The 120,546-nt window shown below is 41.0% G+C and overlaps 3 protein-coding genes across 4 annotated transcripts; 2 read left to right on the top strand and 1 right to left on the bottom strand.

Moving 5' to 3' along the window:
• Positions 1–26,959: 26,959 nt before the first annotated feature.
• SLC34A2 (solute carrier family 34 member 2) lies at positions 26,960–44,889 on the top strand. Its single transcript, XM_054295788.1, has 13 exons — positions 26,960–27,013; positions 32,727–32,841; positions 32,944–33,081; positions 33,555–33,683; positions 34,556–34,699; positions 35,379–35,490; positions 36,581–36,776; positions 37,492–37,587; positions 40,278–40,398; positions 41,122–41,289; positions 42,665–42,781; positions 42,870–42,994; positions 44,314–44,889. Exons 2-13 carry the CDS (start codon positions 32,736–32,738, stop codon positions 44,887–44,889), a joined length of 2,028 nt encoding a protein of 675 aa, XP_054151763.1. The 5' UTR covers positions 26,960–27,013; positions 32,727–32,735.
• Positions 44,890–62,771: 17,882 nt separating this feature from the next.
• Positions 62,772–96,346, bottom strand: SEL1L3 (SEL1L family member 3). Of its 2 annotated transcripts, none has more exons than XM_054294341.1 (24): positions 96,285–96,346; positions 91,572–92,139; positions 89,885–90,011; positions 86,972–87,093; positions 85,529–85,644; positions 84,731–84,786; positions 83,578–83,710; positions 82,801–82,933; positions 81,963–82,109; positions 81,335–81,540; positions 79,643–79,822; positions 78,431–78,550; positions 77,670–77,810; positions 76,506–76,568; positions 74,915–75,091; positions 73,257–73,384; positions 72,539–72,622; positions 70,159–70,249; positions 69,963–70,047; positions 68,147–68,256; positions 66,769–66,896; positions 64,956–65,058; positions 64,789–64,861; positions 62,772–63,999 (listed from the first exon to the last, which is right to left on the bottom strand). In XM_054294341.1, the coding sequence occupies exons 1-24, from the start codon at positions 96,339–96,341 to the stop codon at positions 63,890–63,892; spliced, it is 3,258 nt and encodes a 1,085-aa protein (XP_054150316.1). In that variant the 5' UTR covers positions 96,342–96,346; the 3' UTR covers positions 62,772–63,889. The 2 variants fall into 2 exon arrangements, with proteins under 2 accessions (XP_054150316.1, XP_054150319.1); XM_054294344.1 differs by having other exon boundaries at positions 81,335–81,537.
• A 550-nt stretch (positions 96,347–96,896) lies between these two features.
• SMIM20 (small integral membrane protein 20) lies at positions 96,897–102,448 on the top strand. Its single transcript, XM_054295512.1, has 3 exons — positions 96,897–97,021; positions 100,665–100,721; positions 102,001–102,448. Exons 1-3 carry the CDS (start codon positions 96,913–96,915, stop codon positions 102,036–102,038), a joined length of 204 nt encoding a protein of 67 aa, XP_054151487.1. The 5' UTR covers positions 96,897–96,912; the 3' UTR covers positions 102,039–102,448.
• The last annotated feature ends 18,098 nt before the right edge of the window (positions 102,449–120,546 follow it).

The following is a 120,546-nucleotide window of genomic DNA, read 5'->3' as shown; positions in this document are numbered from 1 at the left end:
CTAATTGCACATTTATGATGTCTCATCTGAATTTGCTTTTTCCTCTGAAGCCTCATTTAGACCCAAATTAATTAGATGACTAATTAAAGGAAGGCTTTGATTTGAGATCTGGAAAACAGGTCTGAATGAAGGCTACACCCTCTGCTTTATCTGGCAGCATCCTTGAATATTAGCAGCATGTAATGATTAGGTGTGTCAAATTATGAGTTGATTCATCTTCTTTAAGTGGTCCCAGAGGAAGAGGTGGAGGGCATCCATTCTCCAAAGGAGGCTGAAGAGAGTGGGATGTGTAATGTATCCTCAGTTCCTGATACTTTCTCAGAATACGTAGCTGCTAATATTTAAGTTCTTGAGCTCTACAACATCCCTGAAGTGCAGACGTGAAGTAAAAGGTAGGAGTGTGAGCAGAAACACAGCATGGGCATGAAAATAATGCTACCTCTGCTGGTGAATAGTCCAAAATTAGTTCATTTTATAGAGGTACAACCAAAATCTTTAGCAGGCCAGTTGGTGAAGCACTTGCATCCCTTCCACCTGTTTGGTACAGTTGGTTCATGAGGGTAAACTATCAGTCCCTCCTGTGACTGATAAAAATAATCTGTGTACTTTGTGTATATGGAGCCCCAAACACCACAACCTTTACAAATCATTTATTCAGGGAGGGTGTTTTCCAGAGCTGCTAGCCACTGTTGATCCAGTGTTGAATTCATGACTGAAGCTAACAATGTTCCTCAAGTCTGGTTTTGGATTGCAATCTCCCTATGGGCAGGTGCCAGTGCATCTTGAAAAGAAGTGCTGTTAAATATAGAGCAGGCCCAAAATACAAGGTCATGGCCTTGGTTCCCTATGTTCTGTATAGGCTATTTTAGCAACAGCCAAACAGGGAGCCCAAGCACAAAACTCAGTCTGGAGCCCTGTGCCTGGGCCAGTCCTTCATGGTGGTCTTCACACACCTGGTGTGATGTTAGCAGCTCTGATATTAGGGAAGGAGAAGGAGCTCCAAGTGTGTAGGAGGGATGATGGCAAGCTGCTACCTACCATAAATAAATAAAGGCTTAAAAACTTCATCATGGAAAGAAGATGGCAAAATATGGGAAAAAATCACAGCTAATTTTACTAATGCTTTGAACATGTAACTATTGTGAAATGAACAGGTAATGTAGGATGAAGGCATATGTCTAGGATATCAGGACTGTTGCTATAAAATGAAGACTTCAGAAGCAAAGGTAAGTCCAATAGTATCAGTATATGAGGTCAGGGTTCAGTTTTGAGAAGATTCAATATGACAGTAACAGTCATAAAGCAGAGAGTGACAAGGAGTCTTCTAGCCAGTTTCTTCCTGCTCCCAAAGCAAAACTAGCAACTTCATCTTATTTTTAAGATGTTAACTTGAAACACAGTAAGGGAACTCCAAAAGCTGACATGGAAATAATTGCCAGGAAGCTTTATCAATATTAATGCCATTTGTTCTGAGAAAGTGGCACTAAATGGAAATTGCAATTCAAATGCTGATTGTAAAATTGATGGAGGGGGAAGATAGGACCCAACCTTCTGTCCTCCTCCAACTTGCCTTGCAAAATTTCAGGACTTGACCCACCCCTGAATGACACATTGGTGCTGTAACACCAATTGTGTTCCCAGCTCCAGCTAATGGGCTGTCTGGGAACTCTCGGGCAGGGGAGGCAAAAGCAACTCCTCTTTGAGGGGACTGCATCACCCTCAGCTGCTTTTGGCAAAAACATATCAGTACAGCTTAGTGAGGAAATACTTTTTTTATGGTTTTTGTTTAGTTTGCTTTTGTCTTTCCTGAAATATAACAATCTGGACTGTGGGATCTCAGTCTCTCAGAACTGGGGTGCAGGGTGAACCAGACTACCCCTGGGGGGCTCGGGAGTCCTGGAATGTTGCCAGAAATGTCTGGTGGCTGGACTTTGATCCCACATGGGAGATGACATCAGTATGAGGACGGGAGGATTTCACTGGGGTGAATGGTGAAGGGACAAGTTAATTGGAGTGTGAGATACAGGGTTTAAGATCCCTGTACAGGGGGGTCTAGAGAGGCAAGATGGAGGTACTGGGGCGTGCCCTTCTCCTTCTTCTTCTTCCTCTAGGCCTCCATCTTCTGTGGTGGAGTTGGCACTCCAGGATTGGACCTTACTAGGGGAACACTGGTTAATAAGGGTAGAGGGTATTGGAGAAAAATGATAAATATTGTATACGTAACTCCGGGTATAAAGATAGACGACCGCCCCAGGGGCGCTCAGTGTGTGTGCCCATGGCTGACTGCTGAGCAGAACTCTGTCAGGCCAAGAGAAAATCTTTTAGATAAGCAATTAATAAACACTGAGACCGAGAACAATTCTGAAGCTTCCTCTCGTCCTTTCGAACCCGGGGGCCCAAGGCCATCTTTGGGCTTTTCCCAGACCATCTAAACAGCACCAAAATCCAACACTGGACATGCAGCTATCAAGCAGTCTTTTCCAAAGAACACTTGTGCATGTGTATGTAAGCATATGTGTAGTAAAAAAATACTTATTCACATCCAAAAAACCCAATTGTTTTGTTGTGAGCATTGTTTCTATTTACTTAGCAGATAAAAGTTGTATATCCCAAGAATAACAGGAAAACTGGGTCCTCAAATTGTAATTTTGTAGTCTGAAAAATTACTAATTTTTATTTCCTAAATGCCAATGAAATGTTGGGGATTTTTGTTCTGCAAATGGAACAATTCAGTGTAACACCCACCCTCTCAAGCACAAAGAGGAGTGATTGGAATGCAGGTCTACAGTTGCTGAAGAAGTTGATTGTTAAATTCAGGAAGATGATCCTTGTATTCAATGGGGTCAGTCTTCATTTCTGGTGTGCACTGATCTGGGAATGTGTTATCCCTGCAGTGCCGCCCCGGACTCTTCCCCTGCCCTGGCTGCATGTTCCTAGCCTGTAGCCAGGTGCTGGTAGCACAATGGCCAGACCAGAAACACAATCAACAAATTCAACAAACTAATGTCTAATTGTCCAGTTTCAGATGGCCTCTTCTGAGCTCAACTTCATCTTTGTTAAAAAGCAGTGATTTAGAAGTGCTCTCCTACTCTGATAGCAATATTTGTTACTGTGCTAATGAAATTAGTAATCAGATTTGATTAATTATACTTTTCTATAATTTAATATTTCTCTCAGCTTGAAATAATGTGAAAAAGTTTCCTTGCAGAAGTCAACTGTCTGGAATTATCTGTCATGGCCAACCTATTGACTGCTGAAATATACTTAATGAGTTTTACAGCTTCCTAAACCAGGTTAGGTGAATCATTAGATAATATTGATGGTCCTTGTTTACAGTTTCTCAAGCTCTGTGCTCTTGTTTCCTGTAATGAGTGTTAGCATAATAAACAACATTGTGCTCAGGTTAAACCCCACTGCTCAAACTCAAAGATCAGAAAGGGATGTACAAAAAGATACAACTTTCTTGTAATAGACTGTAGCTGCTTCTGGGCTGGGAGGTGGTTAATAGCATGATAGTAATTCTCATTTCTGCAGGTACTCCCCTTCAAAGCAAGTCTGTTGCTTTGAAATAGAAAATAACACTAGAATTTGGACATGGGAAAAGGCTGAAAAGGATCCTGAGTGCTGGATTTTATCCCAGGGGATGAAGAAAACTTGTGTGTACTTGGTAGCACAGACTCAATTACTCCTTCATTTCCTCCCTCTCCCCAAGCTGCTCATGCTCTCTCTCCAGCTCTACAGTCTGAGCTGGACCCAGCCCTGTCCCTTGTGCACCGGATGGATTTGCCATCTCCTCTGCTCTCTTTAGGAATCTTCTTCCAGTCTTCTTCAGGCAAGCTCAGGTGTCACCCTGAGCTCACTATGGAAATCACAGGCCAAGCTCTTTGAGATTCCCACCTGTAAATCTCTCTGCTCCTCAGAAGCCACTCTCCTTTCTGCAGGTGGCCTTGTTCTGTTTCCCATCAGTGCCCCAAGACCTTTTTATCATTTTGTTTGTTTAGCTGGTACCTTCTGCAGTCTGGATAGCAACTGTGAAATAAAATGTCTTTTTCCCCTAATCTTTCCCTCGCTCTCAATTGTAATTCTTACCCCAATCTACCCTTCCATTCAAAGCTTTCCTGTTTTCTGTCTCACACTCTTTACCAACCTTACCAATACTCCTCTTCAGGTTTGTCTCCCTCCATTGTCACTCTAGACAACTCATCAATTTCTAAACCCTAATCTCCTTATCTGGCCAGCCCTGGTGACCAGCTATGGCAGCAACTCCTCAGTCATAGATAATTAATTCATGCCAGACTCCGAATCTGTTTCCTCTCCCAATCTCTTGTGTCTACAGAGGATTTTCCAGGTGAAATGGCACTGCTGGTGGTGGGCAGTGTAGCCGAAACCATCAAATACAAAGACAGGAGACCAGGCTTCCCCATTCCAATCTCCTGTGCTGTTTCCACCTGCTGCTCTCCTTCCACTTTGGGCTGATGCAGACTCTGCAATGATGGAGCACAAAGTCTGAGAGCAGTGCTGAGATAAAGCCAGCTGAGGTGACTTTATGTGTAAAATCAACTATTGCTTTTTATTGCTGTTTTTAAGAGCTGTTATGCTGCTCTGCCCTTTTTGCAGTGCTTGTGGTTACTCTAAGCACATAAATAATCCCATCTAGTGCAGACTGCAAAGGCTATCAAGCTTCAAAAATGAGCTCCACTTGGTTTAAACATGATGACAAAAGGCCAGCTGGAGATGTCAGCAGGGATTTTTGACACTTGTTTCAGAAGGGCCAAGAGTTGTCTCATGATGGGTGTAGCTTCTTATTTCCATGCTCATAATGCCCAGACCAGGGCACTTGACAGCTATCTCTGCAGGTAACCTGTGGATGTGCTTCTCAAGGAATTATGTGGAAAGATGAAAAGTTTCATAAGCCAAAGTACAGCCATGTTAAGCCTGCATGTGTACAAGTTATGCTGCTTCTTGATTACTTCTAAGTCTTTGTTATATACTATATAATTTCTTAAACAATATGCCACCAGATCTGTTTTGTTCCCCAGTTTTTTGAAGCTGGACTCAATGATCCTTATGGATCCCTCCCAACTTCAGATATTCTTCGATTCTAGGAAATTGAAGTGCATATTTTGTGAACACAGCTCAGCTCAGCAGTAGCTCTGGCTTTGTTGATTTTTTTATACTGTATGTAAAATTTTAGGGAAGTCATACACAAAACCTGTCATCAAAACATGGGAGATGCTCTCTAATACAATATGCTATTGTTATTTTGTGAATGAATCTAACTTCAAAAAAAGAAAGTAAGACTTTCTCTACCTCTAACACTTCAGTGCTGTGAACATTGTAGCTATAATTTGTTTGCACTTGGGATACTGGGAGAAATTATTGAAGGTGAAGAGAAAGAAATGAAGGTCAAAGATCTGTAGGATGCTAACAGAAAATGGAGGGGAGTTTCAGAGGACCTGAAAAGGCAAGCCCCCTTGATGAGAACTGTAGGAGAGTTAAAGAAAAAGCAGAAGGCTGGCAGTGAAGGGAAGGGAAGGCAGCATTACTCAGCAGAAGAGCTGGTGTCTGTGTCAAAGCAAGGTGGGAGTGCAGCACCTTGACTGAGGTCATTACAAACTTTGGCAAGACAGGTTTCATGAAATTAGATGTTGCATTACATCTGAATGTCACCTAGCATGAGGCAGGGTGTGGCCCAACACCTTTTGTTTAGTGAGCGTAGACAGAGCAGAAACAAGTTTGAGAAATCTGTTTCTGGAATAGCCAGACTTCCACAAACCTGGGGCTGCAGCACTGCCACTGGTGTGGGACCACCCTCACAAATCCTTTGCCCGCTCACCCATCCCAGGGATTAATGAGGATCCCAGGGATTAATGAGGATGGCTGCTCTGCTGCATGTGATGGGGCTTTTGGTGTCTCCCAGGGCAGTCTCTGGAGGTGCAGGGGCTGGGCAGGGGCTGGGCAGGGCAGGCTGGGTGCCAGCTGTGCTGGGGGGTGCAGAACTGCAGCTCCCCTTGTTATGAATAAGAAGCTTGACCAGGCCCATATTCAAGCAGCAATCAATTTATTATTTAATATGGTAAAGTATGAGCAATAGAGCGCTGGGTACAGTGGGGGAAGTTTTCCCTCCAACTGCACACCAATAATTGATGGTTACAGGTATTTATAGGGGTACCCATCAGTTTTTTTCAGCAGTTTCTATTTCCAATCTTTTACTCATCAGCAATTTTTATTCCAAATTATTACATCACAATTCCATACACTATTGTGATTTTAATTTCTCAGGATGTATCTCAAAGGAGTATCCCCAGATGGTGACGGTCCAGTTTCCAAAAGAAGAAAGACGACTCCCATCTGGTGGGGTCCAGCTCCCCAGATGTGTGTTCACCTTTTAATTGCAGAGACTATAAATCTCATAACAGTGATGTCCAGCTTCCCTTTGGTCGAAACCATAAACCCTTGAGGTGATGTTCATCTTCCTTTCTCAAGTTGTTTTTCTCTGCTTCAATAGGGTGTGAGATAAGCACATTTCCTTTATATATATTCCAAAGCTATAGTTTCAAGGATACAAGTAATATTCTAAAATTACACTTCAAAAGGTTATTATTGCAGAGCTTTTTATGGATTAAATGCAAGCAAAAAGCAACATCTTTAACACCTTAATTCCAATGCTCCTAAATCAACTAGGGTTAATTGCAAACAAAAGATAGGTTCAAAGGCCTTTTTCCATGCTTTATTTTCTTCAGTTATTATTAGAATTCACAACTATCCCATTGTTGGTGTCCACTCATATTGCAATCACAAGTACACACGTTGCCTGTTTGTACCTGACACGAAACACAGCTTTGTGTCTCACACCCTCTCCTGCATGGGGCACCTTTCACACCCTCTGTCTCCTCTGGGGAAACTGTGCATAACCTGGCTCTGCTTATTACTGAGCATCCTTTGGATTTATGTATGTAAACACCTTCTGGAAAGAGCAAAGATTTAAAAAGCAAAGACAATAAAAAAAAGGTGCTTGGTTGTTATTTGTTGAGCAGAAATTCATGGTTAGGCAAAGGGATTGCATTATTTCTATGGCAAAACACTTGATTTTCTCTTTCTGGTGGGAATATGTAGTGTTTCAGTGCATCCCTGGTGATGTTATGACCCAGGTATGGTGAGCAGAGCTGAGTGTGAACAAGGCTTGTGTGATCCAGCTGTTTGCCTGTGGGGAAGTAAATCTTTGACTATCAGCCAGCATAGGTGATATCAGATGGTCACAGGTGATGCAGTTCCAAATGTAAATACATGGTGGGGATGAATTAAAACTTTACCAGCTATGGGAAAAGGGTGTTGGTACACACAGCTATTGTCAGCCACTGCTGTCATATTCTTTAATGTAAACACATTGGCTTGACGTGGGAAAGGTCTGGTAGTAGGAATGTGTAAGATAAATAATGGAGGAGAAACCATAGGACAAAACAAATTGACATGGAAACCATTCTTTAATTTTTGCAGCCTTTTTTCTTGCACATTATAACATAATTTGTATTTCTTATCTGGGAATGTGAATGTCTATTTACAATTTAAAAGTCATTAAAATTTATCTTCTAATTATACTCATAGTAGAATGAATACAGAAAATGAAAAATGGATTTGTACATGGATTTGATCGCAGCATTCAGTTCTGAAGTAAAAAATTATCTTGGAAAAATTACTTGCTCTGCCCTTAAATTCCATTTTTCCCAATTTATTTTCAGTTTGGCAGGTTGGCAGACAGTTATAAGTATGCTCAAACCAGAATTTGATTACTACCAGATACTTAATTCCATTGTATGAGGAAAAATATTCAAGCCATTATTGATGGACAGAGAGGCTTGGTGTGCCATTCATGGTTTTAACTAAGGATCATTTACCTGGAAACAGTCAATTAAAGCACTTACTGCCTTTTTCATCTTCTGGTCTTTGTTCACAATTAAGTATTTTCTATTACCTGGTTGCTTCAACTTAATCTAAAATTATGGGTTTGATGATAAATTATTTGGTCAAGTTCAGAAATTGCAGCTGTGCAAATCAGAAGGGATAATAAATAATAATTTTCTCTTACATTGATACTAAATTTTTCCTAAATTGTTGCTTTTAGGGAGCTCTACACTTTCTTACATGTATTTCAAGGTTATAGGTGTTCTCAGGCACTGAAACAACCAAAACTATCATCACAATTAAGCAACAAGGTATGGCAGCTGCAGTCTCTGGAGGAGAAAGCAGAGTGGAGATCAGTCTCTAACTTATTAATAAACTAGTGGCAGTGCCATTGCTTCTTTCTCCACCAGGGACAATTTACTCAACCATTTCGCTGGTTCTCCTTCCCTGAGTTTTCAAGGGACTGTTTCATCTTGCCTTCCTGGAGCAGGTCCAGGTCTACAAATGAAAATACATCTATGATATTCTAATATTAATGCTGAGATAGCTTTTCCATCGGCCAGCTGATTTAACTCCTACTCTAGTGAGAAATGGGTTTACTATGAGTGAGGAAATGGAACTGCAGCCTTGCACTTGCCCCTCTTTCCTGCAATGTCTGCTATGCAAACCAATGCTTGCTGGTTTGTACTCCCTCAGCTTTGTCAATTTTCCAAAATAAGACCTATACTTTAGACATCCTGAACATGCAGTGCTTAATTGGTCAGAATTGCAAATACCTGCAGTGCTGGGTACTATACAGCACTAAAACCTGCTGTTTGTTTGTTGTTGTTTTCAAAGTTATTTCTTGCAAGGGCTGTTTTATCCAGATCTACCTCTCTTAAAATTTTATTTTTATGAAGGAGGAAGCTGCAGCTCTTCCCTGAGAAATCAGTGGGTGGGGAGCTGGTGCTGCTGACCCAAAACTGTGCCTTTTGATCAATGGCCCAGGAATGAACATACTGGGGCCAATTCTACACCAGCTTGTACCTGAACGTGTCTGGTCAAGGCACAGTACCTGCAAACCTCACAGGGGGTATTATTCATTCACTTGGACTCACTCTTTCCATACTAGGAACTAGGCTGAGGTGCTGTATTGCGTGACTTTCCTTTCCTTGTAGGAATGTGATGCTGCTAGTTTATTTAATATTCAGAGAAACATGTGGCTGGTGCTAAAAATAGCAATGAATAATCATGACTTAAAAGCCAAAGAAAACAAAGAGAGTACCTGGGAACCATGAGTATGTAAGTCTTCTTATTTGGCTGGTGTTTGCCTAGCCTTTTTATTTGGTCTATCTTTTTTGAAATCAAATAAAACGTTGATAGTTTCAGCTAAGCTGACTCTATCTGGAAGGCTAACAAGCTTTCCAAACAAAACAATTCTTTTAATGAGATCATAAAGCTGTCTCCTCAGGAATGAAGCAAGGTTAGATGATCAAGGCTTACTCTGCAGAATCTGACGTTTTCAGAGGCCAGAAAAACCTGAGGGTTCTCAGCTTTTGTCTTTATCTGTGGTTCAGTGACATCTCAGCTGGAGGCATTTGGTCATTCTGATACTGCAAAGTAGAAGTGGAGCTGATGCAAAAAATTGTATTCTGATATTATATTCCTTTTTTATGTTCTTTTCCCATTGTGTCAAATGGGGGGAGTCCATTAATATCACTCTTCTGCTGGAGCTGTATTTCAGCTCCATCTGTTTTGTGGGCTATGAGGTTGTTAGCACTGAGGAGAAGACACAAGAACAAAACAAGCTGCTCTTAGCAAAGCCCTCCAGGCATGGGTGTTACAAATGATGGTGAAAATACTACCTGTGTTGGGTGAAAATCTTAACAAGTGAATAGCAGAGCACAAAAGCACAGAAAAGGAGAAAGATGGTTCTGCAGGAGTTTTGTGCTGAAGTGCAATTGTATGGAGCCCATATTATAGTGTTTAGCTGAAGTGCAATTGTATGGAGCCCATATTACAGTATTTAATATGATCAATGCCTCAGAGGTTGAGCCTCTTGTCAGCTAATTCTGAGCATCCTCTGTTGCTGTGGAAATTGCACGGCTGCCAAGTGCAACTCTGGAGCCCTGCTGCCCCTGCTGATCTGTCTCTCACTGCCTGCAGTCCCACCCCTGCCTCTTCTCTTACAAGGCTAGCTTTTATTCTTATTTTAATGGCTAGATTTTTTAAATTGAACTATTTCATATTATTGAATATTTTTGTTAATACACAGCTTTATTATATATTTTAATTATATTCAAGTCATGAAGACTGTTGGTGATCAACGACATGAGCAGCTAAGAGAATAAGGGACACTGAAGAGGTACCCTGAAACATGTGCTGTTGTGGTTCCTCATGTGAGCCTGTAACTTGTTTGTTCTGGGCAGAAGATGAGTGTTTGTCATAGCAAAATTAAGCCCTTAGCAATGTCAGAAACAGCCTCATTAGATGTCTGTGGAATTTGGGCTTCTAAGTCACAGAGGATGGGTCTGCACCAGACACTGAGTGATGGCTCAGGAAAGACTCGACTGGTGCCAACTCAGGCTCCTCTGCTCACAAACAGTGCCTTTGCACAGAGCTGGGTGTTTGGAGCCCAAATCAAGGCAGTTGCAGCACAGAAATGCTGCACCCCATCACTGTGACCTGGTAGTTCAGACACTGCTTAGCCCTGGTGTGATGGCATCACCAACCCCTCTGAACTTCTGCTCCCTCAGAAGCATCTGGGCTCTGTCCCAGCAGTTCCTGGACACCAGTGTAAGCAAGCAAGGGGCCTGAGACATGCTGCTGTTCAGCAGCTGGTAAAAATATCTATTTAAAGACTTAGTGTTACTTCTGGAATAAAGAAAACTGCTTTAGAAAGCAAGTTGAATTTTGAGAGTAGTTAAAATAAACATAAAAGAATTTTCCAACATACACATAAATCCAGAGCAACAGGTACAGCTCCTTAAAAGCTGATGCAACCTCTTTCAGATTCTTTTAGGAATACCAGAAATGAACTACAGAAAATTCAACCTAGAAACTCGAGCTAGTGCAAAGAGTGAAACTGGACTACCCTTGACACTGACCAGGTGCCTGTCATGCCTTTTTATTTTTTTAACCTAAAAAGTTCTGCTACTGCAGAAAGATAAACACAGTGGAGTTAGAACAGAAACTCATATTTTAGGATGTCTTTTATCTTAAATCTAATATTCCTCTCACTTCATTCACCTGAGGAGATATTGGTTAGGTTTGTCTTGGGTTTTTATCTTAACTGTACAGAACTGTAATTCTCTGATTAAAAGGGAAATAAACATTATTTTGAAAAGTAACATCTAATTTATCCTTTTTTTTTCTCTTGCAGCCATGGGAAGCTGGCTTGTAATCTCCCCATTCCTTGCATGCTGTTTGTCACCAGAGGCAAAGCTGAGGTCTCTGTAGTGTGTACAATCAACAGTCAGACACAGATGAGAGCTCCTGAGTATTTAGCCTATTTAAATATCCCACGACATTTCTTTCCTGAACTATGTCAATGAAGAGTCAACATCCAATATTTCTTCACCCTGCTGAAAACTGCTGGTGTTTGCCAAGCCCTCTGCATCATCCTGGCTGAAGTCTCCAAGAGAAATGGATGTGGTTCAATGCCACAGTGCAGGGGCACATGGAGAGCATTGCTGCTGCAGGATGGGATTGTACAATGTCCTCTCTGCAGCACCACTTGGGAGATGCTGTTGCACTGTTTTAGTTCTGGAGCTGGTTTAGCAGTAGATTAAAAACACCTAAATATTGACTGCACTGAACATGTAAATATATCTTAGACCTCTGTGAAGGTCATTGGTAGACACTGAGTTCAGATTGTGGTCTAGCCTACATCCTAACTGGAAACATTAGGGCATGGATTTCCATCCCAGCCCCCCTCTTCTTCTTTTTGAGGGATCTTCTCCTACCATTCATAGTGCTTTTCTTTTCCTGGGTTCTGGCCTTACCCCTCTGCCTTTGCTCAGGAAGCTCCATCTTGCCGAGGAGAAGCTCACCACTGCTGTGCCTAAAATCATTGAGTCCTTAGCCTGATCCAGTGGCCAGGGAAGATTCTTATCACTGCCTTCTGGGAGCTCAGGATACCAGAGTTCTTGTCCTGACATAACCCATCTGTCAGCAGGAGTCACAGGGTATGCTTGAGTTCAGAAAATGAGTTTAGGGAAAGAATTCAAATAAGCACTTTTGCATGCTGCCTCTTCAATTAGCAGAGAAAAAAAAGCTGTTTTTGTAGGAGCCCTGTGGTATGCTGCTACCTTCTGAACACCTTCTGGAAAAGCCGGTCTCTCTCCGTGGATTGTCAAGGACTAGAAAGCAAAACCAAGGATTTTACAGAGAAGCTGTATTTGTCTAAAGAGGGAAAGTTAAGATCAGCACTAGAAACACAATGTACTTTCTTGTTGGTGTATCACTACAAATACCAGCTTTTGGTAATGCCATTAAATTCTATAGATCTTTGGGTTGTTTGATGATACCCACACAGCTCTAAGTACTTTTTGCCTTTTCTTGGCAATTGCTTGTTGTTGTTGCAAGCAGTCACTGCTAGATCTAATCAAGTTTAAACATCTGAATCATAAAAATGTAAGGGCAGTAGTCTCAAGGAAAGGGAATTTTAATGTAAACTGGGGCTCAAAGAAAGGAGTAATTGTCATGTGGTTTTGCTTTTATATCTGAAATATATAATATGGCAAGCAACAGCATGAGGGAGGTGTTTCCACAGGAGCATCTCTTAAAAGTGTTGTCCTTAAATTACTCCTGTGAGTCAGTAGAAGAGACATGTTTAAGGAAATTGTCAAAATTGGAAATGGCTTTGTACATCTGTTTATTTTGGGCTATTTAAAAGCACAGTAAGTTTTGCATTTAACTACATTCTTCACATGCTACTATAATAATTGGCTATACCCATTATTTTTTTCCTTTCTTCCTTGCCTTCTTTGAACTTTTAACTTCTAAACTTTCATTTATTATGAAAGTTTATTATTTGTTTCCCTATAAATGCTTGGGTTAAAAAACAAAAATTAAAATCTTTGCTGTGAATTGCTATTATTAGGATGCAGAATTTTACACGTGGGTCCTCAGTATCCTCAAAGACTGATACACATCTCATATGGGCAACCATTTTCTGACCACAGGGTTAATAAAAAAATAATTCCAGTTTTATTGTTTCTTTTTAGTCTTACTGACCAGGCAATTGGTATTTGGTGTCAAACATAAAAGTTCTATATGCTGGTTACTATTGAAATTTTTGGTCACTTATCTCTGTATGAAGGGCACCTGGGTTAGCTAAATGAGGGGATGGCTGTCTCTGCTCCAAAGTCAGTTCTGCTGCACAGTTCTTGGGCAATCACCTCCTAACCTTCTCAAGGGAAAATTATCTCAAGTAGCTCTTGTCCCCAGCAGTTGCTCTCCCAGTGACCCTGTCCATAGGTGTTTGCACGGCCAGCTGTGGTCAGAAGAGAATGTACAATCAAGCCTTACTGGGAATTACTCATGACCTAAACTTTCTGGGCTCACATCCCACAAATCTTGCCTCTTTTTCGAACAGCAATTTTCCATCCAAGAACCTTTCCTTCTGAAGTTTTATTGCAATAAAACATATGAATCACAAAAAGTTTTGATGAATCAGCATTCTCTAGTAAGTTATAGGTCCCAAACACCTACCTCCACCTCTGACCTCCTTTCCTGACTCCTTGACTTTTACAGAATAATTCAGAAAGGCACCTTGACTGATCTGCTCTCATTTCTCTTGAGGTGCTCAAATGACAAACCCCTGAATATATGGCCAATAAGACACTGGATTATTATGTCCTTCCATCAAGCTGTGATGATCATCTTCATGTACCTAATTTCCATTCCAATTTCCTGATTACCCTTATGTACACCATTGCTGAATACAAGTCCATGTTTACTGTGCTGGCCTTCTACAAAAGATAAGTAATAAATTACACAAGATGTTTTGGATCAAATGTAAAAACCCCAAAGATAATTGACAGGGCTTAAAGGTAGGGGGATTTTGAGTTGTTTCCTTCTCAGAATTTCTGAGAGCTGCCACACTGCTTTTCCTACCCAGTGATTTCTGTATGGGACAAGGATCAAATTGTGCTGGCAAGCCTGACCAAGTTTCCACGAAAGGTGAGAGGACTTTCCTATAAGCTATTTCACCTGCTGGTTTTATATTCACGGTCTATGGAGTGGTTCCTCCTCCTTGGAGGAGGAAAGGCCCCTGCCCTGTCCTTTTCACTTCAGGGTGGGTGTAGAAGGTTCAGCAGACCTCCTGAGCTGGCTGTGCTTGCTGTGGCTTTGGCTGTGAGCAGTGTCCTGCTCTGGGCATGCACCTTGCAGAGGTGTGACTGTGTGGCTTGGCACAGGATGAAGGCTGCCCCAGGTGAAGGCTCTGCCAGCTGCTCTGTGTGACACACTTCAATAACATTTCTCTGCTGTCAGGTAGGAAAGTATTATTTACTGTAATGACTAAAACTGAGCCCCATTGTTCTTCTCAGGTATTTTTTCTCAGGAAATACTGTTTTTTATGAAATGGCATTGGGTGAATACTGGTGAGTTCCATGCAACCCCAAATTCAGTGTGCTCTTACATGCTATTGTGTGATGTAATGGCAGCTGAGGTGATGACATGCTCTGTAAGGCAGTTCTTACCTTTGAGACCTACTTAAAGGGGATTTCAGAATGGCTTTTTCTATAAAGTATTACTATGTTCAAAAGCCGAGAACCTCAAAAGGCTCATGAGTGTAAAGGAGCAAATCCTCCATACAAGCCCTTTCTGTCTGTGAAAATGATAGGTTTGTATTTTGTCTTTAATAGCAGATAGTTTGTCTTTGCTTGTACCCCTCAGCAGAGAAGATCTACTCCATTATGTGCTCTGGGTAACTGGATTTGTTAAACAGGCCTCAAATGGTCTCTTCCTTTCTTTACCACTAAAAGAAATGCAGGGATGGGGGTATCTGTATCCTGTTGATCACCAGGTTAATGGTGTGCCTTTGAGGGGAAAAAGAAAAAAAGATTTCTCTTCCAGGGGAAAAACACAGGGAAGCAATTAGGGCCAGGAGGGTGGGAATATATAGACCACACCTAAAATGGCTCTAGTGCACTGGGGAGGCTGGTCATTTGGGAGAAGAAATTCTGTAATAAAGGTCAGGGGGAATGTGGGTCAGATGGCTTAAATGGCTGCCAGCCCAGGAGGGAGATAACAAGACGGGAAATAGCAAGTGTAGCGTGTTATCCATGAAAGAAGGGAGAAAATGGTGACCAAAACAATGCAGGCATGTTGTAGTGTGCAAGGCCTCAGAAAAATTTTTGAGACAAAAATTATGAACATATGGAGGTAGACAAAACAGAAAGTTGAGTGCTGGTGGGATGTGTTAACCTACTAATGTTTTGAATAAAAACATCTCTTGTCTAGTCCTGCTGAATTCCTCATCTGTGCTTCTATGAAACTGAATATATTCTCAGAAAAAAAAGTAAAACTTAAATCTGGAGAAGTATTAGTGTGAGAAGTGTGATGCTGGTGAGGAGGTATCTGGCAGACATGTATCAGTCACTTGGTATTGGTCCTGAGTATTATGCCAAAAAACACATGAGGACTGCAATACTAGAAATCAGTCATATATATATATATATATATATATATCCAGTCATATATATATATATATATATATATATCTCCAAAATGAGTGGATGGCAAGAGTATTAGCAGTCAACCATTGTTTGTTTCAGCCAGAGAAAGGAGAACAGTTTAGAAGGAGAGAAGTAGGGAGAGTAGCAGGGAGAGTAGTTTATCAAGCTATTTCTGGCTCTCTGCCTGCTGTAGTGAGGAAGGAGACATCTTCCAGTGCTAGAAACTCTGTTATAGCACTAATGCCACATTTTAATTCCTTGAATCCCAGGCCAAGGTTAAAATTCTTTTAGTGAAGCTTGTTTTACCTGATGGGGTTAATATTGTGGCAGAAATGGCTTTAGTATCCAGACTGTTCTACTTTAGAACAGAAAAAATAAAGATAAGATAGAGGTTATCTCACAAAACACATCTTGCAATTCCTGCAAACCAAAGCCCACAAAAAAACCTGTGCATTTTCTTATCTGTGAAGAATTTACTGTATCACCAGGATCTGTGGACGAGACTAAGCATGTGCAAGTTACACCCTGAACCTCCAGGCCTGTGAGCTTTCATTCCCGCTGGCAAGTTGTAAACCTTTGGGGAGGATGAGAGCTGCACATCTGACCCTGCTCAGCAGAGCTGGTGCACGTTTCTGTGTGGCAGCAGATCACAGCACAGCTGGGTTTGCCTCTGGCTGGGGCTGAGGGCCCGCTCCTGCCCTGAGAGCAGAGAGCACCTCAGCCTCCTTCCCTCCCTCCCTCTGCCTGTCCTGGCAGAGCACAGCCTGCACTCTGTGCTTGCAGACACAGCTCTCTGTCAGAAATGCAGCTGGGGGCTTGGTGGCCCTGCTGTGCCACTCCCCAGCCCTGCCAGCTCCTCCCCAGCCCCGAGCTGTGAGCCCCAGTTTGCTCCCCAGGGATGGTGTCCCTTGGTGGGTGCTGGCACACTGTGCTGGGCAGCTGCATGGAGGGAGCAGCAGTGTGTGCTTTGGAGCAGCAGCCACCCCTGCACCTGGAGCACTGGGAGCAGCAGTGTGTGCTGGGCTGCTCCTGCATCCTTTGGAGCAGCTGCCACCCCTGCACCTGGAGCACTGGGAGTCTGGGGCTGCTCCCTCCCGCAGTGAATTCCCTTCTCTTGGCAGTGCCAGAGAGCTGTGGCTGCTCTGCTCAGGCTGCCCTGGGAGGGGGTGAGGCAGTGGCAGAATGGGGAGCAAGGGGTTTGATGGTGGAGTTCTCTGCACTGAAAGTGCTCTGGGGGTCCAGTTCAAAGCAAAGCATCCCAGAAAGGACTGTGGCTAGGGCAGGAAGGTTCCCACCGTTACCTCGAAGCTTGTGTAAACCCAAATACTGTGTCAAATTGTGGCAGCAGGAGCTGAGGTGCTGCAGGCAGCCTGACCTGGAGGCCAAGGGGGCACTGGGAGTCAGAGGAAGGTGCTCCACTGGTGGGGATGATATGAATCTGTCACCTTACTGAAAGGTGGCACATTTTGAAGAATTCAGCAGGAAATTTGTCAGCCATCTCAAACTGGCCACTCCAATGTGCCTGTGCTTACTGGCCAGGATAAAGCTGCCACCAAACCACTTCTTTTTAGAAAGTAGTTCAAAGACAGAAAATTCTCAGAAATGGTTGTACAAAAGGGCATCTCCCTGTCTTTGCTTTCAGAGAATAATTTTAAGCTCAGGACCACCTGAAACAGGAAACTTTAAAACAAGGATTACAGAGATGTGCCAGTATCTGGGTATGGCACCTGTCTCAGGCTGCATTATCTCGTCCTTCACCAGAAATTGCTCTTAACCATTTATAGCTGTCTTAATCTTGTATCTTCAACATGCATCTTATATATTCAACAGATTGATTCCCTTTAATGTGAAATGCACTATGCAAAAATCAAGTATTATTATACTGTTCTCAGGCATAATTAGCCTTATGTATTTTGTTTAGTGATTACACAAAATGTGCTGGAAGCTGTTCTATATGTGTCCTGAACAGATCATGCTGGCTTTGCACTAATGCCATTTTATGGTCTGCTTTAATTTTCAAAATGCAAGACCAGCAGTTGAATCTGCCACATAGTAAATATGACACATTTCAGAAACGATGGGACTAAGAGTCAGTGACTTTTCAGAGGAAATATCAGTAAGTCAGTAAAAGGCAAACAATAGCATGCTTGATATTACAAATAAATGGGTTCTAAAAGCTATTTCTCCTTCTTCATGCTACCCTTTGCTGTGATGGTTTGCTGTCTTAATCTCTGTAATGTCCAGCTACAGAAGAGCACTTCCAGCTTACCAGACAAGTGCATTATGTATCACACATGTGAAAGGCGCACTGCAGCTGGAAACAACATTAATGGGGACTGCTTCTGTGTGCAAAAGGGAAATTGGATTGAGTCTTGTGCACTTGTTTGGTGTGTGCAATCATGGTGTGAACCCTACCCGTTCACACTTGGCAGTTTGCTGTGTTCCCATTTTCCAGTTTTCCAGGGCTTGTATTTCATGGCACTATCTATTCACTCCTGAGAAACAGCCATGTGTTCCCCAAGGCACCACATCTAGAAAGTGATGCCCAGCTGCTGCCAGGACCCTGCTGTGTACCTGCTGTGGTGTGTGTTTATCATCCCTGAGGGAGCATGGCCGTGCCCATGTCCCTGAGAGCAGGTGGGCACCTCTGCCCCATCTGCACCCCCTCCAGGCTTGTCTGCACACTGAGGTTCACTGTGGGTGCCTCACACAGGCTTTCATCCATGCACAGTGGTCCCTGCTGCCCTTAGTGCACCTGGGCTGAAAAAGGATCCTGGTTGTTATTCCTGCTGCTGTTTCAGTGAAAAGAACAGCCGCAAGCATGGAACAATTACTCCTGATCAAGGGCTTCAGACTGGGGAAAAGTCATACATAACAATTATCTGAAATGTCTGCCTTCACCATCTCTGAATATCACAAGCTCTGTACTTCAGACTTTTTTATTTTGTTCAAGAGTATTTTTCAAATGAAGAACCAAACTCTCCTAATAATGAAAGAATGTGCTCTGTGGCACACGGCATGTGCCAAGCCTTGCTGGGACTGACAGGGGTGAAGGCTGGCAGGTCAAATCTTATTTCCTGGAACCAGGGACAGTTTACAAGACCTGTGGAGACAGAGCTGATTAAAAAATAGCAGACCAATCCAAGCATGGTGTGAGGATCAAGGACAGCAGGTAAGGTATTGTAAATGGGCTATACATTATTTATATAAATTAGCATAAAGTTACAGTTTTACAACTCTGAAAGTCTTGAGTTACACATCAGCTGTAACAAAAGCACCTCTTTAAATCTTAATATATGCAAAATGACACTTGTTACCTTCAGGTTTAAAAAAAAAGTTCTTCCAGTACAATTAAGAAGCAATTCTTCTCCTCTTGCTGAGCTAATTTATGCTTGTTACTTAAACAAAGAAACACTTAATTTGAAAGTAATGGAAGTCATAGGTTTGCAATAGTATAATTTTTATTGAAAGTGCAGAAACTTAATGAAAATACACTAAATTATTATTAAGACTGTGTTTCTGCCAACTGATAGAGATGCTTTGCAAGATTTAAAAGCAAGAGGTTAATTAGGTCATATTATGCCAGAAATTTCCAGCTTATCAATGAGCATATTATCTGGGACTAAGTTTGAAATGGTTTTAAAGAGCAGCCAAACTACATAGCCAGTGGTTTATCAATTAATTTTTTAGAGAGATAAAATTATATTTTCCTGAGCAGAGGAATTGTTTATAATGCTTTTAAAAGCTAACATGATCCACTCTTTAAAGAAAGAAGGTCTTTGCTGTAGTATTTCCTCTTTGCACTTGAGCAACCAGCCAAAGCTGAGATCTGCTTCCTTTAGGAAAAATAGCTGATGATGTATTCAGATATCCTTGAAGTATTGCTCTGTATTTCCAAGAAATGTTCAAATTCCTGTTTCATTAATTCAGCTTAAGAATGCAACAGAGAATATTTTGCATGTGTGACCAAGCCATCCCTGAGCCCAAAGGTTTGGATATTTATTTAATACCTTTGAGTTCTGCTTGGTGTACTCAGTAGGAAAAGCCTTTATAGATTCCAGGCCTTATAAAAGGATGGAGAGGGATTTTTCATAAGCAGAGGGTGAGAGGACAAGGGACAATGGTTTTAAATTGAAAGAGGGCAGGTCTGCATTAGATGTTCAGAGGAAATTCTTCCCCATGAGGGTGGTGAGGCCCTGGAACAGTTTGCCCAGAGAAGCTGTGGATGCCTCATTCCTGGAGGTGTTCAAGGTCAGGTTGGATGGGGCTTTGAGAAACCTGGTCTAATGAAATGTGTCCCTGCCCACAGCAGAGAGGTGGGAACCAGGCAGTCTCTTTAAGGTCCCTTCCAACTCAGGCCATTCTGTGATTCTATGGTTTTTCATATTAAGAGACACAATGCAATAAAAGGCCATCACTTTCTGTCCTTTAAGGGAAGCAAACAGCAAAATCCCTGCACAAGAGGAAATCCTTTCTGTCTTGGATTCCTCTTCAGGTTTGTCTTGTGTCTATTACAGTCTTCCTTTGTAAAAGCAATTATTGGTCTTGTTACTCCCTTAATTACCCCTTATAAAGCTAAAAATATTTGTGTAAAAGGATGAACTGTAAACAATTAAAAAGCAGCCACTGCCTGCATGCCTTGGTCAATATAATGCCTTACACACACACATTTACACTTCTGAGTCAATAGGAACTGTAATTGTGTGTGAGCAGGAGATTTAATCTTTCAAAAGTTTATTAGAAACTATGTCTTCTTATTCTAGTGAAGTCACTCATTGCATGTATCTTGAAGATGGGCACCTGAAATCTATAGAAAGTGCTGGGGATAGTATTTAAGGAAAAAAAGCCTTGCATTTCTTCATGTGTGACTTAAGGCTGAGACTTATATCCAATTTATACTGTAAGGAGTGTGGGAATGGTTCTTGCACCATGTACAACGTCATGCTTTCAAGAACAAAATCCTCTAAAAGAATCCACATTTTCAGTGGCTGACAGCAGGATTGGATTGAAACTGTTTTTGTGGCACAGGCATCACTGAGAGATGGTGCTGTGAAAGAAGGAGACAAATTTTCTGATGTTTGGCACACTCCTAATTGCAAGATCTGTCAACTATGCAGCAAGACTAGTTTGCCTAATACAGCAAGAAAATTACTGCAGTGCTCACACAGGAGAGGGCTGTCCTCACACATAACTCAACTTGGATTCCTTTCCTGGTTATCCTGGCAGGAATGGAATGGAATGGAATGGAATGGAGTGGAGTGGAGTGGAGTGGAGTGGAATGGAATGGAATGGAATGGAATAGAATAGAATAGAATAGAATAGAATAGAATAGAACTCAGTTGGAAGAGACCTACAATCGTCATCTAGTCCAACTGCCTGACCAATTTGGGCTGACCAAAGTTAAAGCATGTTGTTTATGGCATTGTCCACATGTCTCTTAAATGCTGACATGCCTGGGGCATTGACCACCTCTCTATGAAGTCTGATCTGGGGTTTGACTTCCCTTTTGTTAAAGAAATGCCTCCTAATGTCCAGTCTAAACCTTTCCTGGTGCAGCTTTGAACCATTCCCATGACTCCTACCCCTGGAGAAGGGAGGAGAAGGGATCATCCCTCTCTGTCTTTCTCTCTTTACTTCCCCTCCTCAGGAAGCCACAGAGGGCAATAAAGTCACTCCTTAGCCTCCTTTTCTCCTACATGGACAAGCCCAGAGCCCTCAGCAGCTGCTCACAGGACATTCCTTCCAGCCTTTCACCATCTTTGTTGCCTTTCTCCAGATACATTCAAAGACCTTTTTATTAGATGATAATCACAGGTAATTCCTTATAAACTATACATTAAGGAAAGTTACTGTGTTTGATATTTATTGAATACCAGAGGGTTTGATTTTGCTGTTAATTTTGCAGATCTAGTTTAATGACTTGTACAGAATTAGGGAGTTGGACAATTAGTTGTATGGCAACTAATTTCAAAGAAAAGAGATTTATTCCCTCACCTTATGGCATCAGATCACCTTTAGGTGAGTCAGTCACCTAGAGCTGTCCAAAAGCTGTTTCATGAATAAAGGCTCAGAAAGGAGATATTGCCAAGCATTTTGCAACCATAAGTACAGAACAGTGTTGTTGATTAAATAATTGGTAATTTTTCACCTGGAGTTTGAGATGTTCCATACTTTATTTGGAAAACACATTTTTGTGCAGAATTAGTGCACATGGCCTTTGAATGAGTAGTGTGTTCTTGAGAGACTATTTATTTTGTAAAAAATCCTCATTTTATGCCACCCTCAAATCTGCCTTTTTGGCAGAATTAATTTGGGGAGAAGCTAAGTAGGTGTGGGTGTGCCCTGTGGGCAGCAGGCAGAGGCTGCACGGCGCAGGAGCAGGAGGAGCACACGGGTGGGGATGGTGAGATGGAGCCTCTGTCTCTGCAGTCATGCTCAGCTGGCTGACAGTAATTACCCTGGCTTGTCCTGCTACCAGCAGCACCATGCCCAGTGTCAGCCAAGAGTTAACAAATCACGTAGGAGGAAAACAATGGGTTTCTTAAAATTAAACATACATTGAAACTGTCTGAATAATAAGGGAGCCAACGTCGCTTACTTTCCCAAAGCACTTGAATCCGTAAATTAAGGTTTGCCTAAGAGTGTGAATATTATTATTTATTTAAGAGCTCTCACATTTCTTTTCACTTCTCTTCCTCTTCCCCATCACTTGTTTGCTGGGAAGGTGCCACTTGCCTTCATGTGTGACCAAAGTGGGAGGCAACCAGAGGCTGTGGAATATAAGATTGGTTCAGAGAATGAACAGGAATGGGGAATGAGGAGTGTGGTGTCAGGGTAAGGTTAGGGGAGAGACTATAAAAAGTGTAAGGAAAGGTTAGCAGGAGGGGAATAATATTGGGTTTCTTTTGTGATTAAAAATTTCTGATGCCAAAGCATCACCAGGTCTTTGTTTTGGAGATTATTTTTTAATGAATTATCTTAACCTTTAGTTAAACCTTTTAGTTATACACTCCAGACAAGAAGTGAAAGTTTAAAACAGCTATGATAAGCAAAGTTTAAAAATTTATCTGGGATTTAATAGTAAAAGCAAATTACATGATCCAGCTTTTTAGCATTCTTGCTGCAATCAAATGCAGGCCACTGGTGGTTCTATTTTTTCATGCCCCTTTTTAGCCTGTGCCTCGTTGCCTCTGGCCATGCCTCCCCTGGGAGGGGGTCAGAAGCTGTGGGAGCTGCCCCTGCTCTGAAGCCCTCACCCCAGTGCCTGACTGCAGGCTCCAGATGAGCAGCCCCTTACACGGCAGTAAATGTTGAGAACAGTGCATCTTGTAGCAAAACATCAACTAAATAGGACGTTAAAATAAGATACTTCAGGAACAGTAAAAATAACTGTAATAAGATACTTAAATGAAAAAACATAGCTATCATGGAAAACGTCAACAAAATAACTCCCTTAACTCGTGTCTGAGGATACATTTGTACTGACAGAAAAATTTGAGACATGGTGGTAATGAGAATAAACTCATTCTATGCTGAAGGAACTGCTCAGTTGTTGTAAGACCAAAAGAGATTTTCTTTTTCCTTGCAAACACTTCTATCTGTCTAAAATTGTTTGCCATATAATTGCTTCATAAAAAATATTTCCCTGGTGTTTAAATATTTATTTTCCTTTGTATGGTTGAAAGCCCTTCCTGTAGGTTTTCTCTTTGTGACTCCTTTGGTTCACATTTTATTTCCCCCTTCCATTCCTGGCATTGGTTCTGTTGAATACTGTCTCTTTATGACTTTATTCATTACTCAGTTCTGGAAGTATGTTAACTGCTGTAACTCCATTAATTTTTTTTGCATATCATTCATGTTAAATTAAATACACAGCATTGTAATAGAGAACCCTGTGATAGGATCCATTTTCTTTATACATGAAATTAGGGGTTTTCTTATGCCTGTCGAAGTAGACTTAGGAGTTATTCTTTACTATTCTCAACTATAGCAGAAATACTGGGAAAAAAAAGCTCTGAGTATGTATTGCAGTAATAGGCAGAAGAGTGCAGGGTAGCTAAAAGCCAATGATTGCCTTCAAAGAAAAATTTACACTTCTTAATGGAAAATAAATTAATTAGTGAACAGCAGAGTTGTAGCACTTACCCTCTGTTACAAAATCAAAGCATCCTATATAATGTCGGGGTCAAAGTCTGCTACAAGCATTGTTTCAAATAAATACCCAGCTGTACCACTCTGGAAGTTCATACTCAAAAAACACATCTGACTGGGTGTTTCCATTAATAAGGTTCACTGCTAAAATGTTTATAGGAAGAATACTTTTCAGACAATACATAAAGCCAGGACTTAAATTTTTCCAGGTAACTGCACAAAGAAGGAAAATGTTTTTCAGCTGAATGGGCGTAAGTCCTTAACCAAATAACTCTTCAGGCTACAATTCCTATTGAAATCAGCACTGGCCTCTCTCTTTATGATCAGGGCTTTGTGTTTCATATATCTGGAAGAGGGATTTACACTCATGTTGTTCCCAAATATAGACAACTAGATTTGGTCAAGGTTTCTGAACAAGAGAAAATAGACACTTCTGTTTCCAAATGATGGAAACAATTCCTGTTCTCTTCAGTAAAGAGCTATATTGCTGTTTTCTAGATTCCCACCCTTTTGAATATACATTGTTTAGGTGTGGATTCTTTGGATTGTGGAATATTAAAAATTAAATTAAAATGTAAGAGAGAGAGATTTTTCTCCTGGTGTTAGCTGAGAGCCATGCTCATGCTTGCTGTCTTTTGAAGCTGTGTCTATAAAAGAGCAAACCTCATCACATTATTATTACTGTCAGTGAATATGTATCTTGGACTGCACTGACACGCCTTTGCAGGATAAATGGCCATTTCTCTCACTTCCTTGTAATTATTTTTTGTTTTAGTTGTGACTTATGTGCACTTGGTTTGCTAAACTAGGGCTTGGGTCTTACAGATAGGATGGGGTTGACACTTGCACAGCAGGTACCCCTTTTGTGGGGGAGATCTGTAAAGCAGCTTGTGGCACAGATGTTATGTGGACATGTTTCTTTTCTGTGTCATAACTTCTTGCAACATATAACAGTGACTGGACAGAGTTCACCTCTCACAGAATTTGCACATGCTAGGAATTTTTTCTTATTCTGTGTTTAAGACATTTTCTGTGTTTGCACTTCCTGCTAAATGCTAGATTTTCACAGGTATTATTCCAAATAGCTGCAGAGTGTTCCAGCACTTTTGTTACAGGAAACCAGGACCCTTGAAATTTGCTTGCTTTCTTTACTTTATTTAGTGTTTCCTATTAAATATATGTATATTTTTAATTAAGTCAGTAGTTTCACAGTAAGCTCTGAAGTGGAAAGATAGAGCATTGCCTCACACTTCCCGAGCAGCAGCAGCAGCAGCATCATTTGAGTGTGTGCCAGCAAGCACTCTGAACTACCACTCTGACTGCCCTGGTGTTCCAGGAAGAACATCAGCTTCTCCTCTGATTTTGAATGAAGGGAAGGCTTCTGGAACAAATAACACCACCTTCATCCCTTGTGACAAACTTCTTATGAAGGCTCTTTCAGAGTGACTCTGCAGAAGATTCACCCTGGACTTCCAAACACAGACTGTAGATTGCCTGCCTTTGTGTAAATGACTATTTTTTCTTTCCTAAAGATTTATTATTTTTTAGTGCAATAGGTCTGACATAGAATTTTTGTCTTTCTAAAATGTTAACTTGGCCAGCACTTAGGATTGTGTTTAGCAAATGGAATTAGCGATGTTGGAATAAAACAGAGGACATCACCACATTCTGATTGACCCACAGGGTACTTGGGCACTTGAAATGTACACATTTCATAACTTCCCACTCAGAAGACCTGGGTTTCACAACCAGTGACTCAGAAGAAAATAAGCCATAACTCAAAGAAGTACAAGTATTCCCAATTAAAACATTCACCTGATTTCCTGCATGTTTGGCACAACTTAAAATGTACTTTTTTAGATGTAATGTTAAAGTACATTTTTGTTAAGAAAACTGAGCCTGTGAACCACCAAGGACAACCTTGGGTCCTTTTTCCATTACTTCTTTCCCCTTTTGCACAGTTCTCCACTTCACACAGAAGAGAAATTGGTTTCCTTTTCATCCTTTCCACCTCTGTGCAAGCTGCAAGAGGGGAGGGTGAGGCAGGGCTGGTGCTCCCATCCTTGGGCTGCACCATCAGCCCTGCCCAGCACGGTATGGGCAGTGGGGTCGGCACCAGCAGAGCCACCTGCAGCAGGGGAGGTGCTTGGTGGCTCTGCTGCCAGGATGTGATGCTGCACTCGGGGCTGCAGAGCTCTCCTGGCCACAGCTTATTAAACATTTCTGACGCCGACGCAGCAGAAGGGGAAGTTGTGACTCACCGCTCCAAAGGCTGGGCATCTCCAGGGGACTGAAAGGTGCAAAAAGCAAGAGTTTTACTTTACTGAGTTACTAAGTCACTAAGCTGCTGGGAGATATGACTGCACACAAGCAGACAAGGCAGATCTGCTGCTTAGATGGCTAGTTTGCAGCGTATTTTCTCAGTGTAAGTTGCCTACAGGAACAGAAAAATATCAAAGATCATAAAGCTGCAGTGCCTGATGCAGCCCCCAAATGCAGCTCCCTGTGAAGATGATCAGCACTAGGACAGACAGCAATGCTGGTGGCTGCTTTGTCTAATCTGTAGTACCACACTCTTTTATTGAATAACCCATCTCTTTATCATCTATTTGTCTTCATCTCCAGCGTTCTGAATGCGATTATCAAAGGTGTCCTTACACTTTTAAATCTACTTTGGAAGTAGAGCCACAGCCAAAATGCTAATGAGCTTGCCTTAATTGTAAACATTGAGCGCTGATAAGAATGAAACTCCATCCTCTGTTCTAAGGAGTTCTTACGTGTTTCCTACTTACACCGTTTTTATCTGATTCTCCTTCACTTCTGTTCTTAGGCAGATTAATAGGCACCTGAACAGACAAATAACAGTACTATATCTCCTTCACACTCTTTTGACAGACTTTTGAGACTGCAAAATATTTTTGGAAAATTATTATTGGAAAAAAGATTACTGAATGATCAGGCGGACAGCAATTTTTCAGGCTGGAACAATTAGTTCTCCAGCACTCACATGAGCACATTTGTAACTTGTACTTAAATGCTGATGGGACATTTTTTAGAATGTGATAAGTGTGAAATAACCCATAGTTTTATCAGTGGTGGTTGCTGCCCACTCCTGCAAAAAAAAGTTTTATTGTGATCATTAAGTTGCAGGTAGGCAGTGCCTCTGGACTGTAAAATAGGAATGTTAGTGTGCAGTGATGAAAGCAAACTTTGCTCAACACCTGTCTATATATATTGCAGGTTTCAGTGGCTGCCCAGTTGATCCGTTCACTCTATTGTCTCGGAATTAAGTCGTGGTAAGTAAAAGCAACTAAGACTGAGTTTTCTTTTCTTCTCTTTTGAACTTTTTAAGCTTGCAAATCTAAAGCTCTGCTTTTGCAGTTCAAGAAATAGCGAAAGGGAGGTAATAGGGGTACTGGAGTGGCAAGTGAAATGTCATCCTCTTGTTAATATTTTTACCTTGTTTTCCTTTAACTGCATCTATGTTTTAAGGAAGTGATAAAAAACATAGCTCTGAAAATAAACTGTGCTTTTTTTCTGCAATTAGCTAGGTTTATTCTTATTAAATGTGATAAAGAAATAAAATATTTTGTTAGCAGCTGCCAAAAAACCACCCCCCCCCCCCCAAAAAAAAAAGTCTATATCAAGAGAAGGTATTTGTTTAACTATTATTTGAAAAGAAGTGAGATTTTAAGTCATAGTGATCAGTGGTATTGGATAATGGAAAATGTCTAGGATATGATTAATGAAACATTGGAAGGAAATACGGTCAGTTCATGTGTTAAGCATAGATCTTCTGTAAGGGCTGTGTGCCTCACCACGGCCGTGTCAGGCTGTTCTCGATGGAAACATTTTCTTATGCTAATTTGGTTTGATGCATGGAGGTAAAAGGAATACATTAGACTCTGATGTAGTTTGCCCAACAAATGTGGCAGCAGGCAGAAATCAGCTGGTTTCTCAGTAACTTTTATTATCAGCTCTTCCATTAGATCAGTAAGTCTTTTTAACGTCTTTTTGTTTTCCTTTCTTTATTCTTTACTGTGTATTTTATCTATGGGATGGGGTAGGTCTGTACTATTTCTTTGTTGGTAGAGTTATTAATTTTCTTGGCCTTTTATTCTGAAAAAGTAATTGTTTTATTTAAATACCTACTAGGCATTTCAAGTAGCTCACTGGTATTTCCTGGCTCTGGCTCCTTGGGGGCAGTCTCCAGAGCTTTGCTTGGTTGTGAATTCAAAAATTAATCTTTGGGATTTATTCTCTCCATGCACATACGTAGATATTAGTTGTCTTTTCTAGTTTGCTTTGTGTGTTTTTTTAGTTTTGTTGTGTGTTAGATTCAGGCTTGTGAGCAATGAGTCTTACAGATCCATGGGAATAAAACTGAGCACAGTGTTTTTGTAGCTTTTGCATATCTCTTTCTGCCTTTACTACTGCATGAGTTGAAAGTTTACATCCCGGCTAAGCCTGCTGACTTATTCAAAGAAAAAGCCCCAAGGAAGCAGCTGGTGCCAGAGCAAAGACAAGACTTGCTCCTAGCAAGACTGAATCATTGCTGGTGTTTATTTAAGTTGTTACTGCTTCTGCTGCACCTGGGGCTTTGTGGCTTCCATGGAACTGGTTCTGGGGCAAAACTATCAGCTGATGCAAAGCTACTGAAAGAATTTGTGCTGGCTCAGAAGCTTTCTTTTCCTGTCTCTACATAATGTGCTTCTATGCTGCAAGTGGTACATTTTGAGAGCAAAAAGACAATTATTTCTTCAAGAAAGTCTGGCATATAGCTTGGTATTTATTCCTCTGAAGTATGTGTGATAAATATTCATATTTACTAAGTCATATATTTGGATACCAAGCTAATGGTATCCAAAGCTAATAAATCCCTTTTTAAGATAAAAACTTTAGTGCTGTGGTGAATGATAAGGAAGTGAGGTACTTTAGTAGAAAAGCTGAGACAGAAGGAGGGAATGAGAGGGAGAGAGAATGGGGAAAGCCTGAACCCAAAATCTGATATGGAGCTGCTTAAGCAGCCTGTAGGTGCATGTTTGGTCACGTTGGTGGTTGTAGTTATTATCAGTTAGTTTTGAAAATACTTCTCTTTCCTTCAGTACTTTTTATTTTATCTTGTTTTGACTGGGTCTGTTCCCCAGGAGTGAGATTTCTTTAAGGCTTGCTGCTGCTCCATAGTTCTTGTGTGAGGCACAATGTGGCTCACCTTTGGGTGAGCTGTCATGGATGGAGAGATACGAACAATGCTGGCTGGGCACACACAGAGGGTAGCTCATTTAGCTGTGTTAATTCCAGCAAAACAAACAGATTGGCAGCTGTTTCTGATTTAGAACTGCAAAGCACAGAGAGTGCAGCTCTGCAACACAGGCAAAGCTGTTACAGCCCGTGAGTCACTGAGGAATGCAATATAGGGCAGCTGCATGACACCTAGTGTTGCTCAGATAATTTCCCCAGAGACTTTAACTCTTTGAAATGCTGTAATGAGGGAGTATGGACATAAAAACCACAGGAGCCCACTTTGGCTCTGAGTTTTTCTCTCTCACATTTTCAGAATTTGAAGGCCATTGATTTTTCCCATCTATCTCCCTCTTAGAAGGGAGAGGGTTCAGTTTCTTTTGAAGTTAGAAAGGATGTCACACATGGTTAGCATTTTCCAAAGGCAAGGAAAGATTATACTCACGACGAAAGAAGCACACACGATGGTGTGAGAGGATTTGCCACGAGGTTCACTGAAACGGGCTGGATTACACCTTGCCCAGGCATTGGTTTTCAGCCCTTTGCAATATGCATAGCACATTGTGACCTGCCACCTTCCGGAGGAAATCAGCTCCCGTTTCAGCACCGCTCCCAGCAGGTGGATATCCAAAGCACCAATGCCTGTCCTGACGTGAGCTCCGTGACTTCACCCTGGCTGCAGGCACCCTGCCCGCTGTCCTGCCAGCCAAGGCAGGAGCCAGATGCGTGGCACTGAGGCACCTGGGGTTGGGCAGAGCTCATCCCTCCAGTGCCTCATCCAGCAATTGTGGCTCTCCTGCCTTTGGACCTGGACCGGTGCGTCCAGCTGAGCACAGCAAGTTGCTGCAGTGTGCATTGTCATTGGCCCTCTCTCTAACATGTTCCTTTGCATGTGTCTGTCTTTGGTGCTCACAGGTAAACCACTATTAGGGTTTTCATTGTCACTGGTATCTTGCGTCAGCGGTGCTGTTCCTTTCTGCCACAGCTGACGTCAGCCTCTGCAAAGGCGCGTGAGAGCAGCCAGGCAGCGACGCGGTCGCTCGGCCACCCCGCTGCCCTGCTCCTCCACAGCACACTGGCTGGCCTCTGAGTGTGTTCTCAAGGTGCTAATGTCTGTATCTGGGCCAAGAAAAAATTCTTTAAAGGGAAAGCTGTAGAATGTAGATTATCTTTGTAGCACAGCGGTTAATTAACAGTAAGTAGCTGTGGCTAGGACTCCAGCAGAGAGTATCAGGTGTCTCTCCACTATCTTCTCAGCTATTCCTCTTAACAAGAGCTGGGATCTGGGAAAGCTGACAACTATGGGAGGACTTCAAGGGTATACATGGTTCTGCTAGCATCAGTCATTAATACCACTCACACAGCATGGGCCATTCTAGTAATGCCTCTGCAAACCCAAATGCTCAAGGCAAATGCTGTGAAGGTCTCCAGTATTCAATTCTACCTTCTCAAATCAGAGGTTGGCTAGGGCTCATATGAATGACTTTATATACATACCTATAAAAACTTCCTCTACAGAGGTGATTAACTGTCATTCTATGATGTTTAATCACGTAAAGCAAAAACAATAATAATACGTGACGTACCTGTGGGCTCCTGAGCACCTCATGAACATGGGAGATGCTCATTATGGAAAAATGCTCTGCCAAATTCTTGTTTGGAGAAACTTTATTTAGGAGACGTAGAGGCTGATTGTCTGCTGAAGTTTTCAAGCTCCAGTTTCTCCGCTGAATGCATCAGCTCAGTTTCCATGCAGTAATAATGCAGGCTGAATCCTTCATTTCCATACTAAGCGTAACAGAAGAGCTGTAGTGCTGATGGCATCTCTGGGGATGGTGGTGTCCAGCATATTCTGTGTCTCCATGGCTGGAATAAGTTGCAGCTTCACATCTGACTTTCCAATATATTTTCATGATTACATTTCACTTAAGAATCACTTGTGCAGAGCAGTTATTTTTTAATCGCTCTTTAAATGCTGAACATATATAAATGAAACTTGTTTAACAAGATGGAGGTGTTTTTGTCTGGGTGGGGCTGGAGGTTGTTTTGGCATGGATGGAAATGCGAGAATTTGCTCCAAGCAAATGGGAATCCTTGTTGAAACAAGCAAGAATGACTTTCTTTCATCTGTTTGAAGATCTTTGTGTATCTTGGGAGCTGCTATGGGTCTTACACCACAGATAAAGAATGCGAAACGTGTAGTTTTTGCTAATGGAATTGCAGAATAACTTTTCCTGGTAATGTGAAAGAGGAGATACTCTTTTCTTTGTGGAGTGCCAGAAAACAATACCCACCTGTGTTACAGTAAGACACAAGTGATTTTGTCTGTGACTTTTCCTTCCCAGCTAAAGGAAGGAGGAGGATGTGTGGCTTACTGATGTGGGCAGGCACAAAACATTTTCGCCATCAGCTACATAAAGGATTATGATTAAATGAATGACTAATTATACTCCCAGAGAGCGACTGCTAACTGCTGGTGAACCTTGTTTATGGGAGCATGAAACCAGCTCTGGCCTTTGGAGGCACAGGGGGCACAGGGGCTCTGTGTATGAGGGGCATTGGAGGCAAATTTGCTGACCAGGGTTTCAGCCATGTGGGTGCCAGATGTGCTGCTCATGGGGCAGCTCTGACTGCAGCTCTGACTGACTTGTGGGGCAGAGAGCGTGGAAGAGACAGACCTGAAGGTGGGGCTTTCCTGGACAGGGTTCACTTCTCCCATCCTTTCCATGGAGTTTTTGGATGGGCTGGCTGATGCCACCCGGTCTGTTAAGGCAATATTGTGGCCCATATTGGCTCCTATTTCCATAGTCACTTCCCCCTTTCATATCTCTGCCTCTGGCTTCCAATACTGGTGAAGTAAATAGGGAGGACTTTTCCAATCTTGGCTTCCTCTTGTGCCTGGACCAGGTCTGCCATGTGTGCTTGCACCCATGCTGGCAGGATCTGGACATGTGATGTCTCACTTTTTAAGTTATTATTCAGTAATAATAGAGTGCATTCAAATGTGCCCAGAAAGGGGTCAGGGAGGAAGAGGTTCAGAGAGAGAGCCTGTGTGAGATGGGTGAGCTGGACCTTGCTGCTTCCAGCTCAGCTCCATTTGCAGCATCAGCTGTGACTTACAGGCAAATACAGACCTGCAAATGGCCCCTCTCTCTCATTGTCCTCTTCTCTGGGCTCTTCTTCCACCTTGTCCAGGATTCTCCTCTTTGTGTTTCCATGGCAATGAACCAGTAAAGGCAACAAGGCATTGTGTTATCATTCACAACCCAAACTTAGCAGTGCTTTAGGGAGGAATTTTTTTGCTAAAACATTTCTATGTAATGAATTACAAGGTAAAGGTCTGTGTATTGAATTACCAGGAGGTTGCTTAAATCCGGAAGGTGGAAGAAAATAAAACAATTCTCTGACTTCTTGTTGAAAGGAGTTAAAATTAATTAAAGAGAAGAAATGCCTACCTTTTGGAAAGCAGAGGAATATTTGCTTTAATGACAGTTAAAAGTGTATGAAAATATAGATGTGAGATTAAAATATATATAATTTTTAATTGTGTACACAAATAAATAAACTGTGATTAAAAAAATTGAGAAATCAATTTTTCAAGTAGAAGAATAACTCATAAAGTTTAGCAAAAATTTGTGTTCAAGGGAAAATTGCTTCTATTTAATTTTCATCTCCTGTGCTCTTTATCCTTATCATATTTCTCACATGCACTCTTATAAGGTGAATATTTTGACTGCACTTGCATTTCAATCAACACTACTTTGTTAGTCACAGATCATGGCTCCCTGGCCGGAGGTAGAAAAGCCTGAAACCAACAACTATATTGGGGACTCTTCCAAACAAAACCAGAACATGGCTGGGAAAGAAGGAGAAAATCACAAAGGTACTGTGCTCACTCTGAGTTATAAAAAATAGATAGGATTTGGGGATCCTTGGAGAAGATGGAAAGTAATTAAACAATTTTTTAAATGTTCTATTTCATCAGGCAACGTGGCTTCACTTGGAAATAAAGGGGAAATTCAACCTGCATTTTCCACAGTAGCTTTGATAGATGAGACAAGACCAGAAGAAGAAGACCCGTGGGCTCTGCCAGAACTGCAGGACACCGGGGTCAAGTGGTCAGGTAGCCACTTCTCTGTAAATAACTTACCTACATTGTTTTCCCATCGCTTGTCTCATGTTCTTCAAGAGTTAATGGGTTTATAATATTCAGTCAGCCAAGAAAAATCCCAAAATCATGCTTCTTAGCCTCCTTAAAACATGAGAAGGTAAATGAAAAACAGTCCAACACTAATACAGTTTTATATCCAGGCAGCTGTTGGTCTTTTTTTACTCAGAAGGATGACTATAAAACCAAAGGTCAATGTCAGATTTCATAAGGCTTTTGTCACATACCAAAAAGATTTTTTGTGGTAAAAGTAGGCAAACAAAATACCTGCTTCTGCAGTTAAAATGTGATTAAGAACATTCTTTTGGGTTTAATCACACACTGGAGCCATGTCACTGTCTTTGTCCCCACTGTCTCTGTTTGTGCACTAGAGTATTCCAGAGAAAAATTCAAATGATTCTTTCATACATAATGTATTTGTTTTGCAGATCTGGATACAAAAGGAAAAGTCATTCGTGTACTCTATGGGATAGGGAAGTTCATTATGCTCCTTTGCTTACTCTACATGTTTGTGTGTTCTCTGGATGTACTGAGCTCTGCTTTTCAACTGGTAGGAGGTATGAAAATATCTAAAATATCAAGAATAAATTAATGAGGCAGTAAATTTTGTCTGAGATGCTTAATTACAACTACCACTCTTCAAGAACATTCTTCATGTGTGATGAGACACAGATTGAGAAGGAAGCAGCTCTGATTAAACACTGACCTTCAGTTGTTTGAAAGGGTCTTTCTGTCTCAAATTCCAAAGAGCTGATGTAGGGTTATTGGCCCCAATTTCCCAGTAGCTTCCCATTACTTTAGTGACAGTTTAAAAAAATACATCTGTACATAAATCTGTCCCATGTGAAAGACATTTCAACAAGGTGTAATACGAAAATTGTGCTCTTGACCAAAGCATCTCACACTGAAATGTCCCCCAAATCCTTCAAAAGATGAAAACTATTGAAATGTATTTTTTACATTTACCTTGAAGTGTTGAATTCAGGTGATGGACTCAGGAGTGGTTATCAGATAAGTATGTGCACTTCTGTTGAAGTATTTTGCAAACACAGAAAGGTACAGGAACTGAATTAATCAGTATTATAAAAGCATTTCCCTTAATTCAGTATCAAAAAATACCAAGTAATTACATTTAAATCAATGGGTGGTCTTTTGTCCTACAGTCTTTCTGCTGATGGCTGTGGCATTATATACTTCTCTGCAGAGTTCAGCAGGGCTTATAGTCACTGAAATGAGAGAATATAAAGTATCCTCTAAAATCTGAGAAGCTGAGAGTCCAGGACATGAATCTGGATCCCTGGGCTACACGGTACTTTTTGGGATAAAAAATATGATTATATATGTATCAATTAAATGGCTGAATGATCTTGAATTAAACACTGACTTTCCCTTGTACTTCCCTCACTCTGTGAATATGGATTTTTTATAGGTAAAGCCGCAGGGGACATATTTAAAGATGATTCAGTGCTCTCGAATCCTGTTGCGGGACTGGTGATCGGAGTTCTGGTGACTGTGATGGTCCAGAGTTCCAGCACCTCCTCATCCATCATAGTCAGCATGGTGTCCTCCACATGTGAGTCTGCTCACAGAATCTTCCTAGAGATCACTCATAAACCTTGTCTCAGGTGCCAACATTCCCACTTGTGTTCCAATTGTAGAAGCTTTGGGTAAAAAGAATAGAGACTATAGGAAAAGTTTTTCACAGCTGTTTCCCTGATATAAAATCAGATTTTAAAAAGGAATCATAATGGTATTAATACTAGTAGTAGCAATAGTAGTAGTAGTACTAGTAATAATAATAAAACCACAATTGCAAGGAAAATCATTGGAAGCCTTGGCACTGAATGACTTAATTTTGGAATTATCTGCATTGTTTGTCATGTTAGGCAGTTACTGAACTGCATTTTTTTCTGTGACATCATTTCAAAATTCTGCAGTAAGTAGGAAAATGCCTGGGAAAGAAGAGACCTTATTTTCATCTGTACCTCTAACATGTGATGAAAATGGATAACCATGGGCCATAGTGTCAGTGGGGATTATGGGACTATGGGAGTGCCATGTTCCCAGGGGGCTTGATCAAAGCAAACCTGTTTGGATTGAAGCAGATCATTACACTGACATCAAGGGAAGTCAGGGTTTCACTGATAGCAATAGAAGTTTTCATTGAAGCATAGAGCTTGCTGATAATATGATTTTCTTTTGATTTTTTTTTGATTTTTTTTTCATCCATTGTTTCCTTTTCTGTTTCCCAGTGCTGACTGTTAGAGCAGCTATTCCTATCATCATGGGAGCAAACATTGGCACCTCAGTTACAAACACAATTGTGGCACTTATGCAAGCTGGGGACAGGAATGAATTTAGAAGGTATTGTACTTAAACTTTGGATCTGGAAAATTGTTTCCTTCATTTTTGTAGGTCTTCTTCTATATTCCCTATCACTACTACAGCCACTCAACCTTTCTAGATAGGAAAGTCACAAGCATGGCCATGGCAAAGGTATAAAGCTGCCTACATGTATGGCCTTATATGCTTGGAAAAAAACTATATCATGTTCCTTTAAAATTTTTGTGGGTTTGTAAGAATTCACCTTTCTTAATGATCTTACACAGGAATAAATTTTCAAGTGCTCTCACTATACCACCCACCTTTTATTATGTGCCAGCTATGGGAGGGCTGTACAAGAAGTTAGTATTACATAAGTTTGGTCTGGTTTCCTTAAAAGAGATTTCAATGTTGAAGTCTGCAGAAAACCAGAGCTGGTAACTGTAAAGAAATGAAATGTTCTGGCTGTCTGATGTATACAGTGACATCTTTTAGACTGACACTTGACATTGCCACTGAGAGAGCTCATGGAGCACTTGGAGGCTCACTGGAGTTGGGCAGTACACTTGGGAGTGATAGGAGACTGTGGTACCTTGTCATTTCTGCACTGGGCATATTGAAATACTCTTGGCCAAAGCCTCTGAGGGATGAGCTGTGGCTCCTCAGGCTTTGGAGGAGAAGATTGAAGGGACCTGTACAGCAACAGTTTGCAGAAACATGTGGGAGAGCTGCAGAGCCCTCTTGCCCCAGGAGTCAGGGAGAACTGGTCCTGGAGGCAATGACTGGCTGAGGATTAAAAATGTACTAAAAACAGGTGAGAGGCAAAACAAACACAGGCTGTACAGCCACTTCTTTCTTCAAAAAAGTACTCTTGGCAGCCTCATGCTATGGATCACTTCTGTCTTTTCTAGTTTTTCTTGTTTTACTCACCTGTCTGGCTCTTTAATTGGCCAACAGTCTGGAGACAATCTAGCACTCCATAACAAAGTAGCTATTGCATTTGACCCCAGAAATTAAATTATTCCCATCTTGAAATGCCCTTCATCTCTACTTTTATGATTTCATATCTAATTGATGTTATACACATTTTGTTTAATTAAAAGCAGCTCTGTTTTTTAATTTCTTCTTGCAGGGCCTTTGCTGGGGCAACAATCCATGATTTCTTTAACTGGCTGGCTGTGTTTGCACTGTTACCTGTTGAAGTCATTACTGGCTATCTCTTCCATCTCACCAATGTTATAGTTGAGTCTTTTCAACTTGAAAGTGGTGAGGATGCTCCAGAGCTACTAAAAGTTATCACAGACCCCTTTACAAAGCTCATCATTGAGGTAAGCTCTTTCTCACTTCAAGGAAGCTGCCTACCTGATTCAGTCAAATCAAAATGCTCTGAATATGAGAAGGCTTCCAATCCCATCTCTGTGTTCTTGGGGGTAAAGTTCATTAACAGATGGATTCTTCTCTTAATTCACATCTCATAAAGCCCCAGTTCTACGTTTCCAGTTTCTATTTCCCCCACATTTCACAGCACCAATGGCAGACAGGGGAGGAGGGCTGGGAAGGCCGGTGAGGACAAATTCAGCCATGTGGGATGGATGGGAAGGCAGACTCTTGCCTGGGCATCTGCAGGTAGCACTAGCTGAGACACAGCCAGAGGGTCAGCATGGGACCTGATGAGGACACTGAAATTATGGGACATAATCATGTGCATCTGGAGGCCAGGAGGATGCACACATCTTCTGAAAGGACAGTAAATACAGTCAGACAGTTGTGTCAGAGCAGCTGATTAAACAGAAAGGATGAGATGAGGTAGTGGATGATGTGGGGAGAATGAGACAAAGCATTTGTTCATGCACAGTTGTACCTTTTTTTCTGGGAGTAACCCCCCTCCTACCTGTTGGGCAGGAGTTCCAGCATTGGAGTCATGCAGATTTTATATGGTTGAGCTTCCAAGGGGGGTTTATTTGAGTAGAGCTGAACAGAAGTATGTGATACAAACTGAAAATAAAGCATTTTTTAAAAATTCTTTTTATTCTTCCTTTTAAGCTTGATAAATCAGTAATAAATGCAATTGCCATGAACGATGAATCAGCAAAAAACAAAAGCCTGGTAAAGATCTGGTGTGTGACTGAAACCAATGTGGTGAGTATCATGTTAAATTAATTGTCAGGTACCTCAGGAAATATATTACTGATCTGTAGCTGATGCTCCTTATCACAAGATTGTGAAATAAGATTTTTTAACGAGGGTGGGGTTTTTATCAGCAGAAAAAGAATGAAAAAAATTTAATGCAGTTTCTGCTCCACTTAAACCAAGCTTGGTCACCAGTGGTGACCTTGACCTGGCTGCTTTCAGTACTGTGCAGGCCCTTGCCTATCAGAGCTGGTGGATTGGTGCCAAGCCTTCTACTCCTCTCAAACCCAAATGCCTTTAAACCCTGATAGTCTTCCAACTCCCTGAAAGTGGAAAAAGTCTGCGCCACAGGCCAGAGGAAAGATCGTTTCAACCCCCGTTTATCTGCTGATCTAATCAGCTCCAGTCTGACGTGTGTTGGGGTGATCTGGTGGCAGCTGGCTGTTTGCAGCCCTCTTGGAAAAGTGCCCTTGGAGAAAGGCTCCGTGGGGCTGTGTCCTGCTCCTCCCCACCCAAGCAGCCCTGCAGCTCGGAGGAATCTCTTGCCCACACCAACACCCATGAGTGTTTTGGCAAACTATGGAGCTGAGTGTTTGGTTTGCATCGTTCAGCTAACCAGCAATTACAGCATTAAATTCTTTGATTCTCTAATTAGACTATTCTACCTGCTGGCACGTATAGAAAAGTAATTCCTGAAGTCCTGAGGCAGAAGATGCTTAAGGAGTCCTTAAGTATTTCAACCTCCACAGGCCGTGGAGGTTGAACTTGGGTGCTCAGCTGCTATTGAGCGGCGCTGTGGCTGGGCAGTGAAACGCTGCCTGGGAGATGGATGGGGCAGAGCTGTGCTCCCCTGAACCCGCTGGGGTTACAGCCCCGGCCGTGCCTGCGGCTGCCGAGCCCGGCCCGCTGCCCCTCGCTGCCCCCCAGGCACAGCCCCGAGCCCCGAGCCCTGCACAGCGCAAGAAACTGCTCGGAAAGTGCAGGGAAATGTTCATTTCTAGACACGCTTTATTCTGTGTTGCCTGCATTTGGCTGTGTACCTACTGTTCAAGCTTACAGTCAAATTACAAAACATGTGAAACCCCCAAAATTTTGATTTGAAAAAGGAAAATAATTTAAATCATTGCATTCCTGTGAACTTGTTCACAGGGGTCCAAGGATGAGGGAAGAGACAAGGATCTGACTCCATGTTTCAGAAGGCTTGATTTATTATTTTATGATATAACTTATATTAAAACGATACTAAAAGAATAGAAGAAAGGATTTCATCAGAAGGCTAGCTAAGAATAGAAAAAAAAGGAATGAATAACAAAGGCTTGTGGCTCGGACAGAGTCTGAGCCAGCTGACTGTGATTGGCCATTAATTAGAAACAACCACGTGGGACCAATCTCAGATCCAGCAGATAACCATTGTTTATATTTTGTTCCTGAGGCCTCTCAGCTTCTCAGGAGGAAAAATCCTAAAGAAAAGATTTTTCAGAAAATATCATGGCTACACATTCCTACTGGGTTAAACTAATTTCTAGCAAAAATTATTAAACAGACTCATGGCCAGGATAAATACATGCAGACCCCTTATGCTTAAAGCAAAACAAACATTTTGATCTAGTGAAGCTGCTTTGAAATGAAGATGTTTGAAAAAACTTCAAGAAGGTGAGAAAAAAGACTGTGTTGAGTTTGTAAAGGTTTACCAGGTATGGGGTGCCTGGAGCCCAGGTGCTCCCTGGAGTTGTGGGGACACCAGATCCACTCCCAGTTTTGCCCACCTGCATCATCTGGAGAGAGGTACAAATGCAGGTGTTTGTAGGCAGTGCCCAGCAAAGAAATATGATTTCTCTTTCCCCATTTCTGCAAAAGAAAATCACTCAGGCACTTTGGAAAGACGCCTCGTGCTCAGGAGCATGGTTCAGAGTCCATTTGGCTGTCAGCTGCTCTTGTGTGGAAGTACAGCTCAGTCAGCAAGCTCTTCCTTAGTCTGCACAATGTCTTGTGGACCTGGTGTCAGAATGCAGCATGTCTGGCCTAGGAGGGCTTATAAGGAAGCTTTTATTGTGGTGTACACAGAAATTCAGTAATTTAGTAATGCTAATCATAGTGCTTGTAGTGAGCTCTTAGACAGCCCTTGAACATGAAAATTAAAGTAGGAGCAGCACTTCTGTTTCTACTGACATGGAAACTGAGGCACAGAAAATCAGCTGGAGCACTTTGTGCTCATCCAGCAAGAGAGGCTGCACTCGTGCTGCAGCATTCTGACTCAGAGTGCTGTAGTACTCATCAGACCATGAGCTGCATGGAGATGTCAGGAAAGAGGTCTTTCTTTCATCAAGAAAGCTGTGGCAGTGGCTGGAGAAGGAATGCCACTGCCCCACAGCTGCAGCCAAACATGAACCTCACTCCACAGAAACTGTCATCAGTAGTTAAGTTCCTTAGCTATTAGTGGATTGGTGCTATGGTTATTACAACATTTTGGGGCTATTTGGGGCTATTTTAATCTTTAGATGTTGTACTGATTGACTTGGGTAACAGCATAATATTTTTTTAAGAATGCAAAATGTTGCCATGCATTAATGTGATGCCAGCTTACAATTCTGACTTTTTAGCTGATGAATCTTGGTTGTAGTAATATTTGAGAATTCTACATGAGCTTTTGGTAAAGGATTGTAGATGATTGAACTCTCTGCTTTTTCTGGCAATCACAGACACTGCAGAATGTCACAATTCCACCTTCCGAAAACTGCACATCTCCTGAGTTTTGCTGGAGTGAAGGAAATACGACATGGACCCTCAAGAATATAACTGAAGTAGACTATATCACTAAATGTAAGTAGTAGAACTACTCCTGTGCAATATATTTACAGAAGTATATGGATTTCTAATGGTGCTGACAGCTCCCTTCTGAGGTGTATCCAGGAGCCCTGGCCAGTGCAGGGACACGTGGCAGTGCTGCAGGTGCTGCCTGAGGAGCCTGTGCTCTGCTGTGGCTCACAGCTGGAGTTACAGCAGCAGCACCACGGTATCTGGCTGCAGGTGGATCTCTTTCCATGCTGCCTGATACCAGCAATTGAGGTTTCAGTATCATGTCACCCTCGATGTTCAGATGGCTCAGAGCTGCGGTTACTTTGCTGTCATGGTTGCTAGGATATCCCATCCCTATGCATGCCCTGCAGGGCTCTGAACAGCCCTGCTCAGGCGTGCAGCCACCTCTGGGAAAAGCTGACCCACCGTGCAGCTTGGAGCACCCCAGCATTTTCTCCTGCCTTGGCGCTCCTCTCCCTTGCTCATGGTCACCAGGTTCCTGCCTGCCCATAGGACTGCCCGCTGTGCATTCTGTAAGCATGTCTGTAGAAGCACCTCTCCTGCCTCACTCAGACATGGCTTCTGGGGAGGAGGGAAGGTGGCATTTTCCCTCTTTGTATCAACCCCTCCAGTTGTGTTTGCTTTGGTCCAATTTTCTTAGGGGAGCGAACGAAAACCAGAGCGGGGCTTGGGATCACAGGCGAAAATGTGGGTAGGCTAATTCATTTTCCTTTTTTTTTTTTTCAGGCCAACACATCTTTGTAGACTCAGACCTGCCTGATCTTGGTATCGGGCTCATCCTTCTGGCTTTGTCCCTGCTTGTTCTCTGCTCCTGTTTGATAGCCATCGTTAAGCTATTAAACTCTGTGCTTAAAGGACAAGTGGCCAGTGTTATCAAGAAGACAATCAACACTGGTAACTATCTGCTTTTCCTGAGGATTGCTTTTAGGAATGACAAGGACACTGAGCATGTTTATTGATGTCTCCTGTTCTCTGAAAGACATAATAGAATATTTTAAAGAAAATACTATTGAATGAAAATCATGCACACTGCCCAACATTTTCTCTTTCAAGTATTTTTTTCTTTAATTTAAAAATCTATTAGTGAACAGCTTGATTGAGAAATGCAGCAGATTAACATCATTAGAGACCAAAGTCCAGGCTCTGTTTCTAGATGTATAATCATTAGCTGTTAGAAATGTAGATCTCCCATCCTCAAAAGATAGCACCGAAGTGCTGAGATTGTGATTGCCTGCTCTGGCACAGGGCCTGCATATTCCTTCTGAAGTAAGTTGAAAAAAGTATGTAGTAATTAATGATCTTATCCTGTGCTGCTGCCTAGCCTTTCTTCAGCAGGATAAGGCAGCCTTGAATGGTGGCGTTTTTCTGTCTTTCCTGTGTTGTCCAGCTGATTTTTTCAGCCTGGATCCATTGAGTGCAAATGTTACTAGGTTTTTTCACCAGGCTGCTTTTCCTTCATACTCTCTTTAATGGAGAGACTAGGAGCTGTAGCAGAGAAAAGCAGTCCTGGCACAGATCCTACGCTGTGGTTGAAGTGAGGGTGCACAGAAATAGAGAAGGCAGCAAAGTGGTCCCCAAGCTGTCTTCTCCTGGGCAAAGAACACTGCCCAAATTAAAAACAAGGGCTAGAAAGTAAACAACTGACAGCCTCTAGTTATTTAATCTGGGATCTGCTCTGTGTTCCTCCGTGTCTTCCCAGCTGATTAAATCCTCACTTCTCAGCTCTCTCCATAAATCTGCAGACTACAGGGGACATTTGTGCCTAGCTTCTCTAATCAGTGTAATTAGCTGTTCTCTGCAAGAGTTAACAAGTGCATTTTTAGGAGATAATCCACTTGGAACTAGTTAGAGCAAACAACTTGGTTCTCTCAGGATGGTGTTCAGAGCTTTCTGAAGATCTGATCCATGCAGTGGGTGCCTGGTTCCTGAAACCAAGGCTTTTAAAACACCCAGAAGGTTTTGTGTTGACCTCTGAGGAAACACTTCTGGTACCTAATTGTATCACAACACACATGCTATCCTGGGTCGGGACAAATGTCTACCTAGTCTGGAATCCATCTCAAAGTGTATCCAGTGGTGCAAGGCTGTAGAAGGCACACAGCAAACAGGATAAATCAAAGTAATGGAACTGGCCCCCAAATCATCATTTGAGACCCAATATGCAAACAATATATTTACATTTTAAGTGTTTAACAGTCTTCCCTGCTGTGTCATTGTTACATGGATCACTCTGTTATGCTAACAGCAGTGTTCTCCCTCTATTTTTTAGATTTTCCATTTCCTTTTACTTGGCTGGCTGGTTACCTGGCTATGCTCGCAGGGGCTGGTATGACCTTCGTTGTCCAAAGCAGTTCTGTTTTCACATCTGCCATTACACCCCTTGTTGGTAAGTTGTAAATACTGTGCTCTTTATCCCCATGTTTCATCTTCTCCGTTATCCTGAAGCCAACCCAGTGGTGTTTCTTTTCTCGTAGGCATTGGCGTTATAAGCATTGAGCGCTCTTACCCGCTCACCTTGGGAGCCAACATTGGCACAACCACAACAGCTATACTTGCAGCTCTGGCAAGTCCTGGGAGTACATTAAAATATTCATTACAGGTCAGTATAAAACAATGCTTTCCTGACTTCATTTAGAAGTTGTAAGTTTTCTGAAGAAAAACCTGACAAAAGGGGCCGTGATGCAAATGTGCTGTTCATGTTGTTCCTGATTTTGTCTGTGCTATTAATAACAATGCATTCACTTCAACTGCTAGAGTAAAAAGGTTGCATTAAAAATTCCCAGAATGTCAATATATAGCTAATCTTGCTTTTATAAATTCTCTTGATGTGCATGAATTGATTCAGAACTGGGACAGGGGAGGCCACTTGACCCCTGAGCATGGGGTCTTTTCTGCTTGGAGTTCAGTGCCCACATACTGAGAACCCTCTGAGGGTTATTGATTTCTGTAAGCTCTCTTCTGAGGATCCTAAGTCAGTTCATGAATTGTACAGGGACTCCTGTAAAGTAAGTGAAGGTTGCACAATCCTTAAGCTGGCAAGCTTTCTATCTACCCGATGTTGCAGTAAACATCATGGCATCTATTTTTCTCCTTGAAAACGTACTTTGACTGGGTTTTATTGGATTCCTTTTTGTCTCAAACTATTTTAAAAGTGGGAAGCCTGGCTTTGACCTCCCATTTTCCATCCAGTAAAGAACCTGGCACCAGATAACATTTGAATGAATGCTTTACAATTAAGAGTGAAAAGATTATGACGTTTCCTTGGTGAATAGGATGAATGTCTTTACTAGCTAAAATAAATCAAGAAAATTACAGAAGTCATTTTATTGTCCTCAGGCAACAGATGTAATCATGAGAAGATGCTATCTTGATAAAGCTCAGATTTCATGATAACATACTGGTTTTATAATGCCCTTTATAAATAAACACCTGTATTTTCATATTTACTTTAGTCTGATAACAGTTACAAAATTAAAATAGGATAAGGTGAGCAGGGAATGTACTGTTTTGTTCAATATATGCTTATTCTGTCTAAGTGACTCCTGTAAGCTTTAGCAAGTCTGTGCCTTTTAATGCTAATTTTTGTTTAAAAAATTTTTGAAGTATGTGAATCAAAGGATTGTAAAGACCCAAAGACAAAGTCCCCTTCCAGGAATCTCCTCAGTGCCCTATAAACTTATGGCTAATTTTTTGTAAAATCCAAGTTTGTACCATTAAAACTTTCTCTGTAGCCAGTGTGCAATATCAAATTTACGTTTCCCATGTTTTCATTGAAAATTTATGGATGCAGAACCCAATGGTTCCCACACCTTATTGACAACAGTACTGTTTCCTGAGAGCTGGAAGTAATTATGATATGGATAGGAGTATTTAATGGTGTTTTAGCTAATGAACTTCTCAAATGTTTTTTGCTTTCAGATTGCCTTGTGCCACTTTTTCTTCAATGTTTCTGGGATTATTCTGTTTTATCCGATACCTTATACCCGCCTGCCAATCCGCATGAGCAAGACCTTGGGAAATATAACAGCCCAGTACAGATGGTTTGCTATATTTTATCTTCTCCTCTGTTTCTTTCTGTTGCCTTTGTTTGTATTTGCTCTGTCACTGGCAGGCTGGGGAGTCCTTTTGGGTGTTTGCCTTCCCCTGTTTCTTCTTTTTATTGCTGTGGTTGTAATTAATGTTATGCAGAAAAGGAAGCCACATTCACTGCCTGAGAAGCTCCAAAACTGGGATTTCCTACCTGTGTGGATGCACTCCCTAGAGCCCTGGGACAATATACTTATGGCTTCCCTTGCTTTTTGTGGGAAACACTGCTGTGGCTTCTGCAAGTGTTGCAAAGTCAATGCTGAACAGGAGGGTGCCAAAGACAACCAGCTAAAAACTATGGAAGTTTATGAAAACACCATGGCAATGGCTGATGATGAAAGAGGTGGAAGAAGGGCACCAACAGTAGCTTGTGTTGACAAAACAGGCACAAACAACACAGCATTATAGTATTGGATCCATGCATATTAGCAGAGATACAGCACAGGACAGCCAGGCTCATCAAAACCACCTTGGACCTTGCACTGAGGACAGAGTGAACATTTTGTTAGGTTTCTGAAGCCAGTGATACATCACTCATCAAGGAAGGGTGTGAAAACAAGCTTGACAGAGTCCCTAGAATATCTCTGCTCAGTTCCAAAGCTAATGACAGATTTGCTCACAGAGGATCTTCTATGTGGTACCTTCCTCCAATGTTATCAGTAGCAAACAAAAGAAATCCTGATGTAGTCTCATGAAGAGAGGGATGAAAGAAGTGGCAATCAATTAAAACTTAAAAAACCCAATAAATAATGCACTTGTAGAACAGCCTTTCTGACCTACTGACTCAGCAGAAATTACTTCATAATACCTAAGAAGTCCTTGAAATTTAAAAGAAAAAAAAGCAGGGGGGAAGGGGAAAAAAAGGGAAGAAAATAAAAGGGGGAATCCCAATGTTTTCATTGACCTGTCTGCAGTGGTCAAAATGGAAAACAGTAGCTTTCCTAGAATCCTAGAATAGACAAAATCTATTCTATGTATATGAAGGAAAATGAAATGCTGGGACATCCTTCAGAAGCTCTTGGAGTCCTACTCTGGCGTAAGAGTGTACCTAAGCCCACTGGAGCCCTCTCTGTCTCCTCTAACAGTGGGGACAGGAGCTACAACATTTTGCTATCTCAGGCTAAAGACCACAAAGGCAATTGCTGCTCCCTCTGTCTGCTGAATGCTAAGAACTCTGTATGGAGACATTGGGTTGCTACCAAAGGTCTTGGCTGACTGAGGATGTGATTGTGTGGCCATTCCTCTCTCTAGAAGGCCCTGCTCACCATGTAATGCCACAGCTATGGGCTGGTGCAGGAAAGAGGACACGTAGGAGAGGACAGAGCTGTGCCAGCCTGGGCTGGTGCCCAGGGATGTGTGTGTGCAGCTGTGGCTCCATTTGCCTGAGCCACAAAAGGAGTTTTCAGGGTAGCAGCAGAGATTGGCTGTAGTGCTACAACAGAGGGAGCCTGCAGAGCAGATTGTGGCTAACACAGGGCATCTGGCAACGTTTACTGGAGAGAAAGGGGCTTCCACCACCCCTTTGTGCTCTGAACCACCCTACTTGGAGATAATGTGAATTTTACTGGCAATTGTATGTAGCAATCCAAATCCCAAATAAAATCCATAAGGAGTGTAGTCACTACAATGCCTAGCAAATCCATGGGTAGTGCAATACTTGATAGGGAGCTGCTTGTGCTCAAATTTTACCTTAGTGATGTTTTAGTAAATGCTTGTGAGACTGCTCTGAATCAGGGGCTGACAGAAGGCATAATTTCAGAGTCAGAAGATGAACATTTCAAAGAAGCACTCAGTACTTCTGCTGGTTTTCAACAGCTTAGATATTACTGAGTATGGGACAATATCTGAAGTCCAATCACTAATGTTCAAAAAAAAATTAGATGGCTGAGTGTAAACCAAGTGTCATTTAAAGCCCATTTAAGTGGCTGAATTTTAAATTAAATGTGTAATGAAAATGCTGAGAAGACCCTTAGTGCAACAAAGCTACTCAGTGCTGCTAGAACACAATTACTTCTGAATAGTTGTTTTTTGCAGAGCTTGGAATTCAGCAGGTTAAATTCAGCAATCAAGTAAATACATACATTTTAGAAGTGAAAATTGTTTTCATTTACTTTTTTAAGCTAACAGTAAAACTGGCAAACTATGGGTTTGCAAATTTAAACTGAGATTCTAACTTTCTGTAATTGTGAGCCAGTGACAAAATGCTTAGAATCAGAGTGAAATTCCAAAAACATCTAGTTTTGGTATAGTTCTGCTCTTTTGGAATGTAGTACCAAACAGTAGAATTATGTCAAATGTTCTTTTTATTTTCCTTATGCTTCATATAGTTGAAACAATTTTGTCAGCATCTCATTTTTAAAGTGGAATTTTTATATTTTCAGTAATTTTTCTTCATTTTATTCTCACAATTCTGGATACTTTTTGAATCTGTTTCTTTAAACCCCAATGTGCATTTCCCATGCCCTGTTTCTCTGGGAAAATATGAGAAAAATATCCAGAATTGTTTTCAAGTTATCTTACGTTTCCATTGACCACCCATCGAAAGAGGAAACATTTTAGTCTACTTTTACTCAATTCTTGAACAACATGCACCTTATTTTGCCTCTTGAAGTGAAGCCTTCAAGAGCAGTGATAATAACTGTGGGAAAGCAATTCTTGCTAACGAGTCAGGGTAATAATTGTCAGGCATATCAGTACTTTATGGTTCCTCTCTGAAACGTCTCCTCTCCTTGCTCCAGGTCATACCGTGCCATTGTGTTAAGCAGATTCCAAGGAGTATTTCTGTTTAATACAGCATGGTATGTCCTGGTACACTCACCCCCACACTCTTACTAAAAGATATTTACTCTTTATTTATAATTGTTTGAGTGTACAGAATTTTTCATAACTTATAGAGAAAAAGGCTCGTGATTGTGTTATATATTACATATTTGAAAACTATGCAATGTTTATCTATAAAAATGTAAAAAGGCACTACTGTATATTTTGTAATATAACTTTTCAATTGTTTGTAACTGTGTATACTGTGTATTATGGAGACTGTTGGCTCCATCAATAGGTTACTTAAAGATTGTTAGTAATGCAGAGACAGATTTCTTAAAGACGAAAAACAACTATAGACTTTCATAATATGGCTTAATGCACAAGGATATTGAACAATATGTTTCTAAAAGATTTGAATTTTCTGTAATGAGAAATTTTGGAAATATAATATTTCTAAAATACTTTTTTAAACTCTTAAACACTTTATCTTTTACCTCTTTCAAGGACAGTATATGTCTTTATATTTTGTCATGAATGTTCATCTTGTCTGTCCTCATGCATTGAATGTAAAAATAAAGAGAAGTTTAAAAGAATTATTTTCGTAACATCTATTTATAGAGGTGCAGAAAAATAAGTATTCAGACAAACTCTAGCCTGAGCTGACACAATGTGCAAGAAATGAGAAGGATTTTTAGCACTGAGAACTAAAGAAAAGCACCTATGTGTGCTTTTCCCTCTCATTCATTTTCATATGAATGAGAGATTTTTCATATGGAGAAAAATAAAAAATAATTGCTCGGTGCAACTGTGTGGGTCAAGGTATTTTCTGGCAGAGTGCTACAGACTGTCCTTAGTGAAGGCAAGCATGCAAGAGCAAAACCAATGCTATTGTGGCAACAGGATGCATGACAAGTCACCACAAATTATCTGTGTCACTGTACCAGGCTCAGATTCCTCCTGTATTCTCCAGCAAACAGAGTGTCTCTGCAATGCTCCTTATACCCTGTGGCCTGAGTGATGTCTGCCTTATAACTGGCAAAAATATCCATCTTACTCTTTTTTTTTTTAATCACACATGACCTTGTGTGATTGGAGCTTAAAGTTAGCCAGACAGAGAGAAATAAAAAGTGCTCTTTAAATGTGTTAAAGAGTTTTGAAAGTGTTATTAGGCTTCCTAATTATGAGCTCAATAGTAGCTGAGGAACCAGCCCCAAAAAGCACCTCTCATTGCCAATTACACCATGGTTTATTGAAAGGAAGATAGGAGAAATATTTCTTATAACACCAATATTTATACACTGAAGCATAAACTGGCTTCTTCTGTAAGTGCAGTAATCACCCTAGGCCCATAATTTAAAACTTAGAGCTTCTTACACTCATGCATAAATACTGTAATTTACCACCTTCCATGACTCTCTGTCTGTGGGGAATCAGAGCACACCCAGGACACAGGCACACGTTGTGCCACCCACCCCTCTGTTTCCAAACTGCCTGGGACAAAGTTCAGCAATGCCTATCACTATTTAACCAATACCAGTTAAGTCATGGAGCTCTGCACTCATCAGAAGCTTTCAAAATGTGCAAACAATGCTTCAGCTCATTGCCTGTTCTCTGTCCTCTTCCCCTCTGCTTGCAACTTCACCATGCTCTCCACAGCTCCTTTTGGTGCTCCTGTGCTTTTTTAGTCTCTGCTGAAGTGTCACATTCACTTCCCCCAGTTTCAAACTCTTTATAACACTGCACTGAACTGCACCAGATGAACTGTACCACTGTGCAGCGTTCTGGTCAGCCTGAAATGCTGCCTGAATGCTCCATCATCTCTACCTTCACCTCAGCCAGGCCCTTTGGACAGCCCTCACTGTGCCATTGGGAAAGGCTGTTCCCTGATTTACAGTAAATTATTTGGGGGTGCAGCTGGTGTGGTGCCACTGGCAGCAGCTGAACCCACACGCAATCAATAGCACAGGATCCCCTCAAGTCTTTTCAGAATAAAGAGTGAGCCTGTGAAGCACAAATCCACTGTTACAAGAACGGCATTAGCAAGGATACCACACAAGTACCAGAGAATGCCAGGCCACGTTCCTGTTGTGTCACTCAGAGGGCTGTGCTTCCATGCAGGCACTCTGTCTGCATTCAGAAGGTTTTCACTATCTAATGGCCACTCCTGGTGTTGCCACATGCCAGAGGCATGACACTGGCAGTATAAACCCACTCATGATATTTTTACAAAATATTTTTTGGATCTTACTCCCTTTGTGACAATTCTACCACAAAGAGCCATATGAGAGAATTGAGTTTTTCCTTTGCATATTTGATAGTAACCACACTGATTCAATGGAGTTGTCCCTAAGCAGGTCTCCCCTAACAGCTAAGATCTGACTGTTTCAAGAACACACCAAGGGAAGCAGAGCAAAGGCTAGAATTAAACTGTCACAAGCATTGTATCTTACTCAGCACCTGATGAAATTCCCTAATTGCCATTTACACTTTTGGTGTATGAATCTTTTTACATGGCTCAACGTCTAAGGACACATTACCATGACATAAACAACCAGGCTAATTACAGGAGCAGATCTTTTGCAACCAACACCACAGCTGATAGACTGGGTTTTTTTTACACAATGCAAAATGCATAAATTATAGGACATGCCAACAATTTGTGGACAAAATGCTGCCCTTGGTGAGGCAATACATGGCCATAATTGACATTAGGAAAATTGGTGCTCATGTGAGTGAGGAGAACATTAGGCACTATTTTAACTGACTAATGCAATGGCCTCAGGCACTGGATCTCAAATGGTTGCCAGCTTGAAGGCTGGCTCTGGTGCTGCTGCATAGTACAAACAAATGATATTGACTCTTGTTTCTTGCTTACTGCTCTTATATAATCTGAAAAGATATTGTTCAAGATACCTATGAGTGCAATTTCCTTGTCTTCCTCAAAGAGTGTGCTGGAACAGTCTCAAACATATCCCAGCAGAGTGGGATGCATATGGCTGCTCCCACCCTCAAGGTGCAGAGCATCCTTTGCCTGTGATTGAGGACAGGTAAGACACAAGGAGTGTTTCTTAATAAAAATGACAGCACGATGGCTCAAACCACAGCCTTCTGTGCTGGAAGTGGAAAGAAGCTGAGTCTGAGTATATCCTGGGGAAATCTACTTAGCTGCCTTTGACCAGGCTGGGCATGTCCTCACTGCCCTCAGAGCTGACACTTCTATTCATGGACAGGGGAAAGAAGAAATCCCAAGCAGTTCATTGTGTCTCAGGTGGGACCCCATCTCTGCCTTCAGCCCTTTGTGCCTGTGACAGCTCTTCTTCCTTCCCCTCAAACACAGCAACACTGCTAAAGCAAGGAACCCCCAAGCTGATGTTCACCCAGCTTGGGAAAAGGAGGGCAGGGAACGATGTTTTTTTTTGTCTCCTCCCTCTATCACATTGCAAGCTTGGGTTGCTGGGGATTGAGGAATCACAGAGCAGGAGTGGGGCTGGAGGAACAGAGCTCCAAAGCAGGCCAGGACTCTCGGGGGTGGGATGATGTGGGATTGATGCTGGGGCTGAGTGGCTGGCTGGACCTGATGGTTGAATGACTGCATGTGCATGGCAGCAGGCAGAGAGCGCTTTGCATTCATCAGCAGCAATTTCAACACTATCTTGAAACACAGGGAAAGGAATGAGATTTTCTTCCCTTGGAGTAAAACAAAATGCCTGGTGAGCCAAGCAAGGCATCCTAAGCCCAGATGCATGGAGTGGCAGTCCTTCTCTAAGAACCTCATGGTTATGGATGTGATGGAGCAGCTCCAGCCCAGCCGTCCTAGTCAGGGGACCACCAGCCATGGATTCACAATCTCAGCAAAGCCCTATATAAGATGGGCTCAAAGCATTTGCTGAGGTGCTGTGGGAAAGCAGCTCAGTGTTGAGGGGCACCCCATCCCAGGGGGCTCATCTGGGGCTCTGCCAGGGGACGGAGGGAGGGAGGGAGGGAGGGATGAGACCCTCCATCCACTGCACCTGGGCTGGGCACACACATGGAGGGCTGTGCGCAGGAAATTCAGGTGGGTGCACTTAGAACAGATGTTGGCAGCTGAAGGATGACCCATGAGGGAAAGTAACCAGAGTATGATCAGTGGCTATAAAACTGAGATATTACAGAAAGGAAAATAACAGTTGAAACCAGTTACTTGAAAAAGTGTCCAAGAGATTAATCTGTGGATCATTCAAGGTCAGCATTAGTCCCTTCAGATAATGAGAGATCTGGTTCTTGGTGAATTTGGAGATCCTGATCAAGTGGTCTTCTTCTGTTGCAATGACCTGTCCTGTGATGGATACAAATATTGCCTGAGAGCTCCACAAAGAGTCTTCCTCAATTAGCAAAACAAACTTCTTACCAAGTCATATTCAGCTGCCCCTCTTGGAGATGAGTCAAAGGGGTAATACCCGACAGGCAGGTTTTAGTGCTTTTATGATGTCTTGACCACGTGTAACAGGTGATTTGAATAAATTACATTGAGGCACAGCTTAGTGTAAAGCTTTTGGGCTTTCTTACACCATGTGCATCAGCACCTTGCCAGGGAGGCTTGTCACACCATACACAGGCAGGAATGTTTGAAGCTACATTTACTCAGCCTTTGTCACTTTTAATTAAAACCCAGTCTCAGGACACCCCATTGGGTAACTTTTGGGCAAGAGTAATTAACAAGATTTTTGGTCAATGAAAATGTTCCCACAGAGACACTATAGATATTGTCACAGAAGGTGTTTTGGGTGTCAAAATCTCAAGCTGGTAGGAGCTGGAAGGACCACTCAGGCAGAGCATCCACAAAGGCAAAACAAAACCCTGGGTGCATGAGGGCGCTTGTAGGGCAGTGAAGACTCAAATGATGCAGCAGGATACAGGAGACAGGTCTGCTTTTTGGGGTTGTCCCCATACTCACCCCATCAACCTGGTGGAGTTGTTGGGTCTTGAGGACACCCTGGTTCTTGGGGTTTGGACACCAGGGCTTGGGGCTGGCTCAGACACAGGGCAGAATGTAGACAGAGATCAGTGGGGGCTCCTCCCTCTTTTGCTCAGTCACAGATCTAAGCCAAAATGTCAAATACATGGGTTTTACAAAATGCTCTGTTTGTCATTTATTGCTTTCACATCAGATTTAGCATTTAAAAGGCTTAGCAAGGGAGACTGGATGGCAGAATTCCTGTAGCATACGTAGAGCATTTTCAATGAAGCAAACTCTGGTTAATGGAGAATATCACAGAGCTGAGAATGGATTTCACATCTCACTGGTAGAAAGGGCCATTCCAGCACCATCTGTTGACACATCCTGGCAATTCTCCTAGTTGCAAATCCCAAAGGAATTTAAAATTTCCTCACCTGGGCCAGGTGCCTTGCTCACCTCAGGAGGAGGCATTGACCTCAGCCTCTGCAGGGCACAATTTTCAAGGCCTGCCTATGCCTGAATGTGCATGCTGTATGATGGGCAGTAGGATAACTGGTGCTGGGTAAGATATCACAAGCAGTCAAAATTGTTGTTTATTTTTTTATGATCACATGTGTTTCCATACATGGAGATGAGAAAATTAGGTAGAAATGAAAAATAATGAAGTAGCCTCCAAAATGCTACTTTGTATCTATTGGATTACAAACAAATGCCGTTCAAGATGGGCTGGAAAACTTTTTTCCCACTGAAAGTTTCAAGCAGCTTTTCAGCTCAAAAAGGATGAGAAAAATTGCTCTAGAAAAATAAAGTATCTGAAACAGCTAAATCAAGGTTCCTGGGGCACATCTGGGGAAGCTTGAAAGCAAAATAAAGGGATTGAAAACAGCTGAAAAGTGACTGAAGACAAACAACCTTTGCTAGGGGCAGTCAGATTTAGGCTTGCTGGAATGAGACAGGAACAGCACTGTATTTGTGTGCCTGAAGTTTTGCTTGTGGTGGGCAGGGTTGGTCCTGGAGACACATGGTCTAAAACTGTGGCTGTTTAATGAGCAGGTAAATGTTCAATTTTTTTATACTTTGGTGCCTGTTACTTGGTTTGAATCCACAGTATTATAACAGGAAGGAAAAAGGTTTCTATTCAGAGTACTTTGTTGAACCAGAGGAGATGTGGGGGAAGGAATTTTTTTCTTGGGGATGTCAGAAATATTGTGAAGGATGTACTCATTGAGGATCTTTTTGTTGATTTTTATTGTAGCAGTTATTCTTTCCTTTCTCTTCCCCAGTCATGAGTTAACTTGTGTGGAGGTTTTAAATGCAGTCAGAACTTGCTCTGTTGGCTGTGGGGTGGGTGTGATGGGAAAATACGTGTTGATTATTTATTATGTCTGTAGGAGAGAAAAAAGTCTAGTCTTTCTGCAAAAATATCCCATTTCCATCAGAAACTGTCCTGCTGGGTTTGTATGATATTTCATCTGATGTCAAAGGAATAGTCTAATTCTTCACCTTTTTTTGTTGGTGGCACACAAATCCTGAGGATACTGTTATGTGTGCTCCTAGCAAACAGAGGACTTGAAGGAGGATACTGAGAGAATGGTTCTATGAATCTAATGGAGGTAAAATAAATTTGTATTGGGATGTAGATTACACACCTCATTAATTTAGGCCATCTGTGCCAATAAATGTATATTGGGGTGGACTTCCCTTCAGTGGTTGAGATTTATGCTGGGGCTGGTGACACAAAAACTATGGAAAAACATGGAAAATTTACAGGGTACAAGCAGCAGACCCCAGTCCAGCCATGTCCTGGACCAGTCATGGATGTTCAAAGTCTGAGCTTGCTGCTCAACATCAGCAATCTGACATGGCTTGTGAACTCAAGCTGGGTTCAAGAACTGTCAGTCTGGACTTCACCCATTGATGTTGGCTGAAAGGGGACTATTATCTCCCCACTAAAGAGTAGAGATCAACTTACTAATGCCATCTGGGATAATCCATGCAAGGATGAATCACTCCTGGACTACTTTGCCTTCTGCTGCACAGACATTTCCAGGAGAATATTCTAAGCCCTTCTGTGCTGCTATAAACAAAGTCACTGTAATTATCAGAGAAATGCAATGAAGACCAAGAGAACTGCTCTTCTCTTTCTGTATAGAAAAGTGATAGGGACTGTAAAATCCTCCAGAATACTCTCAAGACTCCAGTGACTGTGGGGTTTGGGATTTTTTTTATGTGTCCCTTTCCCTTTTCTTTTTCCATTGCTTTCATTTATTTATCATTCACAGTCAAACAAAAATTGCTTTCTTTTACAGCTTCCCTCAATTTAAAGCACAAAACTCTGGTTTTGTTTGTTGTGCTGGTTCTGGCTGAGTTAATTTTCTTTACAGTAGCTAGTATGGAGTCATATTTTGGATTTTTGCAGAAAATAGTGTTGACAATATGGAAATGTTTGTGTTATTGCCAAGCAGTGCCTACACAGTGTAAAAGCCTTTTCTGCCCCTCACCCCATCCCACCAGTGAGGAACCTGGGAGTGCACAATGAGCTGAGAGGTGACACAGCTGGGACACTGACCCCAGCTGACTCAAGGGGGAATCCATCATGCTGAGCACATGGAGCTGGGCAAAGGAGGAAAGGGAGACATTTGGAGTGATGATGTTTGTCTTTCCAAGTCACTGTGCGTCGTAGCTCTGCTGTCCTGGGGTGTCTGAGCACCTCCCTGCCCAAGGGAGCATTGAAAGCATTCCTTGTTTTGCTTTGCCTGTGTGCAGGGCTTTTGCTTTACCTGTTAAACTGTCTTTATCTCAATACACAACTATCCTCAGTGTCATTCTTCCAATTTCCTCCTCCCATCCTGGAGGAGTGCATGTGAATGAGTGGCTTAGCTGCTGGGGTTAAGGAGATCAAGGGTGAGATAAATATCTAAGATAGTTTGCATCAATTATTCTTTAGTGAAGTAGCATTATTTTGTGTATCTTCAAAAACTACATCTTGAAATTCTTTCTCCTAGGCATGTATTTGTTAACACCAGTGCAACCATTTAAATGTTTCAAAGAAAACACTTTAATTGGAGTAAGTAAAAGAATTAATTGCAGGTATTTATATATTTGCAGAAGAGGTCTTTATTAAACTCTCATTATCATCCCTTCAAATAGTTCTGGAATTAGATGAGACAGGGGTAGATATCTAAATCTACAAGGCGCAGGGAAGAAATCTAAATTTCTGCTTTCATCTGCAAGTGGTGGTTGGGTAGTGGGTACCTGGAGAATTCAAATGTTATGGTTTTTATAGGCAGACTTATGGCCATAAAAATCATTTACTGCATCAAAAAAGAATCTAAATATTCCTGGAATAACGGCATGGGGGCACAATGTAAATAGGCAGGGGATGAGGCAGGGGTTTGTGAGGTAATTCAATCAGAAAGAAAGTACCAAACTGTCATATGGGGTAGCAAAGCTTTCTTGGAACAGTGCATAGGTATTTTTTTAATTGAAATGCTGAACAAGGTGGTTTCTATCTCTCATATCAGCAACAGAGTGTAACCAACTCTGTCATGCACTATCCCTCAGTGGGGCTGATAGTATCCAAGCACCAGGGATGTCCTGTGCATTGGCACCGGATGTTTGAGATATGAAAATGAGGCTTTTTATCTCCTTTTAACACTGTAAAAGCACAGAGGGTATGTTTGCAGAGCACACTAAAGCAGGGTAGAAGATAGGAGAGATCTAAAAACAGGCTGAGCAGCAAAGCTGCTGCCAGACAGCCTCTGGCTCCGGGCACCAAGGGCTCACACAGGGACTTGCCGTGGTTATCTCTGCATGGCTGTCACTCCTCGGGTGGGTTTTGGCCTCTGTAAGGACGTGCTTTTAATCAGTGTAGATAACCACTTTTAATCTTCTTAATTTAAATTGGTTATCTGAAGAATGTGGCAATTACTCTAGGCCTTGGAATATTTGGATTCATGTCTCTAAGCTATGGCAGCTTCTCAGGTCAGAAAACCACCTCTTAAATATTGGCCTACTAGTGCTTCTGAAGGCTGCTGGTGATATTATAAAAACTTGATGGGAGTCACACAGCTGAGCAGTAAAGACTTAAAAAGATCTAGAGGAAAAATTTCTGATCAGAGAGTTGGAAGAGACCAGAATTGTTTGGTTATCTGGTCCAACCTCCCTGCTCAGGCAGGATTACTCTAGAGCACATGGCACAGGGTTGCATCTAGGCAGTTCTTGAATATTTCCAGTGACAGAGACTCTAAGACCTCTCTAGGCAACCTGCTCCAGTGCTCTGTCACTCACACAATGGATTCTTCCTCATGTTCAGGTGGAACTTCCTGTGCATCGGTTTCTGCCTGTTTCCTCTTGTCCTGTTGCTTGGCCCCCCTGAGCAGAGCCTGGCTCCATGCTCCTGCCACCCTCCCTCAGGTACTGACAGACATTGATGAGCTCCCCTCCCAGCTGTGTCTTCTCAAGGCTGAACAGGTCCAGCTCCCTCAGCCTGTCCTCACAACAGAGCTGTTCCAGTCCCTTCAGCATCTTTGTCACCCTCCTCTGGGCCTGTTCCAGCAGCTCCGTGTCTCTCTGGTCCTGAGGAGCCCAGAACTGGACACAGAACTCCAGATGAGCTTCACCAGGGCTGAGTAGAGGGGCAGGATCACCTCCCTCAGCCTGCTGGCAATGCTCTCCCTGATGCGCCCCAGGGTACCACTGGCCCTCCTGGCCACAAGGGCACTGCTGGCTCATGGACACTTGGTGTCCACCAGGTCCTTCTTTGCAGAGCTGCTTTCCAGCAGTTTGGCCCCAAGCATGTGCTGGTCCCTGAGGTTTTTCTTCCCCAGGTGCAGGACCCTGTATTTGTCTTTGTTGAATTTTAGATGGTTCTTCTCTGCTCAACTCTCCAACCTGTTGAGGTGAGAGACAGTGTCAAAAGCCTTGCTGAAGTTGAGGTAGAAAACATCCACTGCTTTTCCCCTCATCCATCCAGGAAGTTGTTTCATCAAAGGAGGCAAGCAGGTTGGCCAAGCATGATTTATTGTTACTGAGTCCATGCTGACTATTCCTGATCACCTCTGTGTCATCCATGTGGATAGACATCCTCCAGAATAGAGGTGCTCCCTCATTTCTTCAGGGATTGAGGTAGAGGCTAACTGGCTGGTAGTTCCTGGGTCCTCCTCCTTGCCATTTTTGAAGACTGGGGTGACATTTACTTTCTTGCAGTCCTCAGACACCTCTCCTGATCTCCATGACCTTTCAAAGATGATCACAGGAGGCCTTGCTATGGTGTCTGCCAGCTCTCCCAGCACTCATGGATACATCCATCCTTCCTGGTCTCAGTCCTATGTACTCTAAAAATATCCCTGTATTCATTCAGCGTGGCCCAACCCTGCTTCCATCTCAAGTATGTTTTCTGCTCACACTTGAGTAAGGACAGGAGTTCTATAAACACAGGTGCCTTCACACCTTTGCCTGACTTCTTGCTCATTGAGAGGCACTGTTCTTGAGTTTGGAGGAAGTCATCCTTAGCTATCAACCAGCTCTTTTGAATCCCTTTTTCCTACAGTGCCTGTTTCCATGGCATTCTTCCAAGAACATCCCTGAAGAGGCAAAAGTTAGCTCTCCTGAAGCCCATAGTTGCAATCGTGCTTCCTGCCCTGTTTCCTCCTTGTCTGGTGCTGAACTCCAACGCTCATGGTCACTGCAGCCAAGGCTGCCCCCAGCCTTCACATCTCCAGCCTTGGAGGCCTTCCCTGTGTGTTAGGCTGGGGTTGAGAAGCCCACTATTCCTTATGGGAGCTCCTCTACCTGTGTCAGGAAGCTGTTATCACTGCTGTCCAGGAAATTCCTGGATGGGCTGTTTGTGCTCCGCTCTGCTGCTTCTCCAGCTGATGTCAGTGTAGTTAAACTCACTCACAGGCACTAGTGTCTGTGATTTTGAGACTACTTACAGCTGCCAGTAAAATGCCTCACCCACTTCCTTCTGATCAGGCTACCTGGCCCTCTGTGACTTCTCATATGTGTTTAATGAACTGGCCTAGAGCTTTCTGCATTGGAGTAGGTGTATCTGGGTTTCCCCTGCTGGCATTGTAACCAACTGAACTGCAAAGGTTAACTTGTTTTCTGGGACTAGTGTACTGTATTTAACTCAAATTATACTGGAAAGGTTATCCTTGTGCAGCTGGAGCTGGCTTGGAAGAGCAATGCAGGACTGATGAGAGATGGAAGCCTTTAAACCTTGTCAGCTGGGTAGGACACAAGACAGAGCTGATACGGGACAAGGAAGTGGGGACAGTGTTACTGCCACTACTAACTCTGCAGAGGAGAAGGGAAAAACTACAATTTGGTCTTCATGAAACAAGACAAAACATGAGTGGAGACACTAATTTCTCATTCCAGCAAGTCAGTACTGGTGTTTTTTGTAAAGACTGTCAGGTGTTCTACAAACACAGGCTGAGCACACTTAAGAAAGCAAGCCTTCAAAACAGCTCTGGCCATGCTAGGGCTGCTGGAAGGCTCACACTGATAAACAGGCTGGTGAAATTGTAAGGACTAATCTCAGTCATTGCTTGGGGGTGGAATGGAGCCTTTTATGGCCTGTAAGAGAGGCAAAGAGTCTTGGTTCATCTGCACAACTAAACTGAACAAGGTCTGGAGGATATGCTTGGGCACTGGGTTATGATTATCTTACCTATTTGGGGGTGTGCTGCTTGACCTAGCTCAAGCCCATTTGAGAAGAATCCTCCTAGACAATGGCTGGGCACCATTTGGGAGTTTTACGGACCAAGACTTGTCCAAGAAGCACCAGATGAGATAAATGGGCTCACAGGAGAAGTTTAACTCATCACAACCAGACAGCAGAGCCTGGCCTTGGTTAGTTTATCATTACTAGTCTATCCAGGGAGATTTGCTTATAACTTGCACTATCACTATTTCTGTGTAAATCAATTTCTCAGCACATGCTGTAATGCACAGACAGATAATGCCAAGCAGGTATCTCAGTTCCTGCCTTGGCTGACTATCAAAAAAAGGGTGCTAGGTTTGCTAATGGACTTGTGCTTTTCCCTGCTCACCTGGCATAACCGATAAGAGCAAATAGCAATGCTAGGCATTAGGAGATATCTAGACAGTTCATGAGTGATTAAGGAGAGGTCAGTGTGGACAAATGAAAGAAACAACAGAAATCAAAAAATGCAGACTGGGGAGGGAAGGAAGGTCAAGGAATACATTAACAGAAAGATCCCTGAACAGTTATAAACAAAGCTGTTGTAGCCAGTTTTCTTCTAAGGGATTATTTAGATGCCCAAAGGTGGATGCGTATCTGATAGCACTTGTCAAATAACTCAAGTCCCTTAAGTCAACAGGTACTCAGCACTGTTGGTGCAATTTCAGTTTGGAACATCAGTGCCTTAGAATATCTGATCTGCTGCAGGTGATTTGGCTTCTGTTTGGTTGTAGGTTTTGGGTTTTTTTCCTTGCTTACTGTAACTGTTACAAAAGTATATACTGTAATAATGCAAGTATCTTTTCCATTCCATTTGGGTTGCTCATGTCTCCTTATCTGGTCTGATTTTCTAATTAGCTATAGACTCACTTTCCTTATTGCAAATATAATGAAGTCTCCTGGCACAGGAATTAGATATTTAGCTAAATGATGAGGCTGTGATGCATTTCCTATACACCTGTATTCCAGATGCTGCTGAGGTTGCAGCATCTTTATTTACAATATTCTGTTGATTATTTAGTAATTGTTCTTGTCACCTACTTCTTAGAAGACAGCATAAGAAATTGCTCCATGCTCAGATTCCCTTTGATATTCTTTAGTTTTCTTACCCTTCGGCTTTTTCTTAGAAAAAATCCAGCCTTTTCTTTTTGCTCTCTTCCTACATCCCAGTCTTTTAATAGAGTTCACACATTTATGGGAGGAAGATGAGACTCTATGGATGGAGTTCCTCTGCCAAAGCTTATTCAAGTTGTTTCATGCCTTTGTGCTGTCTTTCATTCAGGATAAGGGTCAACAGCCAGTGCTAAACGTCATAGTCCATTAGTCAATGAGGACAGCTTACACAGACAAGAATCTGTTATAAATCAATTATCTTCACAGATAATCCATGTTTCACATGTGGTTTTTAAACATCATCTATGCTCTTCCAGTTCAAATGGGAATACAAAAATACCAGCAAGGGGTATGCTTATAATATGTAATCAGTATATCAGGATTAATTCACAAGTGTTCCCTCTATCACTAAATATTGACATTGATATTGCAAGGTATTAATATAGAACTTTAAGTCTGTCCTCATGCTTATTTATTGGGATGTATCTTCTGGGAAGCAACACCATGCACCCATGGTCAGTCACCCCCATATGGATGCCCCCCACATTTGGTGCTGTCCTGCTACTACCCTAGCGTGTGATTCAGAACTGAGTAAACTTCTCAGCATAGATGCAAATCTTTCATAACTGGTCTGAATTGTTTTCTTCATAAAGCTGTAGTTGGTAACTACTCAGAACTGCTCAACATTGAGCAGTTTTTAAATTATTTTTCTTAGCCTATCTTCACCTATTTGATTCTCCCTTCTTCCCACAGCACTTTGATACATTGCAGGCAGCAACCTCTCTCCTCTGTCACTTTCTGTAACACACAAATCCATTTACTTGGTGTAAACTGTATTCATTTTAGATAATTTGGCACCTACTTTGTAAATAACCCTTCTGAAATTCTTTCTTGTCCATAATGTATTTGCTAGAGATGATTCTGAGCAGAACCAAGGGAGAAGAAAAATGGTCAGCACTTACCCTGCCTTATGCATGACCTGTGTTGTTCAGATGGCTGGACTTCTATCAATTGTGTACAGGCAAACTATATAGAGCAGTTCAGCTCTACAACTGTGATTTATTATTTCCTTATTCCCACCCTGAACACTCAACATGGGCTGCAGAAACTATAAACTTCAGTGATCATGTTTCAATTTATGAAAAATAATTATTGATGCAGCAACTCTTTTTCCCTTCTCTCCCTGCTTTCATTGTGGGTGTAGCAAACTATGTAGCTGCTTTGTGTAAATAACCATTCTCTTTCTCACTGGGAATTGGTTGATTCTCTAGGTTGTCAATAGCCCTCTGGCTTTTATAAGAAGTGAAGGACAACAATGTGACTAATATTATTTTAGCCTTCAGGATTGCCAGTTTATTGTGAAGAGCTGCTTATCTTAAAATACTTTGGTAGAACTTCTGATGTAATAGGTAACAATAAACAAAGATGGAACTACTAACTGCTGGCATCATGAAATATATTGCAGCTTCAGCAATTGCCTTCTGAAATATAGATGTTGGATTGTTTCTGGCAGAACTCTTCAAATTAGTTAATGACTAGAGTTCAGAACATGGGCTTTAGTGAGGAAAACAGAGTGAGCTGGAGTGCTAACACTTAACTCTGACCTGTGTTTACACAATCTAAACCACTGCTGATTGGAGAACTCCCAGATTGCAACACATGGGCTGCAATCACGCCAGCACTGACAAACTCCTATGGGATTAGTATTTCACCAGGGGCTTTGGTTTTGCTACATGTGACATTTGTAGCAAAATACACCTTTAATGTGTAGCTAACTATAAGCAAGAATTGCCTTACGCAGGCCCAAATAGTATTTTGTGAACATCTAACTGTGCATGCCATTTGCTACCTAACCTAACACTGTGCCTGTGTTGTGACATTTGTCTGCTTGTCTTCAAGGGCTACACTTGACTTTCTGCAGTGCTTCTGGGTTTACCATCTAAACCTGCTCCAGTTTTAATACAGCTGCACAGTCTTCTTCTATTAGGTGACAAAAATACAATTGAGAGGGCTCTTGAAATAGCCACAACTTTGTGTTAAGGAATTTGATATACGCAAATTTAGCTGCACAAGTTTTTGCAACTCAAAACAGACTCAAAAATAACAGGGAGCATTTGCAATGGATATCAAATACACATAATCTAACCCCAGTGAGTACAACAGTTTAGTATGTAAAAGTCAAGCTCCCTTCTCACACATTAAAATACCTGCCTATACATAGAAAGAACAAAATCTGTATCTACAACTGTACTAAGAACAAAAAGTATTCTTTGCACAGTTCTTGATCAAATAAATGAAAAACTTGGTAACATGACACACAATTTACTTTCACAGAGGGAGGGGGAGGAGCTTCAACATCTTCATTTTTATCCCATGACTTGTCAAGGGAGCTGCTGCCTCAAAGCATCAACTCTTCTCTCAACACTTTTGAATTTTCAGTTTTCTGCAGTTGAAATATGCCTTGATGATATGTATGCATAGACATTTATATATAAAAAACCTCTCTTGAAGGTCAAAGATTTTTTTTGCTTTTAAATCATTCTTTTCTTACTGAAACCTCCTAAACTTTGTTCTTTTGTTTTGAAAAACAAAGCAAAATATTCCAGGTTTGCTCTGTGAGAAGACTGTATTCCTCAAAGAAAGAGAAAGCTGATTGTTGCATTTGAAGCTAAGAAAACAGACATGTAAATAATGATCTTGAGAGATTGCAACAGCAAGACAGTATTTCATCCAAGAGGTGGCTTAAAAGAAATTCCTTCACATACAGGCTGAATTAAAAAAATATTTTTATTTACAAGAGTAAATAATGTAGTGCAAGGCAAGTGGATTTAACCCTCAATAATGCATAGATTGATGCAATTTATAGACTGAGATCTACATCATTTTGCAGAGGTGACTGCACACCTGCTGTAAAGGTTAGACCCTTCCTACAGCCACTTTACAGAGAACATTAAATCAGACAGAAGGTATTTGCACTCCATAAATGTTATCTGTATGTCCCATCCAACATTTATCAAATACACTGTCACTTAAATATGTCTTTTAGAGTCATTACAGAACATGAAATAAATCCTTGCCAGTGTTATCTACAGAAGAATACAAAAATAATTTTTTTTTCACTTTGTGTCACCTGATCACACTTGAATATTCTTTTATTTTTTCACTGGGGAGCTCCTTTCTCTAATCAGTGGCTCTTGGCAGGAAGAGAAACATTTTGTTGTGTCCACCAGAAAATGTGGATGCTTGTAAAACTGTGACTAAAAGTCAGCAATAACTAATATGTTATGAAGATATTGCAAATATTCCTGGTGCTTTTTCTTTCAAAACAAAACACTTTTCACATTGAAAAATCAGCATGGAATATAAAATGCCAAAAACCACATTTTTACTATTGCATATACTGGAGTCCTGACAGGTTTCCATGGAACTTGGAAAGTATTGGTGACTGGGTTTCGCTTTTACGTAATTTCAGTGATTCAGACTTGGAAAACTTTGCTAATTTCACCAATAAATAAGCTCAAATGCAGTAAAAGCAATTTAGTAAGAGATTAGACATGTAAGTAAAACCTCACTAAAACCTGTGGGATGTTTGCTTATTTTTCAATTAGGCACAGACTTTGCAGGCTTCCTTCCAAGTCCTTCCATGACATACAGTACGATCATGTGTTGGGTATAGTGAGATAATCTGCATCATCTGTTTGGAGTTAAATAAATTATAGGGATGGTTTTCCTCTGTAGTGGAGAAGTCAGATCAGTGAACTTCCCTACAACTTCAGCTGTTGGACTGCATTATTAATGCCATGTACAGGGTTGGTTGCCAGTTCTTAGATTCGTAGTTGTTCATATCCTGTCTTCCCAATGGATGTCAACCTTAAGACAACTGCACTTCAGCTGGTGACTAGAGGACTCTGAGGGTTTGACTCCTGCTGTGATAAATCATTTGAAAGAGTAGGTTCATCTTGCTGTACTGCTCTGGTAGCATCCTCACTGTCATTCCCTAAGGAGGAAGGGACATCATGTGAGAATGGTTCTGATCTTCTTCCAGGAGAATTAAAAGCTTCAGAAGAATGTCAAAAGAAATTATGTAAGAAAACTCCACTGTGTCTAGGAAGTCTATTAGTCAATATTTAAATATTACACGGATGTAAAATTACATATAAAGATAATATTCAAAGGTTTGGAAATACTGGAAGAAGATCTATAACTATATACTTCATAAATTTATTGCATGATTCTAAGTTACATAAATTAATAACTAGTAGGAAAAGAAAGCAGGATTTCCCAATTATTATGACAGGTTCTGTAACTCCTGACTGAATGCATTTGCTGATTCTGTTACAGGTGTTAAGAGTCTGAACTGACTCTTACTAAGTTACTCAGATGTACCAGCTCTTGGAACCCCATTTTTTCTCCCACCTTGCGTCTCAAGAGATCCAATCCTATGAAACAGGAAACACACTTTGACTACATATTGCAGAGACTAGGCAGGGAATCAAAGTCATATCATTACTGTAACAGTATTGCATGTTGAGAGATGGGGAATAATCACATGCAGTTAGGGCTTTTATTAAGAATCTCCTTTAGCAAGAGAAGTTCCTTAGTAACCAACAGGGTTTTTTTGCTTTGCTTCATCTACTCCTTTTTAATGATCAAAAAAATGACTTATGTGTTAAAGAAGCTCAGAGGCACTTCTATAAAATCAAGACTTCTGGTTTCATTTTTGAAGGTTTTACTGACCTAAAAAGATCACTCCTCTTTCATCAGTTTTACTATGCCACATACTTACCAGACAAGGACTGAAAAGACTGCACTGCAAATGCAACAAGAATCGATAAAAGAAAGGTTCCCATGAAGTAGATCTGTGACAATAATTCAAAAAATATAGTTAGAGCAGTGCAAAGCCAAGCTAAAGTTCCAAATGAGCTGTGCATGTAATAAAGGGGCAATACATACCAGAGTAGAGTGTAAAACATTGTTCCAGAGAACTCTCATGTAAAAATAAAGCAATGCTAATGAACATGGGCTAATTGTTTCTTGGTTACTATTATTCCAGCACCTACAACAAGAAGATAAAAACAACTTATTAGTCCTCCTCCACTGTTTTGTGCCATCAATCATCTGGGCCTCTCAAATGGGTTTGCAGAACCAGTGAATCAGAAAAAGAAATGAATATCATCATCACTATCTCACAGATGGTGAAGTAAAAATTCAGAAAGATACCAGCTTAAACCTATTAAGCACAGAATACCTTACCCTAGAAATGTGTCTTTTTATTTTCTTACTAGTCAACAATGGGTCTAAGCATCCAGGCTACACTTTCAAAGCAGTCACAGAACAAGCTCTGAGTAATGTGACTCAACAGCAGAAGGACTTGATTTAAAATTAGATGTACAAAATTTAGTTGCCTACACAGAACACTGGTGCCAAAAGTCCTTTAGAGACAATGCTGTCTAATAGAATGAAGTCAGAGCTTGAAGAGTGTTTTAGGTGACTAGCACAAGGTACCCACCTCCTGTGGGGTGAGCTGAGCAGCTTTCTTATTTCTATCAAGTAGGACTTTACCTACCAGGGGAGTTTAGACAGTTAAATCACAGGCATCTATTTGAAGCTTCAATTGATTCTTTTCTACAAAGCTAAGGAAAGAGTGACGACATGTATATATATATATATATATATATATATACACCTTTTCTACATAAATTTTGTTATAAATATACATATAATTTAGTTATAAAGTCATAGACTGTGTATATGTATATATATAAAAAATACAGAAAAGTATTTGGACAAAATTGTATGATGATGGGAAAACCCTTCAGCACTGTCAACTCTGGAATTACTCTCACAGCAAAGCAGGTGATTCAGCCCAAGTGAAGGCAGAATTCAGACTCAAGCTCACAACCCCAGATGGTCCAGAACCCCAATGTATCTGACTAACAGTTTCATGTCCACTGGAAGCAGTTTAGGGTACAAGTTCAGTCTAACTGCAGTGAAGAACAATTTCAGCAGATTGTTGTTGAAGAGACAAATGAGCTTTCAACGTTGGTGTCATCTCCACCTTTCTGGGTTCACTGAGTGGCAAAACAGATGATAAAGCACACATTCATCATTCACAGCCTCATGTATTGAGCATTAGCTCCTGCTTCTTCAAATATTTGAATGGCAATTCCACAAATTCACCAAATATTGTGTAAGCTTCACATTCCCACTGTGCCTTCCAACACCTGTTGCTTTACCTGGGTAAAGGAAACCCAAGTTCTGTACTGGAACCAGAGGACACCAGGTGGTTTGTCCATGAATAGTGCTGGCACAGGTCATTCAGGCAGCAGACCTGTAACATTCTCAGATATCCAATATTCTGTGCCACCATATTTGGACATATTTGCAGAATCAATAGGGAGGATTGCTGTTATCCCAGTTACATATTTTTAAGTTCTGTATTAAATTATGCTACATTTAAAATTCAACTACTGGTTTGGACTGCATACAAATCACCAGTGCCCAATTTAGGAACTGAAATATATTGAACTAGAAAAGACCTCCTGCATTATTGAATCCAGTCCCTACTATTTCAGGTAACCACATATAATCAGGTAAAAACTGAAATATAATTAGGGAATTTAAGAATTTTAAGTATGTTGACCGTAACCTGCCTTAAATCACAAAAGTGAACAAAGTTAATAATTACAGGAGGTGCTGTCCTCCAGAGTAAATGTTACTCACGTGGAAAACCAGAAGATGCTGATTAAGGGTAAAAAAGACTCACCTGTAATAGAGCTCCTGAAGAAGTGATGTATTACTAGAATGCAATGCTTGATCAATTTCCAAGTGATCCAGAATGTAGGAAGGTATGGAGTTGCCCTCTTCCATGACAAGGGCCAAATTGAAGAAACCCTAACAGGGAAAAAACACACACCTTTGAAACATTAAATTTTCATATTCATGTATTTAAGCACCAAGTATCTGTCTTCCCTAAATTTGTTAGCATAATGTGATATTCACTGAATAATTATGAGAGCCTTTTCTCCTAACCATACACTCAAGTACTGAAAATGCCAAAGAAACATTCAGATGTTGTGACACTCTTTTCTAAGCTCATATCTTTTTCCAGATGGTTTCTTTCTTATTTTGAATTGCTCTTTAAGTCCATTCACCATACCAAACCGACATTTTTTTCTCCTAGGGAAATACAGAGTGAAAGCAGAAATGGATTTCTATTCTGTTACTGTTCCATTCCCCTTCACATAGCTCCACGATCAACAGAATCTGAGTCGTGAAATTGAGAGCAGAAATTTCCTCAGACAATTTAAGTCCTTAATCTTATGGTTTTGCTTATTTGGGCAAGTCTTAGGCAACCCTGTGTCTCTTCGGAGTCATGAAGATGAACACACATGACACATTTTACAGGATTCCCTATCACTTTGATTTTCATACTTTAAAGTAACTATTTATGCATCTCTTCTTTCCTTTGCTAGTTTAGCAGTAATGTTTTATCCTAATAACCTCAAAACAAAACCCACCCATACCTTTGACAAGTTCATATACAATACCCCATCTGGGGATATTGCCATAGGGACAGGGAGAACAGAATATTGCACCCAGCACACTCCTGTTCTCTCCTGTGAACAGGAAACTCAGTGGTGAAACACTGCATGTCTTTGGTAATGTGACATGGTGTATTCTTTAATTATAAAGCATTTTAAGATGAAACCTCTATTAGGGAACAAAATTCACCCTGGGATTCACTTGGTATAATATACCAAGGGAAATGGGCTAGTCTTCTTTTTTTTATCATAAAATGGGAGAGGATAGGACTGGAATACAACTCAGCAGTCTATTCATTCTTCCTCTTGCAATAGCAAAAATACTGAGGTCACAACTAAGTCAATTGCATCAAGGTAAGGTAGCACCAAATTAGGCCACTTACCTTTAGCTTACAAAGCCTAATTCTAAGACCATTAATCTATGCTAAGTTTATCTTCTATTATGAAACAGCAACTACTGACTCACAAGGTATTTTGAAATAATTGTAATCTATTCTAGCAGGTTTCTTTGGTGCAGATGAGGCCAAGCAGAAGAACCAGTCCTAGCTCAATTCTCTGATTGTTCCACACTCTGGTGTTTTGCCATAAGTGCAGACCCACCTGTGAATCCCCCTCCAAGGCAGCCTGGGCATACATCCTCATGGACAGCTCCAAGTCTCTAGACTGGTTCTGGTAGCCATAGTAGTAAAAATCTCCCATCTTCAAATAAGCTGTGGAGGAAATCAGCAGAAGATCATTTAGATTAGTTGCAGCAATAGAATTACCCAACTATTAATGTGATGGAGAAATTAACAGTAATTCTGTTTAAAGCACAATACTAAAAGGCAAATGTACACTTTCTCTCTGGTTGTCTCTGCGGCCACTTTATATCAGCCTCCCACTGAAAATAATTATGCTTGATGAAATCTCTCTTGTTTTCTTTAATGAATTTAATAAATGACATTGCTTTTACAAAATCTGAGGCTTGAGAGTCTTTATATTTCATTCCTTCTTCACTTGCTGAATCTGTCTTTGGACAACCTGAAGCCTTATTTAGTCAGATTAGCCCTACTAAACTGATGAAACTTAAAATCATGTCATCTATGTGTTTGCTCTGTACCTGACACTATGGTGGCTGAACCTTTCCCAAAAGTTAGAAAATGTTGCTGCTGATAATTTCATTAGTTTCAAATCCAACTCAACCCAGGACAACAGTAGGGATACAATTCTCCTGGTCTAGAAGGGAGCAATGCCTAGCAAACACTTTACAAGCATCTTTCTGTGACATTGCACCATAATGAAATGCATCAAAAGAGAGGGCACTGAGCCAGACAGGAGCAAGCATGATGATCTGTGCTACTGAATTTAAAAACTCCTATGACTGTGCCTACACGTACCTGACCTAAGCTTTCCTCAAATCATTTGAAACTCTTCTACACTTAGGCTTGTGTGTCTACACAAGAAAATCCCACATGTTTTTACAGCGGGCTGAAATGGAATGACAGTTCCCTCCTATGAGTCTGACCTTCAGAAGTTTTTCTCATGTGAGCTTGTACCAGTGGATCTACCAAAGGGTCAACCAAACTACACCTTGCTAAGGTGTCTACAAACTCCTCAGGAAAGCTAACAGTGTTTGTCAGCTCCTCTGGCTTCAGGCTATATCCACGTGGTATTCAGTTTCCACACTTTTAAATTTCCCACACTGTGTATTTAAATGAATAGCACGAATTATTTTTACACTCCACTTTTCCACATGCTTGTTACAAATCACTGAAGTGCTCCTGTGAGACAATCAGATCAATGTTTTCAAATATTCAGTAAAGCTTTCAGAGACACCAAAATGACTTAGCTATTGAAGCCCTAGGTGTAGTAAAATTTAAGGCCTGAGGAATGTAACTTATTTGCAAATAGACCTTAGAGAATCCTTTAGCTCTCCAAGGTAAGCTCTACTGATGTTGATAAACTCTGTACCCTAAGAGGAAAACTAATAATAAATTAGATAAGGACTCCCTTAGCCTTTATTAGCTTCTCATGACTCAATTATGATATGGAAGTCTATTTGCTTTTGGATTTTCCCTTTGATAAACCAAACAGCATGAGCTCCTAAAGTCACCTGCTTTTTTTTCTTAAACTTTGAGTCAACTGCTCAGACTCCTAAACATCTAGCCCTTCCTCAGGGCTTTTTTTTTTATTTTATTAAAATTTTACCCATTTAATGTAATAAAAAGGAAATTTTCAAAAAAACTGTGCTGAAATAAACCACTTTAATTACCTTTAATTATCCTGATATTCCTATCAAAACATGAATGATTAGCAGGAATTTATCTTCCCTCCCTCAACCTGCTTACTCACATAGAAGTTGTGACAAATGCAGCCCTTGAAATTAAAAAAAAAAAAAAGGTAACTTTAAAATTTAGAAAAAATTCCTTATACATACCAAATGATGGAGCATTGACTTGAGAAACTGAGAAATTGTAGTATCTCCAGACACAATCAGTTGCTAGGTATTTTCTTGCTAGGTCCTATAAAGAAAATAATTGATTCATTCATATCCCAGGTAAGAGACTAATGGCACACATTATCATTAACAAAGGGTCCTTTCAGGATCATGAGTTGTGCATTCATTTACTCACTGGTCTTTCTTCACAGATGTGTGCTAAATTTGACTGTGACACTTCAATCCCAGTTTCAGCTGCTAAAATGTAATGCAGCAGAGCTTCATGCCTAATGTTAGATAAAATAAATTAATGAAAAGCCTTACAAAAATAACATGTATTTTACTTATGGTTAAAAAAGCCCCAAAAGCACTAAACAAATGCATAAAATTGCCTACGAGGAAAATGCTGGTACAAAGTTTCAGAGCAAGAGGCTGGGAAACCCATGCAACAGCGACATGCACAGGCAATGCTTGGTGTAACCAGCCATGCTGCATCAAAAATTTGCAGCCCTTTTCCTCTTGCATTGAAGCTACTGGCTCCAGTGTGTGTTTACTCTAAGTGCCAGACTGATGGGAAAGAAAAATTGACACTAAGCCCAATTCTATATTTAAATGTTTCAGATAAAACATTCTTAAAAGACTCTACTCAAAGAAAATCTATAATTAACTTAGCCATGTATATATCTGTCTGTGTATATATGTTATATATCTTAACTTAGCTGCCTATATATCTATATATATACCTGTGTATATATCTGTCTAACATTCATCTGTGTATTTCTTTGGTATGCTTTATCTTTCATTTATGTGACTTGTTTTTGTCTTGTCTTTTAAGACAGAGCTTTTTGAAAAAGAATTTCTCTCTTCATATTTTTGAATGTATGAATAGAAAACAGTCTCTGTCCCTATGCATCACTGACTGTAAAGCAAGTAGTAAAACTTAATATTGCATTTGCAGGATAGCAATTCAGTATTCTGATATAGATGAGAGCATCTCTCATATTCTCTGCCACTCATCTACTCTATACTATGAAGACTATGCATTTAAAATTAAGAAGAAGTCTTTAAAATCATGTGTGTAGTTTTAAAATCCCTAAACAATAAAAAACCACACTTGGTGTACTTTTTTCCTTCTGAAATTTCCTATTAAAGAGTAGTGCTGCTAATGATTTTATCCAAAACACAAAGGTAAAAATCATGGCAAGTTTCAGGGTTCAATGGCTTGTTTAACTGGAAGATACAGTCAAAATACACATTTGACTTCAAGAGTAGCTGCTTAAGCAAAACCACTTCAAATCAAATTGTGAAAGCAGTTGCCCGTACAGACCTAGCAGGTGTAACCTCCTGTTATCCAGATACTTCTGCATGATTACAAATTATTCCTTGTACTTGCCCTGTAATAACATCTAGAACAAGAGAGACCTGGGACAAGAGAAGGAATTCAAGGGAAAGCTGGGAAATTGGATGATCCTTAAGTGTCCAAGGGCAACTAAGAGAAGAAATTACATTTACAGCCTTTGCCTCAGTCTTTGAAGATCAAACTACCATGACAGACAGATGTGTAAAACATGTGTCTGCAAACAATGACTGAAGAACACATTACTTGGATGGATTGGCAGTGGAACAATTTATACCTATGCAATTTACACCCTGGCATCCCAAGTAGGACTCCAGGACATTTTCCCTCCTAGCTGTTGAGCCCACACTTTCTGGAATCTTTATGCTCTACCTGTCATCTACCTGTGGACTGCAAATTGAGCTGGGCAGAGTCACAGGCTTGCACAACAGAACATGCTACAAAAATATCAAGAGATTTTTCAGTGTTCAGAAGTGAGTTCAAGTCTAAGAAGAAATGTCTGTGATGGACTGAGTGAAAAGACACTTCTTCTAGGAATGGGTTATTCCAGAACAGTCCACTGACAGCTTCTTGTAGATCTCCCTAGCCTGAAGCACTAATTCAGTACTTAGAGGGGGAAGCTGCAGGACTAAATGAGCCATTGTTTTGATCACATATGACAGTCTGATGTTTGCACACACAATATCTGATGTTCATGCCTACAGAGGCTGCTAAGATGGAGCATTAACCTGGACACTATTTTGAAACCTCTTGACTGGCTCATTGGATATTATAGCCCCCTATTATACTTATACAAAAGACAATACTAACCATACACAGAAAACCCAACAAATCTAATCCAGCAGCTGAACTTCTCATGACACAGAAATATACTGAAGAGAGAAGGTAAAATACAAGATTTGTAATACAGAGAATAGTAAAAGTGAAAGGTGTTCCTCTGGTTAATCCAGTGCACATTACACAAATATTATGGTAGGAGAACCACAGTTGATACAACTATTTCACACTACAAACCCCTTGTTTTTCACTTAATTATGTTAGAACTGTTGACTTACATTTTGGGTCAACTCCTCCTTCCCTTTATGTCAATGGATGTTTTGCAACTGATTTTTGTAGTGCTACTGCTTTTTTTTTCTTTGCAGTGATGGCCCATTATTAATTATTTTATCTTGCTATAAAGTAAGTGAAATAGAAAATATACAGAACAGAAGAAACATACCATGAAAGCTCCAGATAAGCATTGAGAGCTTTTCTGATTACATGACCCAAGTAGCCATTTTTCTCTGCAATGTGTTTTGCCCAGCTGTGGAATAGAACAAACAAAAAATGAATGGTCATGGCTCCAGTAATGTTATCCCAACACATGTAGATTCAAAGAACACAAAAGGATATGAGATCACCATCTAACTTCTTCTGTAAGACAAACTCTGGGATTAAACAGTAATCACAGCATCAATCCTGTAACAATTGACTGAGTACATGAAGTCCATTCATCTCTAGAAGTGTATTAGAGACATCCTATGTTTTTTTCTCAGCAATGTTTTTTAAGAAAACAAACCGAAGTTAATCGGTGCTATCAAAAATTATCTGCCTATTTTCGATGCAAAATGCCAATTCTACCACATCACAAATATTTCTTGAAATAAAAAAATAGCGAGGCTTTGTTAGATAAAGCATTTCAGAGTTGTTCAATACAATCTCTCTGAGCTGTTCTGGAAAAAAAGTAGTAAAAGTACTCAATATCTCTTAAAATCTACTGGTCATCTAAATAATACACGTACTCATGCAGATCAAATATTACTGCAGGAGAACCTTTTGCCACAGAGGTAAGCACTGTGAAGTACAAGGTATTCAGGCTATGGACTTAAAAATCACCAATAATCAAAATAATCACATCAGAAATATATTCTCCTTTTATAAATGGTTTCCTTACTTACATTACAGCTTTTTCTGGATCTCTAGGGAAGTCTTCCATATTTCCTGTGATGTAATACAGAGAGCATCGCAGAGTCCCTTCAATGTGTCCTCCTTGGGCAGCTTTATAGAAATAGCGTGCAGCAACTGTCTGTGGAGAAACAAGACACAATTAGCAACTCTGCATTATTAATCTTTATTGAGATTTCTTCCTCAGGACCCTTTTCATCAAAGGAATAAAAATAGGTAGCTAGCTAATGAGGGCAAGATAGTTCAACTACTGTTAGTGTACTTAGATTAAATGAATTCTTCTAAATTTTTAATAGTTTAGGCTAGAGAAAGTTTTGAAAAACACATAGGTAATATATGGAACATCAAACAGAAAAGTGTCTAAATGTTTAACTAACACTCACTAACACAAAAGTCTTGCATGCACTGACAAAAGTAAAATTGGTTGCTCACTAGTAGGAAGATTATTAAGGCATCCTGGAGAACAGAACTTGTGATGCCAAATAAGGCTGTGGAGCAGCAGCAACTCTCTGTATGTTCAGCAGACCACAACTACAGTGCTCAAATCTTTGAAACTGGTTTATAGAAGATAACACAGATGGAGTAAGCAGGGCCAAAGCTACAGAAGTGGGAAGGCTGTGTGACTCCACATTTTACCCTCAGGAATAGCAATTGGTAAATAAACCAAACCAGCATACAAACAGAAGTAATTTATTTCAGGAAATTTTTAACCATCAAAGTATGCTTGCTGTTAGTGAGCATGGACTACACATTCCTTCTTGCCATTGGCTTTGATGAACAAAGAAACCTGGGCACTTTTAGGTGTACTCTTACAATCAGTCCACTCTGAAATGTGTTCTTTGGTCCCTGGGGAAGGAAAATGTGTTTGCCAGATGCACATGTGGGTGAGCACTGCTGCTGCTGGCAGCAGAAATGCCCATTGTCTGGAGTATATCCAGATCTCAGAACTCAAAGGCCACACTAGAAACATTTTTTAGCTTTAAGTATGAGGTCTGACAACATTTATTGCAGTCTACCTCATTACATTTTTGCTGCTGTTCGTACACTTCTAAGTTAATTAAACCAAATATAAATTAAGTAGACCATTCCTATTAGGGCAAAATTTATTTTGCACATATGTTAATGGGTTCTGTCACAGAAAAAAAAAATACTGCTGTCTACCAGGACTGTATCAAAGAGTTACATTTTCAAGACTGGATTGGAGAGCTCTCACTGCAGCTCTGAGGCTCACAGAAGCTGTGTGAACAGAAGCATAGCTGTTCATGGGTTCAGGGACAAGGTCGTGCCTCTTTCAGTTATTGTGGAATCCCCTCCCTAAAAACTTTCCAATCCAAAACTGAGAACCTGAAAGGTCACATGATGTGAGAGCACACACTATCCTTCCTGGCTGCTGTCACTGCAAGGGGTAAAACCTGCACCTGTTTTGTTTCTAAATTAAAAGAACAGAAACACATGCATATAATTTTGACTGAGATATTCGAGCAACATCTCTCTCCCTAAGTAATTTGACTGAATCCCCCAGTAAAATTCTTCTTTGTGATAAAAGGTATCAAAATCTAACTTAGGGTGAACAGAGCAATCTCAAGAATGAGACAAAAACTTCTAAATTGGGCCCTAATGTAAGAAATAGTACCATTAAATAATTACTCACTTGATTTCTACCAGGTACTCCAGGGTAAATGCCATCCAAATACAGGACACCAAGGTTGTATGATGCATCTGGATTTCCCAATTCTTCAGCAATTAACCAGTGCTTGGCTGCTTTTTTGTAGTCTCTTTTAAAATTGTGGTAATACCATCCTAATCCATTCACTGCCTGGGGCAAGCCCTTAAGGGAAGGAGAAGAGCAATCTCAGGTCACACATTTGATTCTGCTTTTTGTCACTTATGGGCCTAGGGGTTACAAACCCTTTTTTTCCTCACTACTTTTCTCTGTGGCCTTGTATACAGAGTGAGGAATAAGACTCCAGTGTCATCTCATTCTACAGAGTCTCAGCCATGACTTTCACTTGTTGACAAGAACAAACTGTGACTATTTTCACCCTGTCTCCTCTTCAAAGCCAAACAGGACACTTGTTCTTGTGAACTCCCAGAAACTGACTGACAAGATTAGCAATCAAAAACCCACTTCCTTTAAACTAGATCATTTTCTTGAGAATAAATAGAAAGCAATGTACACAAAACTTTGTAATGCTGCTTTCAAAATGCATTTCACCAACATCATACAGATCAGCTTAACATATTGCTACCTGCTATTACTAAGTTGCATCTTTGCATCTTGGCTCAAGAGAAAGTCTTGAGACAGTTTTTACTGTTGTTCCAATGAGTCACCACCTCCTTGTATAAACTGGTGGATCATATGGGGCTGTAAGTATGCCAGCAGTGTTACTAACTTGCACATTAAAATGCAAGAGCTGTTAAACTTTTCAATAATTATGATGTTGTTTCTGTATAGAAAATCTGCATTGGAGCACAAGAACCCAAGTATTTGAGTTCAAGGAGAGTAAGGAATTGATATCCCTAGGAGTCTTCCAGGAAGCTGCTCCTCAGATCCTGAATGAAAGGTATTTTGATCACATCATAAAAGCCTCTCAGTTTATTTAAGCCTTTCCCAAACAGGCAGTAGAACAGATAGTCTCTCCTGTTTCAAAGGAATCCCAGAACTGGCACAAATCTTTTCTGATAGTGGTCAGCAGTGAAGTCCTACTGTCATAATCAGTCAGTTATCTAATTCTGGTTCTGAGAGCTAGGAATGTATTCAAGGTCTAGGCACTCTCATTTTTATTCTAAGGACCAGATCATGGCCTGGGTAACCTGGCTGTCCTAGATCATTAAATGGAGCGAGGCTCCTCTGCTCTGTGGTGCTCAATGTTTCTCCCTGCTATGGAAATAAATCAGGAGACTTTGGGACATCCAGGTCTTCTCCCTTTATGCTTGGGAATATGAGGCAAAAACATACTCCTGGATCAAATATTCAGTGTGTAAATCACTAAACTAACATCAAGTTCCACAATATACAAGTAGAGAGAATTTTTTTTCTTTCACAGAAATTTTGGCTGATTTTGAGTAGTCTAGTCTCCCAACTTGGGCAAATAAGGCTTTCACCATTCATGGTGATAACACTGGAAGAAGCAAGCAGTATGACCCAGAATTATGGTAAAAGGCATTTTATATAAATCAGAGTTCATAGCTATTAGCACCTAGTACAGAACTACCACAGTGAAATATTTATTGCATTTTACCTTGGCTGCTGCTTTCTTCATCAACTCCAATGCAAGTTTTATATTCTTTTTCACACCTTGACCCTAGGAAATGGATATGTGAAACAATCATTGTTTACAAATGCAGGCTGATAAAAATTCACTTATGCACATCCAAAATGCCTTTTAATATTGATACTATTACCTACTAAGTGTCATTCAGCTTTAAACAGTTACAACAAAACAAGCAGCTTTGTGTTCATCCTTCCTTCACAGCTTTAGAAAATCTCAGTGATGCAGTCTAGAAACAATTATTTTACCAGTATATTCAACTGATTTTTATGGGTAAATAATATCACAGATCTTTAAGTTTGAGCAACTAAGGAAGAATAAATAGCATTTAAAGGGGCATAGGTTGTGCACAGTTTGGCAGTGAGTAAGAGCTCTCAGCTCTCCTGAAAAAGGATGTTAGAGTGTCTCTAGAGGAAATACACAGATGTCATGCTTATGATGTCCACATAAAATAATTTTACACACAGGTGAAACAGATTATGTGCGTTCAAAATTAACACAAGCAAAACTTAAGTAAACATCTTCCAGAGAAAATCCTCCACTGTCAAAGGAATGAGGTGAAGACCTAGCAGTTCCTTACCAGCTAAGCTTTAGTGCTTGAATGTCTTAGGGGTGACATCACCTAGCTGATACACCTTATTTGACGCAGGTGAGGTCAGGCTTCAGTTCAGCACCTTCTGTCTACTGCTTCTAGCAGGGAAAAACTAAGTGCAAGCAGGGATAATTTAATTCCAACTGAGGAATTAATTCCAACTAAAAAAAAAATCCTAATAAAGGGCATTCTAAGAAAGGATCAAACTTTTACCTACACCTCTATACCAAAGCCTATGCCTACTAGCTGGTTGGATTCTTGAGGTGACAAGATATTAGGAAAAATTAGGATCCACAATTTGGGTGGTATTTAGATCCTGAATATGGATAGGAATAAAGTAAGATTGTTTTTAACTTGCTCTTTTTAAAATTTTTGTGCCTCTTTTTGGTAAAAATCAACATTAGCTTCATACCTATTGCTTGATTTTCAGAGTAAATGTAAAAGCACTTGTATACACTCTTACCATGAGTCACTGCAGATAACTTAAAACATCATGTTAAAGGAATGACTATTTTGAAGTGAAAACATCAAATATAACTTACCTTAAACAACACAATGGCGTAATCATATATCAACACTGGATCTTCTGTTTCTATTGCACCCTTTGCATACCATTCTATTGCAGCTTCAGGATTTTTTGCCACTCCTTGCTGGCCCCAAAACAGCATCTGAGCCAGACGTTGCTAAAAGAAAATAACTTAAGTGGTAATGCTATAAATGCTGGTATTGAAACTGGAATTGCAGGGACAGACTTTTGCAGGCTTAGATACATTTCAAATATGAGAAGAAACTAGTATACACCCTCAACAGTTTGAAAACAACTGGTTAACAGGAATGTTCAGACAGCTTTTCAGTGGTGGAATGTACTGATGCTAACTCTACAGCAGGCTTATTTTTACAGCTGTCAGTATCACAGAGTCTGGATTGATTGAAGTGCAGGGGTAAGTGACAGATTTGATGCAGGTAAATGGCTCAGTATTACAATATACTGCTACTGGTCTCAGATCAGCAGCAGAATTGCAATGTATCAAATACAAAGCCAGGGAAAAGGATCAGACAAGGAGGTTGCCAAGACTTGAAGACTCTTCCCTTGTGCCTTGCATCATTCTTACAGCTTTTGCATGGTTATTGGATATTATTGAACAGGAACATGAGAAGTAGTCCGGACTTGAAAAAAAGAAGCAATTCTGGGTATAAGGAGGAAAGACTGTCTGCTCTCCTCTGCAACTTTCCTACATGGTCGATAGATGGACATTCCTAAGTGTGTCTATAACCAAGAACGGGAAAAATTATTGCTTTATACCTGTGCAGCTGCATTTCCTCTTGTTGCTTCATGTTTTAACCACATAAAGACATCACCATTTTCTTTTGTTTGAGCTTTTAGCAGTTCATCATCCATCAGTCTTATAGTTTCAACAAATGCCTGAAGAGTAGGTGAACAGAAAAAAAATAACTTCCACATCAATTTCACAATGGATTTCTACATCTGCAACCAAAATGAAAATTTTATCCATGTCCTGCTTATCCCTAAAAGTGATTAGTTCTGGATTTTAAAATTCTCATCACTCCTCTGTTGGCCAGTGCACTAAGAACTATTCTTACATCCCCTGTAAAATACATTTACTGCTTTGTTCCAAAACTGTAAGTCCATTCTACACTGGAAAGATATGCCAAGACAGCAACAACTGAAAAAAACCCCAAACCATCTTTTGGTTTCAGAAATGGCAAAGAAGTATATTTAAGTCTTTCAAAGCTTTAGTATTTCTACAGAAATTGCTTTCAAAAGATTAAAAAAAAACTGGCAGAAAGCTTGGTGAAGACGTGACCCACAGCACTCTTATCTAGGTAAGTCTGCCAGATTTTAGTTCTTCAGCAATTAGAATCTCTCTATTTCTGTACAATAATCATGCTTTATGATAAGCCAGGATTCTAGCACTATTCTTGACTATTCTTTACAAATAAAGTTGTGTTACCTCCTGTTAGCAGCCTATTCTGAAATTATTTTATTGTAACTTTATCAGATAATTATTTAACAACCAAGTAATTACATTTGATTATAGAAAAGGTTAAAGTATGGAGAGGACAATTCATTTTTTGCAGGAACTTCATGATGTCTGTCTATTGAAACAGCAGATCAATTGCTTAATAAACACATCCAATTATATTAATAACTAAAAGTCTGAGTGAGGATTCAGGGGCCAAGAATAAGGCTTGGACTTTAATAAAAGACAGGCTTGTGGACAATTCTGAGGATTTGAGTCTGATATTGATTTTGATTCCCCCTTCTTAAGAAACACAGTAATGATACCTACATACAATTTGGGGAATTTTGTGACAATCATTGGATCACAGAATGATTTGGGCAGGAAGGGACTTTTAAAGACCCTGCCACAGGCAGGGACACAAATCAGATGAGCCAGTATTTGTAAATCAAGATAAAAATCTGGTCACATAACATGAATGTGAAAAAAAACTTGCACAGAAAAAGATTCAGATACACTTCTAATTCTTTTACCTGTTCCCCTTTTATATTGTGTTGATCCAGGGATGTCTTTATTGCAATATTGCTGTAATAAGCATAAGACAGCTCCAAATCAAGTGGATAGTTATTAATCCCTTGGTAATGTTTATAGCCAAGATTCATCACAGAAAGTCTCTCGTTCCCCTGAGCACCAACCAAACTATATAGCAGTCCCTGGCAAAAATCAACAGACATAAACAAGAGTAAATTCACTGCACATCTCACAAGTTAAGCACTTCCCAGGAAATTTCCAGGGAACAGAACGTTCATTCTGGTAGCTGATATACTAGCTACATTATGTAAACACAGTTACAGAAACAAACACAGCCCATAAAGTAGTCAAAATGTCTTATGTTTGCACAGAAACACTGGAAAGGAAAACTAGGCTCTAAATACTTTTCAAGTATTGCATTTATTCTGTCATCACTAAATGTGCAGCAGTTTTTCAATGTCATTTTAGTACAGTGTTGTTTATACTCTGACACTTCTTATACTCAGCAGTGACTTAACCAGTCCCACTGAAGCCAGCTGGAGTTTTCACACTAAATCCTGTGAAACATATGGAAGCTAACAAACAGCATTTGAGAATCTTACCCTAGGGATCTGACAGGACTAGAAGGATGGAATCTATGGCTGATAAGGTTTCAGCACAAATCTCCCTTGAGATACATGTTAATTGGTCTATGCATCACACATGAAAAAAAAAATTTCAGCACTACTATTATTTTTCACCTGCACAGTAAGAAAACCAGTGGTGTCCCATCTGTGCTGGATATTAAATTGTTTCCTACACTACCAGAAGCAGATCCAACGATGAAATTACTCAGCCTCCATAATAAGCACTGTATACTCTATAATTAGGGTATAAAAAGGGTTCCTGTTTAAGGTTTTTTGTTTCTGAAGAATTGCAGGTGAGCTTTGTTTCTGATTGGCCTGTAAGAGGTTCTTCTGATTTAATGTCCTCTAACCGCAACAGACAGATCTGCTATTCTTTATATTTTACTATTATACCACAATTAAGTATCTGTTGGCAATTTTAGTATTGCCTTCTTCCCCTGACATATAAACACCTTCCCTTTACTTGACCTAGAATACATTGAAACATTTCAGCTATTTGCAAGCTGCCTAAGAGGTCAGGAGCTCTCAAACTCGGCAGTTGCTCAGTTTGAAGCACTGTCACTTTTTAACAAAAGAAAACTGCTCTACTTTGGTTACCCTTGCTCATTTGACCATAATATACTCAGTGTCACATTTCTGCACACTCTAAAATCAGACTTCTTCCCTGACTGTACTATGCAACCTTTCCAATTTAGATTTGCCTGATCTGGGACTTTTTTCCCACCTGTTTTCAAATCACTGTGGGTGACTCAAGGGATCTTACTCATCCTGGCTCCACAGTGACTGGGAAAAGCAGTACTTTCTGTGCTGTTCACTTTACTCATTTTTAGATCTTTATTATATCACTGATGTCCTTGTTCTGCTTGAGCAGGATAAAGATTCCCACCACCAGGCCTTCATAAAGATATCACTGCCATTAGGGCATTTATTAGTAGCTTTATTGGAGAATCCCTTCAACCACTTGGATCTGAGGGCCATTTCACTTTAATCAATGGCTCATCCCATTTCTTAACTGTCTTTAAAGGTAATTAATTTCACAGACATAAGAGCACATGTTAAATATTTTACCTTTATACGATCCACAGGCACCCCAAGGCCTGTTTCAAATATAACTGCAAGGAAATAGGAAGCCTTATGGTATCCACAACAACTGGAATCCACCAGGAGAGGGACAGAGGAGCCCAAATTGCTGAGGCCATTGGCACTGGACAGACCTTTCACAACCTTCTCAAATATCCTTCGGCCAACTTCTACAACTGTATCACTTCCATCTTCTAACACCAAAAATAAAATATAGAACACACAGTTGTTGTAAGAGTTCAAATTAGGAACCAATTTCCCCAGAAACTGAGTAAGAGACAGAATAATAGATTCTGTTATTTCTCAAGCTGAATGGTATTCTCAATGCAGATGAAATTCCTAGAGAAATAAGGTATTAGTGAATAAGAAGAGTGAAAAAAATCTAAAAGATCATCTCAGAGTGACCACTAAAAAAATAAGGATATTTCTATGATTCTTTCTACCTAGTAAGCCATCCTTCCATCTGCAGCATATTGCAATATATAAGCCACTAAACACTCCTTTATTAAATTAGCAATATGAAAAACATGTGTAACAAATTAAGCCAAATAATACTAAACTACACAACAAATATTGTTGAGATATTTAGGAACAATTAAAAAAAAAACATGATTACCATCTGGACTACTGAAATCCATCTCTTGTAACAGTTTGAACAAAGTGTGGTACTTTTCCCTGAGCTCTTTTCCCCACATGAAAGCATCACATTTGGATTTTTCTCCATATTTGTGAATCTGCTCCAAATAATAGTTTTCATAGTAACCTAGAGAAAGCAAAATATTTAAGATATGAAAGCTGACTTTTTGGTCTTCAAAAGAAGTTTCTGACAGAAAAAAAATTTCTCATAAACTCAAAATTCATGGACAAGATGAACATACCCTTAACACAAAGCTAAAAACTCACCCAGCTAGCACAGGCCACTTACAAATACATTTAGATTTCTTCTTCCATAATCTAGTCATAACACATTCAATCCAATTCAAATTAGAAAACATAAGCTAGTTTTCAGCACACATTTAAGCTATGTCATTTTCCTTTTACCAAAATGGACACTTTGGTAGAAGCCTGTTGATTACTGAATGTTAGGCAACTGTGGCAGAAACATTCTAGCAAAATCCATCCATTTTCCTTTAGGGTAATTTTGAAAATGAAATGGAAGAAAGGAAATAGCATAGCACACATGAAAGCTTAAGAGTATTTCTTTGTCCCTTTAGGCACCTCTCTTATTAGAGAAGACATACCAAGATGATTGATTTAAATTTTTATTCCATGACACAAAAGTATTTGCAGGGACAAAACCCCAGTTTTAGCTACCAGTAATAAGACTAAACTCTTCTAATTGTTATGGGTGAATTTAATTTTACTTTTGATAATCAATATCCAGATTGTTAAAGGAAAGAAAACAGGTCTCCAAAGATGACAGTTTAAAATTCATGTTATAGATCAACACTTACAACTTCTGTGTGTTTTTTCGCCTTGCCTTACAATATATCTGTAATCATAAACTATTTCTTGAATGTCCATACATCTCTCGTAGTAAAGCTCAATTTGTTCCACTGTGTCCTTGTCATGAAGAGGATTAGAAATCTGTAAAAAGGCAAATGATGGATAAATGGCATCTCCAGCATCTGTTGTTGTGTATGCTCAGCTAGAAAGATGCACTGTCCACAAATAACAAAAGGAAACAGATTGTTCACTACAATCAGTTTATCTGGCACACCCTATTAGTGTGTCAGACAGCCTGATGCTGGCCCCAGTAGATCACTGCCTATTTAAATGGTCAGCATAATCCAAAAATCACAGATGAATTTCCAAAACTGACCAGACCCATGTGACTTTTACCATCAGTTTAATCAAAACTGCAGATTAATCAAATATATCCAACACTGTCTCATCAGAAACTCTGGGAACAAAGCAATAGTGAAAATATTAAATATATTAAATATATATTATATTATATTATTATAATTGTACCTATATTATTAAATATAGATCTACAAAAACTGCTTAACACACTCACTTCCCGAAGTATTATTTTTTAGCATTTGAAATGGTAACTAATGTTGCTAGATTTGAAAAGAAAATTATCATGTATGACATATGTTCCCAGATACTATTGTGCCTCATAGCTAGTTTATCACCAGATGAGCACTCCATCTGAAAAAATAAAATATACTCAGTCATAGTTGGCTGCTAATATTTCAGCATTTCCAAGTAGTGCCCTTGCTCACCTGTTCTGTTTCCAGCACATTGAGGCGATAGTATTTCACAGGTCCAAAGAAGGCTTCAATACCATTTACGTACCCACTGCCCCCAAGAACAAAGTATCCAGCAGTGTCATCATAATAGAAATCTTCCCTAAAACTTGAGAACATGAAAGAGAAGTAAGCTGACTATCTAGAGGTACTGTGAAAGAAGAAAGAGAAATAAGTATTTCTCAGAATTTCTGCAACTGACAGTCTTAAGCTTATTCCAAGTATCTTTTTCTTTTGTAATTTGTTTATTCTCAAAATTGACTCTGCAATTTAGTGTGACAAATTATGGAGTAAATTTAACAAATTCCTTGCCTACAAACAGGGGTGTTTTATTTTTCTGACCTGTAAGTATCTTTTGATATTTTAGGCATCATTACTTAAGCTCATTTTTTTCAGTTCCACCTTTCCCTTTCACTTTTCTAAAATCAGCATATGAAAATTTAAGTTATTAGTCTCCTAGAGTTATCATCTGCAACTTATCAATTTCTGGATTTAAAGCACAGCAGAGAAGGAACAATCCTGAAGTCTGGCAGTCTGCCATGCAGTTCACTGTTACGTAGTTCCCTTATTAACAGTGGCATTTTTTAATTATTTGCACAAGAAAGAGTCCATCTTAAATTACAGTGAAAGAAACCAATTAAAAACCCATTTAAAAATAATCAGTTGCATAGAATATTTCTACATAGAAATTTTTATATTTCTATATTTCTACACAGAGTGTGAATACTTTTGGTGGAAATTTTGCTCTCTAACTAAGCAAAACAAGTAAGAATTTCCCTGCTGAAATACTACCCCTCACAGCAACAGCAAACTAGACTTCAGTAAGGCCAAAAGTTCATTTGAAGACTGATCCTAATGCCACTGACCTGCCAATCAGTTTTTAGTGAGGGTTATCAGACTCTAGTACTAGAACATGCACCACATTAACTCATGGCATTAAAATACTCAGCTCATGCTTAATGTAAGCACAGTAAAGCAAGCTGGTTTTGAAAGGATAGTGTAGAAAAAGACCACAGACATTTTCAAAATCAATTAGAATCTCAGTTATAAACTGTGCTATCCTTCCCCCATTCTCTGCATCTGAACACACACACACATATTACTCCACAAAGGAGAAAATGCTGCTTACGTAAAAGATTGATGATGATGTCTTTTCAAATTCTTCCCAACACTGCTTACTTCAATCTAAAAGAGCACAAAACATTAATCACAATAAAAGAAATGTTATAGGGTACATTTACTACACTGTTTAGTTGCTCCAGGGGAGGTTTAAATTGGATGTTAGGAAATATTTCTTCACTGAAAGGGTTGTCAAGCACTGGAACAGGCTGCCCATGTTAATTGTGGAGTCACCATCCCTGAAGTGTTCAGGAAACAAGTGGATGTGGCACTCAGCACTGTGGTTTTAACTGATGTGGTGCTGTTTGCCCAAAGGTTGGACTTGATAATTTTGAGGTCTTTTCCAGCCTTAATGATTCAATGATTCTTGTTGATCCACAGCCCGAAATCCTTCTCCCCAGGGCTGCTCTCAATCTACTCTCTGCCCAGCCCGTGTTTGTGCCTGGGATTCCCCTGACCCAGGTGCAACACCTCGCACTTGGACTTGTGGAACATCACAAGGTTCACATGGGCTCACCTCTCCAGCTTGTCCATGTCCATCTGGATGGCATCCATTCCCTCCAGCCTCTCAACTGACCCCTGGTGTCATTGGAAAACTTGCTGAGGGTGCACCCAATCCAACTCAATCAATCAATCAATCAATCAATCAATGGTGATTTTCCAAAGCTGGATGGTCTGAACATCTCCTCACAACTTCTAGTTTTAGATTTTTCATTCTTTTGCTATGTGAGCACATACAATTTACAGTGTTTGTCTCAGCCTCAGCTATTAAGGAGTTTGTCAGTTTGTAACTCAGTAGCAAGCGTACCTGTCCACCCTTAAAGGAGAGATCCAGTCGAAACCACTGCTTCAGAGGAAGGCTGAAGCTAGTTTTCACTGCAAGGTCATCCCCTCTCATGAGATGCATCTGAATATGCACATAACCTGAGAGCAAAAAAGGAAGAAAAAGGAAACAAACACCACAGAAACATTAGCAGCAAGAATGAGTTTACTAATGCTTTGTTCACAGTGATTCTGTTCTCTTCACCCTCTTCATCACCAACAACAGAAATCTGGTACCACCAAGCCATACATCAGCTCTCAGAGCCCCACAGATAGTACTCCACATTTCAGATGCTGATGCCCAGGCTCCCACATGAAACCAGAGGCTGAAAACCAGGGTGAAACAGACTGAACAGACTAAACCTAAGGGAGGCTGTCACAGCTGATCTCAAACATCAGAAAGCAGTTGTGGCTTGCAGTAAACAGCACAAGGGACCAGTAAACAATGGCATCCACTCAGCACTCAACTGGTGGCATGTGACTGCAATGATCAAGCACAAGGAGACTCTACCCTCCACTTCTTGGACCTGCAGAAGCCACACTCATGGTATGAACTTTTAAGATCAGAACAAGCTACTTTGATAATCTAGGGTAACACTGAGAATAAAACTGGCCCTAAAACCTTGCCAGGCAAATCTCACATCAAGCTGGTAACTTCCATTTTTTTTGTTCTTCAGAGAAAAGCATCCAGTTTATAATGGATATATTAATTATTGAAATTGGCTATATGGCAGAGAAAATTAAAATGACAAAAATGACAGTGAGGAAGAGGTCAGTTGTCAAACTCTTAAAGAACGAGGGAAAAAATGTATTATGAGAATGCCAGGTGTACCCTTTTAAAACTCTGCATGCTTATTTCTTCTGTGAGCCTGCCAGCCAGCTCCCAGCCCTCTTCTGACAACAACAGGCCCCCACTGCAAGTGCTGCAAGACTAGTGCTACCTCTTAACTTTCTTCTGGATCAGGGAAACAGACTGGTTCTTGCCTACACATTGCAGTGTAGGCAAGACCTTGAATGACTTTGACTTTTTCTGAGGCTACTTCCAATTATCAAAAATTTTCATGTTGTATATATAGGAATTAAGATCCATTTAAAACAACACTTCAGTAATAATAAGAAAGCTTGTTCATTGAGGTGAGACTGTTTAATCTCAGTGTATGCTCCTGGCTGAAAGATTCAGGCTATTCTCCTGACAAAGCAGACATTTCTGAAGTTAGTGAAGATTAGATGCTTGCAACTACTACATTTTCTCCTGGTAATTTAGTGGCTACTTTCCTACTGAGATGCTACAGTCAAAAAGAAGCATTTTGCAAGGGATCAATTTCACAAAATAAGTCTGATAATATATTTTTATAAATGTTATTCCTAGGCACAAATCGATAAAGACTGTATTAGACCTCTTCTGAAAGCCATTAGTAATATCCCTTACCTTCCTCATTTAGAAATACAGCAGGAGTACCATACATTTCTTTGGAATCAATAAAATAGAGTATACCACACAGGTCCTTTTCACAGTGATGGAGTAGATATAGCCAGATTGAAATGGTGAACCTGTATGAGCAAAAGCAAACACAAAATCCACTCCTGATGACAAAGCTTTCTATATAATTTGAAAAGCATGCATTTCACTAATTTAGCAAACCTGTGTCACACATGTAATCTTCAGAATAGAACAGAACACTGTAACATCCTCTACAGTAAAAATCTTCAGAAAAAAAAAAACCACACTTAAGACTCTTGGATCTTTGATCTCTAACCACAGACTTTTGTGGTAGCAAACAGGAGAAGAGAGTAAGGAAGTGCTATCTGAATCAATTTCAGAATGCCAGGTCAGAGCTACTTCCAGATCCTACACCACCAAGGAACTGAGAACACAACCAAAACAAACTGGAGCCAACCTCCCCACACAGACCAGGACCAAGCCCCCAGATGTGGGGTGTTGTCACCTTGATTGTCAAAGCCAGTAAAAACTATTAGCTCTGTCTTCTGTACTAAAAGTGAACTGTGAAAATATGCTTGGGAGAAGCAGTTAAAAATTAGTCCATTCTCTGGACAGTACAGATGGGTATGAATAGCTGTCACAGAAGTATCACAGGATGAATAAAGGTGGAGCTTCTGCAAACTATGGAACAGTGAAAAATAAAAAACCAAACACCAACAGCACTATGTACTTAGAAATTTCTGTTCAAACCTGGCTGAGGCACTAAAAGCAGAATATATACCACAATATCTAATTTTAAGGAGTTCCTCTGTGCCAGACTAAATCTGCTTCTGTGCTCTTAACAGAAATTTGATCACACTTATTTCTGTAACATTGCCACAGCAATTAGGTCAATGCTGAATGACTTTGAAAATCGTACCTCCAGTGTATAATTCAGCAAAGCACTATAATTATTATCATATCTGATTAAATAGTTCACTTTTCTTAGTGACTTTTAGAAAGAGATAATCAATTTTTGTATTTCTGTAATTAATAAAAATGGTCAATATTTGTTTATAATACTTTAGGATAGGGTCAGCTTGCCTTGCTTCTCTCTCAAAAAATTGCTTAACACAAGTACCTTGTATCTTCTCCTAAACTAAACCACTGTAGGTCTGAAAGCCTAACACCTGCTCTCCTTAAAAAAAATGCAAGGATGATTAAGTTTTCCCTAATGGAAACTATACCTTAAACAGCTAATAACACCATTTTCTCCAGAGATAGTATATGGATGTGGTAGAAAGGTTTGTAAATGACAATCACTTGTATATTGATTGCTAGGACCTACAGGCAAACACTGTGCTTCTAGAAATACTGCTCCTGTGTTCATGCTTATATATTGCTCTTTTCAACTTTCATCTCTGCCAATACAGCAAACTCAAATGCCTCAGTCTCCATTTAATCCTTGATTGCCAGTCTGAGACTGTGTTTGTTCTGGACACATTTCTTGGGACAGAGTCTGGGACAATGCTGACTCATTTCATATCCCCACTGCTGCAGAGTGCCAAACAGCTTGAGCAGTTCCTTACAGTCCCAGCCTGTTCTTGCTGCAGGCTCAAAGAAAAATTATGTATCTCGGTCTCCCTTTCTTTACAAATCCCTAACTGAAGCCAAACAAGTATCTCAGTTAGATTCATCTACTTCTATTACCTTTTGTACAGTGGGGAATCACTGCTCACATACACAGAACTGAAAAAGAACTGAAGAGAAGAACTCTCTTCCTCTTCCTAACAGAACTACCCCAGGCTGTCACACAACCACAGCACACAACACACTGAAGACACTGAACTTGAAGGCAAGAACTATGTGGAGCAGATAAAAAGATACATAAATTTATTCCATATACTGTACACCAGAGCTTAAGTGCCTCTGTACCAGAAGCAGGATGCACTGCGTTGGTGGGCAAAGAGCAGCAGGCTGTCACTCACCCAGAAGAGACCAGGAGCTAAAAATTGCTCTGTATTTATGGCTTCAGTTATGGTTTGAGAGCTAGGAATTTGCATGCAACCTGTGCTCTCTGTCAAGCCATCTTGGCACTCTTCTTGAGGCCACAGGCCAAATGCAATCCAGAAGGCAAGTCCCAGCTCCTGTAATTATTTCCTACTTCTGCAATAATGTTGCCAGGGTGAGAGCATCTGGTGGAAGGGAGGTCTATTTATGTATCTCTACTCCCCTGAAGTTGCAAAATATCACTGGAGAGTTGTGACAGTTTTGGGAAGGGGGACCAGAGCAGAGCAAGATGACCTAACAAGAGTGATTCCTCTGTAACTGAATAGTGTGCAGAGGATAATTTTTCTATTTCTGTCAAAATAGAAAAATTTACACAGCAATGGTAGAAGGAAATGGAGCGAGCTCTAGCTCGAAGACTTATCTAGGCACAGGATTCTATCCAGTTGCTTGTCAGGTGCAAAATAAACTAGAGTGGGAATTTATAGGGATAAAGCTGCTTCATGCTTCTTGCCTTTGCAAGAAATCCTACTCTACTCTTGGTCTGCAAACAATGTTAGAAATGCAGATCTGTTTGTAATGCAGAAAACCCCAGGCTAGTTAGTCATGAGACAGCAGTCTGATCATGACAGCAGGTAACAGCCAACTCACCCTCCTAACTGTACCTGTTACACCTTCAGTGGCATCTCCTACACAGCACTGCACTAACACATACTGCAAGTATCTTCCTGAGCTTCAGCTTAAGCCTGTCCAGAACTGGAATCAGAAGGAACTGCTAACTAGGCTCCTTTTGCATCTTTTATGAAATTAGTAGGCAGTATTCCTTGAATTTGTGGTAAAGCCCAAGAGTTTAAGTACATTCTATAGCCTTCAAAAACCAAATACAGCCCCATTCACTTACTTGCCTATACTTACATGGGATAATCAACCTGGTGTTGTCTGACTGTCTCAAGTTCTCTGTTTTCAAACTGTTCAAATTTCTTCACAATTCCTGTTTTTTCCCCACTGGAAGCATATATAAATTCGAGAACCTGGACACCATCTGCAAAATACAGTCTTTTTTAATCTGACAGACAGAAAGCATAAAATTAATTAATTAGCTCACATTCCTACAGTCAAACATTTAAATCACACAACAGATTTAAAGTTAACACAAACTCTCAATAAGTCCTTAGACAAAAATTCACTTGCTGCTGTAAAATACATTACAGTCTTGGACCAAATAACCCACAAAAAGTGAATTTGAACCTGTTTCCAGATAAAATTAGAAGCAGGGAAAGAACAGACTTATTTAAATCTAAGATACTTAAAGAACCAGTTAGTAAACAAGTCCTACTTAATGTTATTCACTTACATCTCATCCTATCTTTGGTTATGCCAAAGTGACATTTCTCCACATCTCTTGGAATTGCTCTCCATTTGTGCCTCTCTATATTATATGTATGCATAGATACCAATTCTGTTCTTAACTGATATGGATAATCTTGTAACAAAACTGATAAAGATGCCCCTCCTAAGAAAGGAGAAAAATCTTCAAGGCCATGAGATATCATCAGCTTGCCTAGAGAAACCCAAAAACCAGACAAAAAACCACCAAGAAAACAATAAAATAAACCAAACCCTGAGCAAATTGTTACATTATTTTAAGAAACAACATTTGAATATTATTTCCTTCTATTGTCTATTAAACTGATTTAATCTGTAATAGAAATAGATAATACAGACAATAAGATGTTTCACAGTGTTGTCAGATATCACATGCTGTCTCCAACAAGTATTTTAGAAAGCCCTTAAAGGAAACAACATGTTTCCAATTCTTCTTCAAAGCACTTACATGCCAGTGTAGTGACAATAAATGACACAAATACCATTATGGGATTTTCTGGGAGAGAACCATTTAGAAACAAATGTTCTTTTTCCTTCTAGGTTCTGCTTTGAGCACTCACTGAGAGCAAAAACATTGTCAGCAAGTGTAAAGCTAGAGACAGGCAGGCAGAAAAAAAAAGGACTCAAAAAATCTAAAAAGCAAAGCTGTTTCTGTAATCTGTACTGTTGGCAATACATGATTTTTTATTTAAAACTATTACTTTTTTTTTCTAAAATGCTTGTTCATAATGGTTCTAGGGGAAAAAAAAAAGAGGGTCTGTAAAGCTTAGCTCACTACGAAGACTTGAAAATATGTTTCTGAGTGTGAGGCCACCACTTTAGGCAGAAGGAAACTACCTGTGTGAAAATTATGTGTGCATGAACTGCAGAACTGCATTAATGCAGTAAGGGACTGAACAACTCTCTCTGAAGATAAAGGAATGATGTTCACAAACTCTGATGGGTTTTGACTAAAATTGTTTGAAAATGCTTGAAAAAGAGGGGGCCAGGCTGCTACCAACCTCCAGGCTAGCTGTGATGAAACAATCTGAAGAGCAGGATGACTTCAGCAACTTGCAACTCTAACCTCCCAGTTATGGAGATTACGTGTTCAACAATGCTTCCCAAGTAAACCACTGTGTGTAATATTTACTATTTACTACCAGTAGGCATTTTTTAACAGCTTACCAGAGATGTTATTTGTTTCCTTGGGGAAAAAAAGTGACATTGCACCTACCAGTTTCATGAGGGCACTGAGGTATCCTATTGGCCTGGAGCATCCACAAATAGTCAGCACCCCACTGAAGACAAACTTTGTGGTCCTTATATGGCCGTTCAAAGGGTGGAACTGCCTCTAAAAATGTGTAATTCTTGGCAACTGCAGCCTGGTAGTCTTCATTCTGCTCATCACCATAGTTGCTAGCTGATCTGTGGCTAATCCATGCGTACAGTATCACACTGTGCACTATTATTGAGTTTCTGATGATATAATCATCTCTGTAAACCATGATGCTTGGAAATTTCAAGTGTACTTGTCGAGTTCTGCTAACATAAAGGTTCTTCTCATCCTTCCATCTCCTTCTATACACTGGCACACCAGTCCTGAACTCGGAGGAAGCTACTGCTTCTAAACTGACAATACAAGGTTTAGAACATAAATATTGAACTGAAACCTCAGAATTGTTAAGAACTTTCTTTTCTAAAATGTTTAAATAGATAAAATCTACATAATCCACATTCTTCTGAAACTGTGGAGTAACTGCCGTTGTCTGTAATGTCTCCTTTCCAAAGGACAGCACAAAGTTCTGGAAGAAAACCCAAAACACAGACATGTTAACCAGAGAATCTATGCGATTATTCACACACTCACAATAATAACAGAACACTGCACAGGCACGTATATACCACACTTTTACTTCAAAAGATGAGGTTTCTTTTACCCAGCAAGTAGACACAGATTACTGGAGAGCCACCATCAAGATTTTAATGGCAACAACGTCCCTACGTCAAGGTCTCAAAGTTACACATGCTTCTACAAACAAACTGTATTTACAGGGTGTATCCTTCAGCCCTATGCAAGTGGAATCCGGTCCAAGATAGCGACTTAGACGTCACACTATTCAAACATGCTCCTAGGATCAGGCCTAAGGAGGGTGCACAAAAATGTACAGGCATACATTCATTATGTATCATTGTTTGCTAGGATTGCCACAGCCTGATGTTTCTGCTTCTTCTAAAAAAGTTAGCTGATTTTGTTACCTGTCATGCAGGTCCCTGAAGGACAAAATGACAACAAAGGCTTCCTGACAATGAATTAATATTTGTAAAGTGTTTCATTTTTGACATGTTCCTATTGTGAAGATGGACTTGGAAATCTGAGCAGCAAGACCAGCAGGCTGAGTTTGCTCAGCTTTTGCTCTCCACAGCTAGGTACATTATATATAGTTTGAGAGTGAGTGCCTGGACATACAACAGGATTATCCCCTGTGATTAAGTTCTTGTCTCTAAAACTTGAAACAGCTTCTTTTCTTTCTGCCTAGCAGCCAGCATCCAGCTTGATGCACTGCCAAGGATACTGGGGATTACTCAGCTCTGAGGGCAAGCCACCAGCACAGCAGTTCCACCATGTCCCCTGGTCTGTCTAAGATATTCACAATTGTCACATAGGAATACCAGGGAAGATGGTCATTAAGATTGCTAAAAATGAGATCTGTCTTGGGTAACTTTTAACTTTGCTAAGATTAAACAAATTAAAATAAAATTTATCTTGGATACCTATCTTGGATTGATGCCTTTTTCACTGAGTTTTTCAAAACATTTAAAGGGTTTGGCCTAGTCATTAGTACATTTCTAATCATAGAAATTGTGTGTTGTGCACCTGGAGGACTAGACCTTGCCCACAATCCAACATGGAGATCAATAAAAGTCCCTAATGATAAACTACTTTGTTTTTTATTTCTTGAGAATATGTTGACACTCCTTGAGAGCTACACTGAAGAAACATCAAGCCAGTATGACCTGGGAAGGTGTAAATATTAAGAAAAGTCAGAACTAAGTCCTATACTACCTCCTTGCTCCTACAGATGAAGATTTTTGGATTTTTTGGTCACCTGTGTGATCAAATGGTATTTTTCCCTAGTTCCCTGCCTCCTTAGAGGTGCAAAAGAGCTCAAGGTTTGTTGGAGGAACACAACTATGCATAGAGGTGCTGTTCACTTCAAGACCTTGACTTTATTAAGGTCAGACACTGGAAGACGTAACTGAATGAGGGAACTTTTGGACAAAGAAGCTAGATACCATTGTGAGCAGATGGGTAGCTCTAGATCACTTTATTTGGTGTTCCTAGGAAACTTGTCACTTAAACCACTTACCATACTTGCAACCAAATGCTCTTTATCTTCTTGTATCTGACAAGAGACACTGCAAGTGAGATGTGCAGTGATGCTGAACACTGATAAACACATGCAAGCACCAAGATAAACACTTTTAACAAATAAAATGCTAAAAACCTACAGAAGACTATGCAACTTTGCCTATTGTAGAAAGCCAAAATACTGTCTCATCAGCCTTCCTCTCTGCCTTATTTCCCACTCCACAAAATGGATATTGGTTGGAGTACAGTGCTAATAATGCCAATGTTGTGGGTTTGATCCCTTTATGGACCATTCACTTTAAGAGTTGGCCTCAATGATCCTTGTGGGTCCCTTCCAACCCAGAATATTCTGATTTTATATTGTAAAAACTATGCAAACTGAAGGGGCTGAAAAAGGAATAGCAATAGGAGGTTGGTGTCCATTGGAACACATGGTATGGTGTGTAACATATGCTGGAATAACACACATACACAAATACTGAGACAAAAGTTGATGAGAGAGCCTTCATTTTAATACTAATTTGAGTACCTTTCAGAGCTTCACTTGACAAAAGATACTATTCTTTTACACTTCCACCACAATTCTTCTTTGGTTTAAAAGTATTAAAAGCCCATAGCAGCAGCAACAAATTATCCTAAACCTCTTGTATTTGATGGTCATAATTAATATTCCTTGATCTTACAATAAAGAGTACTTGTAAGTAGCTTAATCTTTGTGATAAGGGCACTGTGTCATGAGGAAGATGGCAATATACTATGAACACAGTGCCATCTCATTATCACAAGATGCAAAAGTCCACCAGGTAGATACTAAAAAGCATAGGGGTACTAATGTGTGCTTACCACACACACTTACTGTCAAAACACACACACAGCCAGCTCTCAATTTTCTCAGTGGTTATCCACCACAGAGCAATGGGAACTAGACTCCAGCAAGGACAGCTTGGGTCTGGCACAGTTTGTTAACAAAGATGCTGCAGGGTATGAGTATGCCCATGTGATTTCCAGTGAATGGCAGAAATTTTGTGGTGGGGGATCCCAAAGCAGTAAGCTCTCAAACTCAAAGCCAGGTCTTTGCAGAACAATTTCCATGATGTTCCTAGAGCACTTAAGCACAATGCAACACAATTGCTGATGCTAACTTTAGCTCCAGCTCTGCTGATCTAGTGCCTTTCCTGTAGTGCCTGGTCTGCTAAATGGCTCCGCATTTTACTTTGTATTCTTTGGTCCCTGGGTACTACTTGCGGCCTGTGCTGCCAAAATGCATGAACTACATTTGAGTCTTCTGTTATATCCCACCTAACTAACCCTTCTGGAGGCTCATCCAGCAAATAGCATGGAGCGAAGAACCCAGAGCAACCCCACATGATGGAGACGTGGCAGACACCGCAGACCATAAACCTCCAGACCCTGGCCAAGTCTCTGTTACCACTACACAGTGCACAGAGTGTGTATCATCTCAATGTTCCTCCTCGGTGGGGGAGCCTCTTCCCTTCCTGTTGTATCAGACAAGGCAGAGTTAAATGTGCATCACCTCTGAGACAGCACAAGGATGAAAAGATGACACATTGAGTGAGTGTGATTAGGAGACTTAAATATAAAAGTTTTCCAGCGCACTAAAGAAGTCAGATACGCTGATTCAAAATATTATCATGAAATAGACAAAGTTCAACAAGACAGACACAAAGGTTTTGTTGTGTGGGGCAACTTAAACCTGTAAATGGTTTTGGGTTTGTTTTTTTTTTTTTCTTTTCTTAAATCCTGCTGAATCTGAATGATTTAGCCCAAGTAATTCCATCAGATCTTGGGATAAGAATCAATGTGGGAGGCAAACACTGCAAGCATTAGGAAACTGAACATTTTGAGCAGTGTAATAATACAGAAATGATTGAGCAAGTATTCTTTCATTTGCTGGAGGTCTCAACAGGACCCTTCATGAGTTCAGCCCTGAGGACATTCCATAAAACCCTATGAAACCTGCACCTGTTTGCACAAAACCTGAAGATAAGTGCAGTTCTTCACCTGCAAACGCCCAACACGTCATGCTACATTTTATCAAGAGTGAAAAGAAGACATGACGAGAAAGGGTGTTGATCTGCTCCTCTCCATCAGCACCAACATGGCACAGGCACACAAACACTTAGACCAGAGCTTATGCTTAGCAGCAAAAGAGATGAAAAAGTAGTTTAGTAACTGGCCCTAACCCACGGTTGTTTCCATAAGCCAGTGCAGCACTATGTTCAGTCGTGCATCTGTACGCAGATGTTAAAGGCTCCCCCATTTTTCCCACTCTAGAAGTTTATCGTCACCCAGGGCAGAAAGCCTAACACCTGGCTGTGACGGTTCGGCGTCCCCAGCTCGGTAAGCCAGGCCCCAGGAACCGCGGGGCTGGCGGGGGGCGCGGAGCCAGGCCGGACACCGGGGCTGGCTCAGAGGGGCGGCCCCGGCCCGAGCCCCCCGAGCCCCGCCGGACCCGGCTCGGCTCCCTCCGCGCTGCGGGAACGACCCGCGGCCCCGCACGGGCCGGCCCTGCCCGGGCTGGGTCCACGGGGCAGGTGCGGGGCCGGCGGCACTCACCGTGAGCAGGACGAGGAGCAGCGGAGCGGAGCGGCGGGGCTCGGCCGGGGGCCGCATGCTGCTGCTGCTGCCGCTGCGGCGGTGCCCAGCGCGGCAGGGACTGCGCGGCCGGCCCGGCGACAAGGATGCGGCAGATCCGGCTTCCTGGAGGAGGGGCGGCCGCCCGGGCACGGCAGGGCAGGGCAGGGCAGGGCCCCGCTCCGCCGCCGCAGGTGCGCAGGGGCTGGGCCAGAAGACGCCGAGCCCCGGCCGTGCTGCGCAGCTCCTTGGGGGCTCCTGGCAGCTCCGTACAGCAGGCGCCGGGCGGCGGCCCGGGAGGGATCCCCGCGCAGGGCCGCGCCCGCCCACTCCTTTGGTGGCTCCGCGGCGGCCCCCGCCCTCCCGCCTCGGCGCTGCGCTACCGGGACAGTCCCGGGCCGGGCCAGCTCCCGCTGTCGGGCGAGGCGCTTTAGGGCGGGGCGGCGGGACCGGGGCGCATCGTCTCGGGCTGCCCGGGCCGGGCTGACGGCGCGGCCGCAGCGGCCCCGTGCCCGCGCTGCGCCCCGCCGGCCGCACGGGGGCGCTCTCCCGGCGGGCCGGGCCGTGCCCCGGAAGGCCCCGCTCCGGCCCTCTCCGCGTCCGCCCGGCCATGGCCGCGCTGTCCCGCACCATCGGCATCTTCGGCGCCTTCGTGGCCATGGTGGGAGCCGCCTTCTACCCCATTTATTTCCGGCCGCTGCTGCTGCCCGAGGAGTACAGTGAGTCCGTGCGCGGGGGGAGCTGGCTGGGCCATGGCCCGGTCTGTGCCCGGGCTTGGGGGAATGCGGGCCTGCTGCTCGGCGAGTGACTCCCTAGGGGCTTTCTGCTCGTCTAGGAGATACCTGAAAACGAAAATAATACAGCTGGCTGTTGCTCTTATTTCAGATTATTAGCCAGTACAACATCCTTTAGTTGCTCCTTAGAGAACTGAGACGCTGTTGAAGAAGTTGAGGTCAGAGAGATAGAGCCCCTCTCCCATGCAGAAAGGCTGAGAGAGTTGGGGTTCTTCAGCCTGGAGAAGAGAAGGCTTCAGAAAAACCTTGTAGAACACTTGAAGAGAGCTTGTAAGAAAGATGGGGCAGGCTTTTTAGTAGGCCCTGTTGCAATAGGACTAGAGGTAATAGTTTCAAACGAAACAGAGTAAATTCAGAGTAAATAGAAGGAATACATTTTTTATGATGGTGGTGGTTAACCACTAGAACAGATTGCCCAGAGGAGTGGTGGGTTTTCCCATACCTGGAAACATTCAAGATCAGGTTGGACAGGGCTCTATGCAACTTGATCTAGCTGAAGATGTCCCAGCTCAGTGAGGAGAGGTGGTGTAGATGACCTTTAAAGGTCCCTTCCAGCCCAGACTGTTCAATGATTCTATGAGCTGTTTGAGTTCTGTTTTCCAGCTGCCATTGAGAATCTAACTTAAAACTTGGCAGCCAGTTGTGATGATTTGCTAGAGCTGCTCTCAATCTGCTGAGTCTGGAACTGACTCCTGAGGAAAATCCCACTTTCCTGCCAGGAAAACCTGCCAAGCCCCGAAGGCACCTGCAGCTCCAGGTGTGAAGCTTCAGCAGCTCCAGGCAGGTGCTCTGTAGGGGGAGCATCCATTACTCCTCCTCACCTTCTGTGAGATAGTGACAAAGGAAATGGGGGAAAAGTGCTGGTACAACCAGCCTTGCACCCCACTTAATTTTTTTATGAGACTAAGCAAGCCAAAAATATGAAGGTATATGTGATTAATCTGCCAAGACAACTGAAGATTTCTAGGAAGGAAAAGAAAAAAGGATAGCAAACTTAATGGTCTTATTGGAGGGGCTTTGGCCTTGCATCAAAATTTAACTTGCAAGCAAGTTTTTATTCAAGGATACTATGTAGGAATTGTAGTTTGTGAAACTTCCTACAATTATGTTTCCTACTCTGTGTTCCCTTTGAAAACATTATTACTAAATCTTTTTTGCTTATGCAATACTTTCCAAAAATACTGTATTTGAAATGTGTCTTGGCAGTAAGGAAAGGACAGAACTAGTGGAGCAATGTCCTCCTTTGTACTTGTGAATTATGTGAGTAGATGTTTCCTATCAGTTTAGGGATTTTTAATGTCTATTTAGGACATAGAATGAATTGATGCACAGTTGGCAAGTGCACAAACTTGTGATTTGATACCTGATTCTAAACTTACTGCCTGGTGCTGAATCTCCATCTGATATCACCTTTATTAATTTCCAAGGAGCTTTTCTTGATCATCACTGCAGTATGAGAGGCACAAGCATTTGTTATCACAGTATTTGAGGCGAGATTGTGGACTACCACAGTTGTGGTGTTTGAACCCAAGTGTTTAACCTTTGGAGTACAGAGGATTTTCTGAGTACAGTCAAGTAAGCAGCTGTCTGACAACTTACGTAGAAGCTCCTGCCGTCTGTTGGCCTGAGCTCTGGGAGAATGCTCAGTATTTCTGTTTGGGGATGCTGTGTCCCCAAAGTTGGGTGTTTTGATTAGCATCACAGAATAATCATGCAAAAGGCAAGAATGAATATTAGTTACCTGGAGTGACATTGAACCATGTAAACATGAAGTGCTATCTTTTCTTTCTTCACTCTTGTTTTTCTTGTGTATCTCCCAAATTCTATAGAAGTGAAGTACATTAGTGTTCTGGAAGAAGACTTGACTTCACGGTTCTCTAGGAACTTTCAGAGAAGTTCCTAGCAATTTAACAAACAAGATGAAAGCTACTTGGAAAAATTGTATATAATCAAATTGTTGATACGAACCGTAAATTGTGCACAAAGGAGTTTGACTTAATTTTATATGGAAATGTTATAATTTTGTAGGGTTTTAGTACCTCGGTGGCTTTGCTGTTTCTAATATTTTCTTGTCAGTATCTAGCTTATCCAGTTTAGTGGCAATGATGAAATTTGAGGCTGTCAGCACAGGCCTTTTCCACATGGATTAACTAAAACAAAGAGGGGCTTGAGAGCTGCTCTTTGTGACATTTTCACAGATTTCTTGATTTTCTGAATTGTGAGACTGTTTCTTCCCCATCCTGTGAGGTGGCTCTCCTGTCACCAAGACTGAATCTTGTTCTTTTCTGGCTTACCTTTCTTCCAAGTTGTTTGCAGGCCCCACAGCAATCTCCCTATTGACTGTTCTGTGCCCTGTCTCTGTATTTATCATCTCTTACATTTTTGCACAGGTTTCTTTGCCTGACCAGTTAACAGCTCCTGCTGTTCAACCCAAGTGTGTCCCCAGAACTCTCAGATTGGTTCCCATTTTTTCCTGCCTCTCTTCTAATCCAAGTTTCTACTCAAAACTGAATATCCTTTTCCTTCATGTCCTTTGCTGCCCTAATCTATTCTGTTCTCCCTTTCTGGGTTTTGTGCCTTTTCCTTTGGAATTAGACAGGTCCCTGAGATTTTGTCTGCTAAAAAGGATGAAATGGAATTACCATGCTCAGTGAACAGAACTGGAGAACCTGGATGTGCCTTTAGTGCCTGACCCCTTGCAAGGAGAATCAATTACTGTGATAATGCTGTCTCCAGTGGCATTAGGCTTGTACACAGACAGCCTGATAACATGTAGTGCCAGTGCATTCCCATTGGGATAGAATAATGAAAAATACCAGTTTAAGGTGAGCTTAGTTCTGAGCTTCCTTTGGGAATGTGCACCCTGCAGGTTTTTAAAGGCCTCAGAAGTTCAGTGGTGGGGGCAAAAGGTGAATCCACCTGAGCTTTGACTTCCTGCTTCAGAGTAGCACTGGTGGTGAAGTGCATGACTGGAAATAGAAAAAAAGGAGGGGCATTTAGTAAGGGAAATAGTGTAGTTTTCTCCATTTCTCTTTGTGGAAGTGGTTGAATCTTTGAAAGAAAAAAGAAAAGCCTGACACAGGCCCAGTGTGTGAGAAAATATCCCTCAGATGCTGAATTTCACAAAGTTTACAAGCAGTAATTTTGTAGGTGCTGTCATGAAATCCGTTTGCAAGATCTTTCAGGGCCTGAAAACGGGAGTTGGCCAAATGAAAAAAAATATTTTGACTCATTTTATGTTGAGCATATGAATGAACTTCCAAAAGTACTAATCATTCCTTAGGTGTTGACTAAGGAATGACTGGTGTTTTGGCATCTTTATTAAACAGTAGGCATTGTTTGAGGATGATTATCTTATTGTTTGTAATCTCTCAAAACAGACTAGCTATTGATTTCTCAGTGAAGTAGGAATACTATATTTGTATTCTGTAGGTAGATACTCAACAGAACTTTACTATGTAGCATCTCAAATTAATAAAATTTTCAAGATTATTTTATTAGGTGCAATCAAGATATCTGGTATTTTCTTTTTTTTTTTTAGTAGTGTCCTTTCTGTTCTGTTTTCCAGAGAATGAGCAGTCAATAAACCGAGCTGGTATTGTTCAAGAGGATATTCAGCCTGCAGGTACACTTGATTTATGTGTTTGCATCAATTGTTTTAAAGACTCTCTTGAAGTGCGGCCTCAGTATTTATATGGATTTAAATAATACAGTGAAGAATACATTCAGTGAAAACATATTTAATAAATTTGCCATTAAATTATTTTTTCAGGCTAATTCCTCACTGAAAAGCTACAGTTTTAATGAAACTCATCTTAAAGTGACTTAACTGGCCAAATAAGTTGCAGAGTATCTGTTGTCTTCACACTTTGTTAAACAGAGGCCAGTTTCCACTTCTGAACCAGCTCAGAGTGAGCGAGAACCATGGATTGGCTGAGCTGTAGCTATAAAAAGCAATGTTGCACCCTAATTTTGTGGAATACCAAACTGCTGGAACACAGTTCATCAGCACTTTGGCAGTGCCTTCTGGCTTCATGGGTGGATGGGCCATGCAGAAGTCCACTACATGTGAAGGAAAATTTGGAATGCAGTGCTAATAGCTTTTGGATCCTTGCTGCTGACAGTGGAAGGCTTAGAAAAGCATGTGAGGGAAGTAAAATTCAAGTATAGCAGACTGTCCTTGGTAGTTCATTTTTTTATAATGTTAAATGGTTTGTATACTCAAGGCTGGCATTTCTTGATTAAAGATGTGAGAGTGCCTGTCTTGATGAAACATGTAATATCTGAATATGTTAAAGGGTATTTTTGTTTCTGAAAAAGCCTAATCAGCAGCAGGTGAAAATCAAACAGGACTAAAGCCATGACCTTATTACATGCATTGGTTAGATCATTACTGCAGGACTTGCTTTCCAGGGAAGTGGGGGAAATGCTGAAGAGAAGTGGGGTGAAATAGGGGTCTTGTAAACCTTTCTTTTTTACTGAACATTCAAGAGGACTAGACTGGCCCATTGATCCAAGATGCAGGTACTTAATGACCCGTTCTTCTTAGTGTAAATTCTCCTTTTCATCTGAATCTAGCTGCTGATAAGTTACGAAATCCATTAGTTGAAAAAGAAACCTGGACAAATTTAAGTGTAAGATGCAATTCTAAATGATCCAACAATTTTAGAACACCTTACCTATGAATGTCATACATTTTTCCATTATCTGAAGTTTAAGATCAAGATGAGGTTGTTTTTCTGTATATTTTTGTAAGTTCAAGCGGAGGTGCAAATTCAGTGCAGAAATTGTTGGCTTCTTTCATTGTTTATAATACCCAAAGCTAGAGTAGCAGACCTGTTTTGGTTTTTTTTCTCCAACATTCTAAATTATCAACTGCTGCTATTCTGATGTTTGATTTGTAGGGTTAAAAGTGTGGTCGGATCCATTTGGAAGAAAGTAATTGGCAGCTGGGTGGATTGCAGAACTGAAGATGGACTTCTTCAGCTGCTTCTTCTTTCACTGAAGTGTGTCTTTAGGTGTCACTGGAGCAGAATTCTGAATGTGCTGTGTGGGCACATGAGGAGCAACAAAGGCTACTGGTGGGAATCCCAAGAGATGCTAGTTTTAAAACATGCTAGTTTTGAGAGAGAATGCTGGTGCATAGCTCACAGACTGTTAGAAAGCTGAATGATTATTGATTATAGAAATGAAATATTTATTTCCTTGAGAAAAGGAAAAAGGGTTTTCTTCTAATCTGTATACTTGTAAATTATGGATAGAGTAAATCATGCAGACTGCTGCAATTTCCTCCCTAGTTTGAAAGTTACAACATGGTGAATGTAAATTTGTACATTAAAAAATTTAAACCAATTTGTGCTTTTTTTCATTATTTTGCAAGTGTGTGTGGAAGGTACCTTGGCTGCCTGCCAGGTGTGTCCCTCTGGCCATTCTTACTCCTGCTCCTCCAGTGGACGAGGGGAGTAAACAGAGTAACGGAGCTCGTGGGTCTGGATAAACACAAGGACATTTCTTACCAGTTACTTTTGTAGGCAAAACAGAGTCAACTTGGAGAAAATTAATGTAGCTAAGTAAGTAGAATTATGACACACAGCATTTTAAAGGTCATTGCAGGATGCTGTATGCTTTGAAAAATGTATGGCAGAGTCTTATTCCTAATGTTAGCAGATGTTTGTCATCTTTTTGGATGTCACACACTTCTGTTGGGACAACAGATGAAAGACTCCATGTTTAGTGTTACTTTCCAAACTGCATCCTGCTACTTGCTATTCTATTTCTACCTGTCTTTGTCATTACTCTCCCACTCAGACACACCTCTCCTCCTATGATTCAGTTTTTATTTAGTCTTCTATTATCACTCTAAGCATTAGGATACTTTCTGTTTGCCCGCTGGGAAAATGTGGCCATGTTTGATTCCTTTGGGTTCTCAGGTCATTTTGGATGATGGTTGGAGCCAGAGTGAATGTACCCATTCAGTGTAGGGATCATAGATTGGTTTGGGTTGGAAGGCACCTTAAAGCTCATCTAGTTCTGGTGCCTTGAGAGGCTGCCTGGAAGAGAGTCTAGACAGAGTTAAAGGAATAAAGTAGGGATTTATTAAAAGGCCTTCAAAGGATACACCTTGGGCTGTACAAGAGCCTGGCTGTGGCTCTACCCAAGGTGGATGCCTGGTCTGAGTTTTCACACTTTTATAAGTTTTGGTCAATTTACATATTGGGATTAATTGTCCAATTATACCTTCAGGTTATGAAGTCCCATCCTCCCAAATTGCTTTCTTCAATTTGCCATTGTTTACACTTTTTGGGTCTGAAGCTGCAACAGTGTCCTTGGTTCTCAGGCTGGAAAAGGATTGTTTTGTCTAACTAAACTGTGAAGAGAACTTGCTAACACTTTATATGCAGTTCAGGGTTATACTAAATCAGTACAGAATCTGGAAAATACAAAAGCTGAATCTTAGAGCATTGGTTCCAACCCTGCTGCCATGAGCTGGGACACCTTCCATTAGACCAGGCTGCCCAGGGCCCCATCCAGCTTGGCTTAGAACACTTCCAGGCATCCACAGCTTCTCAGAGCTACCTGTTCCAGTGCCTCATCACCCTCACAGTGAAGAACTTCATATCTCATCTACACCTACCCTCTTTCAGTCTGAAATTTCATTATATGGGACAGTGCAACATTGTCACACAGCTAATTCAGTGTTTGCTGTGAAAAGAAGAATAGAGCTGAAAAAGAAGTTTTTATTATTAAACCTTTCTTCAGTGAGACTGCAGAAATCAGGGACCCTTAGGTTTTTTGTTTTCTTGAACAAAACATTCATAAATGAGACCATTTCAGCAAAGTTCTTTCATCTAAAATACCTCCTCAGTGAAAATAAAAGATTGCTGAAATGCAGATACTCCATCTATAACTGACAAGCTGCAAACCAAAGATTTTCCAGCAAATGTGGGAATTTCTCCATTATGCACCTTCTGTCACTTGGTGACACAAATGCTTAAAAATCATATAATCATGGTAGTGTGGAACCATCAGTATAAATGATGTGACAGAGAATGTGAAATTACTTAGTTTGGGGTTAAGAGATAAGGCAATCTCTGCTACTCGTTTACTTTGTGAAGTTGAGCAATTTGCTGAGTCTGGATCTTGCCTAGAAAAATGTTGGATGGCTTCTGAGCAGTGGCTGCTGGTGGCAGGTACTGAGCTTTTTGCCTTCATATTACCTAAATTTTGCAAAACATTTGAGTACCTGAAGTCAGTTATTTAGCATTTATGGAACTAAACATGTTTGTTGGTCGTGATCGCTAATTCCTTCTGGAGCAGAAAAGCTTGGTAAGTTTTGTAATTGCCAATTTGTACAGAATTTACAGCAGTTTATATCAGTTGAGCACTACTGAAGTGAATCTAAACTCTAAAAATAGTGTACATTGGTATTAATGAGCATCACGTCCCATTCATGTTCCACCTAATGCAGTGGGCTGATGGACCATGGCTTTAAAGCATTGGGATAGTGAATGTCTTTGAGGGACCATGGCTTTAAAGCATTGGGATAGTCAATGTCTTTTTCAGATTTTTGCTATTCTGTCTGCATAAAACTGTGAAGCCAACAAGGTATGTGCTCCAACAATTATCCAGAATTTACACTGAAATGTTCTGATTGCTCTGGCATGTGCCAGTTGCCTGGAGACTTGCCCAATTCTCCTGTGTTAGGTTCTAGTCCTTCAGCTGCCTTTGAGACAATGCTTTGTTCTGCTCATGGATGCTTGACATAAGCCCCTTCTTTCAGGAATCAGTGATAAGTGAAGTTCAATGTAGTGAACTCTGCTCTCCAGGACTCTTATCTTGCTCTGGAAGTAAGAGTTCTTTACTACTTTCATAACCTCCAACTACTATTAATTTGGTGATTGGGAGGGAATAGGCCTGCATTCTGCAGAGCAACTGAATTTGCTAGTTTGGGCCAAGTTGTTCTGATTGTTTCGATAAAAATGCCTTCTTAGAATGTTTTTAAAGCAGTTATCTCTACCCTGTTACATGAATGCATTTTGCTTATTTATTATAGCTGGATGGTGAACAGCAAATAAATACACCTTCAGCCCTTGAAAGACTGAAGGAAAGTTTTAAACAGTGGTTTAACGTCCCAAGAGAAATTGCTTGTACTAGGTTTTGGTCTGTTGCATGCTGATGTTTTGAAATTATTAAATCTTGTTCCATAAAGAGCAAATCTAGCATTTTAGTCTAAACACAGCTTAGTTTTGAAGCACTGCAGATTGTTGATGATGTAATGAAACCCTCAAGTACAAACACATGAGAAGGAGTAAATATGGCAAAAGATATGGGCAAATTGCCAGATTATACACATGGGGGAGAAGGAACAATCTCAGTAAATGTGTATCATATTCAGCAAGAAAAATGCCATGGGATGTTGAAAAAATCAAGTGGGATTTTTCTTGCTGAATATTGTAATTATTGCTTGAGATTATTCCAAATGATGAGAGGGGATTTTTTATCTGTGATACTCAAAGCACATCAAATAGCTTCCAGTTATCATGAATTTTACTCTATGTGTGCCCTCCTATGAAAAAACAGCCCAGAAGAAGCAGTTCTCATGTTTTGCTCTTTTCTAAACCAAATTAAAGCATGTGTTTTCCCTTCTTGCAGTCTAGCAATAATTAACTACTCATTTTCTTTCTATTGTGTACATTCCTACTGACCTTCATGTCAACATGCAGATGCAGCAGTAAATGAAAAGCTGTATTGGTTTTTTCTGTTGTGCCACACAACCCAAAAAGTATGTTTGCTTGTGGAAGGAAAATATTCTCCAGCTTCTTAGAAAGTGCTGTGGAATATACACTGTTTCTGTGTGGACAATTTACAAGAGGTGAGAGCGAAACACAAAGTTCAGGTCAAAGCTTAGGTCGGACTGTGGTCCGAGGTCTCTCTCTCCATCGTGCAGACTGTGTGGGCCTTGCAGGAAAAATGGTGCAGTGTTTAAGGCACTGCCTTGGAAAATAGGACTGTTGTAGTCAGTTCCATATTCCACCACGCTTTTGTCTGGCAGCAGGTAAGTAATTTGAGCTTCAGTTCCATCTGTAAAATAGCCACAGGTATTGATCCCCTTCTTTGCAACTGAAGGTAAATACAGAAGTGTGGGGTTTTTTTATGCTCTAGAGAACATTTCTTGTCTGAGAAGTTTTCTTCAAGGTTAGGAAAAGTTGGTCTGAATTTGTGTGAGAATCAGATATTTTGGTTCCAGAAATTTAAAATGTTTTGAAGAATCTTTTCCAAAAGGAAATTACAATGAAATTTCCCAGATCTTCATATTGCTGAAATACTATGTTCTGAGAATAGAAATTTTGTATTTTGGGAGGCAATCAGAAAACCCATCTGTTTTTCACAATACTAATATTTTTTAGAAGAACTGCAAATATGAGTGAGTTGAAATTCAATCCAATGTGAGTGTTTTGTACAGATATACAAAAAAAGCAGAAAATTAGTCAGCTTATTTTGGTGGCCCAGCTGCCTCAGCAATTTTTTGACATTCAGCAATTTTCAATATTTTGAGTTGCTATTTCCCTTGTTTTCTGTAACAATGGGTCCTCCCTTCTGACCTTGGCATGCCAAAAAAGCAACTGTAATCCTTCCAAGAGTTACAGGTGCTAAGTGGAGGAGATTGGGGCACAGTGAAAGGAGATGAGAAAAAACTTGAGATACTGCTGGGAAGAGTGTTCCTCCTGTAGCCCCAGAGGAGCACTTGGAAGTGGAGTGGTGGGTATGGAGAGGTGACAGCATTCATTTGAGGGGGAGCATGAGGAACACAGGACATAAAACCATTGGCATATACAGCCATTGTGGGCTCTGCAGCTCACAGAGCAAATTGGGACACCTCTTGACCTTTTTTCTGTTTCCTCCCCAGCAGATTGGAAGTAAACCTTTATAAAGAAAGTTCCTAGGCAAGACAAAGTTATAATGAGAAGAGAGCATTTGAGGAGGAATTGTATAGCTGTCCTTTGCTCTAGCTTACCTTAAGAGGCCAAATATCACAGAATCATTTGTGCTGGAAAGGACCTCATGCTGAAAAGTGTCTTTCAGGCCCCAGGTTGCAGGGAAGGTGCCTCCTCTCAGCTTCTTTCCATAATTCAGAAGGATGAGTATCAGCAATGCCACTCAAGGCTGGGGAATAAGGTGTTCCTTTTGCTTCAGAAATTCCTGTGGGAGGAGTTCTCAGCAACGCACAAGTGGATGGCTCAGGTGCAGTGTAGGAATGTATTCTTCCACTCTGAATGAAGAGAAACCACTATGGATATAACCAGAAGTATTTGCTCCCTTATCTATTCTATATGCATTTTTGGGTGCCAGTGATTGTGGAAGCCAGCTCTAGACCCATAACTCCTCACATCTACATAAATGAGGAAGGTTCATACAAGAACTGTAACTTGTGCCATTTCTGGATGAACAGTACCATTAGGAGTCCTCTGAAGCCTGGAAAGCAGCTAATCTTAGTATCCTCTCTGTCTGCTTCTGTCTTCCTCTGGTTCTTACAGTTATCCTGTGAGTGGCTGATGAGGGCTTGCTGGACGTTCCATATAACAAATTTCTTATGGTTCAATCCAAAATCCCATGTCCCACCTAAAAACTTTTGGGACATTTCTATTCTTTACATGTTCTGTATGTTTTTAATATGGGTTGTGTGATTTTGTAGCCTGTCTGCCTACCTCTCTGTGCTTCTGAATCAAAGCAACAATGCCAGTAACACCACGAAATGAAGGAGCCTGTAAGGAGCTGTGAGGATCTGAGTGACAAATTCCCATACATGAACTCTGGCAGTCCTAGCAATATGTCTCAGAGTTCCTCCTAGTTGCTTTCTGTTGGCAAGCTTTTGGTTCATTGCAAAAACTTGTTATTCCTTATTGCACTTAGCAGTTAAATTTTGTCCCATAGCTACCATTCCAGCTACTCTTTTGCTCTGACGTTGCCTCTCAAGTTGTTTAATCAGAAAATTTCATTAGTATACTTCGAGTTTTGTGCCAAACAGTTATGTTAAATTTGTCCTGGGACAGTCTTTTGAGGAATGCCACCAGTAAAATCCATCCAGGCCAATGACTTTCTGTTTGTCATTTCTGCTTTTAGCTACTTTCATGTTTGGCTCACAGTTCTTGCAGCTACTAATTGTTTCCCATGTGACATCATTCCAAATGCTTTGCTAAAGTCCAGAGGGAATATATCCCCTGAATTTTTGTCAGGTTGACAAGCTGGTTACCTGATTAGGTAATACAAGTAATACTTTGACATATTCTACTTTGGGACATTTCACTGTCCCCACTTTTCTTTATGTCACAGTTTGCTATGATTCTTGTGTACTTTTCTGGAAAGAAGAACAGGTAGACCGATGTTTTCCAAGGAAGTACCTGGACATTCTCATACTCCATCGGTTTGAATGCATTGTGATGCACATAAAATTAACCATTCTGTTAGAAGTACCTAAACATTGGAGAGTGACCTGCCTCCCCAGTCCAGGCAGGAAGGAGAGATGTTTGCTGCTATCAGTTTATTTCAAAAGCTCAGAAGTTACTGATCATCCTGTCCTTTGTCACTGATTATTGACTCATAAGAACCAGGCTTGGCTAATAGAAAATTGCTGTAAATAGTACAAGAGCACAAGGATGGATTTATTTAGTCAGAAAAACCATTGCTCATCAGACTTGAAGAAGAGGAAAGGCAGTGGTCAAGTCCAATTGACAAAATGTGGTTAAGTGAATTGTCACATCTGCATTCATTAGCAAAATTATTTAGGGGGGTGCAAAAGCGTTCACACCCAGTTCTGGTTTCCACAGGTCATTGGGTGCCTGTTGCCTAGAAAGGCTCTGACAAGGCAGGCATGCCCACCTGATAATGACTGCTGTGAAGAACATAAGAAGTTTCCCTTTGCTTCAATTCTTTGGAATCACGGAAGAGACACAGATAAAGGTAAAAATATAATTTTTCAATTGTGCCACCAGTTTTAGTTGTGTGATGCAGATGGCACTTTGTGATTAATTCGTGAAGTGTCACTTCCTTTGGGAGCTACTTGGATTATGATCTGTATGCCCTGTTGGATCCTAGAAACTCTAAAGATGTCTTTATCCCATTTCATGCCCTATTTACCACCAGTCACTCTGCCCAGCCTTTTTCAGGAATATTCCTGTGATGGTATGGTCTAGCTAAAATTCAGAAGAGCAAAAGATGTTTTGTTTGTGTTATTTTCTGTCTTCCAAGATAAAATAAGTTGGCATGCAACTTTCTGTTGAAACTACCATGAATCTTCACAACCAAGTTCTAATTCTGGCCCTAAATCTATGGAAGGTTTCTCATCTTCTAGATGATTTTTTCCACCTATGTTTGCAGGCAGACAGTTCCAGTACCAGAAGTGTCCGTGTCAAGTGGTCTGCTGGTAGTACAGAAATGCATAACCACAAACCAGTTTCATTCCAAAGAGACATTTAGGACTGCCTTGCTTAGGAACATGGCTCTTAGGGCAAATATCTACAACAGATAGGAGGCTTCAACCACTTAATTCTTTCAGGAGTCAGCAATTTTGTCTCCTCTGCAGTTTTTGAGATAAATCAAGGAAAAAATTGTAGTTCCTACTTACAGTATAGCAATCTTCTTCACTCTGTCCTGAAATAGATCCTAAGCAGGGCTATCAGATCCCAACTATCTGAAAATAACTTCTGGAATTTTCAGGACTGTGTTCTGGGTAAATAGCATCCTTTGAAATGAAGAACTTATGAAATTGTACCTCTAATGTATACTAGAGGTATGATAATAAGTATGTCTGCTTTGCTAATTTTACCTGGATGGACCTAGGAGTCTTACCCTCTGTTCTCTAGTGTTACTTGATGTGTTGACTATCCTGTTATCATTAAACTTTTCTTCCTGAAACACAGCAGGGGACAGCCCTTAAAATCATCTGCATATTCCAAGTATGTATTCTTTATGGACAGCTTCTTCTGAATATTTCTGTGTTGAATGCTAGCTGTTATGTTCAAAGTCTTCCTCATCATTCTCATGGCTTTACCATCTTGTATCATTGTAGAATACAATAAGGAATACATACACTTATATTTGCAGATTCTGGATATCTGGGGAAATATTATGTTTAGTACAGTAGTTGCTGTATATTTGGTGTTGTAGAAAATGACAGGGAGCTTCTGAAGAGGAATTATGCACAGGAAAGGATATCCTTGCCTAAAACAAAGTGAAAGCACAATCCCACAAGTCTTCTCTGAATGTTAGGCATCTGTCCAGTGTTTTTCCACTGTGTTTGCATTGCATTGATCACAAAAGTCATCAAAAATCTTTGCCAGGATTTTGTTAATTCTAATTGAACCCCCAGTCCCAAATCTGAGGTCTTTCCAATGTTTCTTCATTTGAGATGTGCTGTCTCAAAAGCAGTCATATCACAAAATCACAGACTATCCACTGGAAATGACACTTGGAGGTCATCTAATCCAATTGCCTGCTCAAAGCAGGGCTAACTCCAGAGCCAGATCAAGGTGCCAAGGATTATTTGGTGTGAAGGTGTCTCAGGATTATGTGCTGTCTTGTAGCTAGTTCCTCAAATTTAGGTAAATCAGTTCACAAGATCGTTATCTCTGGGAGCACTGCAGAATCAGTGCCTACTTTGAAGTGTAGGTGGAACTATCATCATGTGTGTTGGTGCAAAGCTTGTTAGAATATACCAGGGACTATGGTATTGATATCTGTGGACTTAACATGCCTGCCCTGGAGAAAAAACATCCTTACAGTGGTTCAAGAATTCACCTTTGTCCCTTGTCTGTGCAGTATTTAGATGACATAATAAAAAGGGCTAGAGTAAGTCTCTGTTCTCTCTTGAGGGCACCAACACTGGGGTCTGCGTGCCAGTGCTGGATTCATCTGTCTTGCCAGGAGGCTCCATTCAGCCTGCAGTGTTTTTAAGGAAGTGGAAGGTCATAGTGAAGTCTCAGGGCCTGTTCAATGAACATTCTCATTCAAAGCAAGAAAATCTTGAGAGCTCTATTTGCTTTTCCCACTGCAGATGAAGGAATGGGCTCCTAGTGAAAGTATGGATGGAACAGGCTTTCAAAGAGGTGTTTAGAGAGGGGAAGTGAGGAGCTATTTCTGGGTGAACTGGTCAGCCATACTCCCTTTTGAAGGCTCACACTGACAGAAGGGCTTTGGCAGTGGGAAGGCAGCCATGCAGTGGGGCATGAGTGGGAGTCACATCTCTGCGCCCAGCAAAGCAAGAGCCACATGTTTGTGCAAAATCACCAGCAAAGGAAGGGGGGCTGCTCAGCCCAGCCCAGTGCCCAATAAGAGAATTATCCCTCCAGTACACCTCAAACAGTCCACACCATCTATTGCTCTTCAGCCTAGTCAGTACTTCTAGTTCTCTAAAGGAGGGCTACTAACATTTGGAAAGTCTCTGCACACAAGCTCTTTCCAAACACTCCTCTCTCATTTCCCTTGGGCTAGAAATCATTTCAGATGTGCCAGCTGGTGCTCAGCCCCTGGGCTGATTCCAGCACCTGTGCCTAGTTTTATGTCCAAGTGAGCTGGCTGAGCCTGTGGGACATTACAGTGTGGCCTGATGCAGGTGGTGCTTGGAAAGTGCTGCCTGACTTCTGCCAGGAGGAGCAAAGCAACAGCGTCTGACCTGAGTGGTGGCAAAGCAGTGATTTCCAGTTCCTTCTGATGTTTGTTTCTTGGTGAGTGAGTGGCATTTTTAAGAATATTTTTAATGCTTGTGGTAGTAGCAAGAAGTTCTTTGCAAGTTTCTTTTGTCATGAATGTTAGTATGTCTGCTGCTAAAGATACAGTTACCCTGCACTCCAGAAGAACCCCCAAAACAGGGACTAGTCAGCTGGATAATTGCCTACTCCCAAGGCTCTAGATGTAGAGTGAAACTTCTCATTTGGTATTTTCTGGACTGCTTATTTTCCAGTGAAACAAATTTTCTTTTGATATAAAATACGTGGTTCAGTCTCTAGAGAACCCTGTCTTTGTCTTCTTCTTGTGCATTATTCTTATTACTAAATAAAAAAAATGAAACAAAGCCCCCAAAACAGAGCAGTAACCTAAGTTCACAGCTGAGGAATGTAGACTTTCTTCCCATGAAAAAGTTAATAGGAAATACAAATAGAATTTAGTTCTGTTAAGTAACTAAGAAAATTCTTTTAGAGAGCAGTGCTATGTTTTGCTCCTCAAAGGTATTGTATGTAACTAGCATAATTAATTATGCAGTTATTCACAATGAGGAACAAGTATGTTTCATTCACCTTATTTTGCAAAAAGGAAAAAAAAAAGGGTCCTCAATCTGTCAAGTGCAATATAAATAAGAATTGAGGATTGTTTCTGAGCACTGAAAATGGGGCAGAGATAAGGATTGTCTCATATACAGTGATGGCTAACAGTGAAAGAAAGCATAAATGGTTTATTTGCAGTCATCATTGTAGCTTTCAGTTAGAGCCTGGTTTATATTCAAAGCTCTTGCCAAACATTTGCTTTTACAGTTTCAAGATTATTTATCAGCTTGGATTGACAAAATAAGCTTGGGGCCCATGATGTAAGTCAGATGTCTAAATCTGGTTTTGCATAGGGAACAGAGTGGGTTTTTCCCAGCCTAATAAGCCAGAACTTGGTCTGTCAAAGGTGTCTGCCATGAGGGACTAGAGAATTAATGAAGTTTGACCCTTGTCTGTGGAGGTTGTTTTTGAGAGCAGCACTACTCTGTGGCCATTAAAAATGGGCCAGCATCCTTTCAGTGTCTTTCTTCAGCAGGGTTGCCTCTCACAGCTGTCTGCTATGGCTCCTTTTCCAGCAGCTTCCACATGACCAGCTGCTCTCAGGAGGTCCTCCCAGCACAACAGGATTGAAGCTCAGGGAGCTAAATGTTGTGCATCCTCTCAGGAGAGAGGAATCCTGAGCTATGAGGAGTTATATTTATCTGGGTGGGTCTTCATGCACAGAGAGTTGTGCATGAATTCACAAGCCCAGGCAGAGTTGGCACCTGTTTACTCATGAGTAAATACTGGTCTTTCTTCTACTACTTAGTGTTTTATAGGCTGAAGAATTGAAGTAATCTTAGGTGGTGTTACTTGTCCCTTGCAGATGAGGAATTATTGAGGCAGTCAGGTGAGCTTAGATACAGAACTCCCAAAACTCCTGCTCTTGAGGAAACCAGCTTGCACTGCAGGCAGTTCTGGGTACTGCCTGTAGCCCTCACCTCTGTGCACTGTCCCAGGTGACACCTCAGCTGTCAGCTGATTGCTTCCCCTGATGTCTAGTGCAAGTATGCCAAGTGGCTGTGTGCCTGTGAGGAACCTCTCTGCAGGCTTGTGATGCTCAGAGAACTCAGAGAGGCTCAGAGGGCCCTCAGGACCTGTCTTCAGTGGGTTTTCCTTGCAGATACTTCTGGACACTGACAGCATTTCTTTTACCTCAGTCACTGGATAACTGGGATGTTAGAATATACACGCTTCAGCTGAAAAAAACTCTTGGCCCTTTTTGTGACCTCTAGGAATGTCATATAGAAATGGATCCCAGCTTACACTGCAATTGTGAGGTTGTGCAAGCATTTGCACCAAGGCACTGTCGTCCATTTTTTTTTGCATTATAGAGTTTAGACTCGAGTGATTTCTGAAACGTTTGACCATCCCCTCAAGGCAAAGCTCATCAGAAATATACTTCTGGAAGGGGGCTAAGCAAACCTTTTGTGATGATCCTCAGAGTAGTGCACGTGCTTTATGAAATTTCATGTACAACCCATCATTTGGTTTACCACCAGGTCTAGATCTACTGCCAATGATTTCTTTCCCTATCTGGTATAGAAATTATATATTTAAATGTAGTCATAATTGCTTCTCAGATTTATCCCCTGAGTTGAATGAGCCTCAGTGGGGATGGGATGCTGTTCCTCCTTTACAGTGTACTCCCTGCTGTGGCCAGTTTATTCTTACAGTTTCCTGGGTAGGTGGGGTCATAGCTCCTCAAAAGAGAAGGTTGCACCTGTACTTCCTGAAGACAATGCTGAGCTCTGCTTGTTGAAGAAGATGGTTCATCATTCTCTGTTGTGGTGTGACAATAACTCCTCTCTGAGCCCTCATGCCTGGGCCTAGATAGACATGCTGATAGTCTTGTTTCTGCTTAGAATCTGCAAGACCCCTTTGAGCTTGTGTGCCTTGCAGGAAATACAGTTGCATACTGAGGATCTGCCTAAGCAGACTGTCAGAGGCTCCCTGGGGTCACATGGAGAGAGGATGGCTGTGTGTAAGATCTCATGGTGAGTCAGCTTGCAGGTGTATTGGGTTACCTGGTGGGGAGCTTGCTGCCAGGGTATTTGATGGTCATTTTCTGGCTGCAGCTTTTCTCTAGGTACATCTGATTGCACCTGCAACCAGCAGGGGAGGTCATGGAGCGGAGGGATGCTACAGTACTAGCACAGGCACTGCCCTTGAAGAACATGATGAGAGTGAGGTATGTGCTAAAATAGAGAGATCCAGCAAGTGGTCCTCCTAGAGTAGTGTAAAAGGTCTCATCAAGTCAAGCCAAACTTTATGTTTTCCCTTTAGACATCAGCCGGTTCCTCAAAGGAATAGACCCATTTCAGAAGGATGGATTCACTGCATGCAGAGAAGAAAAATATGTCAACAGGCCTTTAGGGAACCTAACTTGCTATCCAACTATTTGTTAAACTAATGTTTATTTTAAAAATCCGTAAGATGGCATGGTAACCTTGTGATGACCTTACTGAGCTGCAGTGTGTATGGCTGCTTTGTGACAAAAGTTCTGCAGGCTGCTGTCTTATAGCATTAATTTACCTTGGCCTACTTCAGAACAAAAGAAGGCATATTTATTTAATTTTTCAAGGTGAACAAACTAGTGTTACTGAATAGACTGCCCTAGTATTTCCTTTGAAAATAATATATTTTTCTCTTTGTTTGTTATTTCTATTTCTGCCATGCTAAATAATTGGCCTCGGGCTCCAGTTTGGTAGAGCCCTTCTGTGCTTAGCACCGTCAGTAGCACTTATGCATGTGTTTAAATTTAGAATTGATAACCTGAGAATTGACTGAATTGTGGCCTCGGTGGTAATGCTTTTAATTGCAGTGTAAATCCAGTCTTCCCAATGGCCAGTAGATGGGGCAAGTAGGCCTCTTTATAGTTATGGTTAAATTTTTTTGGGGGGGTTTTTTTTGAATGCAGGGTTAAAATGTAGCTGTCGTTGGCTCTCAGTTCAACAATCTAGTTTGAAGGCTCTTTACCTTTGTACTGTAAGGGTAAATGACGACCTTTGACGTAACTGCACTATTTTCTTTACAAACACGTGTCGTAAACAATCGTTCTGTTCCTTGAAATTCTGAGATTTAAAATTATGTTCCTTTCTTTACACAGGGATGAAAACAAATCTTTTGAAGGTTTTGTTGTGCAAAGATATGGAAATGTGCGTTCCCTCCCCAAAACTAGCCAATTGTGAGGTGTTTACAGCACTCGTGGGGATGCAAAGGATCCAAGTTTTAGTCCCTGGGTAGTCTCCCATGTGCCTGTAGAGTGTACCAATGGCAAGATCACCTTACTTGCCTTTGGGTAATCAATCCTCTCCTGCTAAAGCTGCTGTCACTTTGACGCATTTATTGGTGCACCAGACTTGTACAGACTACATGAGTGGCCATGGTTGCTGGCCACATTTGCTCTCTGCCCACAGTTCTTGCTTTCTGTTAATACTTCGTGTTACATACTTATCTAAAGAGAGGGTGATCCTCAAGTCAGTCACTGAATACTGCCTGTTAAAAGGAGTAAGAGCTTTTTCTTGAACACATAGGTACACATAGGAATAGAGAGTGCTCAGTTTCCCTCTAGCCACAATCACACTTCTGTTTGTTGTTCATCACATCAGCTCCTTAAGTGTGCTCTGCTTTGTCCCCACTTCTTGGAGCTCAGCTTGGCAGTGTGAGTCCTGGAGCAGGCTGTGTTCTTACAGGCAGTGTGATGCAGGTGCAAGAACTGTTTTCTGCATTGCACTGAGGCAAACAACTCCTCAGGTGCAGAGCCCAGGGACAATGAGGAGCTTCTGTGTCACATAGAGCAGGTATGGTTTGTCTATTGGAGTGTATCTTGCCCTTGTGGAAGAAGCTCCTACTGTTCAGCCTTGAGTAAAAGGTAGTGATATTTCTATTCTGTTTTGTTTTAGAGTGGGGCAAGCTGGCTGAGATAGTTCAGTGGCAGGAGTGGGTGGAGAAGCCTGTATCTATACTAAACTGGCCAAGCAAATACAGCATGTTAAAATAAAAGAAAACAGTTTGGCTAAAGATTAAACAACCAAACAGTCATCAACCCCTAGCTCTTTCTTCTTGAACCTTTTAAAGCTGAAATGGAGGAATATATGTGAGCCCACCTTCTCAGATAGATAGGGAGACCCTCAGTTGCTGGGCTTTCGTTTAGCACAGGGGTCTCTGTGTGCCACCATCTGTCATTATCTGTTTGTGATATCCAAAACTTCTCTGAGTGGGACAGAGCACAGAAGAATTCCTGTCTGGATTAGCATGACTTTCCTCTTTCTTGATGCTGTGGTTAAATCTAAGATGGGTAATACTGAGTGCAGGGGGGGAGGGGGTACAAGGCTTAAGCTGGTGTAAACTGAGAGCAGCTTTTTTGCAGACAATGAAAGTAACCAAACTCCACAGATGTCTAAACCAGTAAGAGTCTGGCTTATCTTCTCCAAAAATACATTATACAGAATCTAGGCATTGCATTAACCTATTCCATATTTTGGAGGAGCAATGTGTGTTGCCTATTTCAAAGGTTGCTTCAGCTTCTCTCTCTTTTGCAGCTTCACGGTGTTCCCAGACCTCATCTCTACCAGTGCCCCCTATGTGGTGAGCAGCATGATTCACACAGGACTTCTTGCAGCCAAACTCCTGCAGCCTGCAGCACTCCTGCTTTCTGTACTTTCCATTCAGTCCTCTGACAGCAAAAATTCCTTTGGCTCCTGCCATATCTACTTCTGCCTTTGAATATTTTTATTGGCTTACTGTGTTTTGAATGAAATGTAAATTCCTCAGTGCTTTTCCAGCCAGTGTTTGCATTTTGTTCCTTGTGTATGTCTTGACTGTCCAGCACCCTTTGACTTCCTTGTGGTCTTCCTCTATTTATAATTTTCTTCACATCCTTCCCTGTTCCCAGAGAGATGTTCTCCTCATAAGATAAACAGTGTTACAAACTCTCAGAGCCTCTGCTTCCACCCTACTTTGGGCCTTCCCTGAAAAGCTGGTCATTTCTCTCTAAACTTTCTGGCTTGTGATATGGAAAGAACTGCTTTAAAAGGAACTTATTGCTTCTGGGGTAGGTATGAAACATGGCTCAGATGGCACAGGCTCCTCAGAACATGGGTTTTGACACAAATACCTCGTGAGGCAGCTGGAAGCACCTACAGCATGCAGTATTTTAGAGTAAACCAACTGTTCAGTGACATGCTGGCCTCTGAGGAGAGCTGTGCATGCTGTTAGCCAGAGGTATCTCAGGAGGATGGAGAGTCTGTCTGCTGTTTGGCTCCTTGCAGCCAGCAGCTGTTCCACAAGAAGGTGAAACAGGCCATAAATGACGGCATTTTCTTGAAGCAAATCAGAGCTCAAACAAAGGCAGTGGTCCAGCCAAGTATGTTTACTGCTCTGGGAATGCTTTTGTGCTGAAGCAGCATCTTTCACCCAAAATCTCTGAACATTTTGAAAACATTAAGAAGGATAGGCTAATGCCTGTGTTTGCAGATGTGTTTGAGCCAGGTTTTGGATGCTGCTGTCCATATAGCCTACACTGAGTTTGGTACTGCTGTGGCTGCTTGGCCAGCCATTTCCTTCACTGCAGAGATGGTTTCTGCAGCTGGTGCCAAGCTGATGCTGATGCAGTTATGGTGGTAACCGGACCTGAGCAGGCCACTGTGTGGCTAGATCAGGTAGGTACACAGGAGCTGTGGTCACTTGAGTAGAAAAAATACATTTGTCTTATTTTTAGGAGGCAAGAAGATCTGTGACCTGGACTGAAGACAGAAGATCACTCCCAAAGATACATTTCTCTTTTCTACTGCTGTTTTTGAGGGGAGAGAAATGGGAAAAGTGAAATATTGTGTGGATTGTCACTAATGAGAATAGGTTCAGGCTAGGTTGTGCCATGTCCAACTGCTGAGTGAATGCTCAGATAATGTCTGATACAGGAAAATGTCCAATGACCCAGCAGGGAGAGAAGCAGTCTCTTCATGTGTGTGCATATTTTCCTCATGGACCTCATGGATACATCTTTGGATGCTTCTTTAGAGACACCGAGGTCACCTGTTAATCTGCAAGGGCACACAGAAGAGGGCTCTATCTTTGGCCAACAGGAGGGTGTTCATGCAAGGATTCCATGTTGTTTTTCTAGAAAAGAACGTGCTGCCAAATAAATATCACCTGCTTCTGAGTATGTGCCAGAGGTTTGGCAATGAGTTAAGAGCCAACAGAACTGAACAGCCTTGAACTATTTCCTGCAGAGCTCTGGAGGCTGATAGCTCCAGAATGAGAGCAGACAACTGGGGTGAGTGGCTCCTTCCTGATGGTCTGGTGGTCCTCTACTCATTTTTTCTTGACATACAAGAGGGGCCAATATGAAAATTCTTGGAATAGACAACCAGTTCCTTCACACATTTTACTGAGAAACTTGCTTGTTCCCTTCTCATTTGCTTAGCTCACTCCTGGAGGCTTGCTGCAGACATTTCCCCAGATGACTTTGCTCGAACCACAGTGAAACTGAAGGCACTACCCGTGTTCTACTCTGAGTCCCTTAACTACCATTGTTTTCAGTCTGTGGAGAGGGTTTTTTCCTCTCTCTTTCATTCTCTCTGCTCCTTGGATTCCCACAGTGACAGCCATATCTGTTTGATTTGAGAGAAGCTTTGCATGTGCTATGAGTGGCTCCTTCTGCTAACAATTTGTCCTTTGGAGCCTGTTGCTGCACAGTATAAATAAATTTCACTGTTTAGTACTTTCCCATTCTGTTCCTCTGCTGCTGGCAGTGAGTTGACCTACTCTGTTTTGTTTTTCAAATTTATCTTTCTTTGCCCTTCTTATATGAGACAAAGTCACAAGATTAAATTAACATGGATGCATTTTTGATGCATACTTTTTTGTTGTTGTTTTGTGCTGCACTAAAAGTTCTGCCTAAAATGGGAATTAAAATGCAGATTACATTCTGGAATAGTATTCAATTTGGGCTTAGGATGAGAAATAAGACTTTATCCCTCCTCAGAAAGTCTAATGGTGTGTGCTGATTAGATACCATGCACATATAAAAAGCATTTTTCAGTCATCCTGCCACATAAACTCAGTGTTTTTAGAAACAGTCTTCATTTGGCCCATTCCATGCATGTGTGCTGCTAGAATGACCTGGATGTTTAGCACAGCAGACCTTGCTTTGCAGTGGTGAATGCAGGTACTGGAAGTTCTCCAAGTGTAGTACTATGCATGCCCCTGCAGCCTCCTGCTCAGAATATGGTAAATATTTAGAGTGGCTGAGCCCAATTTGGGCTCTGTGCTGTTTTAACTAGATTGTTCCTGCCTGCTTTAAAGCTGGCTCAGGCATTTATCCACCACACCAGAATCACTGTGGATTACATGTACCCCTAATTGGGTATGATGAAGGCCACAGTCATGTTTTCCATGGTTCCAAGCCTGAAGCTTAGAGCACTTGAGGTTGTTTTTACTGCGTGAATGTGACTGCATGTGGATTTTAACACAGAGAAAAACATACTGGGACCAGCTAATGAAGTCAGTGAAGTGGTTACATTTGCCTACTTTCTCGGAAATTATCATAATTCCTGTCTTTCTTAGGATGAATAAAGAGAAATCTATCAATCTAGACAATATTATTTTTGTCTATTTTTGTATATTATTATAGCAAAAATAGGTTTTGAATAATACAAATCAAGTGGTTTTTGTTTTCCACTGACTTCTAAGTGAAGAAGGACAACACCATGCACAGGGTAAAAAAGGCAAAGAGAAGCTAACCCGTTAGAATTTGCATTTTATAAACCAGATCTTAAAAAAAAATACTTGAAGGAGGGGAAATTTGTCACCTTAACATTGCAAATTATGTGAAACCAGTATGTCCTCCCACTACAGCATATGTTTGTGGTGGGTGGGCGGGGGAGATGCAGGCAAGAGGTGATGGTATAAAAATACCTTGTAAAAACAAATGTTTGGCTAGGGGAGAGAGTTTGTCACTTCAGCTAGACTAGAGGGGGAAACCAGACAGACAGGGGGCGGATGGGGGCGTGGGAGGAGGAACTTAACTCACTTCAGCAAGGTAAATAACTTGACAGTGTCTCAGAAATAGCAGTCAACTAATTTGCTGGAAAAGATCAGATATTAAACAAGAAGGTAGCCTAGAAAATTAAGGAGTAAAAGCTATTGAAA

The sequence above is a fragment of the Melozone crissalis genome, unplaced genomic scaffold (genome assembly GCF_028551555.1).
Source record: "Melozone crissalis strain CALT ecotype California unplaced genomic scaffold, PUWL_Pcris_2 ptg000006l_1, whole genome shotgun sequence".
Classification (NCBI taxonomy): domain Eukaryota; kingdom Metazoa; phylum Chordata; class Aves; order Passeriformes; family Passerellidae; genus Melozone; species Melozone crissalis.
The sequence above is the reverse complement of the archived record's forward strand: the minus strand, read 5'-3'. Positions and strand labels throughout refer to the sequence as shown.

Bases quoted from the DNA above. Each gene is read 5' to 3' on its own strand.
- SLC34A2 (XM_054295788.1), top strand. From the start codon at position 32,736: ATGGCTCCCTGGCCGGAGGTAGAAAAGCCTGAAACCAACAACTATATT. The intron at 34,700-35,378 runs GTGAGTCTGCTC...TCTGTTTCCCAG, and splicing joins CAGCATGGTGTCCTCCACAT to TGCTGACTGTTAGAGCAGCT. The intron at 42,995-44,313 runs GTCAGTATAAAA...TTTTGCTTTCAG, and splicing joins CATTAAAATATTCATTACAG to ATTGCCTTGTGCCACTTTTT.
- SEL1L3 (XM_054294341.1), bottom strand. From the start codon at position 96,341: ATGCGGCCCCCGGCCGAGCCCCGCCGCTCCGCTCCGCTGCTCCTCGTC. The intron at 81,541-81,962 runs GTAATCATGTTT...TTTTGGTGTTAG, and splicing joins GGATTTCAGTAGTCCAGATG to AAGATGGAAGTGATACAGTT. The intron at 66,897-68,146 runs GTGGGTCTGCAC...TTTCCCTGTTAG, and splicing joins CCTTGGAGGGGGATTCACAG to GGTTTCTTCAATTTGGCCCT.
- SMIM20 (XM_054295512.1), top strand. From the start codon at position 96,913: ATGGCCGCGCTGTCCCGCACCATCGGCATCTTCGGCGCCTTCGTGGCC. The intron at 97,022-100,664 runs GTGAGTCCGTGC...TCTGTTTTCCAG, and splicing joins GCTGCTGCCCGAGGAGTACA to AGAATGAGCAGTCAATAAAC. The intron at 100,722-102,000 runs GTACACTTGATT...TTTGATTTGTAG, and splicing joins AGAGGATATTCAGCCTGCAG to GGTTAAAAGTGTGGTCGGAT.